General features: G+C 45.7%; 2 protein-coding genes across 3 annotated transcripts; both read right to left on the bottom strand.

Annotated features, from left to right (window-relative positions):
- Positions 1–7,300: 7,300 nt before the first annotated feature.
- LOC101441588 (solute carrier family 22 member 4) lies at positions 7,301–84,362 on the bottom strand. Its single transcript, XM_058278345.2, has 10 exons — positions 83,708–84,362; positions 52,796–52,899; positions 51,256–51,410; positions 43,980–44,151; positions 40,263–40,389; positions 37,267–37,367; positions 35,496–35,710; positions 33,955–34,137; positions 22,946–23,081; positions 7,301–8,820 (listed from the first exon to the last, which is right to left on the bottom strand). The coding sequence occupies exons 1-10, from the start codon at positions 84,098–84,100 to the stop codon at positions 8,745–8,747; spliced, it is 1,662 nt and encodes a 553-aa protein (XP_058134328.1). The 5' UTR covers positions 84,101–84,362; the 3' UTR covers positions 7,301–8,744.
- A 15,649-nt stretch (positions 84,363–100,011) lies between these two features.
- Positions 100,012–113,751, bottom strand: PDLIM4 (PDZ and LIM domain 4). Of its 2 annotated transcripts, none has more exons than XM_012525617.4 (7): positions 113,584–113,751; positions 109,204–109,355; positions 105,502–105,583; positions 101,196–101,377; positions 100,859–101,022; positions 100,441–100,586; positions 100,012–100,326 (listed from the first exon to the last, which is right to left on the bottom strand). In XM_012525617.4, the coding sequence occupies exons 1-7, from the start codon at positions 113,674–113,676 to the stop codon at positions 100,285–100,287; spliced, it is 861 nt and encodes a 286-aa protein (XP_012381071.2). In that variant the 5' UTR covers positions 113,677–113,751; the 3' UTR covers positions 100,012–100,284. The 2 variants fall into 2 exon arrangements, with proteins under 2 accessions (XP_012381071.2, XP_004459790.2); XM_004459733.5 differs by having other exon boundaries at positions 100,441–100,558.
- Positions 113,752–128,914: the final 15,163 nt, after the last annotated feature.

Genomic DNA, 128,914 nt, shown 5'->3' with positions numbered 1-128,914 from the left:
GTAGAGAAATTTACCTTAGTACAACCTACAACTGTATTCACCCCACACTGTGGGTGGCCCCCACTAGAGCAAAAAGGCGGATAGTGGCTTACATCTGGGAGGCTAGCCAGATACCCAGCTATCTTATTAGACAATCCTAATATAAAGATAAAAGCAGTCTTCTCTTTAAACCTGACTACATTACTTCCCAACCATCAGGACAGGAACATACCGTATACATATAATTGAGGAAGTGTGTTCTAGTCACCCTGATCTTATAGATCAACCTCTGGAGAATCCAGACTTGGAGATGTTCACTGATGGAAGCAGCTTCATGGATCAGGGACACAAAAGGGCTGGGTATGCTATAGTAAACTTACAAAAGGTCTTGGAAGTCAAGGCCCTTCCTGCAGTTACGCCTATCAACGAGCAGAACTCATAGACCTCACTAAGACCCTACACTTAGGGAAAGATAGAGTGGTAAATATATACATGGACTTCAGATATGCATTTTCAGTGGTCCTCACTCATGGGGCCAGTTGGAAGGAAAGAGGGTCTGTTAACCTCAGGGAAAAGGAGGTAAAATATGCTGCCATAATTCTGGCTTTTTTTAATGCTATCAGGCTGCTTCAAGACATTGCCCTGGACATCAGTGAAATAATAACCTAATAGCAACAAGAAACAATTGAGCAGATGATGCAGCAAAAGAGGCAGCCAAGTTCCAGACACCTAGAGTAGTTATTGTGGCTCTTCTACCAAGTAGTGATTTAACACAATTTATACCCCCAATATTCCTCAAATGACTTGTCAAGAGCTGAGGAATGGGGTTTTCCTTCCAAACTGTTACATCTACAGTACAATCAGAGGTACCAGAGGAGCCAGTGCAGATGCCTCCAGAGGGTTTGATTTATAATGAAGGAGTAGTCCTGATCCCAGAAAATTTAATGAAAAGAAGTATGGCCTATTTACACCAGTGCAGTCACTAAGGGAGGACACCATGTGCTAATGGCTACAGAAGGATATTGTGGACCCTAGCATGAGGAAAAACTATACAAAGAGTGACCCAAGAGTGTCTTGTTTGTGCTAAAATCAATCCTAAAACAAGGCTCTCCACCAATTACAGGAGGGTGTAGCAGTTTGATAGTTTATGAATTCCAAAAATAGATATTGGATTATGTTTATAAACTGGTCTGTCCCTCTGGGCAGATTAGATTATATTGGATTCAGAGGTTTCATTTTTACTTGATTAAGTGATTAAGGGTTTGATTGGGCCACATCAGTAGGAGGTTGAGTCTCCACCCCCTCACAGATAAACCACACACAGAGAAGGGAGGTTGGAGTTTTCAGCTCGAGCTTGGAAAGTAAACACACAGGAGAGAGGAGAGCAACTAAGCCAGATAGAAATGAGCCCTGGGAAGAGAGAAACCCAGGAAGCCTGAACCCTGGCAGATGTCGGCAGCCACCTTGCTCCAATACGTGGCAACAGACTTTGGTGAGGGAAGTAACTTGTGCTTTGTGGCCTGTTAACTGTAAGCTTCTACCCCAAATAAATACCCTTCATAAAAGCTAACAGATTTCTGGTATTTTCCATCAGCACCCCTTTGGCTCACTAATAGACCAACCTACCCATTATCATTATAGTAAATGGGCACTAGGTATTATCATAGCTGGCTTAGGTTTAGCAATAGGGCTATTAGCTCCTTGGAGTGGCTTCATCTATCATGAAGCAGCTCTGTGTAACCTGAGATATACAGTAGAAGAACCGGCTAACTCTACCGATGCAGCTCTAGAGGCAATCCAAATCTCCATCGACACTTTGGGCAGTGTAGTCATGGGCAACGAAATAGCCCTGGAGTATCTGCTAGCAAAACAAGGAGGAGTGGCACAATAGCTAACACCTCTTGCTGTACTTGGGTAAATACCTTGAACCATTCAGTTGAATATACAAAAGCTTTATAATCAAGCAACTTGCTTCCATAACATTAATAACCCATCTGCACAAACCCTGCTGGCGTCAAAAGTTACTTACTGAATTATCTTGGCTTCTGCCAGATGTGAGTCCAGTAATAACTATAACAATACTCCTCCTATTTGGACCAATAATACTTAAATTAATAGGTTCCTTTGTTTCCAGAGACTACATGTCTCTGGACTGTTTTTCTTGGCAGCATCGATCAAATATTAAATATCAAGAGTGCAGGCCTGTACTAGAACAAGACATTCCCCAACCTAGAAGCAGAGAATAGCTCCAGCTTTAGGCCAAAAGTTTTCATTCCTTAAATCCTGATCAACAACCCCCATCAGCAGGAAGTAGTTAGAGCGGTTGTTGCCCCTTCATCCCTCAAGACTGAGGAATGTCCCAATTAAAAGGGGGGACTGAAACCACCGCTTTCCCACCCCTCAAAACCTCCACTCACTAACTCACTTTTCAGAGTAGCCCTTCCCTTACTGGTTTGTAGCAGTTTCTAGAAATTTTCGTTCAAATGCTCACTATTTCATGTTTATTCATAGGAGACTTGCAGCCTTGTAACAAAAGTTACTTTTTCTCAATCCAGCTATAGCTGGTTCTAGTCACAGAGCATGCTAGGTCTCTATTTAGGACCAAGCAAAAATTGCAACAGAACAAGCTCTGTTTAATCCCGCCTTTCTCAAGATGGATGCAGCTCAACCGCTTCTCCCAAACCAGATTGGCCTGCGGCACCTCACCCTATCTTTAGCCACTCCCTTATGCCCACCTTCCCCAGGCCATATAAAACCCCGGCGCTCATTTTGTTTGGATTTATATGAGCCTTGCCTCTAGTCTCCTTGCTTGCTGACTATGCAATATAAATTATTTTCTTGAAATCCTGGTGACTCAGTATTGGCGTGTGTGGGCATCGGGCAAATGGGCCCTCTTGGCATTACCAGTAGGAAGGGGAGATGCAGGGACACCAAGTGTCTAATTAGAGAGGCTGGCCTATGCTAGGAGCAGAGACATTTATCTAGAGCAACAGGAGAGAAGACAGAATGTGTGGGCACAGATGCAGCTAGGTCGGTGGATTATGGTGGTAAGAGCTGTGAAACTTCTTGCCCACTGTTTCTATTTTCTAGATGAAATAGGAAGCCAAGGCAGAATGAGGGTGGAGAGGAGGACATGTTGGAGTTTTGAGGAGAGAGGTGTCATCAGGGATAGGGAATGGAAAAGGAATATGTAGCATGATGGCCATTCAGCAATGAGTGACCTTTTGAGATTTACTGATAGCTAATTTAAAGTGAAAATCGTCAGCATTTTGCATATTTTTTCCAACTACATTTAGATGTGTAGGTGCAGGAGGGAAGTAGGAGGGTTGGATTTAACCAGGGTTGTAGTTTCACCAAAAAAGTAAGGTGAATTAAGAAAGGGAAAAGGAAGTGGATTATAATAATTAGCCTTAGAATTTAAGCTGGACAAGAAGGTGTATGAGGGCAAGAGTGAAGTGAGAAATGAGAGAAACATCTAATTCTGTGGTGGGCATGGTGCTAAATCTGTGTATTATCTCATGTCATCGTCACAAACACACCACGGAGCCATTACTATACCCTGTGTTAGTCAGGGTTCTCCAGAGAAACAGAGCCAACAGGATATTTATAGACACACACACACACATTTAGGTGTATGTGTATATGCGTGTATGTATATAACAGGAATTAGAATCATGAATTCTAATTCTAGAATCATGGATTGGCAAGTTCAAATTCCATTGGGCAGGCCACAAGCTGGAAACTCCGATGAAGGTGAATTTGCATTCTTTAGTAGGAGCTGGTTGGCTGAAACAGAGGCAGAAGTTCTTCTTTCAGACTTCTGAAATCCTCAGTTCTGGCTTTTAAGGCATCTCCAACTGATTAGATGAGGAGACTCCTCACATTGCTGAGGGCAATTGCTTTTTGTTGATTGTAGATGCAATCAGCTGATTATAGATGCAAATCCATCTATGAAATACCCTCACAGTAACAATCAGGTCAGTGATCACTTGACCAAACAATCGGACACCATAATCTAGTTAAGTTGACACATGAATCTTAACCATTATATTCCTCTTTTACAGATGAAGAAGCTGGGGCATAGAAAGACTATAACTTGGTCAAGGTCACAAATCTAATAAGTGACAAACCCAGCATGGAGCCCAGAAACACTTGTCTCCGAAGGCTGAGCACGTAAGCATCTTACTATGTTGCTTTAACTGAAGAGTTAGTGGGTGCATTTTTAGAATTTTTGTTTTTTTATTGAGGTGAATTCACACAACATAAAACTAACATTTTAAAGTGTGTAATTCATTGGTAGGTAGTACATTCACAATGTTGTGCAGCCAGCACCTCTCTCCAGTTCCAAAACATTTCATCATCACAGAAGAAACCCTGTACTAATTAAGCAGTTCAGTCCTCATTCCCTCCTCCCCACAGCCCCTGCAACCACCAATTTGCTTTCTGTCTCTATGGACTTACCTATTCTCAATGTTCATAAAAGTGGCATCACACATTATGTGTTCTTTTATGCCTGACTTCTTCACTTATTGGTTTGCATTTTAAAAATCAATGCATATTTGTAAGCATGGTAACTTTTTGTTCAAATATTTTGTTAATATTTTTTTTAACTTCAGTTAATTTGAATACCTTTTGATCCTTTTATTTTTAAAATGTTTATAGTAAAATATTTGTATTTTACTTTATATTTAATTCTTTATCCACCCAGAGATTAAATAACCATTTTTATTTTCTTATAGCTTTTTATTCATTTTTCTTTACATTTGACTTTTTAAACCATCAAAGAGAGAGCCAAGGTTTAATCTGAGCAGAATTGATAAAAAGTTGTTTGTAAATGTTTGGAAATGAATAGAAATGGTGAAAGCACATCATAGGATTTGTAATCGCTAGCACTAACCTATGGGCATGATAGTGGTTTGGTTGTGTTTTTCTTTTTCTTGGAGTAACAGAAATGCTCTAATATTGATCGAAGGGATGAATGCACACATCTGTGATTATACCAAATGTCATTGATTGTATACTTTAGATAAATTGTATGGTTTTGAACAAAAAAATAATAGGGTGGGTTGGGAGGAAAATACACCAAATGTAAGATATGGACTCTAGTTAGTAGTAATACTTCGACAATTCTCTTTCATAATTTGTTACAAATGTTTCACAATGCAATATACCAGTGATAGGGTGATATATGGGAGCCCTGTATGATATTATGCATGTTTGTTTTATAAATTTATAACATTGAATATATATTTATTATTTATGTATGTTCATATATGAATGTCATACTTCAATAAATTTTTTAAATGGAAAAAACTATCTATCTGATATGTGATTTATGGTGAGATGCTATTTTTTTCCAGCTTTTCAATTTTCACCAGTTTTTCAGTTTGTCAATTGTTGCAGCACCAGTTTTGAATAATTTACTCTTTTCCTGATAAGTTGTAACTCAGTTTTATCATATATTAAAATTTTACAAGCATTTAGATCTATTCCTGGGCTACTTTTCCTATTTCATTGATTTATCTTTCTAGTTTTACATCTGTGAGTGAATATTTCCCTTTAGCTCTTTTGTTTCAAAAATTTCTTAGGCAATTTTGCATATTTATTCTTTCAGATACCCTTTAGAATTATTTTTTAACTTCCTAAATATCTCACTGAAATTTTAATCTTAACTACGTTTAGGCAGTAAATTAATTCGGCAATAAGACAAGTTCACAACATTCAGTCTTCTCATTCAGGAACAATGATGTGTCTCCATTTAAATCTCAGTAAAACAGAATAACCGTCACATAAGTTTTATACATTGTTTATTTAGATTATTTCTAGGTATTTTATGTTTTTATGACTATTATGAATAAAATCTATTTTATCCAGTATATTTTCTAGCTGGTAATCTCTGATACATACAAATGTTACTGACTTATAGACGCTTACATGCCTCCATTTAAATGAACCTCTTATTAAGTCTAAGATTTTAAATTAATTCTCTTGGATCTTTAATATAGAATATCATTAGATACTGCTCATAATACAGATAATTTTGTCTATTTTCCAACAATTTTACTTCTTATCTATGTTTAATATTAGGACTCTATTTGTTAGAACGTCTCAAATTTTTTTTTTTTAAATTTCTGCTAATAGGAATGGCTCTAGTTTTTCACTCTGATGTACAGTGTGATGTTGGCTGTTAGTCTGGGATTGACTTTCATAAGCAAGTTTTGGAAGTTTCTTTTAGACCTAATGTTAAGAACAATTTTTATATCAGGATTGCATTGAATTTAATCAAATACCTTTTCAACATGTGTAGATCTACTTGGTCTCTGAACTGCCAAAGATACAATCATTTATGTACCTGTTGCCTTTTTACAATCAGATTTTAAAAGGTCATCTCTTGTGTTCTATCATGAACTATAACAAATGCACAATAGTAATATATGGTGTTAATAATAGGGGGTGTATGGAAAAAGATATACCTAGTGTACTCCATGGGCCATAGTTACTAATGGTAATAGTCTGATGATGTTCTTTCATAACCTGTAACAAATATTTCACAACACCATAAGGTGTTAGCAGAGGGGTGATATATGGGAATTCTGCACATTATGCATGATTGTTTTGTATGCTCACAACTTCCCTAACAAAAAATATTTATTAAAATATTTTAAAAAGTCATCTCTTACTACTACAAATTATAGAGCACCACACAAGCAACAATAAAGGTTAAATAACACATTCTTGCTTTTTATATGTAGAAAAGCTTTAAGAGCATTTAATATTTAGGTGTTTAAAAATTCTAATTTCTAAGAATCAAACAACGTTTTCATAAAGCCAGAGTTAGGAGGTATTTTCATTAAGGTATATATTTATCAAATGCCTATTACATGTCAGAAAGCACCTTGCTAAGCAGCACTACAGGGCATAAAAAGATAAGCAAGATAAGGTCCCTGGCTTTATCTTACCTTGCATGACCTATGACCATAGAGCGGCAACCAGACAAGAGCCCAGCTGAAGAAGATGCCTAAGTATGGGAAGAGGACAGAGAGGTGAACAGGTCCTGCTGGCGCGAATGTCAAGGACAATTTCTTGGGAGGCGGCAGGAGCTGCTCACAGCGGCAGGCAGACCAGGCAGCAGGGTTGGGGGCAAGGCAGTCCAGACAGGAGGCAGCGAGGGTAATAAACGTGCTGGGTAGCTGAGGCCCTGCACCTGTGTCTCCAGTGACAGAGCAAAAACTATTCTGAGATATTCCAGTGGATTCAAAAATGCAATCAAAAAGTAAGATCAGCCCCACCACTAGTACAAATGCACACAGAAATTGTAATATTTTAGACTTTACAAAAACTTTACTGTATTCTCTCTATATATACATAAAACAAACAAAACTACTTTAAAAAAGTAGGTTCAGGATGTCAGTACATTAGATATAAAATACATGTTAAAAATATGACAATACAGAGAAAAAATTCCGAGTTAATCAGAAAAGTTCAAGATAAGGATCTTGAAATAACCAGAAGTTTGCAACATGATTCCTTTGAATCAATGGTTCCTTTGAAAAATATTTGGAATAATGAAAATTTCCTTTTGAAGATGATTATTTTTAGGGGCTGATACCACCAAGCAGCTTATCAAAATCTAGTGCCAGCTTATCTTTATGAGCTAGCCCTGTAGCACGTTAAAGGGTCAGTAGCTCCTCAAGGTAATGCTCTCAGCAGGGCCCCATGCAAAGAAAGCATGCTTCCCCATGTGCCCAGGAGTAACCTTTTGTATGTTATTATGTCAGTATGCCTGATTCATGGGGAGATGTGTAGCTGACATTTACTGGCTTTTCATTTCACACTGCTAATTCGTGGAGCTGAGGTTCCACCATTGCTGACCTGATGCACACCTGGTTGGAGAGCATGCAGGTGAATAATTTCAGAAGGTATATATTCACAGAAAGAAAAGTGTTTTAAAAGGCTCTCCAGGTAGTTGGCTTAGACAGCCTTCTTCCTTGGTGCTGACCCCTCCTAGGTGGAAGGCATACAAACCATCTATACCGGTCTAACTGGTTTGTGCGGTTTTCGGATTCTCTGATTACCAACAAGATGTCTCCATAGATGTGATCAAAAAGAGAATTATGATGTGGGCTATTCAGTAGGCTATGAAGAGTTGCTACTGAAACTGTAGCTAGAAACTGCCTGGCTCCCTTCTTGAAGGCAGGGGGGCATGAGCCAGACCCCTTGATCCCTGCTGCATTTCACTTGTAAAACTATTAATATTTGCCATCAGTTTCCCTCTAAGGAGTGTACAAAATTTTCTGGGTAGGAATAGTGCATGTAATTATTTGGTTATAGCAGCATTTAAGAGTTTCCTTCAAAAACTATTACACTTTTGAATGTGCTGCATCACTTTACAACTGCATATACTCTCTCACACGTATACTGTTGTCACCTTTTGATTTGAATAGTATTTGAATGTTTGGAAATAAGTGTTAATCTTTATGAATTTTACTAGTCTTTTTGGCTAATACATTTTCAAAAAAATCTTACAAACCCATTTCATCACATTAACTAATATGGATTCTCTGGAAATGGTTTGTTTTTAAAAGCAAGAAGAATATCTGGAAGAGAAGTCCACGGTTTACTGTATGACAAACATAATTCAACAGGAGGATCCTCTTTAGTGTTAGTTGTTACAGTCAGTTCCTTTTAGCAGGAAAGGCTTTGGTTTCTTCACAGAGTCATATGTATCCGTTCTTCAGTTCATCAGATGTAGTGGGAAATTTTTATCAGAATGCAGTTATCAGAACCTTGGGATTTTCTTTTCTCTCTTTTGAATATCCTGTTTTTTTCCTGGATGTGAACCTGAAAGTAAAATAGCCGCTAAAGTAAATTAAATATTCAAGACTCTCCTCCCCCAGATGCCAAACTGACACTGAATAAACTATCTCCAGGTAATAAACAAGTGCTATTTTAACTCCAATAAGAACTCATGAGTAAATACTATAATTACTATTTTATGATTTTGAATATTTGGGGTTATTTTCTTAAACTCAAACAAAAGCTAGAATTTAAACTCTTTTATGGTTTCCCTGAGGAAAGGATAGAGGGGGTAAGCATGAAGTTGATGACAAATTAAAGTTGATATTGAAACATTACAAGAAAAAACATCAAAAGGGAGTACCATTTGCTGAAAGTGTTCAGTTAGGGATCAGAATTCATTCACATTCAGATTTATCTTCAAGTCTTTGACCAGTGTCTTTATTAGGAAGTCCATTTGATTTTGGATAATAGGGATTTTATTTTGGTTTTTCATCTTTATAATTATTAGTTATTATTTAAGGCAATAGAAAAGATAAAATGGAATAATAAATTATTTGATTAATTTTTTTAAAAAAACAGAAAAGAGAATAAAGGAACACAAAGATCAAACAAGGCAAAGGAAAACAAATAAGAAAATAGTAGACTTAAAATCTGATCTATAATTTCACTTAAAAATAATGGGCTAGGAGCTTCTGGGAAGATGGAGGATTAGAGAGGCAGAGAGATCGCATCTCTCCTACATAAAATAGCTAGAGGAAAGGCAGAGACTGTCTGGAGCGCTGCTCTGGGACTCAAGGATAGCAGGGGAAGGTGAGACAGCACCTAGAAGAGAGAGGAACGAAGGAAAGGAGCCTCAGTGGGCTGAAAAATCCCATGAGTAGAGCTGCAAGAGCAGCAGCAGGCGCCCCTCCGCCCACTTACGGAACAAATAGCAGCCTGCAGACTGCAGCGGCTGTAGACCAAGGGGGTTGCAAGGGTCCTCTTCCCCAAGAAAGGGGAGAGGGAAGGACACAGCCTACAGAAAATTCAGATTTTGGCTAGCGCACTTGCTTGGACCGCAACAAAGCTCTCAATAAATTTAAGAAGATTGACATTATACAAAGCACCTTCTCTGATTATAATGGAATGAAGCTGGAAATCAATAACAGGATGTAAAGGGAGAAATTTGCAAATATATGGAAGGTAAACAACACACTCTTAATCAGTATGTCAAAGAAAAAATAGCAAGATAAATTAGTAGATACCTTGAGATGAATGAAAAGTAAAACAGAACATATCAAAACTTATAGGATACAGCAAAGGCAGTGCTGAGAGGGAAATTTATAGACCTAAATGCCTGTATTTAAAAGAACTAAAATCAAAGAACTGAACAACTAGAAAAACTAGAAAAAAGAAAAGCAATCAATCCCAAAACAAGCAAAAAGAAAGAAATAACAAAGATTAGAGCAGAAATAAATGAAATAGAGAACAAAAAATCAATAAAGAAAAAATTGACAAAATCAAAAGCTGGTTCTTTGAGAAAATCAATAAAATTAACAAACCCTTAGCAAGACTACTGACAAAGAAAAAAAGAGAGATGATACAAATAAAATCAGGAATGTAAGGGGAGACATTACAACTGACCCCATAGAAAGTAGAAGGATCATAAGAGGATATTATGAGAAACTGTATGCTCACAAATTAGACAACCTAAATGAAATGGAAAATTTCCTAGAAATGCACAAACTATCTACATTGACTTTACAAGAAATACAGGAACTGAACAAACCAACCACAAGCAAAGAGATTGAATCATTCATCAAAAATCTTCCATCAAAGAAAAGTCCAGGACTAGACGACTTCTTAGGTGAAATCCACCAAGCATTTCGAGAAGAAGTAATACCAATCCGGTTTAAACTCTTCCAAAAAAATTGAAAAGGAGAGAAAATAACCCAAGACATTTTATGAAGCCAACATAACCCTAATACCAAAGTCAGATAAAGATATTACAAGAAAATAAAATTTACCATCAATCTCTCTAACAAATATAGATGCAAAAATTCTCAACAAAATACTTGCAAATAGAACCCAACAGCATACAAAAACAATTATAATTATGATCAAGTGGGTTTTATTCCTAGTATGCAAGGGTAGTTCAACATAAGAAAATCAATTAACGTAATACATCACATTAAAAAAAATGAAGGGAAAAAACCACACAATCATCTCGATTAATGCAGAAAAGGCATTTGACAAAATCCAGCATCCTGTCTTGATAAAAATGCTTCAAAAGATAGGCATGGAAGGAAACTTCCTCAACATAACAAAGGACATATATAAAAATCCCACAGCCAACCTCATACACAGTGGGGAGAGGGTGAAAGCTTCCCCTCTAAAATCAGTAACAAAACAAGGATGCCCACTGTCACCACTACTATTCAACACTGTGCTAGAAGTTCTTGCTAGAGCATTTAGGCAAGAAAATGAAATAAAAGGCATCCAAATTGGAAAAGAGGAAGTAAAACTCTCACTATTCACAGATGACATAATGCTATATTTAGAAAATCCTCAAATAGCTACAACAAAGCTACTTGAGCTAATCAATGAATTCAGCAAAGTAGCAGGATATAAGATTAACATACAAAAAATCAGTAACATTTTTATACACTAGTAATGAGCAAGCTGATGAGCAAATCAAGAAAAAAATTCCATTTACAATAGCATAAAAAGATTTTAAAAAACTAGGAATTAATTTAACCAGAAATGTAAAGGATCTGTATTCAGAAAATACAAAACACTGCTAAAAGAAATCAAAGAAGACCTAAATAAATGGAAAGACATTCCATATTTGTGGATTAGAAGACTAAACATTGTGAAGATGTCAATTCTACCCAAATTGATTTATAGAGTCAATGTAATACCAATAAAAATTCCTACAATCTACTTTACAGAAAGAGAAAAGGCAATTGTCAAGTTTATTTGGAAGGGAAAGGGGACTCAAATAGCAAAAAACATCCTAAAAAAAGAAGAGTGACATTGGAGGACTCTTGCTCCCTGATCTTGAAGTGTATTATTAAAGCTACAGTGGCCAAAACAGCATGGTATTGGCATAAAGATAGACACATTGATTTCAGTGGAATCTAATCAAGAGTTCAGAAATAGATCCTTATCTCTATGGTCAAATAATATTCAATAAGCCAACCAAATCTACTTTTCTGGGACAGAACATGTTCTTCAATAAATGGTGCTGGGAGAACTGACATCCATAACCAAAAGAATGAAAGAGGACCCCATCTCACTCCCTATACAAGAGTCAACTCAAAATGGATTAAAAATCTAAACATAAAAGCCAGGACCATAAAACTCCTAGAAGATAATGTAGGGAAACATCTACAAGACCTTGTACTAGGTGGGGCTTTCTTAAACCTTACACCCAAAGCATGAACAACAAAAGAAAAAATAGATAAATGGGACATCCTCAAAACTAAATACTTCTGAACCTCAAAGGACTTTGTGAGGAGGGTAAAAAGGTAGTCTACTCAATGGGAGAAAATATTTGGAAATCACACATCTGAAAAGGGTCTAATATCTATGAAAAGGGTCTTACATCTAGAGATCCTACAACTCAACAATAAAAAGAAAAATGACCCAATTAAAAAATAGGCAAAAGACCTAAATAGACATTTTTCTAAAGAAAATACAAATGGTGAAAAAACACATGGAAAAATGCTCAGCATCACTGGATATTAGGGAAATGCAAATCAAAGCTACAATGAGATATCATTTCATACCTACTAGTATGGACACTATTATCAAAACAGAAAACTCCAAGTGTTGGAGAGGACATGGAGAGATAGGAATGCTTATTCATTGCAGGTGGGAATGTAGAATGGTACAATCACTGTGGAAATCTGTTTGGCAGTTCCTAAAGAAGTTAGATATAGATATAGATATAGATATAGATATAGATATAGATATAGATATAGATATAGATATAGATATAGATATAGATATAGATATAGATATAGATATAGATAGGTGACCTAGGAATATTGCTACTACATGTATACCCAGAAGAACAGAGAGCAGTGACATGAACAGATATCTGCCCACTGATGTTCTTAGGACATAATTTGCAATTGCCAATAGATGGAAACAACCCAGGTTCCCATCAACTGACAAATGGATAAACAAACTGTGGTATATACACACAGTGGAATATTATTCAGCTGTAAGAAGAAATGAATTTGTGAAGCATATGGCAACGTGCATGAACCTGGATGTCATTATGTTGAGTGAAGCAAACCAGGCACAAAAGGAAAAATATTATATGACTCATTAATAACTCATTATGAACTAAATATAATAAGCAAACTCATGGCATTAATAGCTAGAATATGAATCACCAGAGAAAAGTATGTGGCTAGAGAATGGGAAGCTGAGGTTTAATCTGTGCAGAATTAGCAAAAAGTTCTTTGTAAATGTTTATAAATGAATAGAAATGGTGAAAGCATAGCATAGGATTTGTAATTAATAGCACTAACATATGAGTATGATTGTGGTTTTTTTTTTTTTGTTGGTTTTTTTTTTTTTGAGTTATGAAAATGCTCTAAAATTGATTGAAGGGATGAATGCACAACTCAGTGATCATACCAAATTCCTATGATTGCACAACTTAGATAAATTGTATGGTTTATGAACAACAACAACAACAACAAAATAGAGTGGGCTGGGGGAAAAATTCACCAAATGTAAGATATGGACTACAGTCAGTAGAAAAAAATGTTTCACAAAAAAGAAAGGTGTTTGTGGCAGGATGATGTATGGGAGTCCTTTATGACATTATGCATGGTTGTTTTGTAAGTTCACAACTTTTACTATAAACTTATTGGTTATCTATGTTCATGTATGAATGATATACTTCATTAAATTGGTCTTAAAATGAAAAAAGAAAGACTGAACTCTTCGATTAAAAGGCGATTATTGAGGAATTTCGGGAAAGTAGCATTGGAGCAGGGTGGCAGAGCTCGACTCTCTCAAGAAAAACAACAGAGGAAAGGCAAAAAGTTGTCTGAGGAGCTGCTATTAGGGTCTGCAGAAAACAAGAGTCATCCAGGAGGAAAAGGGACAGAGAGATGAAAAGGCTGAAGGGAAAACTGTGAGTTACTAGCCCAGCGGCTGGGAATGACATTCATCCCCCATGCTCAAGATGAACAGTCTGGGGAAAACCGGTGGCTCACTGTGGCTGAGAGGGGAACAGACATCTTCCTCCCTGGTAGGAGAGAGGGTATGGAGGAGGGCAGAGAGTGGTTTCTTTATAGTGAGTTTGGCCAGTGGAGTCTGTTTTGAATCTGGGTCTCTGGCCAGACCAGAAGCACCAGTGAGTGGAGGTTGAGACACCTCTGTGGAAAGGGTCACCAAAGAGCACCATCTGCTGGCAGGTTGGGAAACTGCAGTAAGTAAAAAAGGTTTTTGGATTCGCTCATGTCCAGGCATTCTAGAATTTGATTGGTGAACAAATAATGGGTTCCTGGCCCTGTTTTCATAACTTAATGTGAGAAATCTTAAAGATTTTGAATGAGTTAAACACAAAATCAAAGAAGAGCCATGAAGCAAAAACAATAGGCAAGAGAGAAAAATTGACCATGAGAGTAAATTCACCAGAATAAGCAGATGCCTAAATATCAGCAAAAAAATTAAAAGCCATACTAAGAAACAGGAAGATATGGCCCAGTCAAAGCATCAAATAAAAAATCTTGACGAGACACAGGATTTAAGACAACTAATCAATGTTTTGGTTTTTTTTTTTTAAAGATTTACTTATTTATTTATTTCTCTCCCCTTCCCACCCCCACCCAGGTTGTCTGTTCTCTGTGTCTATTTACTGCATCTTCTGCTTCTGTTGTTGTCAGTGGCACAGGAATCTGTGTTTCTTTTTGTTGCATCATCTTGTTATGTCAGCTCTCCATGTGGGCGGCACCATTCTTAGGCAGGCTACACTTTTTTTCACGCTGGGCGGCTCTCCTTACAGGGCACACTCCTTGCGCACGGGTCTCCCCTATGCAGGGGACACCCCTGTGTGGCAGGGCACTCCTTAAGCGCATCAGCACTGCGCATGGGCCAGCTCCACACGGGTCAAGGAGGCCCGGGGTTTGAACCTCAGACCTCCCATCTGGTAGACAGACGCCCTAACCACTGGGCGAAGTCCGCCGCCTCTAATCAATGTTGTTCACACAAATCTCCTACACTAATTCAAGGAGTTGAAGGAAAATATGACTGAAGAGATAAAGGATATTATCATGAAACTTGGTGAGCATAAAGAACAATTTGAAAGCTACAATGAAAAATAACAGTTTATGGAAATGAAAGACACAATGGATGAGATTAAAAATATATTAGAGGCTATATATATAACAGTAGATTTGAATTGGTGGAGGATAGAATTGGTGAATTGAAAGACAGATCATCTGAAAACTTGAAAAGACAGGAAACAGACAAAAAAATGGAATAGGATCTCATGGAATTGAATGACAAAATGAAATGCACAAACATATTCATTGTTGATGTCCCAGAAGGAGAAGAGAATGGAAAGGGGCAGAAAAAATATATAAGGAAAAATTTCCCAACTGCTATGAAAGACATAAATATAATATCCAAGGACAACACACTCCAAAAAGAAAAACCCAGATAGACCTACTCTAAGACACCTACTATTCAGAATGACAAATATCAGCAATAATGAAAAGATTCTGAAAGCTGAAGGAGAAAAGCAATATTTCACATAAAAGGGAAGTTCAATAAGAGTAAGTGCTGATCTCACCAGAAACCATGGAGGTGAGACGGCAGTGTAGGATGTATTTAAGGTACTGAAAGAGAAAAACTGCCAGCCAAGAATTCTTTATCTGGCAAAACTGTCCTTCAAAAATGAGGGTGAGTTTAAAGCAGGGGTTCTTAACCAAGGGTCCATAGGCCCTTTGAAAATATTTCAGGGGTTCTGTGAGCTTGAATTGAGAAAAATCAATTTATTATCTTTATTTTCTCTGACACTGAACTGAAATCTAGCATTTCCTTCACTTATGAATGTATGCAATAAATTACAGTAGTATTCATTTCATAGCATATCACATTACAGTTGTTGTGTATCATGAAAAATCACTTATGCTCATCCATATTTTGAAATTGTGGTAGTTGTTAGATCCACCACTAATTGAATGTCATAAAACTATCTGCTGCTACATTCTAAGAATGGGTCTGCAGCTTTTACCTGACTGGCAAAGGGGTCCATGGAACAAAAAAGATTAAGAACCCCTTGTTTAAAGTCTTCACAGACAAACAAAAACTGAGAGTTTGTTACCAAAAGACCAGAGTTACAATGGATACTAAAGGGAGTGTTGCAGAATGAAGGAAAAAACAAGAGTGAGAGACTAGGAGAAGAATGTAAAAATGAAGATTATTAATAAAGCTAACTTAAAGGGCAAAAAGACAGACAATAGTAAGCTATGACAATGGAAAGTAAAAGGATAAATAGATGAGGTAAACAATGTATTTATAATAATAACATTAAACTTTAATAAATTGAACTCCCCAGTCAAAAGACATAGACTAAGAGAATGGATAAAAAACATGAGCCATCTATATGCTATCTACAAGATGCAAGGACATAATCAGGTTGAAAGTAAAGGGTTGGGAAAAGATATTTCCATGGAAAAGTAATAAAAAAATATCTGGAGTAGTGATACTAATACCAGAAAATATAGATTTTAAATGAAAAATTATAAGAGATGAAAAGGTCATTATATAGTAATAAAAGTGACATTCACTGAGAAGATATGACTATAATAAATATTTATGCATGTAACCTGGGTGCCCCAAGATACATGAGGTACATGGCAAAACTGAAGGGAGAAATAGATGTCTCTACAATAGTAGTTGGAGACCTCATACACCACTCTCAGCACTGGATAGGACATCTGGAGAGAGGATAGATAAGGAAACAGAGAGTTTGAATACCATAATAAATGAGCTAAACCTAACATACATTTATAGAACATCACACCCCAAAACGGATAGGTCTCAATAAATGTAAAAAGATTGAAATTATACACAGCACTTCTTCTGATCATAAAGGAATGAAGCTGGAAATCAATTACAAGTGGAAAAAAGGAAAACTCTCAAATATGGAGATTAAACAGCACACTCTTAAATAATCAGTGGGTTAAAGAAGAAATAGCAAGAGAATTCAGCAAATATCTTGAATAAAAATGAGAACACAACATATCAAAATCTATGGGGTACAGCAAAGGCAGTACTGAAGGGAAAATTTATAGTCCTCAATGTTTACATTAAAAAAGAAGAAAGAGGGAGCAGATGTGGCTCAAGCAGTTGAGTGCCCATGGGAACATGGGAAGTCCTGTATTTGGTTCCCAGTGCCTCCTGAAAAAACAAAACAAACAATAAACAAAACAAATGATAAAAGCAAATCAGGGAAGCTGATGTGGCTCAGTGGTTGAGCACTGGCTTCCCACATATGAGGTTCCTGGTTCAATCCTGAATAGGAGGGGGAGGGGAGGGGGAGGAGGAAAAGAAAGACATAAAATCAAAGATCGAAGTGCACACCTGGAGGAACTAGAAAAAAACATAAAACTAATCTCAAATCAAGCAGAAGGAAAGAAAACACAAAGATTAGAGCAGAAATAAATGAAATTGAGAACAAAAAACAATAGAGAGAATCAACGAAACCAAAAGTTGGTTCTCTGACATCAACAAAATTGACAAACTCTTAGCCAGACTGACAAAGAAAAAAAGAAAGAAGATGCAAATAAATAAAATCAGAAATGGGGGGGGGGGGGGCGGGGACATCACCACTGACCCAGCAGAAATAAAAGAGATCATAAGAAGATACTATGAACAAGCTGGACAACATAGATTAAATGGACAAATTCCCAGAAACACACAAACAACCTACACTGACCCTAGAAGAAATAGAAGACCTCAATAAACCACTCACAAAAAGAGATATTGAAACAGACATCAAACAACTCACAAAACAACCCAGGAGTCCAGGGTTTGGCTTTAAGCCAGGATTTGGCTTAAAGGCTTAAAACGATGAAAGGATAAAAAATTGTGGTGTATATATGTGATGGAATATGCAGCAGTAAGAAGAAATGACGTTGTGAAACACATGACAACATGGATGAACCTGGAGGACTTTATGTTGCGTGAAACAAGCCAAACACAAAAGGACAAATACTGTATGATTGCCCTATTATGAACTAAAGATATTATGTGAAATATGAATATGGGTAGAAATGCATGTATAAGACCGTTTTTCTTTGAGGCTGAGCAAATGTAAGTTAATACTACAAAACACTAATATCAGACAAAAAAACACCAAACATTATTTGTGAAGGAGACCAGACACAGAGTACTATGTGTTGTATGATTCCATTTATATGAAACGTAAATATAACTCAATTTATAAAGATGAAATGAGATTAGTGATTATATAGATCTGGGGAAGGATTGCTAAGGGTGTGAAGTCTTTCTTTTTGGAGTAATGAAATTGTTCTAAAATTTCTGAAATGATGAATATACAACATTGTGATTATACTAATAGCCATTAACTATACACTTTAGATTGAATAGTAAGAAACAGCAGCTATGTACAGTGGGGAAAGCACACAGCGATTGAGAGGTGAGGAATTTTCTTATTTGTTTGTCTGTTTTTTATTTATTATTATTATTGAAATAAGAAAATGCTCTAATAATGATTGAAGTGATAAATGCATAACTATGTGATTATACCAAATACCACTGATTGTACACTTTGGATAAATTGTATGCTTTATTAATATGTATCAATAAAATTGATTTGTTTAAAAAAATCTCCCCAAAATGAAAAGCCCAGGACCAGATGGCTTCACAGGTGAATTCTACCGATCAGTCAAAGAAGATCTAACACCAATCTTGCTCAAACGCTTCCAAAAAATTGAATAGGCTGGAACACTACCAAAATCATTCAATGAAGCCAACATTACCCTAATAGCAAAGCCAGACAAGGATACCATGAAAAAAGAAAATTACAGACCAATTTCTCTAATGAATATAGATGCAAAAATCCTCAACAAAATACTTGCTCTCTGAATGCAAAGGCACATTAAAAGAATTATACACTATGATCAATTGAGTTTTACCTCAGGCATGCAAGAGTGGTCCAACACAAGAAAATTAATTAGTGTAGTAAACCACGTTAATAAATTGAAGAAGAAAAATCACATGGTCATCTCAAGTGAGGCAGAAAAGGTATTTGACAAAATACAGCATAGATTTTTGATAAAAACACTCTGAAAGATATAAATAGAAGGAAACTTTCTCAATTTGGTAAAGTGCGTATACGAAAAACCCACAGCTAACATTGTACTCAATGGTGAAACATTGAAAGTTTTCCTGCTGAGATCAGTAAAAAGACAAGGATGCCCACTATTACCACTGGTTTTTAAAATATTGTGCTAGAAGTTCTAGCTAGAGCAATTAGTCAAGATAAAGAAATAAAAGGTACCCAATTAGTAAAGGAAGAAGTAAAACTGTTGCTATTCACTAATAATATGATCCTATATCTAGATAATCCACAACAAAGCTATTAGAACTAATAGATAAGTTCAGCAAAATGGTGAGATACAAGATTAATATGTAAAAATCAGTAGTATTTCTATAATTTACTAATGAGCAATCTGAAGAGGAAGTCAGAAAAAAAAATCCATTTACAATAGTGACCAAAAGAAAAAAATATTTAGGAATAAACTTAATCAAGGACATAAAGGACCTATAGGGAAGTGGATTTGGCTTAAAGGATAGGGTGTCCACCTACCACATGGGAGGTCCAGGGTTCAAACCCAGGGCCTCCTGACCTGTGTGGTGAGCTGGCCCACGCATAGTGCTTATGCGTGCAAGGACTGCCGTGACATGCAGGGGTGTCCCCCATGTAGGGGAGCCCCACATGCAAAGAATGCACCCTGTAAGGAGAGCCACCCAGCACGAAAAAAGTGCAGCCTGGCCAGGAGTGTCACCACACACATGGAGAACTGACGCAACAAGATGATGCAACAGAAGGAGACACAGATTCCTGGTGCCACTGATAAGGATAGAAGCGGTCACAGAAGAACACACAGCAAGTGGACACAGAGAGCAGACAACTGGGAGGGGATGGGGGGAAGGGGAGAGAAATAAATAAAAATAAGTAAATAAATAAATCTTTTAAAAAATTACAAGGTACCCTTCCATTTCACACATTACAGAATGGCCATTATTAAAAGGGCATTAAACTACAAGTGCTGAGAGGACGTGGAGAAATGGGAACACTCCTTCACTGTTTTTGGGAATCGAAAATGGTGCAGCCTCTCTGAAGGACAGTTTGGTAGTTCCTCGGGAAGCTAAATATAGAACTGCCATATGATCCAGGAATACCACTACTAGGAATATATTCAGAGTGGAAAGCAAGGACGAAACAGACATTTGTACTCCAATGCTCATAGTGGCATTATTCATACTTACTAAAAGATGGAAACAACCCGAGTATCCATCAATTGATGAATGGATAAATAAAATGTGGTATATACACACAATAGAATACTATTCAATTGTAAGAAGAAATGAACTTGGCATGCATATGAAACACAAAATGAACCTTGAGGACATTATGGTGAGTGAAATAAGCCAGACACAAAAGGACAAATATTGTATGGTCCACTAATGAACATATACGAAGAGTAAACTCATGGAGTTTAACTATAGAGTATAGGTTACTAGGAGATAGAACGTAGGTTGAGAAGGGGGAGCTGATGCTGAATGTATGTAGAATGTTTAATAAGGGGGGTTGTAAATGTGGGGAAATGGTTAGAGTTGATGTATCACATTATAGTTAATATCAACACTTCTGGTTTATAAATGTGAATGTGGTTGAAAGGGTAGTCTAGAGAGGTTAATGTCAATTGAAAGAAAGGTAGAGGATAATCTAGGGATTGCATAACAGTGATTTTGGTGGTGGGTGATGATTGTGGTTAATAGTACAAATACAAGCATGTTCCTCTATTACAAGGTAAGAATATGGAGATAGATGGGAAAATATGACTAATGTAACATATAGACTATAGTTAACGTTAGTATTGTAATATTAATGTTTTTACAGCAATGACAAAAGTACTATATTAATGCTAAGGGTCAATAATGGGGGTATAAGGTGGTATGGGACTTTTCTTTTTGGAGTAATGTAAACATTCTGCAATGGACTGAGCTGACAGCACAACTCTGTGGATGAAACTGAGAGCCACGAGTGTATGATTTGGATGGATTGAACAGGGCAGGGAACCAAATAACATAGTGAACCCTGTGGTGCATGGTAGACTGTGGCTAACAGCCCAAACATGAGAATGTTCTCTCATGAACTATAACAAATACACAATACTAGTACATTGTGATGATAATAGGATGGGTTTTGGGAAAAATATACCAAATATAAACTATGGACTATAGAGAGCAGTAATATTATAATGATGTTCTTTCATAATTCGTAACAAATGTGTCACAATAAAGTATTGGTGGTGGGGTGATGTATGGGAATCCTGTATGGTACGGGTAATTGTTTTGTTAACACATAACTTCTCAAATAAAAAGGCAATTATTAGGGAAACGGACTTGGCCCGGTGGTTAGGGCATCAGCCTACCACATGGGAGGTCCATGGTTCAAACCCCGGGCCTCCTTGACCCATGTGGAGCTGGCCCATGCGCAGTGCTGATGTGCGCAAGGAGTGCCCTGCCACGCAGGGGTGTCCCCCGCGTAGGGGAGCCCCATGCTCAAGGAGTGCACCCTGTAAGGAGAGGCACCCAGTGTGAAAGAAAGTGCAGCCTGCCCAGGAATGGCGCCACACACAGGAAACACAGATTCCCATGCCACTGGTAACAACAGAAGTGGACAAAGAAGAACATGCAGCAAATAGGCACAAAGAACAGACAATAGGGCAGGGAGGGGAAGGGAGAGAAATAAAATAAATAAATAAATCTTTTTAAAAAGGCAATTATTAATTATTAATAATGAAAGTGATATATGTTTGTAACAAATTCAATAATACAAAAGCATAGAATTTTTTTGCAGGACTCTCTCCTCTGAGTACTCCAGAAAGTGACAGCATCAATAGTTTGATGTTTTTTCTCCCAGCCTTTCCTATCTGGCCACACACAGAAAACAATTTATCTTAGATAAGCTCACAATAGTCCTATGATATTCCCATACATGTGATGGGAACACAAGGCTTAGAGTAAATTAAATACTTTGTCCAAGTTTACACAATAAATTTGATACTTGAAAGTAGGCAGTTTCACTCTAGAACCTAAACTTCTCTGACATACCACTAACCTTTTAAATGTTTGTCAATTTCATAGGCCAAAAAGTGGCATTGAATTATTTTATTTTGCATTTTTTTATTAATGTGGACAAGTATATTTTTTATACCTGGCCACTTATATTTCTTCTTCTATAAACTGCTTGTTCAGGTTCTTTGCCAGTTTTTCTACTGAGTTGTCTCTCTGCTGATTGCTAAGAGATTTTTGCATATTAGGAATGTTCTCCCCTGACTGGTTGACTTTTGTGTTTATTTATGATTTCTTTTTGCCATAATATAATATATAATCCAGATATATTAATCTTTACCTTTATGGCTCTTTGTTTCTCATATTATGCTCAGAAGGGCCTTCTCTAAGGTTATAAAAATATATATGAATTTATTTATTTTATTTTTTAGGCCTACATTTTTAACCTTTCTAGAATTTATCCTGATGTACTTTGAGGTAGGATCCAACTCCTCCCCAGCCCCCCCAAATGACCAGTTGAATGTTCCAACACCTTTTATTTAATAATCTATCTTTCTCCCCACTGAGTTTGAATTTGCCATTTTTATCATATATTTATTTTCATATTTTCTTGGGTTTAATTCTGAACTCTATTCTGTTCCATTGATTTCTATTTGTATGCCATCACCACACTGTTTTAATTATCTTTGCTTTATAATATGCTTTATTTTCTGATAGCACTAGTTTCTGCTTAATACTTTTTCTTTTCTCAGAACTTTTGTGGCTGTTCTTGCACGTTTGTTCTTTCTGAGGTATTTCGCTGTCATTTTTTTCAAATTCCACTTACCCTTTCACTTTCTGCATCTGCTCCAAGGTCTCTGGTAGAGCCATTCCAAAACTTTCAGGGAAAAGAAGGGTGATGATTCCGATCAGGACAGTGAGGCTGCCCATGACGATGTAGGGCAGAAGTCTGTTATAAGCACCTGGAGAGCCCGGGACATGAGAGCATCAGTTAGAGCCAGCGGTCAGCTGGAGGCTTTCGTTTAAAGTGTCAAACAGAATTTGAGAACAGTTTAAAATCTGAACATTTTCAGAAGAAAAAAGTAAGCAAAAGATCACAGTTTCTTCTTGGCAGATTCCACTAACCCTGCATTTCTAAAATCATTTCCCTACTTGATTTTGTGTTTTCTTAAGAACTTTTTGTGTCAAATGGCTTTCTCTAAGCTGCCACTTAATCATGTGTGATCGATTTTCTTTTGATAGACATTTTTGCCTACCAAATTTCCCTCCTAAGGTGGAGGCAATTGGAAATAGGGGGTGGGATGTCATGAAGGGGAAAGGGGAACTGAGAGGTTGAAGGTTCAGGCTGGTATAATGGGACTGGTGTGACCTCTGCTTTAGCCCAAACTAGTTGTCTGCAGTGGAAACCTAGGTCCACAAATGCATGAGACTCTAAAAGAAAATGTTGATCAAGGTCCTATTTTCAATTCAATTTAATTCAATAAATGTCAGAGACATATTCTGTAAAATATGTGAAAGCACTTTGCTAGATTTGGTTTCTTTGCAGGTAAGAGTTTATCTAATATTATTAATACAGGATAATAAAGTTTATTTGTTTTGGTTTTATATGTAACTGGAAGAGTTGTCTCTACCTCTTTACCTGGGATTATTCAGACAGCAGAACAATAGGTTCTCATCCTCATTCCCTTCTGCATACAGAGATTATAGAGGACCAACATACCAAATAATTTGACCTGATCTCAAACATAAGGGAAAATATTGTTCTTGAAGTTTTCCTGAGGCTCTGTGCAGCTAACAGGAGTGGTATTGTGGAACAGAAAGCTGTATCTTTGACTCCATTTTTTAATGTACCAGGGGTGTACCATTGGATCATCTGAGCAGAGTTTGAAATCATAGGGAAGAAGAAAGAAATGATACTACTCTGTATAAAAATCTCTCTCAGGTGTGGTTCAGGGTGGCTGTGTATGTTTGTTAGGAAATGTTTCTCCTTCTCTGTAAGAATTTAGAGTGTATCTTTTCTAAGAATTAATACATGTTTTTGGAGATACATTATGTGTATGTGTATGTGTGTGTGTGTGTGTGTTTCGACCAGTAGGTAACCAATGAATGACTTGGAAGGACAGGGAGGTATGTCTATATCTCTCACCAGCAGAGTCCTTACTGAGGACTAGGCTCAGAGGGCCAGATACTATCTTGAACAGCCCACCGGAGCCCCTCTGTGGTATTATTCCACATCAGTACATTTGATTTTATAACGCTAAAATTTTCTGAATTGCCAAAAATATCAGAAAGTCAAAATGCAAATGACAAACTAGGAAAAATACTTATATATGCAAAAGGCTAATTTCTTTCAAATACAATTATTATTTCATAATTGTTATGATTAAAATGGGGTAATCTCCATTGTAGGTGAGGGTGTGGGGAAATAGGCACTCTCATATATTGATAGTTTGTGTGTAAATTGGTGCAATATTCAGAGGTCACTTTGGCAATATCTATGAAAAATTTTAAAGGCATCCTTTGCTCTAACAAGTTTACTTCTAGGAATATATATATATATCCATGAACCTGGATTCATGTAAATAAATATACAAAGGCATAGAAGGAGAATTTTCACTGGGGAGTTATTTATAAAGCAAAAACCTGGAAATGGCCTAAATATCCATCCATTGGAACCTGGTTTATATATATACATACATTAGAGCACTATATAGCTATTAAAAAAGTAACGAGAGGGGAGAGAAGATGGCGGCTGAGTGAACTTCCCGGTTACTAGCTCCTGGAGGGAATCGGCTGGGAGGCGTCGGAGACTCTTTGGGACCGGGCTGTTTCGGGATTTTTCCTGGTCCCAAGGTGTCTGGACATCGATTTGGAGGGAAGGTAACAGAGAGGATCCGTCTGTGAAATATACACGGAGATCCCCGCTACGTGTGGAGGACTCCCTCCTTGGGTAGGCAGAGCCGAGGCAGCTAGCACCGCGCGGAGCCCCAGCGGGCGGCGGCCAGGGTAGCCTAGCTGGGCCGCGGTGGGCAGCGGGCGGGGGATCCGAGCCACGCCGCGGTGGGCGGGAGAGCCGAGCCGCGCTGTGCCCCGGCGGGCGGCGGGTAAGGGAGCCGAGCCCAGCTGAGCCGCGGAGGGCGAGGGGGCTGAGCCCAGCCGAGCTCAATCGAGCCCAGCCGCGCCGCGCCGGGCGGGAGAGCCGAGCCGCGCTGCGCCGCGGCGGGCGGCGGGCGGGAAAGCCGAGCCCAGCTGAGCCCAGCCGAGCCGCGGAGGGCGGGGGACCGGAGCGCAGCCGAGCCCAGCCGAGCCCAGCCGAGCCCAGCCGAGCCTGGCGGCGGGGTCTCTGTTCTTTGTTTTTTGTTTTTTTTAAATTTTATTTTATTTTATTTTTGTTGTTGTTGTTGTTTTTTAATCCTCTCTTTCCTGTCCCTATTATTCTTCTTATACTATTTTATCTTAACAGTACAATAGGTCCTACAGGAAATACCTCACATTTGCTGGGTTTCCTCACCCTCCACTGCCTCATTTCTCTGTGAATAGATTTAACCTATCTACACTATCCCCTTTCCCCTACAACTTGATATCCTCCACCATCTGCTATCTCTCCTATATTCCATCTCCCTTTCTTTGATCCACAAAGTGTCTAACTCTTAATTTCTAATACCTTTGTTTAGTTTTCCATCTGGTATTCGTCCCTGAAACTATTACCTTTCTTTTCTCTTTCCCTCTCTCACAAAAACAATAGCCTCTTAGTACATACCACATTCCTCCCATATTCAGTCGTCTACCTCATTATAGGTACTTTCCTACTACTATAACTCTACACAATTTACATGATCTAACCTCCATCCTCCCAGAACTCATATTGTTGCTTTGTTAACATATATCACCAATACTACTTCACACTTTTTCCTCCCTTACACAATTGCCTTTCCCCAGCACTAATACTTTCCTTTAAAGTGAGCTTAACTAGCAATAAGAAATTGGAATAAGAAGAACAAAGTGACAAAGAGAAGATATAACACTTACGCAAAAACAACAGCTAATCAATCTCCAAGACTAGACAAAGAAGCTAAGGAACTGATTAAACCCGTCAAGAAAAAATGTTGACAAGACAGCAACAAAAATCTACAAACCAAACCAGTAATCAGGAAAACATGGCTGAATCCAATCAGGAAGGGGGGCAGGACTTCGCACAAGCAATGAAAGATCTCAGAACATTTATCACCGACAAATTTGATGAAGTAATGAAAGAGGTTAACAGCATGAAGACAACACTTGGAGGGGAAATTGCAGACATGCGCAAAAAAATAACAGATATGATGGAAATGAACACCACAATTCAAGAAATCAAAAATACACTTGCAGCAAATATCAGCAGACTAGAAGAGGCAGAGCAGAGAATGAGTGATGTGGAAGACAGTGCATTGGAAATCAAACAGATAGTAGAAGTGGTCAATAAAAAGGTAGAAAAAATCCAGATAGGACTTAGGGACCTGAATGATAACGCAAAACGCTCAAACATACGTATTATAGGCATTCCAGAAGGAGAAGAGAAGGGAAAGGGGTCAGAAGGAGTGTTGCAGGAAATAATGAATGAAAACTTCCCAAATCTACTGAAAGAGACAGATGTACATATCCAAGAAGCACAGCGCACTCCACTGGTCATAAACCCCAACAGGCCCACCCCAAGACATATACTTGTCAAATTATCCAATGCTCAAGACAAAGAAAAAATTCTAAAAGCAGCAAGAGAAAAGAAAACCATCACATACAAGGGAAACTCCATAAGATTAAGTGCTGATTTCTCATCTGAAACGATGGAGGTAAGAAGGCAGTGGTATGATATAGTCAAGGTACTAAAGGAAAAAAATTTCCAACCAAGAATACTCTATCCAGCTAAACTAGCATTCAAAAATGATGGAGAGTTCAAAATATTCACAGATAAACAGAAACTGAAAGAGTATATCAACAAGAAACCTCCCCTTCAAGAAATTCTTAAGGGAATTCTGCAGGAAGAAAGGAAAAAACAGGACAGTCAGAGATGGAGGAGAGTGTAAAAGCAACAAGAAAGACAAAAATAGAAGGGGAAAATAAAATAATACAAACAAAATATAACAAACACAAATCCAACCAAAATATGGCTACCATAAATAACTCTCTAAACATAATAACACTGAATGTCAACGGACTAAACTCACCTATCAAAAGATTCAGACTGGGACACTGGATAAGGAAATACGACCCATCTATATGCTGCCTACAAGAGACACATCGTAGACCCAGAGACTCATGGAGGTTGAAAGTGAATGGCTGGAAAACAATCATACAAGCAAACAACCACCAAAAAAAGGCAGGAGTAGCTATATTAATATCAGACAAAATAGACTTTAAATGCGAAACAATTGTGAGAGACAAAGAAGGATACTATATTTTAGTGAAAGGGACAATCTGTCAAGAAGATCGAACAATCATAAATATTTATGCTCCTAACAAGGGCGCCTCTAAATATGTGAGGCAAACGCTGGAAAAACTAAGTGAAAGAATAGATGCATCTACAATTATAGTGGGGGATTTTAATACACCACTATCAACTCTGGACAGAACATCTCAAAAGAGAATCACTAAAGAAACAAAACATTTGAACAGTATATTAGAAGAGCTGGATCTAATAGACATATATAGATCATTACACCCAAACACAGCAGGATATACATTTTTCTCAAGCGCACATGGAACATTCTCCAAGATTGACCATATGCTAGGCCACAAAGAAAGGCTTAATGAATTCAGAAAGATCGAAATCATACAAAACAATATCTCTGACCACAGTGGAGTCAAGCTGGAAATTTGCAAGGGACAGAGACCCAGACTCCACACGACAATTTGGAAATTAAACAGCACACCCTTAGAAAAACAGTGGGTCAAAGAGGAAATCTCAAAAGAAATCAATGACTACCTTGAAACAAATGATAATGATAACACAACATACCAAAATTTATGGGATGCAGCAAAAGTGGTACTGAGAGGGAAATTTATAGCCATAAATTCATATATCAAAAAAGAAGAAAGAGCAAAAATTGGAGAACTAACTGCACTTTTGACGGAATTAGAAAAACAACAACAAAGTAACCCAACAGGAAGAAGAAGGAAGGAAATAACAAAGATAAGAGCAGAACTAAATGAAATAGAAAATAAGAAAGCACTTGAAAAGATAAACAAGACCAAGAGCTGGTTTTTTGAGAAGATCAACAAAATTGACAAACCTTTAGCGAGACTAACAAAGAAAAAAAGAGAAAAGATGCAAATACACAAAATAAGAAATGAGAAAGGTGATATCACCACTGACCCCACAGAAATAAAGACTATCATAAGAGGATACTTTGGAAAACTATATTCCAACAAAAATGACAATTTAGAGGAAATGGACAAATTCCTAGAAACTCATAAGCAGCCCATACTGACGAAAGAAGAAATTGATGATCTTAACAAACCAATCACAAGCAAAGAGATAGAATCAGTCATTAAAAATCTCCCAAATAAGAAGAGCCCAGGGCCAGACGGCTTCACAGGTGAATTCTACAAAACATTCCGGAAAGAACTAACACCAATCCTGTTGAAACTATTCCAAAAAATTGAAACAGAAGGAACACTGCCTAATTCCTTCTATGATGCCAACATTACCCTAGTACCAAAGCCAAACAAAGACACCATAAGAAAGGAAAATTACAGACCAATTTCTCTAATGAACCTAGACGCAAAAATACTTAACAAAATACTTGCTAATCGTATTCAACAACACATTAAACAAATTATACACCATGACCAAGTGGGATTTATTCCAGGTATGCAAGGATGGTTCAACATAAGAAAATCAATCAATGTAATACACCATATAAACAGATTGAGAGAAAAAAACCACATGATTATATCTATAGATGCAGAAAAAGGCATTTGACAAAATACAGCACCCCTTCCTGATAAAAACACTCCAAAAGATCGGAATACAAGGAAACTTTGTGAACATGATAAAGAGTATATATGAAAAACCGAAAGCCAACATTGTTTACAATGGCGAAATCCTGAAATCCTTCCCTCTAAACTCAGGAACAAGACAAGGATGCCCATTGTCTCCGCTCCTATTTAACATTGTCTTGGAAGTACTTGCTCGAGCACTGAGACAAGAACCAGATATAAAAGGCATTCAAATTGGAAGGGAAGAAGTCAAAATTTCATTATTTGCAGATGACATGATCCTATATATAGAAAACCCTGAGAGATCTACAACAAAGCTCCTAGAACTCATAAATGAGTTTAGCAAAGTCGCAGGTTATAAGATCAATGCGCAAAAATCAGTAGCATTTCTGTACACCAATAATGAGCAAGATCAGGAGGAAATCAAGAAACAAATACCATTCACAATAGTAAATAAAAAAATCAAATACTTAGGAATAAATTTAACTAAAGAGGTAAAAAACTTATACATCGAGAACTATACAAGATTGTTCAAGGAAATCAAAGAAGACCTAAATAAATGGAAGAATATTCCCTGTTCATGGATAGGAAGACTGAATATTATTAAGATGTCTATCCTACCAAAACTGATCTACACATTCAATGCAATCCCAATAAAAATCAACACAGCCTTCTTTAAGGAACTAGAAAAACTAACTATGAAATTTATTTGGAATAGAAAAAGGCCCCGAATAGCCAAAGACATATTGAAAAAGAAAAACGAAATAGGAGGAATCACACTTCCTGACTTCAAAACATACTACAAAGCTACAGTAGTGAAAACAGCATGGTACTGGCATAAGGAGAGACACACAGACCAATGGAATCGAATTGAAAGTTCAGATATAGAACCTCAGGTATATAGCCATATAATATTCGATAAAGCCACCAAACCCTCTCAACTGGGAGAGAATGGCCTATTCAACAAATGGTGCCTGGAGAACTGGATAGCCATATGTAGAAGAATGAAAGAGGATTACCATCTCACACCTTATACAAAGATCAACTCAAGATGGATCAAAGACCTAAATATAAGAGCCAAGACCATAAAGACCTTAGAAAGCAGTGTAGGGAAACATCTACAGGACCTTGTAATAGGAAATGGCTTCATGAATATCACACCAAAAGCATGAGCAGCAAAAGAACAAATAGATAAATGGGACTACCTCAGAATTAAAGCCTTCTGCACCTCAAAGGAGTTTGTCAAGAAAGTAAAAAGGGAACCCACACAATGGGAGAAAATATTTGGCAACCATATATCTGATAAGAGACTTATAACTTGCATATATAAAGAACTCATATATCTTGAAAACAAAAAGATAAACAACCCATTTAAAAAATGGGAAAAAGACTTAAACAGACACTTCTCCAAAGAAGAAATACAAATGGCTAAAAAGCACATGAAAAAATGCTCCAAATCTCTAGCTATCAGGGAAATGCAAATCAAAACTACAATGAGATACCATCTTACTCCCATAAGATTGGCAGCCATGAAAAAAACAGTAGAATACAAATGCTGGAGAGGATGTGAAGAAAGGGGAACACTCATCCATTGCTGGTGGGAATGCAGAAGGATCCAACCATTCTGGAGGGCAGTTTGGCAGTTTCTCAAAAAATTATCCATAGATTTGCCATATGACCCAGCAATACCACTGCTGGGTATATACCCATCAGATCTGAAAACAAGGACACAAACCGATATATGTCCACCAATGTTCATAGCAGCATTGTTCACTATCGCCAAAAGTTGGAATCAATCCAAATGTCCATCAACAGATGAGTGGATCAATAAAATGTGGTATATACACACAATGGAATACTACTCAGCTGTAAGAACCAATACACTACAATCGCACATGATAACATGGATGAACCTTGAGAATCTTATGTTGAGTGAAGCAACCCAGGCATTGAAGGACAAATACTATATGACCTCAATGATATGAAATAAGTTAACTGCCTCAGAGAGCTAGAGTCTGGAAAAGTGGCTTACAGGAAATCGGGGGGTGGAGGAAGGATGTGAGTTAATGTCTGCAGGGGTGGAATCTGTGATGAGCTGGCGGTAAGTATGAGCACAAAGAAGGGACAAAATGGGGGCAAGGGGTTACCTTCGGGTGGGGTTTTCTGGGTTTGAGGGGGGCTGGGGATGGGAAGAGGGGTAATATTGTCCAAGAAATAGGTGGGAGGGAGGGGCAACATACGAATATGGGAGAGTGTCAGAAGTTCGTTGAGAACTAAATGTTGAGTAAAACGTATCAAAGTATAAGTAGGAGGGTTACCTGGTTAGGACGCTCAGGGGGTATGGTCTGATGCATGACGGACTCCGGAGGGAATAGCTGAAGGCTCATTTTGCCAAGGTGGGTTCTACCATTGGGTGGGGTGGACCCATATCCTGGGGAAGACTAATGCCATCGAATAGAGAGAACTGTATCTCTCGTGAGAAAGGACGGCTCCCAGGGTATTAGATTGGCAGGCGTTGTGGGCCCTAAGGGGAGGGGATAATGGATGTGGAATGGATGGAACAAAGGTAAATAAGGGGGCAAAAGAGGAGTTATGTGAGAGTACACGAGGATGAATATAAAACAGCTAATATTACACCAAAAACATATAGGGGATGACAGACTAATAATGAAAACCATAAGACAAAACATAGGATAACTAAAAAATTTAGAAAACTGTACAGCCTAAAATATGGACCACATAGTAAGCACAAATGTCACCTTGTTTGAAAACTATAGTGTTGGAATCTGTACATCAGTTTCAGGAAGTATGATATGAATAAGTTAAAAGATTATTGCTGTGCAAGGCAAAAGGTTTTATGGTGGATCTGGGGAAATACTGTATATTGTATATATGAATTTCAGTGATCTAAGACTCTTCTGAAGCTGACATTATGTTGGGATTCACTTTACGGGAAGTTTTGGATCACAGAGTGGTTCAACAATGGCAGCGGAGGAATACTGATATGGGATGTTATTGACAGGATATATATGGTTGACAGGGAGTTATACAGGGCATATGCCCAGGGTATATGGTAATGTCTATATATACTCATAGTGGAAACAAAAACAACAGCTGGGGGGGTACTGGGCTCCTGGCCGGGGGGTCACTGTTGTGGGCCCTGGGAGAGCAGTGGCAATCCTCCAGGTGCAACGGCAAGAACCAGGAAGGAAGGAGGGCCCAACAGGGGGCTCATGATACTAATGGTTACACTTTTGAGCCTATACACCTGCAATAAGAACAAGGCCTAGAGTAGCATTGTGCCTGGGGGTTTCCTCCTGACAGCCTGCATGTTACTCAAATGTGGCCACTCTCACAGCCAAACTCAGCGTGTAGATGCTATGCATTCCCCCCAGCGTGGGACATGACACCCGGGGATGAGCCTCCCTGGCACCGAGGGATCACTACCACATACCAGCTGAAGAAGCAACTATAAAATGACCTTGAATTAAAGATTCAGTGCGGAACAGCAGAATATACCTGTCTACATATAATAACATGACTTCGGGAAGCTGTTTGACCTAATGTAAGGGGGAAATGGAAAGGAGAAATGAGATTATAAGGCTGTGAGTCTCTAAAAAAGAGTCTGGAGGTTGTCAGAGGGAATACCCCTATGTACAACTGAACAGAGTCTAAGAGACAGATAAGGTAGATACAACCCCAGGTATTGGTTCTTTTGAGGGATAAAGAGACCCACGGGTTCTATGGTCATGGCAGAAGGGGTTCACTGCCATGACAGATAGCCCTTCTTTGGACCTGGTGTTTCTGCGTGATGGAATTGGACTCAGAGGGGATCTCTTTTCACAAGACTTGCATGCTACTTTATTGGAATTGTAGTCGGTGCTGGGTTTAAGATATATGTAGGGGATCTGAATCTCTGGACTGATAATATGACACCCAGGCCCAGAGCCTCAACAGACTTCAGCTCCTACACTTTGATTGGACTTACTCCACTCAGCTAACATGGAGTTGAAGAAGGTCAACCACCACAACATGGAGCCTAGAGTGTCTACAACTGGAAGCGGGAGGAGTGCATCCAGTACCCATATGGAATCTAAGCCCTCACTTGACATAGATGTGCAATGGACACAACCAATCCAATGTCCACAGAGAAAATGTGGAATGGGTGTGGGAACGGTAGCCATGGTGGCTGCTGGGTGTGGGGAACGGGAGGAAGAGATGAGATGTGGAGGCGTTTTCGGGACGTGGAGTTGTCCTGGATAGTGCTTCACGGACAATTACGGGACATTATAGATCCCCCCAGGGCCCACTGGATGGAACGTGAGAGAGTCTGGGCTATGATGTGGACCATTGACTATGGGGTGCAGTGATGCTCAGAGATGAACTTACCAGGTGCAATGGATGTGTCATGATGATGGGTGAGAGTGTTGCTGTGGGGGGAGTGGGGGGCGGGGGCGGTGGGGTTGAATGGGACCTCATATTTTTCATAATGTAATTTAAAAAAATAAATAAATAATTAAAAAAAAATAAAAAATAAAAAAGTAACGAGAGCTATATATACCAATATGGAAACATATTCTGTTACAATGTTAAGTTTATAAAGTCGCAAAGCACTATGTACAGTACCTTGTTTGTGTTTAAATATTTATATACCTGTGCAAAATAAATGGTCTGAAAGGCTACTGACCAAACTGTTAATGTTGGTTACCTCTAGGGACTGTGATGTGGGGACTTAGGAGAGGTGAACTTGGATTTTTTTTTTTCAAGAACTTTCTGTTTGAATTTTTCACAATGAGCATCTATTACTTTTATAGTGAAACCCAAATGAAAGAAGGAGCAAACTGGAAAGACGCATCTCACCGAGGTAGACGAAGTAGGGGGCGATGATGCTGCCCACCCTGGAGGCCATGGACGTGACCCCCACGGCCATGTTCCTGACCAGCGTGGGGTAGAGCTCTGCAGTGAAGACGTACAGCATGGAGAAGGCAGAGGTGATTCCAAATTTTCCTATCATCACTAGGCCAATGGACAAGATGTAGTAATCTGGAAAAGAGACCCCGTGTAAACAGAGGTACATTTTAGAAGTGATACTTTCTTAACCTAGTTGATTTTACTGTCTTTTTAACTTGTTTGGGATTTTTTTTTTATAACATAAGAATATTTCCCCCAAAACACTCTCCTTTCAAGTGTCCTATTGACCAGATGTGGACCTAAAGATAGAGTGAGCCCACGCCAGGGAACTGAGAGAGTCCACAACTGCAAGCAGGAGAATCGCATACATTGGCCATGTGGGATCTAAGCCCCCTCTTGATACAGAGGTGGAGTGGACATCACCATCCCAGGGTTCACAGGATGGAGGAATAAAATGTGGATTAAAGTGGACTTACTGGTATTCTATAGAATTATTGTGACTCTAGCAATGGAAGAAATTGTATCACTGATGTGGAGACAGTGGTCACCGGAGTTGCTGAGGGTAGGGAGAGGGAAGAAGAGGGGTGATGTGGGGGCATTTTCGGGACTTGGAGTTGTCCTGAATGATATTGCAGGGACAGATGCTAGACATTATATATCCTGCCATAACCCACTGAATGGACTGGGGGAGAGTGTAAACTGCAATGTAAATCCATATGGTGCAGCAGTGCTTCAAAATGTATTGACCAAATGCAATGAATGTGCCACAATGATGAAAGAGGTTGTTGATGTGGGAGGAGTGGAGTGGGTGTGGAGTATATGGGAACCTCTTATATATTTTTTAATGTAACATTTTTTGTGATCTATGTATCTTTAAAAAAAGACAATTAAATAGAAATTTTAAAATTAAAAAAATATAGAGTGAGGGGTGCCTTTACACTTGGTTCTACTGTTGTTATAGATCATTTATGGATTCCTTTGTCCACTTGTTTTTCTATTGGTTACTACAGTTTCATGGTGAGTTGTTAGCATGTTAATGTACTTAAATTTAATCTTTAAAGAGAAGGACAAATTCTTTCTATCCTTTTCTTATTGTTAAGAAATATATATTTCTATATATATTGCTATGTATCAATAATTTATTTATTTACATTTCAGTAATATGAGAAAGTTAGAGAGAGAGAAGACAATAAAATCACTGAAATTATGCCCTGAACTACCAACTTTAACATGTGAATGTATACCTCATAGAAAAGGTTTGAAAGTACCAAGAAATTGTGAATCACAAGTGTGACTTTTAGAAAGAAGTTCAAAGGTTTAGGCAAGTCCTACCAAGGACATGACTGGGAGAGTTACTACTCCTCTTTAGTTGGTCATTTCTGTCATGGCTGTGGGAATGTTTTATGGCATAAAGACTGCACAGACTGGAAGCAGTGACTCATAAGTGGCCTGGTCAACGTGTGTTAGCTGTCAACATTGGTTAGCTTTACCTGCAGGTACTGCTTGAATTAAGAGAAGCACACCTCCTCCTGTGAACAGTACTCCAGCTATAATGTAACGCCTGGGCAGATTTCGCAGTAGTAGCCAGGCTGTAATGTAAGCTGGAACTTCAATCAAGGCAGAGAGGAAACAGTTTAGGTAGGGATCTCCATGTAAATTAGGAGCATTGAGAGATAGTGCAAAGTAACCCACTGAAGTTAGCATCCTGAAAGACAAAAGAAAAAAAAAATTAAAATGACAAAAGGATGGCCCTTTGAACCACCCTAAATTTCTTGATGGTGAAGAAATTGTCTAGATCTTGCTCTCTTTTATGTAGCCAGTAGCCACTTGTGATTATTTAAATGCAAATAAATTAAAATGAAATCAAAGAAAACATTCACTTTTTCAGTCATACTAGACACACTTCCACATTTGGCTAGAGCTACTGTGTTGGACAATGTAAAAATAAGCATTTCCATCAAATTTCAGTGTTTCCTCAACAGTCTGTACAATCTCATTCCCCCAGAGCTGTTATTTGAACAAAGCAATCCAGACACATCAGTGAACATAAAACCCAGATTTCATTCTTATCAAAAAGAAAGAAAACCACACATAGTTAAGGCTGTGATATCCACTTTCATCAAAATTTTGATTTAGTGAAACATACTTTAAGGACAAGAATGAAAGTCCCAGAAGACCTCAGACATCACAGAGTGTGGGCTGCCCATGCCGGCCCCACAGTTAACTTTCACCTAGAAGCTTCTCTGCAGAAGAAATAATTAAACTGTGAAGACTCCCCTGGGTAGAAGTTTGCCTATTATTAACATGACTGAAAAACCAACAACAACACAGAGAATGCCTGAAACATATCTCCAGGAATGCTGCTGGATCTTTTTATACATCTTAGACCAGGTTGGGTAGCACAAGGGTTAATACAAAACAAAACAGAGCAAAACAAAAAAATGAAACTCTACTGCCCTGGGGATCTCAGTGCTTTTCATATAGGGTCCTAAGAGCAGGTTGGATCAAACAGTGACTAGTTTATCACTGGCTCAAGATACATTTGTATCAGCCACAAACACTGGCAGGTAGGAATTGAGGAGGGCCAGGGCGAGGAAAATCGCATGTGGAGGACACTTTTACTTAATTCAGAGGCACAGCCTGGACTTTGCCACTGATTTCTTCTAATTGCAAAGCAGGGTGGCCCTGAAAATGGCCCAAATTGCAGTGTGGACCTACTAATCTGATTATCCTCTTTTTTGGTGCCACTGTCATGGGGTCTTTTTTTCTTCTGCCTCATTCCTTGGCAGATATATTATTAAATCTGGTCTACAAAGTCAATTCTTTCTTTCTGTGCTTAAAATCACTTGTTAGTTTAATATTAGTGTAGTGACAAGTGTAAAAGCTTGTCAAACTCAAAACGGGGTGGTAGGGATCCAGATTATTCTACCCGCAGCCTTCAGTTGCCAAGATCACTGCAGGAGGCAGGACTGGAGTTAGCATCTCTGCCTCAGGCACCAGGGGCCTTAGTCCTCTGGTGCGATGACCTTAGAAGAGGGGGACCCCGGGCCACAGTTCTGTAGACTTAAATATAGTTGCCTCGATTTTTTTCAGTATCTGATTCCTTGACTTGAATTGAGGCATTTCCAAATAATTTAGAAATCTCTCGTTCTAATCTCGCCTCAGGGTAACCAGGCCTTGCCCTGACGTTTCCCCTGAATTAAAGCACGATCAGCGGCACACTCGTGCGCTGCATGCATTGCCGGGTCCCTTATTACTCACCATAGCAGCAAAGACATAATGGTGATGGTGGCGATATTCTGGGTCCTGAACAGGTCCAAAATGAAAGCTTTCTGCTGCTTCAGTTGTGTTAACTCTTGTAGCTAAAATAATGCAAATATTTTAAGATTAAGAAGATAGTAAGAAAGTATCCTTGACCATGATGGAGAAAATTTATGTATATATCTCTCACTTCACCTTGGCTATGCTTGGAAGCCTGGAACTGGGGTGGAATAAAGTCATCTATACGTTATGCTTATTCTGATACTTCGAAATGTTTCTGGTCTGTTTTAGATAGAAGTCTTTTAAATCTGTAGCATCGATTCCACCAACTCCTTACACAAAGCTTGACTGTGACCTGGCCTTTCCTTGACCCACAGTGCTCACAGCAGATGGCCTTTGTCACTCTGAGCCGAGGTCCTTAGGATAGGGCTATACGCTTTTGACACTCTTCTTGTTGCTGTGGCCTCTCAGCATCGGAACAGACTCGGATTAACTAGGGGACCTTGGGCAAGTTACTACTTATCCTCTCCGAGCCTCAGTTTACTTCTCTGTAAAATGGGTATAATAATTGACAGTTGAGAAGATTGAATGAGATCCTAAGTATAAAGCCTAGCACAGGCTGGACTTTGTCACTGATGTCATTGAACCACGGTAAAGGCCCAATAACCTCTAGTTATTGTTATCATTACCTCACCATGGAAGAACAGATGCTAGCCTTCAGGGGCTAGTGGTCATTTCTTACTGCTGTCAATGGACTTCCCTCCTTTACTTTTAAGCTGTTGATGTTAATTGGCCATGAGTTAGGCATCCAGATAACCAAGCTTATTAGAATGGAAACGAAAATAAGTTATAAGTCTTTGAGGTGGGGCGAGGTGGGGGTGGGGGGGGCGACTGTCTGGGGCTAAAATCCAAGGACTTTGTGGTCCTATGCTATGTATGCAGTCAGAACTGAGGAAGGAGCTTCTGTTATAGAGGAAGTGAGGGTGCCAGGCAGTAGTCCCTAAATATTAGCACGCTTCTTTCCAGGGATAACCACGCGCCTCTTCCCACAGCCCTTGGGTGAGTGTGATGAGCAGCCAGGATTGGAAACCACAGGACCAAAAAACTTATGTATCCAGAAGTTGTCCTGGCCTGTGTGGAGTCACAAAAATGCCTTTGGACCAGAGAGCACCAGCAAGTCATTTGTGCTTCAGAAAGGAAACCAGAGAGACTCAGGATTACTTTCCAAAAAGATACTACTCTGTATTTTTTCCTGTCCAAGGTAATGCCACTGTCCCTCACACGAGGTTAAAAAAACAAAAAACAAAACCAAACCAAAAAAACCCACTGTTGATAAAAGCATGCACTTTGGAGCCAGAGACTTATCTTCCAAAGCCCAGCTTCGTGCCTGTGTGAATTCACTTGTCTGGGTCTCATTTCCTCTCCTGAATGACGGAGCCAGCAGGAGTGCATACCAGCGGTGGCTGGCACGAGCATTAAATGAGCTGGGCATTGTGTCTGGCATCTGTCAGGCCCTTTGTTATCATTAGCTGTCACGGACTCTACAGGTCCTCCTAAAGAGGACCCTACCTGCAGGGTGGGCAGGAGATGAATGGGCCGCAGAGAAGCTCTCACTCCCGCGCCTCAGTGGGCTTGTCCAGTTCAGGCTGGATGTACATCATGGCAGGAAGAAACAAGGTGCTGTCCGAAGTCATGTGCTTTAATGCTAGATTTTCCACAGAGAAAATGTGGCATGGGTGTGGGAAGGGTGGCCATGGTGGCTGCTGGGTGCGGGAAATGGGAGGAAGAGATGAGATGGGGAGGCGTTTTCGGGACGTGGAGTTGTCCTGGATGGTGCTTCACGGTCAATTACGGGACATTGTAGATCCCCCCAGGGCCCACTGGATGGAACGTGGGAGAGTGTGGGCTATGATATGGACCATTGACTATGGGGTGCAGCGATGCCCAGAGATGTACTTACCAGGTACAATGGATGTGTCATGATGATGGGAGGAGAGTGTTGCTGTGGGGGGAATGGGGGTGGGGGCAGTGGGGTTGAATGGGACCTCATATTTTTTGAATGTAATATTTTAAAAAATAATAATAAAAAAAAAAGAAAAAAAATGCTAGACTTTATTCTTATCTGTTCAAAGTACTTGTCTCTTAAAGGTGTTATGATTGCTTTCATCCAGGTAGCTCTGGTCTCTATAGGCAGACTATAGGTTTCTCAAAGACAAGAACCAGTGCACAAATCCAATGACCTCCAATAGACACCCAGCATGGCACTGGGAGGCATATGTGTTAGACCCCCCCAATATTTTTTTCAGCACCCATTTAAATTGACTAAGGCCGCAAATGGAATTCTTGATTTGAAGGGCAAAAGATTAAGAGATGTTTGGGCCTGGCCCTGGCAACTGTCTGAGAGCTTGTGTTTATGGTCACTTGTAAGTTAAGCCTCTAGCCATAGCCAGGGTATCTGCTTCTGGAAAAGGCCCTGCTGGTCAGGGATGGAGGATGCCCTCAGGGCTGGAGCACTGGCATGTCTACCATTCTCCACAGAGTTCTGCTCTTTGTAGAAGCCAATAATGCAGATTTTGGTACAGGACAAGCATGCCCTCTCTGTAGCTTCTTCAGCTGGCTGTGGGAAGATTCAGGGTTCAGTGAGGCATCCATGGTTGGAAGAGCCCACAAACACATTTTCTCCCCACTTAATCGGGACATTTTAAAATCATGTAGGTATCTGCATCAATGGTACAGAGCAATACCAATAAAAAGTTAGAGGTAACTAAAATTTAATGAACACTTGCTATATGGTAAGCAGTTTACATGCATTATTCCACTTAATTCATACGAGCCCTTTAAGGTGGACTTTATCTCAGAACTTAATCATCATTGTGTCCCTAAGGCATAGCACAGTGCCTGGAACATAGAGGGCAGGCAAATATTGATTTAAGTTAAATTCCAGAAAATCAAGAATGCAGAACTGATCTCAAGAGGAAACATCTGCAAATGCTTACCTCTCCAGGATCAAATATCACTGCTGGGGCAGCAATGCCATTCATTTTTGCAGCTTTCTGGATGATATCTTCAGCTTCTCTAAATCTTTTCTGGGATATCAGCCACCGAGGAGATTCAGGAATAAACCTAGAAATCATTATTTATTGTTTATAAGTTTTCAAAATAGCAGATACTATAGATATTGTTAACGAGAAGTTGGCTCCAAAATAATATATATATTTTAAAGAAGGTTGGGAAGGAGTCCTCATTAATTTTCCACTAACTATAGGAATTCATAAATGCACCTTTGAATTCCAAAGTCCAGATTAAAGCACAAGATCTGTCATCAGTTGTACTTGAGATCAGGACAAGGTCTCAGATGGGTGACATTAACCACGGACATGTTTATGCTAGAGCAGCTGGAGAAGGCCGCCAACATTTACTAGCCAGTGTGGCTTAGAAAAGCAGTGCACTAGACTGCCAGTCCTCCTGGAGAAGAAACCATATTTTTGGCATGTCCAGCCCTAGGAGCATTCCTGGAGCCCTGCTGGTGATGTTTGAAGGTTTATCAGGCAAAGGATAGGAAGGGCGTTTGTGCTCCTCAAGCTTTCCCTGCATTTGGAGAAGGTGTGTGCCCTGGTGCTTGCCTACGGGCTGTCCATGGCGCTTTCAGCGGATTCCCAGGTTAGTATACAAACCAGTTTTGGGGAAGCAAGCCAATGTTTTGCTTGGCTTTGATTTTTTAATGTCTAGAAACGTAATTTTTTTGTTAACAATCAATTCATATTTATTACTGATGCTCAAATACAGTTGGAATATATGATTTCTGTTCTTTCCTAATTTGTATTTCTCAGATTCTGCTGCAGTTCTCCTGCCAGCTGTTACTTCCCTTACCTATATGTCAGTACTTAATTATCGTAGAAAATAAATCACATTAACAGACACAGGGGCCTCCTGTATCTCAAAGCCCTCACTAGGAATTACCTGAGAGCAAAACGTAGTATAACAGCTCCCTTCCCCAGCCTACTAGTACATGGCTTGAAAAATGAGCCCCAGTTTGCATTTGTCTGGTATGCGTGCTTAGCTGGTCCTTGTAGGAATGGTGATAATGTTAAATCATTGACCTTCAGTAATTAGAGCTGTGCTAATAGAACTTTCTGTGGTGTCCAGTACAGTAGCCACTAACCACATGTGGCCGTGGAGCACTTGAAATGTGGCTCATGTGACTGAGGAAATGAATTTTTAATTTAATTTAATTTTAACATTAAAATTTAAATAGTTGCAGGTGGCTGGTGGCTACCAATTCTATTATCACAGAATTCAAGGTCTTTCCAAACAGCCACTGTGTACCTCATGGACAACTCTACTTCTGAAATAGCAACCTTTCTTTCTACAGACTCTGCAAGCCATCACTGACCTCAGATACCTAACGAAACAGCTAGAAATGCAAAGCTTCCCCCATATTGCATCAGTGGCCCCCATTCCCACCTTCCACACACACACTCGATTCATGCACATGTGTGGTCACTTACTGCCAAGTTGTGTAAAGAGAATTGGGAACACAAAAATTCCCGAAGCATCTGGAGCAGCTCTTTGTAGGGTCCCCTCCCATTTCTCCTCCATTGTACTCAGAACTGCTAGGATCTCTATTTTTTATTTTGTATTTTTTTTGGTGCAAAAAGTCTCAAGTGTAGCTGATCATTTTAAAAGTTAGCAGAGTGCCAAATAAGGTTGCACACTCTGTCCTCTCTGTAGATTTGAGGGGATGGTGTGTTACCACACACATTCCCCACATCCGCCTGGCCTGAAGAACATCCTGTAGGAAGCCTCACCCTCAAGGCATGTTTAAGAAGAAAGCTCTGTTGTGTAAGAAGGAAACGACAAGATAAAACCAGTTTTGTTAAGCTCCCAGGACAATCCCTGAGCTTCATAGTGCTGCTGCAGGCTGCCTCTGTTGAGTGTGCCTACAGCCAGGGTCTCTCACCGACCAGCCTACCGGGGAGGGAAGAAAGAACTCTCCTCAGGGCAGAGGCCAGGCAGCGCCTCAGGAGATGGACCCTGCTGGAAATTCAGGGGAGCTGACCTAGCAGGGTTGTTCCTTACTGTGATATTTGGTTCTGAGGTAATGATCCAAGCCCTACAAATCAAAATTCCTACCCATCTCTGTATGGTCAATCAGGGCCCTTCTATTTTTGCTTCTCTCTCTCTCTCTCTCTCTCTCTGTTTATCTTTCTCTCTCTCTCTCTCTCCCATTTTCTATATGGTTTATGTGACAGAATCATTTGGTAATAAGGCTGATTATAAAACATTTTTAAAGTACTGGTCCCTTAGACTAAAATGATAGCAGAAGGCTAGAATCAGGGAATATATATGATTAAAATCATTCACCTAAAGAGACAGAAAATGACCTTAGAATGATTTCAGCTTGTGTCCAATAAATTCAAGTAGCAAGAGGGTTCTGGAGAGAAGGGCAGAGCATGTGATCATGATGATGATGACTCTAGTCCAGCAATTGCTCTGCTCTGGTAAATCTAGGGTGGTGCTTTCCTTGGAGGCAGAGCCATATAGATAATGGTCTCCTGAATGTTTACAAAAGCTTTCCTAACACTCAGACTCAGTCCCAGAGGAGACTTCCCAATCAGAATAATGTCTAACCTTTAACATGCTGTCTCTCAAAGTCCTGGGAAGAAAAATAATGTGCTCTTCCCACCCCAATGCACACCCCATGCCAGGAACTGACACCAGTAAATCACACTTGTCACAGAAGTCATAAAAAGACAGTAGCTTGGAGTGGTCCAGCCTCCAAGAAATTGGGCTACCGTCAGCTTTTACGCTGCCTAATCACGCAGCAGGCTAATGGACCTGCTAGGCAACTTCCCAGGCAGGGTGTGTCCAGAGAACAGGGCACCATGAAGTCTAGTCTAAACTGTGAGATCTGAAAAAATGATCAAAGAACCTTTCATTATGTGTAAGCAGGTAGGGATCAAGCAGTTCATTAAGCCAGATTTCAGTCACCGCTGGAAGATTTGACTTTGACATAATGAAACCAAACCAAGAAGAATTAAAAAAAAAAACAAAAACCAGAAACACACAGAAAACCACTACCCACCAATGGAAGAACTCTCCTTTCCTATTGCTTAAATATGAAAAACCAAAGAAATGGGAAATTCCAACAATGGGGATTTGGCTAGGACCTTATTCCATTCTTCTTTTGTTCTCTAACCTGGGATCATATTTGAAAAGCCTGGGACTGTATCTTCAAACTTTGTTGTCCCCATAACTGAGGTGTCAAGAGCATTTGGGGGTAGGGGTGGGGGGAAGAGGAGAGAATACATCTCTAACAACTCATTAAACACAAGTGTTTCTGTCCCTCTTCAAGACATAGCAGATACACAGGCACGTCTTAGCTGCTAATCACCTTAAGGAAGCGTAAGGAAATTACATTAGTGCAAGCCAAAAGGAGGAACAGATTTTCAGAGAGAACAGTATCAAAAACAGCAAAGGCCAACAACGCCATCTCCACAAACAACAACCAAAACCACCAACAGAAAAAGGGCAGGGGAGAGTCCTGGAGAGGCTGGAGTGGCGCTGGGAGGGGCCGTGGAAACAAACCGCAGCGCACAGGCCCACCCATGTGGAGGCAACGGCTCTCCCAGCTTCAAGGCCCTGGCCTCGGCGACTTCGCGAGGAGAGGGTGCGAGCCCCTGCCGGGGTCTGGCCGCAGAGGTCACACTCACCACCACAGCGGGACGCACAGCACCCCGGGCACCGTCAGCGCCAGCAGCAGCATCCGCCAGTCTCTGATGAAGTAAGCAAACAGCGGCAGCAGCATGTAGCCAACTGCAAAAAATGTGCACACGCCTAACGTGGAGAATATAATACGAACTGACTTGCCAAGAATTTCTGTTCCTGTTCAAAACAAGGGAGGAGTATTAGCATCTTAGCTCACTTTCATATTTGATCTTTACATTATTATCTGGCACTTAGAGTTCAAACCATAACCTCTTAGAAAAGGAAGAGGCATTTGCTTCATGACCCAGGGCAGGAGTGGTCAGGATGGAGGAAGGTAGGAAGTGATCCCGGACTTATCTTATAGAAGGAAGGATTTCCATGGGATTTTAGAGGAGCTATAGGTTTATTTTTAAAAAGGCCATCTGTATCATAGAAATCTCGTGCCCGGCACCAGGAAGTAATCTCTTCTCAGAATGCCACGTTTCCAAAATAAGAGCCCAGCCTGAGGAGCAGAGAGGGTGATACAGGAGACAAGTGGGAGCTGCTCTGAGGGGCTGTGTGGGGTCACGGCACGCTTAACCTTTTCCACAATCCTCAACTATAAGAAAATGTAAACTGGCCCTTCGGGAAACACTGAAGAGTTAGTGGTTTCTGGGACGAGGTGATGACACCCCCACCCTGAGAAATGACAATTAGGATCTGGCTGGCTCTGGAGGAGCACAGAGCAGGTCCCACACCCAGGGCTGAATCCCTCTGCAGCCATTTGTGCCCAGAGATCAGCCCCCAGCCGACACAGTCATTCAGAGCAAGGAAAGAAGAGAAGGAGCTTCTCCCGCTGCCCTGGTGGTGGGCCAGGCAGCACCCTGGGGATGGCCGCACGCTGGGGGACTCCCCAGAGCTTTCCCAGGACACCACCAAGACCCAAGACTGCTCGGTGTTGGGCACCTTTTTGGGAAAGGACTTGAGACAGCTGTCAGCTCCTGCTTTGCTCAGCACCGCAGCAGACTACTGGGCACCAACAATCCAGAGACGTTGCCTGCCCCATGGAATTCTTGGCTTGAGATGGGGGAGTCGGAGAACAAGCTCCTTCCCTTGTCATAGAACTTCAGGCCTTTTCAAAGGCCCCGTTTTTGGTCCTCTGACCTAGGGGTGAAGATCTGGCCAACGGCATCTCTGCCTTTTGTTTAGGATCTGCCCACCCCTACAGAGAAGCAGTAGCCCAGAACATACAGAACAGATCATTCAGAGGCTGTTCAAGCTTCGCTTTCAGAAAACATTTTCTTGATTGTATTAATATGCTCTGAGCAGGGCAGTGCCTTGAACACAGTGTGAAGGATTAAGGATTAATTCCAGAAAAGCATCAAAATCACAACTTCAGCTGCCCACTCTCCACCTGTTCCCATTCCCATCCCACTTCCTCCTCACTCATCATAACTGAGAGACTCTTGCCAATGGTTCCCCCTTGAGCAGCCATTCTAAAAGCCTCCCACATGCTGCATTATCTACGACAGCCTTAATCACCCAGGCATCTCTCGCCTAAGGACTCATTTCCAAGGATGGGGCCTGACTCCTTGGAGGATCATAAAAGTGTGACTTGCAGATCTCTTCTTACCTTATTAATGCTCTTCTTACTACTTCATAGGCAGAACCACCACGCCCTGGTTTCTAAACACTTTGGCTGTGATTATGATGAGATGGGAATGAATAGGGGGTGCTGTATTCCCAAGCAGAGACTCAAAAGTAGTGCAGAGGGTTTGAGTGTGGAATAGAGAGCACACCAAGAGGATCTCTGCGGACCTTGAGAAGCTTGTAGAATTGTGAGGCCAAGGGAGCCACTCAGACCTCTATGACCTCCATAGGAGAAGAGAGAGGAGTTGCACCACTAGGTTCCTAGGTAAATCTTCCCCTTTAAACCTGGTCTCAGCCCAGAACAGTTATTATAACTTTGCAGGGAACTTCTGGGGGACAGAAACTTCGTAACTCTACCTCTTTGCCTTCCTGGGGAACAGCATGGATGGTACAAACCTTAATAGTTTCTTATGTGTGCTACTTCCTGCTCCCTGACTTTTAGACAATAATCCTTCCTAAACATCATCATCATTATCATCATCATCATCATCATCATCATCTTCTTCTTCTTCACAGCTAGTTTTTATTTTTTATTTTTGAGTAGGCACTTAGAGCCAGATTCTGGGCTAAGTGTTTACATATATTACCTCTTTGAATCTTCTCAATAATTGTATAGGAGCTATTATTACTCCTATTTTATACATAATCAGCTGAGACTTAAAGTAAATTGCCTAAGATCACACCCGTACTAAGTGGTGCATCCAGGATTGGCACCTGATCTAAAAACCTCCTCAGGGCAAAGCTGTGGCCACATAAAGCAGGCCTTCACCTGAGAGTCTACTGGAGACGTACGTGGGAGACAGGCGAGGCCGTTCTCCCCTTCAGAAGTGAGGATTTGGGCTTTCCCTTCCCAGGCTGGTCTTTGGACCAACTGGAGGCCCATCAGCCCCCACTGACAAACACTTGAAGAAGCATCTTGATCTTGCAGATCAAGGCAAACCTTCCCTGCACTCAGCTGCAGGGAGCCTGATGGCTTGTGGTTACTCCCATCTCTGCTGACTGGGGACCCCTGTTCTAGCCTCTTCTGACCACTGGGTTTTTGCTCTCAGGGCAAGTCCCAGTTGGTCTTGGTCTGACTGGGCCTCTGAGTGCCTCCTGGGAATGAAACCCTGACATCTAAGCCAAAGGAACATGTCCTGGCCAGGGCGAGGCTCAAAGAGGTGCTCTACCTGTCACCTCCACCTGAATCTGGGCATTCTCCCAGAGGGAGCAACTCCCAGGTGGTCAGACTTACTTCCCTGGGAAATCAGGGCCCTGTGCAGCAGTCAGCCACAGAAGCCACTGGGCCTGTGTCACATGGAGGTAGCACCTGCTCCTCCACACATGCTCAAGAAACAAGACTGTGGTGCAGTAGCCAGGATGTGGGGGTGGTACCCAGAGATGCCTGGGCTGCACATGCCCTCCATCAGGTGTGCAGAGAGAGCCTGGGCTCCTTGACAATAACTTGCTTCTAGAATGGCTGAGGAAATTTAGTTTCTTTTGAGTCAATTCCTTTATTGGCAGAATGAGTCTTGCTTCACGGAGTTACTATTACAGAGACCAAGATAATGGATGTAAACCACCTAGCAAGAGTGTCTGGCACGTGGTAGGTGTTCAGTCATAGTTAATTCCTTTACCCTGCTCAAACAGTTAAAATGTGCCGGATGTCAGGGGAATGACAGAGGAACAGCACCTTGGACCAAGAGACCTGATGGAAGACAGCAGAACTTCTCTTTACTCCCTGCAAAATACTCAGAATTCTCTTCAAATTACCAGATATTCTCTGCTCAGCGTTTCCTGTCTCTCTTCTATAAACCTTCACAGATCACTCCAGTCAAAAGTAAGCATTCCTATCTCTGCATTATACCCAACAAATCACCTGTTCCCCATCTGACCGTGTCATCACCACCAGCTGCCTTTGCTGCCTCTGCCCAACCAGACAGTGAGCTCCTTGCAAACAGACAGGACTGAGTCTTCACGCTTCCCTGCCTCTCCCTGGTACTTCCCTCAAACTGTGCAATGCCAACAAATTTCTATATATTTATACCCCCATCTCATTCCTTGAAGATTTCGAGGAGCTTATAATGTGAATACATAGAATAATGTTTATATTAAAGTGAAATATAAAGAAGCGAAAAGTAATAGATTGGGGAAAATAATAAAAATATATAGTTAATCACTTTGGAAAACAGTCTGTTCCTCAAAAGGTTAAATTTAAGAGTTATCATAGGACCCAGCAATTCCACTCCTAACTATACACCCAAGAGAACTGAAAACACATTCACATAAAAACTTGTACATGAATATTCATAGCAGCATTATTCATAATAGACAAAGAGTGGCAACAACCTAAATATCCATTGACTGATGAATGAATGAACAAAATGTGGTATATACCACACAGTGGAATATTACTCAGCCATCCAAAGGAATGAAATATTGATTCATGCTACAACATGGAAGAACCTTGGAGACATTATGCTAAGTGAAGGAGTCAGTCACAAAAGGCCACATATTACATGATTCCATTTGTATGAAATGTTAAGAATAGAAAGAAAAAAAGGCCATGAAAACATTCTGGAATTAGGTAGAGGTGATGGCTGCACAACCTGTGAATATACTAAAAGCCACTGAACTGTATACTTTGAAGGAGTGAATATTATGGTATGTGACTCATATCTCAATTTGAATTAAAAAGAAATGTGGCTTCTTAAGGCTTCATAATTGGTCAGTTAAATTTCAAATTGCCTGAGTTTCCTAGCAGCAAAAGTTATAAAAGTAAAAGGAGGAAAACACCTAGACATCAGGGGAAGCAAATTTTTAAACAATTCAACAATCTGAAAGAAATATCTCATGGTGTGTTGATGTTAGGAGTAACGAATTGGTCAAGATAGGAGGCAATTAAGTGTTCATGCAAAATAAATTCAAGCAGCTTGTTGTGGGGGATAAAGGAGAACGTTGCTGGCATTTGACCCAGAAGACTGTGGCCAGGTTTAGGAAGTTATTTCTGGGAAACAGTAGGAGTTCGTGAGGGGTTGCTGAGTGCGGCCGGCGTCCGCTGCCCTTTCCTCCGAAAGCAGCCTCATTCTGGTGTAAGGAAATGATTGAGATGATGCCAGCCCCAGCGCTTCGAGGTGTATCCACTTCACGTTTCTTTGGGTAGCACTGCTACTTCCTTCCCTTTTCTAGTCTGATTTGAATCTGGCAGCCTTTACAATTTTTAAAAAGCAGAGCAAGGAGAGAATCCATTGCTGCACTGCTTTGAGAATGGAAGTTAATCAGCTTCCTGAATTAATATGAAGACTCTTAAAACTGGAGATTATCACTGCAGTCTTACCAGTACCCTTCCACAGAGCCAAAGGGCAAACTTGAAGCTTGACGGTCTGGACAGAAACTCTCAGTTCAGACCCCCGGCTTCCATTTCCTTTAGTCAAATAAAACCCGGAACATGGCTATTTCAGTTCTCAAACACTAGGGAGCGTAGCTGCACCACCGGAGGCCAGCAGCCGCCTTGCTCTTGGGTCACTGACCACCCCCCACCCATCCCCACCTCCCTCCATCCCCACACGGCTGCTGAGAGCCAGCTCGTTTTCAGTGACACTCTTAAGTCTGAACTTATAGACCTGAGAACTCAACACAAAGAATCTGGTGCCAGGACACAAAAGTTATCAGTTTTGGGCGGAACCCGGTGGAGTAAAACTTTATACATCTGCGGTGGCTCCCAGAGGCACCACAGCCCCAGGCCTGGATCCGGGCTGATAGGGAGCCAGCTGCACCCACCCACTGATCGCTAGGTGGGCCATGACTGATCTTACATGCTCTCCTTCCACTCGGCCCCTGCCCCCTTTGCAGCCACGTGTGGGGAACACCAAGCTGCATGGGGAGCAGAGCGTCGGGGTGGGGGGTGGATGGGCAGGGTCTGCGTCAGCTGGGCAGACCTTTCCTGCAGAAGGCCTGCTCCACAGCCCCCGAAGCACCTGTGCCACCGGAAAGGCAGGTCTCAGTGCGGGTCACTCAACAGATCCCAGGAGACGGGGTGGGGGTGGGATGGGGTGCAGCCACCTGGTGCAGACCTCACCTTGCTCCCAGCCACAATGATGGGGCTTCTCCAGCTCATCACGCCTGCCTGCCCTTCCATTATGGATGACCCTTCAGGTCCTCTGTGAGATGGGCCTGCTGGCCTTGGACAGCGTCCTCTGTTTGGGGGAGACCTGTTTCTAGTATGTGTCTGGCCCAAGCAGGCTACACATTGGGCTTTTCAGGAATAGGGAAGGTCACCACAGAGAAGATGGGAGGACAATACTTGGGCCACTGGATATTAGGAGGCTGCGGTTTCTGTCCAAAGTTCCTCTAACCTCCAATTCCCAACACCACTGGCCTGAAGCTCCCTCTGTCCTCTATACAAATGATCTTTTTTCAAGAAACTCTTCTTGCTCCCCTTCTGCCTTCAGGGAAGCAAGAGGCCCCATCCTGCTGGGGCCTGCTGAGGGCTGCGTGCTATCTGCTGGGACCAGGTGGCTCCCCCATGCTCCTTCCACCTCCTCCAGGCCCACCCCAGATGCCAGAGCCAGGCCCATGGAGGGGGCTCCTCAGCTGATTAGAGTGGACCCACAACGTTGACAGCCTGACAGAGGGTGGACACATCTTCAATTCAGGAAACAAGATCTCCAAAACCAACGAATCATCCAGACTCTTGTAAGTGACCAGCGTCATCTAATCAGATTCAGACTTTTAAGGAAAGAATCATTAGATGTCCATTAAAGAGAAACTATTAATGATGACATGGTGACAACAGGGATCAACTGGGACAGTGTTGAGGGGTCTAGATGTATCATCCTAGAGATCTGGAGAATTGGTGTCTATTGTCACAGTCTGGGTGGCCCTTTCAGCTGCCCACACTCAGGGCTTGGAGAGTGTGCAGGAGGCTCTCTAACCCCCGTGGATGCTCTGATCAACCTGCCGGGAGCTCACCTCATTTCGCCCCAGGTAAAGCTGGTGAGGGCCCTGGGGGCCTCCTTGGGGTCAAGAAACTTAGGAGCCACCTAGTGCAGCCTGATAGCGAGAAGCAAGGCTACTGCTGGGAGACATAACTAGTATCAGTGCACTGGGGCCCGTCCTGCGCCCAGCTGCTATGCGCTGGGAGAGGGCTCCGACTCAGGGTGAGACCAAATTCACTCAGCAAAGGCGGGCTGACAATGACTTCGTCCTGTCTGGAACATGCCTCCTTTGCCCGTGTACCAGCCACACCACCACCCTAAGTCCCGTGTGGGCCATGTGCCCTTGCTGGGAATACCCTGCTACCGGCCAGGCAGAAGCCTTGAGCCTTCTCAGCTTGGCTTGAAGGCATCCCTAGTCCATCCCTCCCCAGAGAGTCCTGATTGTGCCTCTCCCAAGCTCTGTGCTCCTGAGAATGTGCCTTGGTTCCTGCCTGGCTGGTTCCCACCAGTTCCAGCTCTTATTCTCCACCACGTATCAGGGCCCAGCACAGGGCCTGTCCTGCCTGTGGCAGGAGAGAACCTCTTACCACACCCCCCTCCCCAACACACACATATCCGAGGCTGGTCAAGGTTTGGAAGCACAGCCCACTGCCATGGGCTCTCTTTAGCAGCTGTTTTTTTCCTGGCCTCTCAGAGGGCTCCCAGGAGGAACCCTGTAGCCAGAAGCCATTCCTACCTAGTATGAAGGCCACCACGTAGTTGGAGATCTGGCCCATGCCCACGATGACGAACAATATAGTGAACATCTCCCAGTTGATGGAGAAAATCTGCAGGAAGCTGAAGCCAGTCTGCACAGCCATGGTTGCAAAGAGGATGCGCTTCCTGCCAAACCTACAGAATACAGCATAACACAAAACATGACATGCAGGTTGCAGCCTCCTGGTGTGTTGCAAGCCCAGCCAGGCATCAGTGCAGACTTTGTTTTTCAGGCTTTGACAGATTTTTCTCCCCGTCACATCCTCCGAGTTTCCCCTTTGGTGAGGCACCAGGCATCAGTCCACCCAGAAGGTACCTTTCAAGATTCTTAGTCTCCTGTGGAGGCACCCTATCTTGAAAGCACTTAGCACCTTGTGGAAGGACCATGTGGACAACTACTCTCCAGAACAAGCCATAGGCAGAAGTTGCCACAATGTTTCTGGAAAGTGGGTATTGTACAGACCACAGATACTTCTTCTATCAACCACATGGGAATTTTGTAAGTCCAGAACCAGGGTTTTCTCTGCAGCCTGGTTCTCAATGGTTGTCAACCTTGGCTGCATTTGGAATCAGAGAACTTCAAAAACTGTTGGTGCTAGCATTCTGTCTCCAGAGATAATTTGCCTGGGATGCAGTTTGCGCATTGAGAATTTTTGAAAGTCTCCCAATGATTCTCATATGCAACCATAATTGTGGACTGCAGCTCTGTGGGGAGATGCCCATTAGTTACACTGTAGTTGGTTTGAGGGTTAACAAAGTTCTGGAAGTGACCGGTGGGCAGAATGGAGCACAGGTGTGAGCAGAGCAGTGTCCAGCCCCATTTTCCAAGCTCAGTTCTCAGGCTGCTAGGGGTGGGTCCCCTTGGGCCTTGGGGCTTGGGGGAGTGACAGTCCCTCCCCTGGGCAGCCTTCCCCACACTGCCATTCAGCACCCCTTTCCTGCTCTGGTCCCCACAGAACATTCGAGAACCTGGTGGAACACGTCTCCCAGGACCAAGCTGCCATCGGCTCCTGACTGTGCGCTCCGGGAGGCCCAGAACCAGCCTGGGCCAGTTCTGTGGGCCAGAGGCCAGCCAGGACCCACCCCACACGACGGCCAGTGCCCAGGCATGCTCGCTCGTGGGCCCTGCCTCGAGCTGATGAGCTGTCTGTGGACACATCACTTGTATGCGCACCCCCTCCTGCGACTCTCAGGAAGCTAGGGGTGGAGCGGGGAGGGCAGTCATGGCAGCAGCAGTGTGCTTTTTGAAGGGGTTTAGTGACGAGGACTCCACCTTCCCACAGGGTCACCGCCACCTCCCTGCCCCTGCCAAAACCTGAGAGAGCAAGGCTGGGAGATCAGAACGGAAGGAGGCCCAGGCAAGGTGGGCGGAGGGCACAGGGAAGAAGACACGGGGCTCCCCCTCTCACTGACTCTGGCCCTCTCTCTGGGTAGACGTGGCCTGAGTTTGGTCAATTCCAAGTGAGGCAAGGAATTGACAAGGGGTGCCAGCCCACTCTTCCTCCCTCGGGCCGCCTTACCTGTCTGAGAGCTGCCCGGACACGAAGGAGCCAAGGAGCACGCCTACGAAGAACAGGGAGGTGGTGAGGGGCGTCTTCCAGTCATCGTCGCACACCAGGTTCCACTACCGAGGAAGACAACACGAGGCGGTGAGCTCCCTGCCGGCGCGCCAGCCCCAGCCCAGCTCCACGGGCATATCTGCACGGCTGCCAGGCAGCCTGTCTTCCCCCACGCCGGGCCGTGCCCTGGGTGCAAAGGGCACAGGCTGGCAGCACTGGGTTGTCTCCTGGCTCTCAGTCACCTGGGGAAAGTCACTGCCCTCCCTGAGATTCAGCTTCCCCTTCAGAAAAGGGTTGGAGGTGCCTCCTGCTCCACTTACTTCACCTCTCAAGATGCGAGCGGAGGCCAGAGGGCTGTGACAGGTGACCCCTCAGCTGTGAGGCAGCAGCCGGGGTCTGGCTCAGGGCACCAAGGCCTGGGACTTGTCCTCTGCTCTCCAGGATGCTTCTTCCCCCTCCTGCACCCTCCTTCCCACCCAGTCTTCCCAGAAGAAGGTACTTCTCCTTCCCCAGGGCCTATGGACTGTGGCAGGCCTGACAAGTCCTTGATGATAAAGCCATAAAATGAGGATTTCAGCCAGTATTTCAGTTCCCAGGTCTCGATTTAAGTTAATCTGGCGAAATCCCAAAGGAGGCTGCAAAGACTTTAAAGTGTGTTTGACAAGCTTTCATTTGTTAAGAAGAATAAACAGGTGCCAATGAGGGTGTTTTGGGGTAGGGGACAGGTGATTCAGTCTAGAGGAAAGACCCCTTGCCTCCCACCCATCCCAGCTGCACATGCTGGTGGTGAATCTTCCATGGCATTGACAAAGCAGGTCAGTTCTTAATCCTCACCACTACCCTGAAAGTGTGGCAGGTTTAAAAACAAATTCACACATTTATGTCATTCTTCATTCTGCAGCAGAGAGAGGGTTGATGACACATACAAGTGGAAAATGGAAAACAAAAAGCTGAGTGGACAAAAAGCAAAGGGGTGAAATAGCCAAGCCAGAGATAAAACTGGCCCCAGAATGTCCTGCCTGAGGGCCTGCCTGGTGACAGGCTCCAGCCCTGGCTCCGAGCATCCCATAGCTCGGCAATCAGAGAGGGTCACAGTGCCTAAGCGTGATCGACTCATTTTTCTGCAGAGGCTCGGTTTTTCGGAATATTGAGTCCTGAGAAGTCTTTCCCACATACTTCCAGCAAGAGGTCACTCTGAGATGTTGAGAACACTCCTGCCCCAGAGACAATAGCAAGATTCATGAGGCTGCGTCTCCCAGCGCCTAATGCTGGCCGCAGGCGGACGCCCAAGCACAGCTCTGCAGAAGAAAAACAACGTGGGCAGGAGCTCAGCTAGCTACCCAGCAGGCACAATCTGAGGATAGGTCTGAGACCATTCCCCAGGCCTCACCTGGAGTCCCTGAATGAGCTTTAGAGGAAAGGGACGTGAGCCTCCACCCCCACCCCCCAAGCTGCACGGCCAGGTTCATGTGCTCTACCTGCCCATGGATCAGAAGGGGCAGGCGGGACATGTGCCTGAATTGATGGCGCCCTCCTCCAAAAGTAACTGGCCAAACCTTCAGAAAAGAGCTTTGGACCTACTCCTGAAACTCAGAGAGATGGATGATTGGCGACCCAAAGCTTTGTGACATGGAGAGTGATTGATTTTGCAAAAGAGTAAACTGAGGCTCTGAGGTGGATTGCTCTGAAGTCCCAGCACGTGGATGGTCATGCTTGATACCAACTCAGGCCTCAGAACCCAACCTTGTATCCATGTCTTACTTTGGCATGAACTCCAAAAGCAGGACAAAAATGAGCTGGTTAAATACTGTTCCCCATACTTCTTCAAGGAATGTGACACCAGGAGATCCGTTACCCCAGGATGAGGGGGAGGAATGTCTCCATCACAGCCTTTAGCCTTGGACAGAGCTGAGAAAATCTCAAGCTTGATGGAGGTATCACCATGAAAAATAATCTCCATGCCATCTGTCAGGAGGACTTGGCCTGAAGGGGAGGATAGATAGGATTTGGAGAGGCAGAAAGGAAAGAGGAAGGCTGCCAGATGTGGAGCCAGGCAAGGCATGAGCAAAAGTAGAGGGAGAGCTGGGCTACCTAATTTATAAGAAGGCAGGGTTCCCTGTTCAAAAACGATTTAAGAATTCCAAGACATCGGCAGCAGAGCATTAAACTATGTGTGGGGGCCCTGGGCTCTGGCAGAGGTTGCGTGCCCATGAGGCAGGCCCTACCTGGGTGCCAAGCCCAGGCTCTTTGAGGTTGGAGCAGAGGCAGGAGTGCTAAACCAGGAGTGCTGAGACAGGTGAGGCGAGGGCCAGCTCCCTGTGCTGACAGCTGCCTTCTCCCTCTGCAGGCTGTGCAGCCATGGCTTGGGGCCCACTTTGCTCCATGAGGAAGAAGACCAAGAAGCCCTGTCAGTACCATGCTTCTCACCACGGAGCTGGCCACGTGTACTCTGCGGTCACTGCCCTGGGCCCGTGCAGGGTGTCATGTCTGTGGCAAACCTGCTCACATCCAGCAGGGGAGGGCAGCTGGACCTTATGGCTGTCCATGGTTGGCTCCAGGGTTGGATTCTTCCTTGGGGAGTTACTATGCCCAGGGAATCTCTTTGGAAAGCTGGGAAGGGCCTGGTCAGAGGATACAGGATGGATTGGTAGACAAGCTCCAACTGGGGCTCATGGGGTTGGCGTCCAGTAAGTCAGTACCAGCTTGCAGAGAGGCCCTTCCCTCCAAAGGACTGTTCTCAGGGAGGTCAGGGGCTGCCTACTCCTAGTCCCGTGGGGATTGAGGGGTATGTCTTGGGACCCCACTAGCTAGGGCCCAAGGTACTCCCTGTGGCGAGCAGCAACATAGCAGGCCAGGGGGGATGGTCTTTTCCTTAATGGGTCAGAGCTGTCCCTGTGGGTCCCTATACACGTGTGTAGACACATACACACACCTACATACACACGACCAGCTCAGAGGCTAATGGTGGGCAGCCTGGTGAAGAGCTGCCCACACACTGGGGCTGTGCTTTTAGGCCAAGAACACGAACATCCTCAAAACAGAAACACCCTCCTTGGAGAGAGAGTGGAATGCAGGAATCTGCTGGCCCAAGCTGTGCAGGGGTGGGGGAACCAGATGTGCCCTCCCACGGAGATTGTGTCTGTCTCATCCTCAGGGTCTCAGACCAAGGTTTCCCCAACAGAACAGGCCATGCAGCCAGGCCCAAGAGGTCCTTTTGCTCTGCTTTAAGAAACAAAAATCCAGGTCACAGGTATTTCAGTTTGCCACAGGCTGCCAATGCAAAAATACCAGAAATGGGTTGACTTTTTAAATGGGTATTTATTAGAGTAAATGTTTAAAGTTCTAAGGCTTTGAAAATGTCCAAATCAAGGCTGGATCCTGGAGTCCTCTCTCACATGGCAGGGTAAAATGGCAGCTCTCTTTCTCTGTGTGTTTTCCTTGCTTTCAGTTCTCCACTGATAAAGGACTCCATTGAGAGGATTAGGACCCTCCCTAGGCCCCCTCAATCTAATCAAAGGCCCTTAACTAAAGCAATCAAATTAAAAGTGATCTAATTAAAAGCTCCCTTAACTGAATCTAATCAAAAGATCCCAAATAAAATAGGTTTTCGTACAAAGGAATGGGTTATCTTAAGAACAAGATTTTCTGGGGTCCATGAAAGACTCAAACCAGGACATTCTACCCTCTGGACCCCAAAAATACATGTTCTTTCCATATGCAAAATACATTCTTTCTATCACAATATTTCAAAAAGCCTTAAATCATTTCAGAAACAATGTTAAGTAAAAAATCTCATAAAAATCACTTATAGGCATGCATTCCCCTCTTACTGTAGACCTGTGAAACTGAGAAAATAAGTTACCTGTTTCCAATATAAAAAGGAGGGACAGTCATAGAATAAACATTTCTACTGCTATAGGGAGAAATTGGAAGGAAAACAGGAGTCATGGATCCTAAATAGGTGCACACTCCATTAGATTGCAAAGTCTGAGAGTCATCTATAGAATGATGGATTCTTCTCCTTGGGGCTTGGAGTGGGAGTCCCACACCTTTCGAGGGCTTTCCCAGCAGCCATCTTCTTGACTCCAGCCTCAGCAAGCATCTGGGGGTGGCTGAACGATAGGATTCATGCTCCAAGAGTGTGGGGTGATGGCCATATTCTCCCCAATCTCGGGGCACAGGCTCAACTCCCTTAGCACAGTGGGGTGGTGACCTCACTCTCCCCAACCTTGGGAAATGTGCCCCAGTCTCTCCGAAGCCTGGGGTGGCCGAATTCTCCCTGAATGGGGCTGAAGGCCCACTCTCTCCAAATACCAGGGTAATTTCACCCTTTCAGCACACATGGATGGGGTCCCTCTCTTGACCCAAGAAGATGTCTTAAGTCCAGACCTCAGCTTCCACAGTTTTGTTCTTGAAGTAGTTTTTCCTTTAATATCTCCTTTTTCTGTTTCTTTTAGTACAGGCTAACAGTGGTTTGTTCATACAAATCTTGCAAAAATTTGTTGGTTTTGCAGGCAGTTCACAGGGGTCCCAACAATTAGACAATAGGACTTTCCACAAATCCTTCCTGGATAATTACACTTCCAATCCTGGCTTACAAGGAAATCACGCCTGGTTCCATGTTCAGTTAATTTCTCACGTGGAGCATTATTCTCTAGGGACTCATTTCCCAGAAAATTAGAATTTCCCAAATCATCAATTTCTAGTTTCTTTGTGCCCAGGAGTTCAGTTCTCACTTTGTCCCTTTCCTCTTAGATTTTGCAATAAGCTGCAAGGAGAAGGTAGGCTACATTTTCCACGTTTAGTTTGGAAAACTCCTCAGCTAAATATCCAAGTTTGTCACTTTCAAACCCTGCCTTCCATCTAACATCAGAAGTCAGTTTTGCCAAGTTCTCCGCAACTTTAAAGCAAGGATTGCCTTCCTTTCAGTTTGCGTTATTTCTGTCTAAGGTCTCCTCAGAAGTATCTTTAGCGTCCATGTTTTTGCCAACAGTCTCTTCAAAGCAATCTAGGCCTTTTCTAGCAAGCCTCTCACAATTCCTCCAGAATCTTTACCCATTTATAAAACTGTTCCAATATTTTTGGTATTTGCATAGCAGCACACAGAAGTAGCATCGTACTTTCTCATTACCATTCTCTGTTTTAGTTTGCCATAGGCTGCCAATGGAAAAACATCAGAAATGCTTTGGCTTTTATAATGGGAATTTATTAGGGTAAAATCATAAGTTCTGAGGCCATGAAAATGTCCAAATCAAGGCTTCTCAGAGATGCTGTTTCACCAAAGGTTGAATTCTGGTAATCCCAGACTTCTGCCACTTAGCAAGGCAAGATGGTGGCCAATCTCTGCTTTCTCCTCTAGGCTCAGTTTCTCCCTGAGCTCAACTGTGGGCAATCAGGCATATGGCTCATCTCCCTGGGCTTAGTATTCCTACTTGCTGCCTCTCCCTCTCTCTCAGCCTCTTGGGTGTCTGTGGCTGCCAACAATCCTGGAGTCCTCTTCCACATGGTAGTGTAAAATGGCAGCTCCTTTCCTTGTGTGTCTCTTTGGTTTATAAAATGACTCCAGTGAAGAATTAAGACCACTCTAGGTCCCACAATCTATTCACAGGCCCTTAACCAAAATGTCCCTATTAAATAAGTTTACATGCACAGGAATGGGTAAGCTTAAGAACATAGACTCCGCAAAAGACTCAAACAAGGACACAAAGTACTAGGGGGTGGAGGTTACGCTCAACATAGAAGGATCTGCCTCCGAACAATAATTGGAATAACAACTATAGCATAGTGAGTGCTATATTGTCTCATGGGATCTCAAAGTTGCCATGGTATCTTAGTTTACCAGGCTGCTATGACAAATACCACTCAGTGGATTAGCACAAACAAGAATTTATTGGCTCATGGTTTTAAGAGGCCAGAATTCCCAAACCAAGGCACTGGCAAGGCCATGCTTTTTCCTGGAGTCCTCCATCACATGGTGATATCCTTGGTTTCCTCCTGTGTGGTTTTCTCTAACTTCTGGCTTCTGATTTCTTTTCTTTAAAAGGTCTCCCAAAATATGGATTAAGACCCTCCCTGACTCAGTTGGCCACAATTACATAGATCTTTAAAGATCTGTCACAAATGAGTCAATGCCCTAATTCACCTTAACATATTAAAAGATACTATTTACAAATGTTTTCACTCACATCCACAGGAATGTGGGTTAAGGTTAAGAATGTGTCTTTTGTTGAGGTACAGAATTCAATCTACCACATGTGGGTATCCTTTTCCTTCTCATTTTACAAATGAGGAAAGGAAGGCACAGAACATGGCAGTGGCAAGCCTAAATTCTCCTAGTGGATTGGTAACAGGATTGGCTTATTCATTTATTCGACCGTCACTGAGCATCTGCTCTGGACCAGATTCTGTGTGGGGCACAAGACAGACCTGGAATCTGCCTTCACAGAGCTCAAGAGTAAATATACTTTACGGAAATGTTCAAGTGTGTACAAGTGCATGCAGAAGCCCAGCAGATCTGGGTGAGGCAGACTGTTCTGGGGCACTGCACTCTTCACCCTGGCTAGAGACAAAAAGAGGCACCCCTTCTCATATTCATCCACCAAAAGAATCGAGTTCTAAGACCAGAAGCCATCAAAATGATCATATTTTAGATGACTAATATTTGCACAGGGTCAGGCACACGGTGGATACATAACAAGTTGATTAGTGAAATGTTGAGCAATTAAGAATAATGGAAAATGCATTTTAAAAAATGTGTGGCTCTGGGATTGGGGAGTATCACACACTGTCCTTTGAAAATCACCTTCAGTCTTCAACTCTCCAAGTCCAACGTCTGGCAGCTCTAGCGTTTACCAAGTCCATTAAGGACTGTAAAGATCCCCTTAGACACATAACTGAGAACTCTGGAAGGCCGCCTGCTATTGAGTAAGGACCGCAGGCTTTCTTGGGTTCTGCCTCTTCTGCCTGGGTGACCTTGGTTCACTTATTCATCTCTCTCAGCCTACTTCTTCAGCTTCAAAGATGTGCCTCCTGAGGTGGTTGTGCTTATAGGACAACAAATATTCAGTGGAGGGCCTGACCCCTTAGAGGACTCATTAAATGGTAATTCCCTTTCTACTAACATCATACCTTTACCCCGTGCAAACCACAATGTAGACCAGCATGGATGAATAGACAAAGCAGGTTACTCTTAAAACTGACTGGGCAAAAAGAACTTTTAGAAATAGGAAATAATAAGAAGTAATCTTCTGTGTGATTACTAAAAACTAGAAAAGCTCTTCCTACAAGTTGTAGGAATCCCATTATCAATGGACTTTAATCCCAGAGATGACTGTGAATGAAAAATGGATTTCTCTAGTATCCTCTTACAGCTATCTTTCATTCCAAGGGAAAAGGTAGGAAGTAGTAGTTCACTAATAATAGAATATGCATCTACCCCAATTCCTTCTCCATAACTTGGTTGTGACTTAATGCTGGAAAATTTTTGAGCACCTGTGAAAAAATGCTGGCTATGTAATTCTTTATGTTTATACCAACTATATTAAGATATAATTTCATTTTTTTAAAAAAGATGTATTTATTTATTTAATTCCCCCTCCTCCCCCCCGGGTTGTCAGTTCTCTGTGTCTATTTGCTGCGTCTTGTTTTTTTGTCCGCTTCTGTTGTCATCAGCCGCACGGGAAGTGTGGGCGGCGCCATTCCTGGGCAGGCTGTGCTTTCTTTCACGCTGGGCGGCTCTCCTTATGGGCGCACTCCTTGCGCGTGGGGCTCCCCTACGCGGGGGACACCCCTGCGTGGCAGGGCACTCCTTGCGCGCATCAGCACTGCGCATGGGCCAGTTCCACGCGGGTCAAGGAGGCGCAGGGTTTGAACCACGGACCTCCCATGTGGTAGAAAGATGCCCTAACCACTGGGCCAAGTCTGTTTCCCAAGATATAATTTCTATAGCATAAAATTCACCTTTTTAGAGTGTACAATTCAGGATTTTAAAAATATTTCTAAGAGTGGTGCAACTATCACCACAATTTTAGGGTATTTTCATCACCCCCAAAATTAATCTCTTACCCATTAGTAGTTCTACATCCTGTTTCACACCCCCACCTGTATCCCCTTGCAACCACAAATCTGTTTTCTGTCTCGATGTATTTGCATATTCTGGACATTTCATAAACACATAATCATATAATAGATTGCCTTTGGTGGCTGGCTTTTCACTTAGCATAGTTTTCAAGATTCATCTGTGTTGTAACATGATCAGTGCTTCATTTCTTTTGCAAATAATACTCCATTGTATGGATATACTACATTTATTTACCCATTCATCAGTTGATGGACATTTTTATTTTGCCAAATTATGAATAATGTGCTGTAAACATTAATGAACACATTTTTTGTGTGAACATACGTTTTCATTTCTCTTGTATATATAGCTAGGAATAGAATTGCTAGGTCATATGGTAACTCTATGTTTAACCTTTTGAGGAACTGCTAAATTATTTTCCAAGGTGTTTGCACCATTTTACAATCTCACCAGCAATGAATGAGGATTTTAATTTTTACACATTCTTGCCAACACTTGTTATTATGAGTCTTTTTAATTTTGGTTATCCTAGTTGGTATGAAGTGATATTCATTATGGTTTTGATTTGTATTTCCATAATGACTAATTACATTGAGCATCTTTTATGTTGAATCTGTGGATCAATTTGGTGTATTGTTATCTTAACAATATTGTCTTCTGATTCATGATCATGAATATCTTTCCACTTATTTAGGTCATTTTAATTTCTTTCAATGATATTTCGTAGTTTGCGGAGTATAAATTTTGTACTTTGTTAAATTTATTCCAGAAGTTCCTTTAGTATGTCTTATAAGGCGGGACTTTGAGCAGTAACTTCTTTCAGTTTTTGTGAGTATGGAAATGCCTTTATTTTCCCCTCATTCTTAAAAGATAGTTTTGGCTGTATTTCAAGATTCTTGTTTGATATTTTTTTCTTTCATCACTTTGAATGTATCATCCCAGTACCACCTAGCCTTTTGATAAGAAGTCAGCTGTTAATCTTACTGGGGTTCTTTATACTTGATGAGTCTTTTTCTGCCTTTCAAAATTTTCTCCTTGCCTTTGTTTTTCATCATTCTTACTATACTGTGTCTGGATGTGGACCTCTTTGTATTTATTCTACTTGGAGTTCACTGAGTTTTTAAGATGTGTACATTATTATTTTTCACTAAATTATGGGAAGTAGTTCAGTGATAATTTCCTCGAATATATTTTCTATTCCTTTCTCTCTCTCCACTACATCTAATATTTCCATTATGTGCATGTTGGTGTGCTTAATGGTGCCCCACATTTCTCAGAAGCTCTGTTCATTTCTCTTCATTCTTTTTCTCTGTGTTCCTTGGATTATATAATTGCTATTAATCAATCTTCAAGTTCTCTCGTTCTTCTGATTGTCACAGTCTACTGTTGAGCCTCTCTAGTTAGTTTTTTATTTAAGTTACTGTAAATTTTAGGTCCAGAATTCCCATTACTGTTTAAAAATAATTTCTATATCTTTATTGATCTTCTCTTATTTGATGAGACATTGTCATCACACCATCCTTTATTTTTAAGTATAATTTCCTTTAGTTCTTTGAACATATTTATAATGGCTGGTTTGAAGTATTTGTCTGTTAATCCAATACCTGGGTCCTCTCAGTTTATACGGTCTGCTTTTTTCTCTATGTATGGTCATATTTTCCTGTTTCTTTGCATGTCTCATATTTTTTTGGTTGCTGAAAACTGGATATTTTAGGTAATACATTGTAGCAACTCTGGATACTGACCCTGCCCCCATCCCAGGGCTTGTTTAGGTTTTGTTTGCTTGTTTATTTGTCGGGTGACTTGATATTATCTTTTAGTGACCTCTATTTCCCCTGTTTTGTGAGGACTCTGATGTCACTCCTCAGAAGGCAAAGGCTTGGGCATATGCACAGTCACCCTGGGATCGTGGTGATTTTAGCAGAGCTGTCTTCGACTTCTCTTTCCCTGATCTCTCTCTCTCTTTTTTTTTTTAAACAAATGACCTTTTTTTTAAATTTCTATTTTTTTTATTGTATTTCTCTACCTTTCCCCTCCCCATTGTCTGCTTTCTTGTGGCCATCCTCTGTGTGTTCTTCTGTGTCCGCTTGTGTTCTTGTCAGCAGCACGGGGAATCTGTGTCTCTTTTGTTGCGTCATCTTGCTGTGTCTGTGCTTCATGTGTGGGACACCACTCCTGGGTGGGCTGCACTTTTTGTGCAGGGTGGCTCTCATTGCAAGGCGCACTCCTTCTGCGTGGGGCTCCCCTATGCGGGGGACGCCCCTGCATGGCACGGCACTCCTTGCACACAGCAGCACTGCGCATGGGCCAGTTCACCACATGGGCCAGAGGTCTTGGATTTGAACAATGGACCTCCTAAATGGTAGGTAGAAACTCTTACCAGTTGAGCCACATCCTCTTTTAAGCTGTCTGCCTCTGCTAATATCTTGCTTAGCTGTTAGACTACACCAATTGCTGGTTGTTTGCTCTATTGTTTTTGCCAACGCCCTGGGGTATAAATGACTCCAAGTCAAACCCAATTAAATTTGAGCTCCTCTTCAGGAGTAGTTTTTAAAGCAAGTCTTTGAGGTGTGTTCTCATTTCGGGTGATTTTCTTAGATATCTCTTTCCCTGGTTCACTCTGATAAACTAGCCAGCCTATGGGTTAGCTTTTTGCTCTAATGGAGCTACCAGTCTCCTCTTAATTGCTTACCATCAAAATCTCCACTGTTTTCTAGAGCACCTTAGGCTTGCACTACCCCACACTCTGTTTCAAATCAAGTCATTTCCTTTGGGGAGAGTTTTGGAATTCTGTTCATTTGGACTGCCTCTCCTCCTGGGCAAAAATCTCCGAGCCTTGACTCAGAACCTGCTTCTCTCCGTGTGGCACCCCTGCTTTACAAGCAGGGTGCCAAATGGGGATGGTAACCTCTGGTCTTTTCAACTTTTTCTCTCCTGATGTGGAACTGGAGCACTAGAAAACCCCAGTATAGCTTAAACACTAAGGCATTAAGTCATACCTCATAGTGTTAGAAAAATTCAGTATAACTCTTGTACACAGGTCAGGAGGCACACAGAGCTACAGATTTAACATTAACCTGAAAAGTCTCTCCACCAAAAAAATGTAGAACTATGCACTCATTATCGATCCCTATCCTCACATCCATCATTATGCCCACATCTATCATTATCTATACCCTCCCATTCTTACCAGCCCAAGACTGCCCTGTCCCAGGTGCCATGCCCGTTTTAAGATTAACTGAAGAAGCAAAAAACTAATGAAAAAATTCAGACCCTTCTTAGAAATGTCACCCTGATGATTAACTTCCTTTGTTCCAACTTGTATAAAATCTGTGAGAAAAACCCTTAATGAGGAGGCTGATGTGAGATTGGTTATATCTCCGGCCTCCTGCCAGCGAATAAAGCCACTTTTCCTTCCTAGTCTAGGTGTGCCTTTATATTCAGCCGCAATGAGCTAAAGACCCCAGCTGAGGACCTCCCCAGCCCCCTTCAGTTTGGTGCCCAACACGGGGCAGGCGACCTTGTGAGAATGACACTGCTCGGTGGACTCCTGGACCCCTGAGATAAGACATTCCAGAATCCTGGCTCTAAGGTTGCCAGAGTGCTTTACTCTGAGAGGCTGATGGTAATCCCTTGCCAGAGGCATCTAGGATTCCTAAAGGCAGTGGGTTACAAAAGAAAATAGGTTTTGTTGTGTGTGTGTTGTCTGTGTGTGTGTGTGTGTGGTGGTGGGGGTGTGCTATTCTCACTATTCTCAGCAGCACCTAGTTCCTGCCAAAGCTGTAAGTGATCTTTTGCTGTGCTCGTTTTTAGGCTTGATAGGGAAAGGAGCATCTCCTGGTATAAGGAAGTGCTGCTGGGATTGGTTGCCTAGGTATTGGTTTCTGTACTTGTTTAACTAGAATGGGAAATAACCAGAGTTCAGAAGTGAAGGGAAAAAGCAACTCACTGGGTCGTGTCGTTAAACATCCAGAAAAATTGGGGTATGAATCTATGACTAGAAAGTGAATGAGCTACCTTTGTAAGGATGTCTGGCTTCAATATGCATTAGCAGGTGGGCAGAGGGCGGCGGACTTGGCCCAGTGGTTAGGGCGTCCGTCTACCACATGGGAGGTCGGTGGTTCAAACCCAGGGCCTCCTTGCCCCATGTGGAGCAGGCCCACGGGCAGTCCTGATGCACGTAAGGAGTACCATGCCACGCAGGGTTGCTCCCCACGTAGGGGAGCCCCACTCCTTGGTTGCTCCCCGCGTAGGGGAGCCCCACGCGCAAGGAGTGCTGCCCGTAAGGAGAGCCACCCAGCGCAGAAGAAAGTGCAGCCTGCCCAGGAATGGTGCCACACACACGGAGAGCTGACACAATAAGATGACGCAACAAAAAGAAACACAGATTCCCGTGCTGCTGACAGTAACAGAAGTGGACAAAGAAGACAGCAAATAGACACAGAGAACAGACAACCGGGGTGGGGGGAGGGGAGGGGAGAGAAATAAATAAAATGGCTAGTGCAAGGATCTTTAGAGTATAACACTATGCTACAATTAGACCTAGTCTGTAGAAATTTAAGTAAATGGGATGAAATTCCTTACATGCAGTGCTTTATGGCATTAGCCCAGAATGAGAAACCTTGGAGAGAATATTGTGATCCTAGTGTACAGCCTGTTAGTCAGGCTTTGGGTCCCCAGCATACTAAAACTAGAGACAATGACTCACTATCCCAGCTGGCTAAGGAATGAATCAACTGTCTGTACAAAAGCTGGAGTTAAATAATTGCATAGGCAAAAGAAATAGAAACCAGAAGAAAAAGAAAACAAAAACCTTTCTAGACTCTAATTTGACTGACGATATCTTAGAAACTATTATTGCCTCAAGTACCCCAAGAATTGAGAATGCCACTGCCCTTAAATCTCCCCTACCTCCATATCAGGGGGGATAAAGACAGACTTAAATTGCCATTAGGTCCCCCAGTAATGTTCTCCCCACCCCACACCTGGAGTGGTGTAGCTTTTAGGCAGGGTGCCTCTACCTCAGGAGGGCAAAGCCAAGCTCAATTCCCTCTCAAGCAAGCACCTGCAGGAATAGATGACCAAGGACAACCTTGGGGCTATTTTTATGTATATACTCCATTCTCAGCATCGCATCTATATAATTGGAAAGATTGGGTCCCTAGTTCCAGAGAGGACCCCAGAAGAATGGAAAATCTTTATAAAAGTCTGTATTTGGAACACAACCTAAATTGGGCAGATATCCGATCTTTTTTAAATGTTCTTTTAACCTCAGAGGAAAAGCAAATTGTACTAGAGAATGCTCAAGATCATGCTGATTTACTGGCCAGTAGTAACCCTAAAATCCCATTCATATCCCTGGAAGTCTGGCAGTTCCAATAACTGATTCTGATTGGAACCTGAACAAACAGGGGGACCGAACAAAACTAGATCATTACATGCTTACAGTATGAAGAATTTTTAATTAGCTTGACTCTAAAAGTGTGGAAATGGATAGAGAAAATGGTAACCTATTGTAGTGAGTATAACTAACATGGCTGGTATATAAATGAGACTGTGTGTGATGTGGGGACATTTTCAGGACTTGGAGTTGTCCTGGGTGGTGCTGCAGGGACAGTTTCTGGACATTGTATGTCCTCCCGTGGCCCACTGGGTGGACTGGGGGAGAGTGTAAACTGTAATGTGGACCACTGACCATGAGGTGCAGTGGTACTCAGAGATGTGTTCACCAAGTGCAATGACTGTCCCATGATGAGGAGGTTGTGGTCATGGGAGGAGTGGGGTGAGGGGGTGGGGGGATATATGGGGACCTCATATTTTTTTTATGTAACATTAAAATAATAATAATGAAAATAAATAAATAAATAAATGAGGCTGGCTGAAAGGGGTTGTTTAGGGACATAAATGTCAATAGAAAGAAAGCTGGACAATAATCTTGGGACTGAATAACAGTGAATTCAGTGGGGGATGAGAAGTGTGGTTAATAGTACAAATACAAGAATGTTGTATGAGCTAGAACAAATGTACATCACTATTACGAGGTGGTAAGAATGTGGTGACACATGGGAAAAATACAGTAAATGTAACTTAGGGACTATAGTTGACAGCAATATTGTAATACTCATTATCAATGTCAAAGAAGGTTCTATATCAATGCTAAGGGTCAATAATAAAGGGTATGGAATTTTTTCTTCTGGACTAAGGAAAACGTTCAAAAATTTACTGAGGTAATGACTGCACAGCTCTGTAGTGAAAGTGAGAGCCACCGAGTATACATTTTGGATAGCTCGTGCAAGGCGTGGGACTGTATAACAGGGTGAACCCTGCGGTGGATGATGGATTGTAGTTAACATACAAATATGAGAGTGTTCTCTCATGAACTATAACAAATGTACAATACTAATACATGTTGTTAATAATAGGGGGGTATATGGAAAAACTATGCCAAATGTAATCTATGGACAATAGTGATAATAGTCTGATGATGTTCTTTCATAATCTGTAACAAATGTTCCACAACAATGTAAGGTGTTGGTGGAGGAGTGATGTATGGGAATTCTGCACATTATGCATGATTGCTTTGTAAGCCTCTCTAATAAAAATATATCTTAAAATTAACATACACACACAAACTGGATCATTACAAAGCATGTATAATTGTTGGGCTTAGAAATGGAGTCTCCAAGCAAAATAATATGAACAAAATTCAGGAAATTGTCCAAAAGCCAGGTGAAAATACATCCATGTTCCTCGAGAGACTCCCCAAGGGATATGTTAGTTCACTGATTTACCCCCGGAAGAGCTCGCTAATAGGCACAGTGTAAACTGCCTTTTACTTGTCAGAGTGCTCCTCATATTTGACACAAATTGCAAAAAGCAGGACTGCCAATTTCAGCCCTGGTAGAGACTGCTTTCAAGGTGTTCTATAACTGAGAAGGGGCCCAAGAAAAACATCAGAAGAAAACAATCACATATAAAGCTAACTTAAACGCTAATCTTTTAGGAGCAGTCCTGAGCAAACCCCTCCATCAACAGAGGGGACCAACGAAAGGTAAGACCTCCAGGTCCCCAGAAAGCCTCTGGGCCCCATCAGTGTGCTTCCTGCAAGGAAGATGGGCATTGGAAGTGAGAATGTCCTAGTCTCACAAGGAAAGGAGAGCACCAGTGACTCCCTACCCCGCAGCCCAATGCCCACGACTTACAGGGAATGAAGACAGTGATCTAGAGTGACGGGGTGGGAAACAATCCCAATCACCCACGAGAAACCTCAGGTCCCTCCAAGTGGGTAAGAAATTAGTAAATTTTCTGGTGGACACAGAAGCAACTTTCTCAGTTTTGAATCCAAAGCTTACTTGTAAATCAAATGAGCCTGTCCCCGTTACTGAAGTGTCAGGAATTACAAGTGATCAATTCTTCCTACAGCCACTGCAATGCCAGGTTGGTGACATCCAACTAATGCATAAATTTCTCTACATGCCTGAATGCCCAATCGCTCTCCTCCTCCAAGATCTACTTTCAAAACTACAAGTTTCACTCTTTTTCCACTCATACAGGTTCTGGCAGTGCACGCCTGTACTCTCCTAACAGCCTTGCTGGGCCTGACAGAAAGCACCAGTAAGTTTGGAGTGTCTGAGGAAATAAACCAACAGGTGCCAGCTGAGGTGTGGGCTACGGGGATGGGCAAGAGATGTACAGGAAGTAACGGTAGCACAGTGGCCGAACCTCATTCGTCCACACTGAAAACAGTACCTATTTAGAAGGGAAGCTAAAGCAGGTATCTCATCTCTGTTTATGAAATTTCTTAAATGGGGCCTAATTAGGCCCTGCCAGTTGGATTTCAACACACAACACACCTATCTTAACAGTCTTAAAACCTGACATACAAGAAGACATCAAAGACAAAATGAAAATTCTAAGCAAACCATCACATACAAAGGATGCCCAGTAAGAGTTACATAGATTTCTTATCAGAAACCATGTAGGCGAGAAGACAGTGGTATGATATAATTCATACACTGAAAGAGAAAAACTAACAGCCAAGAATTTTTTTAAGATTTATTTTTTATTTATTTCTCTCCCCTTCCCTGCTGCCCCCTCCTCAGTTGTCTGCTCTCTGTGTCTTTTCGCTGTGTGTTCTTCTTTGTCCACTTGTATTCTTGATTTTCTAGAGAAAATCAACAAAACCAAAAGCTGGTACTTTGAGAAGATCAATAAAATCGACAAACTCCTAGCTAGACCAACAAATTAAAAAAAGAGAAGATTCAAATAAATACAATCAGAAATGAAAGGGGGAAGTTACAACTAACACCACAGAAATTAAAAGGATCATAAGAGGATATTACAAGACACTGTATGCCAACAACTAGACAACCTAGATGAAATGGACAAATTCTTAGCAATGCACAAGCAACCTACACTGATGCTACAAGAAATACAAGAACTTAACAAACCAATCAGATTTAAAGAGATTGAATCTGTCATCAAAAATCTCCCAACAAAGAAAAGTCCAGGACCAGATGGCTTCATAGGTGAATTCTACCAAGCATTTCAAAAAGAATGAACACCAATCCTGTTTAAGCTCTTGCAAAAAATTGAAGAAGAGGGAGAGTTATCCAACACATTTTATGAAGCTAACATTACACTAATACCAAAGCCAGATAAAGATACTACAAGAAAAGAAAATTAGAGACCAATCTCTCTGATGAACATAGATGCAAAAATTCTCAACAACATCCTTGCAAATAGACCCCAACAGCATATCAAAAGACATATATCACAACCAAGTGGGAATTATTTTTGGAATGCAAGGCTGTTTCAAAATAAGAAAATTAATTAATATAATACCACATTAACAAATTGAAGGAAAAAAAAATCACATGATCATCTCAACTGATGCAGAAAAGGCATTCGACAAAATCCAGCATCCTTCCTTGATAAAAATGCTTTGAAAGATAGGAATAGAAGGAAAATTCCTCAATCTGATAAAAGGTATATATGAAAACCCCCAGCCAACATTGTACTCAATGGATGGCCACTGTCACCATTGTTATTCAACACAGCACTAGAAATTCTAGTGTAATTAGACAAGGAATTAGACAAGGAAATTAGACAAGGAAAATTAGACAAGGAAATTAGACAAGGAAAAAAAAAAAGTGTAATTAGACAAGGAAAAAGAAAAAAAGGCATCCAAATAGGAAAAGAGGTGGTAAAACTCTATTTGTGGATGACATGATCTTATATTTTAAAATTCTGAAATGCCTATAACAAAGCTATCTGAGCTAATACATGATTTCAGCAAAGTGGCAGGATACAAGATCAACATGCAAAAATCAGTAATGTTTTTGCCCACTAATACTGAACAATCTGAGGAGGAAATTAGGAAAAAATTCCATTTACAATAGTAACAAAAAGGATCAAATACCTAGGAATCAATTTAACAAAAGCAGTACAAGACCTATATGCAGAAAACTATAAAACAATACTAAAAGAAATCAGTGAAGATGTAAACAAATGGAAAGACTTCCATGTTCATGGATTGGAAAACTAGATATTGTGAAGATATCAAACCTACTCAAACTGATTTATAGATTCAGTGCAATACCAATCAAAATTCCAACAGCCAGGAAGTGGATTTGGCTCAACAGATAGAGTGTCCACCTACCACATGGGAGGTCTAGGGTTCAAACCCAGGGCCTCCTGACCCGTGTGATGAGCTGGCCCACGTGCAGTGCTGATGCGCACAGGAGTGCTGTGCCACGAAGGGGTGTTCCCTGCATAGGGTAGCCCCATGTGCAAGGAGTGCGCCCCATAAGGAGAGCTGCCCAGCATGAAAAAAATGCAGCCTGCCCAAGAATGGCGTCCCACACATGGAGAGTTGATGCAGCAAGATGACACAACAAAAAGAGACACAGATTCCCAGTGCCGCTGACAAGAATATAAGTGGACACAGAAGAACACACAGCAAATGGACAGAGAGCAGACAACTGGGGGGGATGGCAGGGAAGAGGAGTGAAATAAATAAAAAATGAATCTTAAAAAAAAAAAATTCCAACAGCCTATTTCACAGAAATAAAAGGAAAGTACTCCTGAATAGCCAAAAGCTTTTTAAAAAAGAAGAGTGACATGGTAGGATTTCACTGCCTGACCTTGAAGCATATTACAAAACTACAGTGGTCAAAATGGCATGGTGGGAAACAGATGTGGCTCAAGCAGTCGAGCACCTGCTTCCCTCATGGGAGGTCCCGGGGTTGATTCCAGAGCCTATTAAAAACAAACAACAAACAACAATCAAACAAACAAAAAATCAACTCAGGGTAGTCGATGTTGCTCAGTGGTTGAACGCTGGCTTCCCACATATCAAGTCCTGGGTTTAGCCCTGGTCCTAGTACCTCAACAAACAAACAAGGAAAAACAAACAAACAAACAAACAAAACCCCCAGCATGGTATTGGCATAAAGCTAGACATATCTACCAGTGGAATTGAATTGAGAGTCCAGAAATAAGCCCTCACCTCTACAGTGAACTGGTTTTTGACAAACCTGCAAAGATGATGATAATGGGACAAAACAGTCTCTTCAACAAACGGTGCTGGGAGAACTGGATATCTATAACCAAAAGAATGAAAGAGGACCCCTATCTCACTTCCTATACCAGAATCCACTCAAAATGGATCAAAGACCTAAATATAAAAGACAGGACCATAAAAATAATAGAGGAAAATGTAGGGAAACATCTTAAAGACTCTGTGGTAGGTGGTGGCTTCTTGGACGTTACATCCAAAGCATGTGCAACAAAAGAAAAAATAAATAGGACTTTCTCAAAATTAAACATTTTTGCACCTCACTGGACTTTGTCAAAAGGGTGAAAAGGCAGCAACTCAATGGGAGAAAATATTTGGAAATCACATGTCTGGTAAAATTTGAATATCCATGATCTATAAAGAGATGTTAGAACTCAACAATAAAAAGACAAAAGATACAATTTTAAAATGGGCAAAAGACTTGAACAGACATTTGTTCAAAGAAGAAATACAAATGGCAAAAAAAAAAACACAAAAAAAATGTTAAACATCACTAATAATTAGGGAAATACAAACCAAAGCTACAATGAGATATCATTTCATACCTATTAGAATGGCCACTATTAGAAAGACAGAAAACTATGAGTGTTGGAGAGGATGTGGAGGGATAGGAACACTTATTCACGGTTGGTGTGAATGCAGAATCATACAGCCACTGTGAAGGCTGTTTGGAAGTTCCTAAAGAAGATGAATATAGATTTTCCACATGACCCTGCAATACCACTACTGGGTGTACAGCAAGAAGAACTGAAAGCAGTGACACAGACGTCTGCACGCCTTTGTTCATAGTGGTGTTATTTATAATTGCCAAAAGTTGGAAACAACCCAAGTGTCCATCAACCGATGAATGGATAAACAAATTGTAGTCTATTCACACAATGGAATCTTATGCAGCTGTAAGGAAAAATGAAGTCATAAAGCATATGACAACATGGATGAACCTGGAGGACACTATGTTGAGCAAAGCAAGCCTGACACAAAAGGACAAACACTATATGCTTGAGGTACTGTGAACTAAATATATTGTGTAACATATTATATGATTCCATTTATATAAAATGTAAAATATAAATCAATTTATAAAGGTGAAATTAGATTACTGGTTCTGTAGGGCTGTGAAAGGCATGCCAAGGGGTGTGGAGTTTTTCTTTTTTGGAGTAATGAAATGGTTCTAAATATTTTGTGATGATGAATGTGCAGCATTGTGATTATACTAAAAGCCATTGATTATACACTTCGGATAGATCATATGGTAGGTGAATATTTTTCAGTAAAATGAAATTTAAAAAATTTTTGAATATTTTTCAGTAAAATGAAATTTTAAAAATTTAAGTAAAAAATTTAAGTAAAAAATAAAAAAAATTTATTTCTGCTAAATAAATAAATAAATAAACGAATAAATAATTGTGCAAAATAGCTAGAAATAGCAGCTATGTACAGCAGGGGAAACAGAGAAAGATTGAGAGGTGAAGAATTTTCTTGTTTATTTGTCTGTTTTTCATTTATTATTATTATTGAAATAATGAAAATGCTCTAATAACGATTGAAGTGATGAGTGCACAACTATGTGATTATATGAAATGCCACTGATTGTACATTTTGGATGAATTGTTGCTTTATTAATATGTACCAATAAAATTGATTTGTTTAAAAAAAAGTAACTGATCAATGTGTAACATGTGCTCAGGTTACACCTCGACCCCACCCAAAGATTCCGGCACTAACAAAGGGAGTACAGTTCCCAGGTTTGGACAGCGAAGATGGCCAATAGATTTCACTGTAATGCCAAAAGTCCCTGGAAATTTTAAATACTTGTTATCTAGTGTTCGTTGACATTTTCACTAGGTGGAGGAAGTTATCCCTGTCAAACTGAAAAAGCCCATGAGGATGTTAAATACCTACTAAAAGAAATTATTCCTAGGTTTGGACTCCCACTCTCCATTCAAAATGGCACTGCTTTTGTCTCTAAAGGGGTTAAAGATATTTCTGGTTTGTTGGGTATTGATTAGTGACTACACTCTTCTTATAGACCTCAATCCATGGGAAAAATAGAATGTGTGAACCAAACGTTAAAGGAATATCTAGCAAAAATCTGCGCTAGAGGCACAACTAAAATAGGATAAAGCCCTACCCGTTGTAATTCTGGGGATAAGAGCAGCACCCTGAAACAGGCTAGGTTTAAGTTCTTATGAATGACACATGGAAAGCCATCTCTAAAGGTTGAATACACTGGCAGTATGCATCCTAGCTCTGAATTTGCTACCATGCAATAAGTAAAATCTCTGGGAGCTACCCTGACTGAGATAAATAATCATGCTTCTAACTATCTTAAATTCCCCATAGATAATCATTTACACAATTATCAGCCTGGACTGGGCTATGGCTGCATACTTGGAAAGACCAACATCCCCAGGCACAACTAAATCCAAAGTCAGTTGTAACATACCTAATATTACTTGTTACTCACTCTTAAGCTGCAGAGCATCAAACCTTGGATGCATCATACCAGAGTCAAGCAATAAACTTTCCTGCATGGAAAAATCCCCTCAATCAGCGGAAAAGCCGCTGTCGCCATCGTGCACCGTGCCGCCCCGCCCACCACCTTGAGGACCTGGAGCATAAGTGTACTTGTGTACCATTAAAAGGACTCAAATACTTGTTTAAATGAACACCTTCATTACTCAGGCACTAAATGACAGATACCATAGCAGAGCCCTTATAAATTCAAACATAACTTTAATGTGCAAGGCTGTTCTCCAAAACCGAATGGCCTCCAACATCTTAACTGACTCTCAAGGAGGAACTTGTGCTATAACTAAAACAGAATGTTGTCCCTACATCCTGGATGGATCAAGTAATATCGCCTCTCTTTTAGCCCATATCAATAATCAGATTCAAGCCTTATCTGCTCCCACCACTAGTTTTAGTGTCTATGATTTGTTCAATTGGTTACCTGCGGGAATTGGTTCCTAGTTAACCACTTTCCTCCAAATGGGGCTTGTAGTTTTTCTAATAATAATTCTAACTCTTGTGCTTCTTAAAAGTATCATATTCTTATGCAATTGAATATTAATGCAAATACTTACCAAACCTTTCTCCTTATTCAGAATAACTTCCTCGCCTGAAGCAAGTCTCCATTCCTCTGTGTCAAATCAGCATTATCTGCACCTCATGAGTCAATTTCCATCAAACTACTCCATAACTACTATGCAGGAAGTAGCCAGATTGAATGATGCCCAAACTCCCAAGATTGGAAATGTATATTTAATCAGGGGGAATTTGTAGCACTGGAAAAACCGAATATGGCTTAAACATTAAGACATTAAATCACACCTCATAGTGTTAGAAAAATTCAATATAACTCTTGTGCACAGGTCAGGAGGCACACAGAGCTACAGATTTAATGTTAACCTGAAAAGTCTCTCCACCAAAACATGTGTAACTATGTGCTATTACCTATACTCTCACATCCGTCATTATCCTTCCATCCATCATCTTCACATCTGTCTTTAACTGTACCTTCACTCCCTTACCACCAGCCCCATCCTTATCACCCCAAGACTGCCTGGCCCCAGGTGCCATGCACATTTTAAGATTAACTGAGGAAGGAAAAAACTAAAGGAAAACGTCAAACCCTTCATAGATGACTAACTTTCTTTGTTTCAAACCATATAAAATCTGTGAGAAAAATCCTTAAAGGAGAGGTTGATTTGAAATTGGTTTTATCTCCAGCCTCCCACCAGTGAATAAAGTCACTTTTCCTTCCTAACCCTGTTCAATGAGTCTTTCTATTAACTGTGCTGAGCAAAAGAACCCAGCCAAGGACTTCCCCAGTCCCCTTCAGCACTTCCACCATGCGAATGAACTAGGGCAAGGGCAATCAGGGCCCCAGGATGCTCAGTCTGCAGGTCCACTGGTAGAGCCTCCTTCCTATCAGTGGGGTCTGAGTGGAGGAAGGGATCCCCCAGTATCTTGGCTGTACTCATCGGGAATTTAGTTTCTACCATTTGGGGGGAGGGGCGCGGTGTAAAAAATACTGGTGGTCTTCCCCTTCCAGTGAGATACTTTCTCTTTTAACTGGGAGCTGAGGGGAGGGGGAGCTCCCTTTTCTTGGCCACACCCTCCTGAAGTGGAGCTTTTATTATGCTGAGCTGCGGGAGGAGGAGAAAGGAGGGAGCAGGTTCTCCCTCAAGCGCCATAGATTCTCTCTGTTTCTTACTGAGATTTAGTAGACCTTCTGGAATAAATGTTTCTTCATTTGCTGTATGTTCTTAGGACAATTCCCAGAGATTCTAAATGGATAGTTGCTTTTATATATATTAAAAATTTCACCAATTTTGGTCATTTCAGTGTAGAGCAGATCCACAGAGCTGCTTACACTGCCATTCTGGAAGTCTGAGCATCTTTTCATGCGCTTGTTTGTATATCTTCTTTAGAGAAGTGTCTAGTCTCAAAAATGGGCAAGTGGCCAGGGATTGAATCAGGGACCATGTATGTGGGTAGCTGGCACTCAACCACTGAACTATATTGTCTTCCCTGAATTGGTTTTATCATTTGTTTTTGCTGGTTGGTTGTTTTTGTTTTTTTCAGGAGGCACTGAGAACCGAACCTCATGTGGTAGGTGGGTGCTCAACTGCTTGAGCCACATCCATTCTTTTTTATTTTTTTATTTTTTTATTTTTTAAAGATTTATTTATTTATTTAATTTCCCCCCCTCCCCTGGTTGTCTGTTTTCTGTGTCTTTTTGCTGCGTCTTGTTTCTTTGTCCGCTTCTGTTGTCGTCAGCGGCACGGGAAGTGTGGGCGGCGCCATTCCTGGGCAGGCTGCTCTTTCTTTTCACGCTGGGCAGTTTTCCTCACGGGCGCACTCCTTGCGCGTGGGGCTCCCCCACGCGGGGGACTCCCTTGCGTGGCACGGCACTCCTTGCAGGCATCAGTGCTGCGCATGGCCAGCTCCACACGGGTCAAGGAGGCCCGGGGTTTGAACCGCGGACCTCCCATATGGTAGATGGACACCCTAACCACTGGGCCAAAGTCCGTTTCCCCACATCCATTCTTAAATCCATTTTTAAATATTTTTTGCCTTTGTCTTTTTATGGTTGAGTTGTAAGAGTTCTTTATGTATTTTGGATACAAGTTCCTTATCAGATATATGATTTGTAAATGTCTTCTTCCATTTTGTGTGTTATCTATTTGGCTATTTCATTCTTCTACTCAGATTTCTGAAGTTGCTGCTTCACTAACCCCTGACAGAATTAACCTTTTCTACTGATTTATTAACGTTTCCATTTCCTTAGTTTCAAAACTCCATCCCCTTTATGTACATTAATAGGAAACTTATCCCACCTTATGCATAGTAATGAGATTGTTAGATGATCTAACCCCAAGATCCAGGTTAGATCCTGTTTTTGTTTTTCACTTTAGAAAGAGAATAAACTGGTTCCTGCCACTGGGACATGAGAATTTAAGAGAAGAGTGACCTAAAAGTACCTTTGCTTCATCATAATGGTAAAAATCTCTCCCACAATCACCACTGCACCACCGTTGTTTGTTTTTTAAAGATTTATTTATTTATTTCTCTCCCCTTCTTCACCCCCCCCCCATTGTCTGCTCTGTGTCCATGTACTGTGTGTTCTTCTGTGACCACTTCTGTCCTTATCAGCCTCACAGGGAATCTGTGTTTCTTTTTGTTGTGTCATCTTGTTGTGTCAGCTCTTCGGGTGGGCGGCACCATTCCTGGGCAGGCTGCACTTTCTTTCACACTGGGCGGCTCTCCTTACAGGGCGCACTCCTTGTGCGTGGGTCTCCCCTACGCAGGGGGCACCCCTGTGTGGCAGGGCACTCCTTGCGCGCATCAGCACTGCACGTGGGCCAGCTCCACACGGGTCAAGGAGGCCCGGGGTTTGAACCATGCACCTCCCATGTAGTAGACGGATGCCCTAACCACTGGGCTAAGTCCACTTCCCTGCAGCACCATTTTCTTTTATAGCGCATCCTCAGCTAAGACTTACCTCCTAGCCCAAGGTAATCTCACTCCGTCTACCTCATTATACTAAACCAACCCCACAAAACCTTCAGCTCAGGGAGACTGATTTGAGGAAATTACTGTCCTCCAGTCTCCACTGGGCTGGGCCTTACTAATAAATTCCCTCTTTTCTTGAAATCTCGATGTCACTATATTGGCATTGTCTGCATTACATAAAAGATTCACTTGAGTGACTTCATTTCCACAATAACTAACTGAACCAAAAAGCTGCTAAGCCTTAAAATGTTCTCAGCATCTTTCTTTCTTCAGATTAAAGGTAAAGAAAAAGCAACCATAGGTGGAGAGGTCCCGTTGAAGAGTTCTGTGACCATTGGAGGCCAAACCAAAAGAAAAGACCCACAGAGTCTGAGCCAGGTGGTGGGACCTGTGGCAAGAAGGGGCACTCAGAGACCCAACTCCCCCTCTTGCACTCTGGCATTGGGTCCACCACAAATCTACCTGGCTCCACTCTGAGGACATGAGCAAATGGGATGAGGCCTATGCCGGGCCCCCCAAAGTCTCCAGCATGTAGCCACCTGCATGACGTAGACATGAGTTAAAGGTTAACAACTCTCCCCAGAGGGGAGAAAATGTATAGGTGATATCATAAATCAAATCTACTCTGAGTGGCAAAACTTAATTCCTGTGATGACATCACCAGACTCCGTATGTGCTGTCACAGGACTCAAGAAGTAACGCTGTTCTCATACCCTATGGACTGTCCTTGTGACCCCTTATAACATCCCTCATTTTCCTGTCTCTCCCCACAGTGTCTGCTACAAATGGGGATCCTGACTTCCTTTTGGTCTCCAGACATGTGCTTAAAACTGCATAAAGTCTTTAGCTAATAAGTCAGACCCGCATTATTATGAACATAGCTTGAATCTGACCCATCACAAGGAAGCAATTACAGTCCTTGCAGAGGCCCCAGACACCTGTATCTCCTCTGCCCAGCCCTGCCAAAGCTTTTCTTTTGTCAACAACCAATCTACCTCCTGGACTCTGAAGGTTCTGCTGCCCACCAGGAGGGACGGACAAAGTCTGTTTATCCAGAGACTTGGCAGGAAGTGTGGGTAAAACAGCCTCTGGACAAAGGCACATTCTGAGATCCTGGTGGCTGTTGTCAGAGAAACACAACTGAGAGGCCACAAGCAAACAGTTTTGGGCGAGGCTGCTAATAAACAAACAGGGAAGCACATTCAGGTCTGAGATAGGGGAAACCCCTGAGACCCCTCACTTGGTCTCTGGCAAGATCTTCTTTCTGAAGAAATTTACTGGAAATTAGTCTGGTTAGTGTTGATAAGAGGGGGAGGCCCCCACACCCATCTACTTTGGAATCTGCCAGAGGGCAGATCTGAGGGTGTACTTGGCTGAGTATCTTGGTTAATATTCAGGCTGTCCTGACAGCCAAGCTGCCAGTCCCCACTCAGCCGGCAGAGTGCTGGGGCAGACTTTAGGCCTGGCAGAAAGAAAACAGCCCAAACCTACCTACCACTGGGGACCTTCTCCTTTGCCAGAGCCCACCCAAGTCCCAGGGGAAGCACAGCCCTATAGCTGTCATTCAAGTTAGGCTCAGCCTGTCTCATCATCCCCTCACTGACCACTCCCATTGCCTTCTAGAAGTGCCCTGTTAGCAGGGAATGGGTCCCACTGTCCTCCACATACCAGGCCCACCTCTGGGCTGTGAGTGGGGAATCAGTGTGTGCTGCTGCGGTCCACACCCTGACCCCAGGCCCCATGAAAACTGACGAAAGACTGGTGCCTCCAAAGGCACAGGTCCTTGTATTGGAGGTGCTATCAGGCTTAGGGGTCCAGTCACCAGCAGCTCCAGCCATGGGCCCACAGACAAGGCAGCCTGCTGCGGAAAAGAATAGAAATGTGTATGGCAGAGCAGCAGTCCTGTCTTGGAATACTGGTGGCCTGCCACAGAAGGTGGGTGCTTAGCAATGAGGTGGCCTTGGGGCTTCTGCGGCATGAGATCTAAGAGAAGCAGTACCTGGGCCTATGAAGGTCAAGGCCTCCTTATGGTCTTCCATGGGAAAAGAGGACGTGTTTGAGGCAAAAGCCAGCCCCTGCTTAGACCCTGGTCAAGAGCTAGGCTCACTTCTGCAGCTTGCCCTGGCCCTGCTGATGAGCCTAAGCTCCCCAGAGAGCACAGCATTGGCTGCGCTCCCTATTTGCTCAGCCTTAAGGCAAGAGGCATCTGAATTTCCTTGCACTGATAGATGGTCTTTGCTCTCTGAAGTCCATATGCCATAAAAAAGGCAGGCTTAGCCATGCCACGGGGACTGAGGTCTCACCACTTGGCTACGACTATCTGGGATGCTTGGGGTCCCTTCCTCCCCAAACAGAAGCTTCAGTTCCACCCAGGTGGGTCAGATCCCACGAGTCCCTGCTTCTGGTCTTGACCAGCTGCTACCCCATAAATAACTTAGCCACTAGATGTGACTTGTGCTCCTCCATCAAGGGGCAAACATACACTCCTCTAGCACCCTGACTCCAGAGGCAAATGAAGGACCCTTTCCCTAAATTTTTATGTTCTTTATATTTAAAATGAAAAATAACTTGGTTTCAGTTGGAACAACTGAAGCAACAAAATAAACAAGGATAGTATTCAATTATAGCTCATGGAATAAAATAAATATTCATGAGTCTATACTGACAAAAATTAAAAGTTGCATACATAAGTAAATAAATACATAAGAAAGGGAAGCACTTCCTGACAAGAGAATTCTAATGAATAAATATAGAAGGAACATGAGAAATACAAAATCACCATTAGACAAATACCACAATAATTATTTTGGACAAGGTCTAGGGATGGATGCTAAATCAGTGGGTAAAATTTTGAAGAGAAGCAGGACATTTGCATGGTTTCAGAGTATCTCCTCCAAGATATTTGTTGATTATAAACAGGAAAACGGTAAGTTTACAGGGGAGAAACGCAGGAGACATCCCCTTAACAAAGTAATCACGGTCAAATCACCAGTAAAAAAGACATATCAACATCACACACCGCTGATGTGATGCACAGAGGACACATCATGTCTGTGACATTCTTTCCAAAAAGTACACAAACTCAATCTAAACATGAGAAAAATCACACAAACCCAAATGAAGGAACATTCTCCAAAATAACTGAAGTATTTGTAGAAAATGTCAAGGTCATGAAAGCTAAGGAAAGACTGAGGAACTGTCACAGGTTGGAGGAGACTAAGGAGACAGGACAGCTAAGTATAATATGGGATTATGGATTGGATTTTGAAGCAGAAAAAGGACATTAGTGGAAAAGCTGTTAAAATTTGAACTAGGTCTGTAGTTTGGTTAATAGATTTGTGAACAATGTTAATTTCTTGTTTTTGATCATTGAATTCTGGTTATATAAATTGTTAACATTAGAGGAAGTTGGGTGAAAGGTATATGTGAACTCTGTTCTATTCCTATGTTTTCCTAATAAAAAAATCACTTCAGAGTAAAAAGTTAAAAAATAACCTGATGCTTAGTAATTGCACAGGATGAATAAATTGGACCTCACAAATAGCCCCCCGGAAAGAAACCACCTTATGCACACACACACATAGACAGATGCACTCACGCAAATCCCAACTCAGACACCAGATTTCTGCCTCCTGGCAGTCTATGAAAGACATTTCTACAACAGAACGTGGCATCCTTGGTTTCCTGGATGACCTTGTCCTTGCTGTGGAGAGGGCAGGGGGTAGTTTAGGCAGGCTTCTCTGTACCAGAAGGTATGCACATTTGGAGACCCAAACACAGGGTTATGAGGCAGACAATCTGAGGACAGTCCCTCTACCTGTACCGTGCCTGCTGCAAAGTGGAGTACCTGCTCAGAGGCCCTGGGCCCTGTGGGGGGAGCTGGGGCCATTTTGCCCACTGACGGCCAAGTCACCGTGGATTTGGACCTATGTTCTGGACCCTGGAGCTGCCACCATGGGGAGAGGAGGCCCAGTCTCCAGCAGGGCACATCACAGGTAATGCCAGCTACAACCTGGACCTTACGGTAGCTCCTACAGTGCCCATGGCACCCAGACAGAGGGGAGGTACTGATCTTCCACTCCTCACCCACCTATGGTGCCCATTTGCTGGTGCCAGACGCTGGGCTGGTCACCATACGGTGATCTCACTGAGTCCACCTAGCAACTCAGGTAAGGTGGGCACACTTATTAACCCTATGTTCTCAGGTAACTGAGGCTTTGAACTGTGATGTAGCCTGTCTGATATCAGCCAGAAGGCCAGTGGTGGAGTCAGAAGTGGCCCTCCAGTCGATCTGACCCCAGAACTCCTCCTGTGCCACCTTGCCCTGGAGAGGGCCACACCATCCCACTCACTCTGGTGCTTGATTTTCACCTTCATCCCAATCACCAGTGCTCATTTGCATTTAATTTACTCCCACCCTCCACAAAATGAAGCAAGGAGGGAAAAGGCTGCTGGAAAAAGGCAAATCTTGGTGCAGGCGTGTGAATTGTAACATTGTGAATCCTAGAGGGGGCCACTGAGCTCACAGCTGGAGTAACTGCGGACTTGGGAGGCCAGTGGCTACCCAACCCTCATACCCTAAGGGGAACAAAACCAGTAAGAAAGGGAAAAACAGACAGACCAGGTCAGCTGTCAGGAAAGTTGCAGTTAGTGGGTTCAGCCTTCGTCTCAGGTGCTGAGAATACTTCTACGAAGTAGAGTGGGACGAGCTGGTCTACAGTCTGAGATGCGTCTGGGCCAGGCTGTGGACACAGGGTGGGCAAGAACTAGGGGCCTCTGCTAGGGGCTAAGCACCAGAGAAGCATGGCTACCTCAGGACCCAAGACAGGCATGGTGCCAATGCTGGGGGGATCCAAAGGTGGTCCAAGGACCGAGACCACTTCCCACAGGTCTTGCAGATTCCACAGCCCCAGCTGTGGCCATTACTGTCTCTTGCTGAGGTAACTTCCACAGCCTCCTCACTAGTCTTCTGTCTTCTAAGAGCCAGAATGAGCTCTTTCTAAAGACACAAATCTGGCCATGTTACCTCTTGCTTAGAAATGCAACTATTTCTTCACAGTCCTCAGAAAAAAGTCAACTCCTCAACATACCTGAAAGGCCCACCATTAACTGGCCCATTTAGGGATCTCCAGCCTCATAAATTATCCCCTAAGCTCCAGGAACCCTGATCAATGGGAAGTCCAAGTTCCCAGATCTGCCATATTCTCTGCCTGTACAAGTTCTACTCATATTATCAACCTCGGAGTACTTCCTTATCCTGTTAATCGACAGAGACAGTCTGATGACTGCTAGAGAGACCAGTAGAGGTCACCTACAGATTCTTCTTGGGAGGAACACAGAGCAGAGGATGGGCTAGAAGAGGGAAATCCTATCTGCCTGATTAACAGCAGGAAACCAGTCCATGAAGTGCCCTCCTCTGAAGAAGACAGTGCCCTGGCCCAGCATCACATTGCCAGATATGAAGCAGGAAATGCAGGGGAGAAGTGTGTGCATCCTGATTCCTGAAATTTAGAAAACTTGCCACCAACCCAGTTAGGATGCTGAGGGGCCATTGGCACAAGTGGGAGCCCCTGCCCACCACTGGGCCCTATGCTCAGAGTCATCTCTTGGCTTCCTGAAGCTAGCCAGCATCAGGAGGCCCTTTGCTCTTTCTGGAAGAAATTGGGGCCCAGGATGGGACCCCAGGCCTCACCACAGGTATATGGCAGAGCAGAAAGCACTAGAACCCTGATGCCTTTAGAAGTCTGGGCCCAGGGAACAGGCCAGACCTGCCACTGCCCAACCCAGCAGCAAGGGCCCTCTCTGTGTCTGCACCTGAGCTCAGCAGAACCATCCCTCTTCCCCTGATTCTTCCCCAAACCGGTGGCAGGAATCTGACTCAGGCCTTATATTTGGGGCAGCATCTGGGCTCTTGGGAAACAACTTCAGTTGTTGTGAAACTCGGAAAGGAAAAGACAGTTGGTGGCAACACCCTCCTCCCTTACCCTTCTATGTCCATTTCTGTGGACAGAAAGGAAGGAGCGTCCAGCGAGTCCTGCTCTCTTGGGCTACACACCTGTCGCGTCCTGGCCAGGTTGGGGGAGGGGGACAGGGCGCTGACCCAGGCATTGCCAAAGAGAGTCTCACGGACTGACATAGCTGGAGGGTTGCTTGCACCCTGAGACCCCAGATCCAGCGGGGGTCTGGCACCCACCTCGGTCACGATGGTGGACTGGTAAACGTCCTGGCTGAACTCCCAGCCGTCCAGGCAGCTCTCCTGCTCCAGCTGCGCCAGATCCACGTCGCGCCCGGGCTCCAACCCGAGCGCCGAGAAGTTGGCGAGCTCTGCGAGCCGGTAGCGGCGGCAGCTGTGGGGCACCTCGCGGCCGTCCTGCAGCCGCAGCGGGATACTGTGGTTGCGCCAGGCGCTGCTCAGGTTCGCCGCGTCGGGCACCCGGCAGCGGTGCTCGGGGGTCCCCGCCAGGAACACGGCTGACATACCGTTGAAGCCATTGGGGATGATGCTGGCGCTGAGCAGGAAGAAGATGAGGCGCTGGAAGGGCCCCCACTCGCCCAGGAAGGCGATCGCCTCGTCGTAGTCACGCATGATTCCCGCCGCTGCTCCGGAGCTTGCAACAAGGGGTGATAAGAGGGTTCCAGGGACAGTGTCGCGCGGCGGGGGGCGTTCCCCGAGGCTGTCAGAATGTGCCCGGGTAATCGGCAAACTGGGGCGCGCGGCCCGGGAACGTTTCTGGGAAATAGTCCGCGGGCGTTGGAACGCTCCCGGGAGCTGGGTGCGAAGCTAGAAGCCAGCGAGGAGCCTCGGTACCGCAACCCCATCCCAGGCTGGGGGCGGGGACCGGGACGGCGGCGGGCCGGGAGGGTGGACTCCGGGGCCGGCTGCGGCTCCGCCTCGTACCCCGCCCCCTGCCCCGCCCTCCCGCCGGCCCCGCCGGGGACCAAGCAGGGACTTCGCGGCGGGCGCTCAGCCCTGCCGCCGGCGTCCCGGAGTCCCGGCGCAGCCCCTCGCTGCTCGGCGGCCCCAGCGCGCTGAGCGCCCAGGCGGGGGGCCACCGTGTTGGGCCCCACGGGGGAGGGCGGGCGAAAGAGAGGAGCTGAGGCCGGAGAGCAAGGTCTCTGAGGGGTCGCCCTAGGCCTCGCCCGGGACATGGGCCTCTCCTCTGTCCCTGCCATTCCGGAGTCAGTTCAGACGACCTCGGGCGAGGCGCAGGCGGGCAAGTCTGGGGAGGTCATGGTCCGGAGACACCTCTGCGGGCGGCGAGCGTGCCAGGAGCGCAACCTTTCTCCTGGCACGGCGCAGCTGGCCGGGGGTGGCTCACGCCCCACCCGCCCTTGGAGGGCGCGATTCACTCTCCAGTCGTCAGCTGCCGGAGAAGCCTCACCTTGATAAAAGGGAAAGAGGCCCTGGGAGGATCCGGGAAGGGATGAGCAAGGCCACACAGAGACAGCGATGGGCCCGGGACGGAAGGGAGGCGAGGGGCAGAGTCTACCCGGTCGTCGCAGGGTCATTCTGGAGAAAATTTCCCCACGGAGCCTGGCATTGTGAAAAACACAATAATGGAGGCGCTGCTGTCACCACTCCTGGCTTCTGATTTCTGTCCCATTGCTCTCCCCACGCCCCAGGGTCCTTTGGCAGGGCAATCTGCCAGAGCATTCTTGGATTTATAGGCCTCTTTTGCAGAAGGGCACGCCCCTAGTCCAGGAAGAGAGAGGAAAGGTTGGCATTGGCAGATTTTTTTAATTTTTATTTTTTTATTTATTCCCCCCCCCCCCAGTTGTCTGCTCTCTGTGTCCATTCGCTGTGTGTTCTTCCGTGACCGCTTCTATCCTTATCAGTGGCACCGGGAATCTGTGTTTGTTTTTGTTGTTTCATCTTGTTGTGTCAGCTCTCCATGTGTGCAGTGCCATTCTTGGACAGGCTGCACTTTCTTTTGCCCTGGGGGGGCTCTCCTTACAGGGCGCACTCCTTGAGAGTGGAGCTCTCCTACGGTGGGGAGGCAGCACCCCTGTGTGGCAGGGCACTCGTTGTGCGCATCAGCACTGCACATGGGCCAGCTCCACGCGGGTCAAGGAGGCCGGGAGTTTGAACTGCGGATGCCCTATCCATTGGGCCAAGTCCGCTTCCCCCATTGACAGATTTGATGGGAGTAACTAGAGGAGGGACCACAACCTCTTTTTATTTTATTTTATATTTTCCTCAAAGGCCAGCATTGCCTGAACTAGCTAGGGGCTGGGGCCTGAGTCCCAGGATCCCGAGGCAGGCGAAATTGACATTCACAGCCAGCAGGCTCAAGGCCCTAGCTCTTTAGAGATTTTGTACAAGAGTGTTGCTTCTCCAGGCCCTGGTTAAGAAGCTAAAGAACTAATCAAAATAATTTTCACACTTCACTATGTGAATACTGTGTTTTAACATTGTTTGTAAGTCTATATGAGTATTTGGCAGTGAATGAAGCATGTTTATAGGTAGATTTCCAAACAAATGATGATGGTGTTTTTATGTTTAGCTATGTGAATACTGTGCTTTAACATTGTTTGTAAGTCCATATCAGCATATAACAGTGAATAAACGATTTATTTTAGTTTGTTTTCAAAAAAAAAAAAGCTGAGGAACATTCCTGCCTCTTTTTTTTTTTTTTTTTTTTTTGTAGCCCCCAGTCTGACCCCATCTCTTAGGTTGAATTCCTGCTCCTTGGAGCCACTGTTTCCTCATCTGTAATAAAATTATATGCCCTGATGTGCTGGGACAGCTCTGGTATAAACCTGTTAATTCAGTGAAAATTTTAAAAGTGCCTTTTACTTTGAAAAGCATCTCTTTGAATGACATATTATATGGTCATTGTCTTGCTTAGTTTGGGCTTCCTCCCACCCCACCCCCGACCTCAAATAAGAAAACAGACAAGAACTTAAGTGGAGGGAGTTTGTTTTGAGTAGTGATCCCAGGAACAGGAGTGAAAGACTGTGGAGTGTGAACTGGAGAGGAGGTAAAGCCAACACAAGAATGTGAAATTGTGGATCAGTAATGGAGCTGGGCTAAGTCATAAGGAAGCCTGAAGCCAAGGGAAAAAAAGCAATACTGGTCCTGTCTTTATTTAAAAGGTTGATATTTTGTTAATTGTGGATTTTTGCATTAATTTTGATTCTAAAAAGTGTTGCATTAAAAATATTGTTTACCTTGATTGCTGAATTTCTTGGCACCCCTTACATTTTACTTTGGAGGCAAGTAGCTCTCATGTTTCACTTGCCTCATCCTAGTCCCAGCTCACTGCTAGGAGTGACCACATTTTGTTTACTCTGGGCTCTTCAAGAGCATTATGTAGATTGGGGACGCATTTATTTCCTAGTTCGGTCTCCACTGGTGAACTCCCTTGAACTTCTAGGTTGCACATATATGAAATCCAAATAGTTACCACCCAGTTAAGCTATTTGCTATAGCCCAGGAGTGTTTATAAATCCATACCTTGAACCATCTCTCCCTGTGTAAAAAGGAATGACCAAGTATACTGCTTATAGGTTGGCCCATTGGAATTTCTCCACTCTCCTTTATGGCTAACCCCTAAATGGGGCTGTGTTGCAGTAATAATCCATACTTTGCCTAGTATCAACATAACATCCTTGAGTCAGACCTGAGTATTTTTCCTCTTCTGTCAGTTCGTCATAGAGAACCACTCCATGAGACCATAGGTTTGATTTGAGTGGGTTGAGTTGAGTAGAAGTGTTGGTATAGCAGAAGTAGATGATACTGGAGCTTAAGCCACCTGTTCATTAACTTACATGAGCCATGTAGATCTGTTCAGTCATGATCTCGAATATACCATTTCTATTATATGAAGGATTACAGATGTGCCTGCTTGAACTTATGACTTGATAGAATCTGGTAATACTCAGCTCATGGCCATCTCTGGTTACATAGATCCTTGATGTCCCATTTCTAGGTACTTAATTTCTACTGAGGCCAGGTGTCTACTTTTCAAAAAGTATATAGCTCTCAGAAGCTGAAAGCATGACCTTGTTCCAGAGCTTAGAGGTTGCATGGAAATTTTCCTATTAAGGCCATTCAGAGACTACCCTGTATTGTTACTCACCATGAACACCTCTAGCACCATTGAATGTGCTAGATCATATAGCCCATGTGACAGGGAAACTTGTGCTGTATTTGGTCATGCTATAGAGCTTTCCCTTGCTCTGGGCCTTACTCAAAACCAAGAGCCTTCCAAGGCACCCAATAAATGGATCAGAGCAGCATTCTTACCAAGCACTTTTTCTCAGTGGCAGAGAGTACAAGGTACAACAATTTGCCTTTACCTTACAAGGAATGCCTGACATGCTCTAGATTACTGGATCCCTAATAACTTCACAATATATTTAAAAATAATATTGGATGGAAGAAATGAGTAGGGATATAGGTGACATAAAATGGGCCATAGTAATGGTTCTACGGCAGGGGTTCTTAACAAGGGGTCTGTGAACTTGCATTGAAATTCAAAAACACATTTTTGTGGGGACATTTTGGTGCGGATGTGATATATTTATTGAATAATGCACAGTATAGTGTAGACTTAGTGAGGGGTCCGTGGTTTTCACCTGACTGGCAAAAGGGTCCGAGGAACAGAAAAGTTTAAGAAACCCTGTTCTAGGGGTTCATTTTACTAGTAGATCTGCCTTTGTTTATAAGTTTGTTTTGTAATGCAATTTGTTCCATAAGAAAAAGCTAAGAAAAAACTTCACCAACATGGAAGGCTCTTAATCTTCATAGTTTTAGTCTCCCAAACTCTGGTATGCATGTGTCTCAGGAGGACATCTTGCTTATGCCTGCTAACTTGGTCAAATTAGCAACATGTCATCAGTACGGTGGATCATTGTGATGGTTTCTGGAATAACAAGATAATCAAAGTCACGAAAGACTATATTGTAAGACAGTAGGAGAATTAACATAGCGCAGGGGCAAATGAGTGGACATGTACTGCTATTCTTCCCACATAGAAGCAAAAAGCTTTTTAAATTTATTTATTTATTTTTATTTATTTTTTATTTATTCTCCCCCCCTCCCCCTCCCATTGTCTGCTCTCTGTGTCCCTTCACTGTGTGTTCTTCTGTAACCGCTTCTATCCTTATCAGCAGCCCCGGGAATCTGTGTTTCTTTTTGTTGCGTCATCTTGCTGTGTCAACTCTCCGTGTGTGCGGCACCATTCCTGGGCAGGCTGCACTTTCTTTCACGCTGAGCGGCTCTCCTTAGGGGTGCACTCCTTGCGCGTGGGGCTCCCCTATGCGGGGGACACCCCTGCGTGGCACAGCACTCCTTGCGCACATCAGCACTGTGTGTGGGCCAGCTCCACACAGGTCAAGGAGGCCTGGGGTTTGAACCACGGACCTCCCATGTGGTAGATGGACGCCCTATCCATTGGGCCAAGTCCGCTTCCCCTTTTGATGCTTCTTACTGAAGAGTACTGAGAAGAAAATCTTTGATGTTTGTGTTAATCTCTGCAATTCCTCTCAGCATATGGTTTTGCTTTTGATTTAATAACCTGGCCAGAAGACTGGGGGGAGGGTGAGTTTCAGGGGCTTTCATTTGACTCTTCTACCATGATAGCTCTTCTTTAATAGGTCAGGGAGTAGATGTTAGGGTCTTGTCAGCTGCTAAGTATATCTATCCCACTTATCCACTTAAGGACCAAGGATAGACTACGGTGTGGATCTGAAGACCCACTGGACCTTCTTGTCTGAGAGCTCTATTTATCACCTGGCTTTCCTAAGCCCCCAACCTAACTGCAGGATTCTGATGGTATTTCCCATTCCTGGTATTGATGCCAACTCATACTCTGCATCCTAAACCTTTGAAAGTTCTGAGCCTTTCCCTTTTCCCAGGCCAGATTTACCTTGGCAAGGATTGGAGAAATAATGATCATATATACTTTTGGCAACACTGGAGCATTCTTCCTTAGGAAGACTTGGCCTTTCCTTCAATCAATAGACTCTGAGTCTGTGAACTCGCCTATATCTGGGAAATTTATGAGTAAATATTCTTTTCCATGATGACAGTTGTTATCAGCCTTCTGCTCACTAGCTCTTCATTTGGGGGGAGGGAGGTTGTTATACAACTCAAGTAGTACCCAGTCATCTGCCCATTTATTTTACTCCTAGGAAGACCATGGTCTATTAGCGATCACCACAGACCTATGGGTTGAAGCATTCTGGTTGACTTTTCGGTCTTGTGGTAATTACATCCACCCTGCCTCTTTTACTTGTGTTACTACCTGGCCTCTGCTATTCCAGAATCCTCTCATCCCCACTGACACGAAGGATCCCTCACCTTGGCCTTTTGCATTGCCTCACTGAGAGGAGTGTCTGGGTTTTCCAGTTAGTCTGGTAATAGATTCTCTGGTATTGCATGGTAAATACAATCTAATATTCTCACCTCCCTGAGGCGTCCGACTGCTTCAATATTCTGCCAAGGCAGTTTTGACATCACCACCTGATTTCTCTAGGCCATACTTCGGGCTAAGTTTCAAAGAGCCATCTCAGTAGCATATGAAGATAGCTTTATGTGTCCTTGTCAGGATGTTAAATCCTGAATAATGAGAGTGCTCCCAGGTTAATCAATTCCCACATCTGTTATCCCTCTTCCTGCCAGAACATGTGTCCTATAATTCTTTCAATGTGTATGCTATTTCCTCATGAATCAGGGTCTGTATTTCCCTACTCAGATTGTACAGAGACCTAATCCTAGTTATTGGAATATATGTAATGAATGGAGGAGGTTAAGATCATTTTTGGAGATACTTACCCCAGGAGGGGTCTTCCTAGTGATTCCAGGCTAAGAGAGGCTCCTCTCCTACAGCAAAGGAAAGAGAGCTGCACCTGCTGGCCTCGAAGGTTTAGGGAACTCCAAGAATTCAAAATTTTCATATTTCTCTACCCAAATGCCCCTATTCCATGTTTCAGGCTGCCACACATTTCCTTTCAGCCCCAAGATTTTGTCATAGCAGACCAGCAAGGCTGTGCATGCAGCTTTTTTTGTGGCTCTGATACTCTTACAATTAAATCCTGGGTTTGATTTCCAGCATACACTGCCCTGTGGCTTCAGGAAATGAGGGTCTCTTTAAAAGCTGCCAGGCATGGGAAACGGACTTTGGCCCAGTGGTTAGGGCGTCCGTCTACCATATGGGAGGTCCGCGGTTCAAACCCCGGGCCTCCTTGACCCGTGTGGAGCTGGCCATGTGCAGTGCTGATGCACGCAAGGAGTGCAGTGCCACGCAAGGGTGTCCCCCGCGTGGGGGAGCCCCACGCGCAAGGAGTGCGCCCGTGAGGAGAGCCGCCCAGCGTGAAATGAAAGAGCAGCCTGCTGAGGAATGGCGCCGCCCACACTTCCCGTGCCGCTGATGACAACAGAAGCGGACAAAGAAACAAGACGCAACAAATAGACACCAAGAACAGACAACCAGGGGAGGGGGGGAAATTAAATAAATAAATAAATCTAAAAAAAATAAAAAATAAAATAAAAGCTGCCAGGCAGGCCTCCCGAATTTCACAGTATGCCTTGAGTTTATAGTTGGCTAAGGTAAGCCTGCCACTTTCTTTTTTCAAGACTTCTAAAGCAATTAACAAAGCCAGAAAATATCACATGATAAGTGACCCTTATCGTCACCATTGCCCTCTTATGTTCCAAGTGCCGGTTTCTCAATCTTGGGGGTTATTGACCTTTGGGACAGGAGCTTTCCTGTGCATTTTAGGATGTTTAGCAGCATCTCTAGCCTCTACCCACTAGAGGTCAGTAGCATCCTTCCTCATTTGTGAAGATTAAAAATGTCTCCAGACATTGCTAAATGTCCCCTTGGGGGTAAAATCACCACCCTGCTTGAGAACCACTGGCATAAACCAATGCTTTGCTTTTCACCTGCATCTCATTCTAACATGCCACGTATAAGAGCTTTGTAAGTGATGCTACTGCATATCAGGGTCATTACTATCCCACTTAACAACAGCAGTGGGGTCTATCTCTACTCAAAGGTAAGTAATCCAATTCCAGAATCCCATCCTTCTAGGGCCACTCCTGATATCAATTCTCTTAGCCTGGGTTCCCTCCTGAAAGCATAGTCTGAGTCAGGGTTTGTGAGTATGTAGTTTTCTTGGGAATGGATCTAAGGGAACATTAGTAAGGACTGGAGAGAGTGAAAGAGGGGCGAAGGAAAGTCAATAATAAGATGCAGCATCAGGTGTTTATACCTGTGGGAAATTAGGGAAACATGTCTCAGAAATGTCTGTCTAAGCTTCACTAGCAGGGAACATCTATGAATAGCTTTCTGTCTCCCATTGGTTAAGGTTTGCCCCATGGGGCAATCCCCCACAAGTTCCAGATTGCACTTGTGTGAGTGCAGAGTGGTTTCTGCAGGTGTTCCATGCCTCAGCATCAGAGAAGTCTGGGAGCAGAAAATTAGAAGTGAGTTGTGAAGCTTCCGAGAAGCTGGTTGCCACATCAGCGGCTGGAGTAAACAGTAGGCCCAGAGGGTCAGGAGCCAGCAGCACAAGGTGTCCTACACAGTCATCTACTCATATCTGGCCAGAGAGGATACACCCTGTGCTGCTCCTCAGGATCATGAGGAAGGCAGGGCCCTGGCAGCCTCATCTATAGTTACAGCCTCTGCCTCTATGAGTTCTAGCTGAGAGGGACTGAAGTGGATAATGTGCGACAAGCAGGCCCATGGGCTACCTCCTGACACCCAATCAGATCCAGCCCAGACACCTGCCCATGTGAGCATTTAACCAGTGGGGCAGAGACTGGGGAGAGGCAGAGATATGTAGTTGCGAAGGTTGGCAGAGCTGGACCGTGCCTCTTAATTCTAATTGTTTAATGAGTTTAGATTTAATCCTGGGGCCAAAGGGAGCCAGAACATAGCCTGGTGAGATCCCTCTGGTGGCCAAGTTGAGGATGCACAAGCTGCAGGTGGGACCGAAGCTGACACCAGGGCAGACTGTTGGAAGCAGCTTAGGAGGGGATGATATAGGCCAAGAAGTCAATGGATTCTAGAGCTGTTAAGGAGATGGCAAGGACGGGTCTTGTTGACCGACGGGTATGCGGGGCTTAGGGAGGGTGAGGAGGCAGAGAAAAGGCTAATTTGGGAACTGGATGGGTGGGTGGAGGTTGTTGTCTTTGTCTGAAATGGGGCACAAGAGTAGGAGTGGGTTGGAGAGAAGATGAGGTAGGTTTTGAATGTTTTGTATTTGAGGTGTCTTTGGGACATCCAGGTAGAGTTGTCCAATGGGCAGTCAGTCAGTGACCTGGGAGGGAAGTACACATTTAGGAGTCATCATGACTGGAGTCTTCGAAAGGCTCTGGGAAATGGATGAGGTCACCAGGGAACAAGGCCAGTTATGGTTCCTGGTTACAAGTAGGTTCATAGAATTGATGGAAAGCTGGACATCTATCAAAGATAAGCAAAATTCTGTGGAGATGGGTTCTGGATGTTGGGAAGTAGACAAACCACAGTGGAGTCCTAGCAGGGCGGTTGTTCAAGAATGATCTTATAGAGAAGAAGTTGCTCCTTTGCTGGAGCAGGGTGGTCTCTGATCACTGTCCTACCAGACCAAATCTAGTTGGTTTGAGAAGAGACCACTAAAGGAGGGCAGGTGTCATTTGGAAGGGATCTGACCATTGGGTATTCCCCAAAACCTAAGCTGCTCCAGAGAATCCAGAGAGGAATAGAGGAGCAGGGCCAAAGCCTCAGAGAGCTGGTACCTCAGTGACAGGCAAGAAAGTGGAAGAGGGCACTGGCTGAAAAAGCACAACCTGATGTAGGGGGGCTGCTGTTGAGGGGTAAAACACTGTTCCCCTCAGAAAACTCTCTCTGGGACAGAAGGCAGATTCCAGTAGTCAGGGAGAGAGGTCAAGGGGTAGGAAGAGAGGACCCCAGGCCTTCTCTTGGCAGCTCTAGGAACCATTGAGAAGCTCATGAGAAGCTGAGACTGTCGTTTAGCAGGGACCATAATTGATCCTAGGAACAAGTCAAGCAGGCATGGGCATGGGTTCATGCATGCAAAAGCTTGTTATTAGGGGCTGTGGAACCCCAGCCTGTTCCATGCTCAGATCAAAAACTTCAGGGGCACCTTGACTTAGCCAAGCTTCCACCATCCCTTGCCCCATGGAGGGTTGGGATTCCAGCCCTGTGTGAGGAGTCGGTGAGTCTGAGCCTGTACTCTGGGAACCTTGCCATGCAGAGACAGGTCAGCACCCTTCAGAAGTGCCTGGTCATAGTCAACAGACCACTGGGCCACTAGGCAGCGCTCTCCAGGGGAGATGGACACTTACAGTTGCTGCTGGGTGCCCTTGCCATCTAGATTAGCTAGCCAGCATGTGATCTTGGCAAGTTTCTCAACCTTTCTGAGTCCTGCACTCATCCATGAAATGAGCATAATAACCATGTTTCCTTTCAGATTGGTGTGAGGATCCAAGAAGGGTACTGTCAATTCACTGAAGCCTTGGAGATGTAGGCCTGGGACACGTTGGCTCTTGTCATAGTTATTATCTAGCTGATTTCCAGTCATCGAGTCTGTGGCTGGGCTCCAGCTTCCCATGAAAATGTGTCTACAGGCCAAGAGTACCCTGGAGAGAAGACAAGTATCCTTCTACTGCTATCATTGTCAGTAAAGATGCTGGTGTGTGGTGGGGTGCTATGGCCTCTGAGTTTGACTGAGCTGGGTCTGACTTGGGGAGAGAGAGCCACTCCCTGGGCTGGCCAGTCAGATTTCTGAGTCTGCATAGCTGAGGCTGCCCCAGACCCTGCTGGAATGGGTGAGGCCTCTGAGCCTCTCCCATGACTTCTAGGCTTTGCTTTACAGCCACAGATGGGTCCACATCAGAAACAGGCAGAGATGAGGTTTGGTTTCTGCAGGCACCCAAATAGAGGTTCTCACTGTGGCAGAGGGGACACAGGGGGATACTCCTTGCTTGTTACCCCCCTCCATCCTTTTTAGAGGTTCTACCTCCATTCAGAAGTGCTGAGGGAACAGCATTTGAAGAGCAGATTATTGTGTGGGAAAATGATAAACCGGGAAGTTATCCAGAGTTGTGAGGAGTAAGTCAGGGGTTTTTCTGGAGCCCAAGAACAAGAAGCTGTCCCCCAGGGTGTGAACGAGCTGTCTAGGACAGAGCTGGGGTGCAGATAAAGTGATGGAGGAGGAGGGGGTGGCCTTTCCCAGGTGGGGCAGAGGGACCCTCAGCGCCCAGAGCCCAGGCTTCAGGGCATGACTTTGAAGGGCACAACAACACACAACTCAGCTGCTCACAGGTTCTGAGTCCAGGGCTGGGCCAGTGTACTCCCATAGAGGGGCTGGGTCCTTGGCCAAGAATGGAGGGCTGGCATCAAGCAGAATCTGTGCTCCTCCTGCCCTCACACCTTTCCTTGGTTCTCAGGGAGGAAGGTGGAGAACAATAAAACTTGCCACACAGAGAACCAGAAGGAAAGATTCATTTTCCATTCAGCCTTTCTGGAGGGTCAAGGAAGGCTGCAAGAGTTGGGGACAGTTGGATGAAACTGAACTTACAGGGTCAGCATGACTACAGTGATTGGACATGAGGCAGGGGGTGTCAACAGAAGTCAGCAGAGACTGTATCCCATTGAGCCTTATAGGCTGGGGTTAGGAGTTTAGACTTTGTCCTGAGAGCAATGCGGAGCCATGGAAGCTTTAGTAGAAAGGAGTGACATAGTTGGAATTACATTTTTAAAAGCTCCTTTGCTCTTGTGTGAAGAAAAGATTTGAGTGGCCAGACAGGAGGTTGGGAGGCCAGTGAGGAGGCTGTTATACCTCCCAGGCAGGAGATGTTAGGGGCTTGGACAGGGGTTGAAGCTGTGGAGGCAAAGGGATGTGGGTTAGTTAGGGATTAGTTAGGGTTGAATGCAGTTGTGCTTACTAATTAGTCTCCCTGCTTCCACCTTTGCCCCTTATAATCTATTCTCCATACAGCAGCCAGAGCAATTCTGGTTAAAACATAAGTCAGGTCATGCCACTCCTCCGGCTTCTCACCTCAGAGCAAAAGCCAAAGTCCTTACTGGGGGTTACCAGGGTCAATGTGACCAGCCTTTCCGCCCCCACATCTCCTCTCTGACTTTGTCCACTACTACTAGGCACCTCGGGTCCAGCACTCCAGACTCTGCTGTTCTTGAAATACACAAGCACATGCTCCCTGCTACCCATCCCCACTCCTGGGGGCCTTTGCATTTGCTGTTTCTCTGCCTGGAATGCAATTCCTCCAGGTCTTTCCAGATTCCTTAAAGAAATCCCTTATTCTCTACTCTAATACCGTGTGTATTTCCTTTATGGCACTGAATATAATCTATACTTATTTTATATGTCTGTGTAGAAGGTTGGCACATAGTAGCTTCTTGGTACAAATGCAGTTGAATTGATGAGTTGGGGTTGAGGATGCAGGAGGGAGGCAGTTGCTCTTGAGCAACTCCCCTCTGCCTCCTGCAGATAACTGGGGTGAAGGGTGAGGAGAAAGGTGGGTATGTGAAGGTGGGTGCTCGTCCCTGGACCCGGCCTGGGCTCTGGGCAGGACAAATGCAGGTCTGGGTTAGGCCCTGCCCAAGGAGACAACAGGTACAACAGTGCCAGAGGCACTGAGGAAGGATGGAGAGAGTGAGGTGAAGGTCATGTGGGTGGGAGCCAACTCTGCCTAAGGACTGGAGGGTCAAAGGAAGGGGACAAGGGACTTAGGTCTTGAAGAGTGAGTAGGAGTTTGCTAGATGGAGAAGAAAGAAGAAAAGCATTTCAAGTTTGCGAGAAGGTCTGAAGTGTATGAAAAGGCAAAATGGCTCAGAGCTGTCTGGTGGAGCAGAGGAGGTGAGCCTGAGCAGTCAGAAGCCTAAAGTCAGAGAGGCTTTGAATGCTAGGCTGAGGATCAGGGACTCCAGATGTCCTGAAATGGACCCCAGAAATGTTTAGAATTCTGGCCAGACCCTCAACCCCAGAGATGGATGGGGTGGGGTGGTTGGCATGAGGGCATAAAGGATGATGTTCATGTCTCTGGTGTGAAGGCCCCTGAGGGAGAACCTGGGGAGTGGGACAGGGTCTGGAGATAATGAGAGTTTGGTCTGGCGAGGTGGGCACTGTGAGTTGGGGATCCTGGATTTGGCTCTCACTCCTACAGACTCCACTGCCCCCTGAGTCAGGGCTGGGGCCTCGGACCACAGGGACTCTGTCGCACGTTTTTTCCTGGCACACCACATTTGGGCCTATTCAGGGCCCTTAGGCTGGAGGGCCCGGTAGAAGCAGAAGAGAACAAATCGGGCTAGCAGCTCTGGACACCTACCCACTCAGCTCCCCTCCCACCAGGCTGTGCTGCTCTGGTTGCTGCGGTCCTGCGGGGTGGAGTGTTGGTCCTGGTGGGAGCCGGCGGTGCCTGGGCGGCTCAAGGGCCGCTCAATTTGGGCCGGTAGCCCTACTCTTTGCGGGGACAGAGGATAATTGCGAGTGCTGGGATTAAGGCGATCGGGGCAGCTGGTGGAGCTGCAGCGGTGGGTGGGAGTGGGCAGCCGAATCTCTGCGGGTGTGTCTGGGACAGGGGTGGGGGCCTGCGCCCGTGGCTCCCCGGTACTTTTCCACGCGCTCCTGAGCCCAGTGGCCTCGCGGGCTGCCAGGCATCCGCTCCCCTCCCGCCCACGACCGGGGTGGGGCGGGGTCCTGTCCGCCAGGGATGGTGGAGGGGGTGTTGGGAAGGGAAGGGAAGGGAGGGCTTTCCCACCGCCCCACCCTGCTCGGGTGCGGCTGCGGGGGGTGGGGGCGTGAGTGTGTGTGTGTGAGAGAGAGAGAGAAAGAAAGCGAGAAAGAGAGAGAGAGAGAAAGCGAGCGCGCCTGCGCGTGGAGCGCCAGGACGGGACACCCTCAACTCGAAGGGAGGACTTTCCTACGGCCGCACCCTGCTGGGGTGCGGCTGCGGGGGGTGGGGGCGGGTGTGTGTGCGGCTCCGGGGGATGGGGGCGGGTGTGCGTGCGGCTGCGGGGGGTGGGGGCGGGTGTGTGTGCGGCTCCGGGGGATGGGGGCGGGTGTGCGTGCGGCTGCGGGGGGTGGGGGCGGGTGTGCGTGCGGCTGCGGGGGGTGGGGGCGGGTGTGTGTGCGGCTCCGGGGGATGGGGGCGGGTGTGCGTGCGGCTGCGGGGGGTGAGGGCGGGTGTGCGTGCGGCTGCGGGGGGTGGGGGCCCGTGCGTGTGTATGTCTGAGCGATCGCGCCTGCGCAGGCGGCGCCAGGACGGGGCGCCCTCGACTCGAGCCGGGCGGGGCTTCGTTGCTCAGCGGTGACCCTTGCAGGATCAGAAGGGAATAAGGGCGGGGTGGGGCTCGGGGGCACCCGCAGGACCAGAGCCCACGGCTCCAGCCCTCCTCGCCTCGCCTCCCTTCTTTGGGGCACCTGCCCACTGCCCTTGTCTGTGAGCGTGAGGGGGTGGGGGGTTGGGGTGGGGAGCGGCGGGGACGACGAGGCCAGGGGCGAGGGTGCTTTGGACGAACAAATCTAGCCAGGAACACAAGAGCTATGAGAAGAAAACAGTAAAAATTTACTAGGAGGCATACACAACACGCCAATAAATGAAATCAATGCCATTGATTTACTGTGTATAGTTGGGATGTTCCTGCACAGTTTTACCTAAACTTTTATTGTGTGGATATAGAAAAAGTCTGGGATAAAAATTCTTTAGTCCTCGTTGCATTTCCAATATTTAAGAGCAAGTTAACTTCCCTGTCATAATTATAACAAAGCTTCAAGAATGTAGTGCTGCGAATAACAAACTTTGGAGCTTTATTTTAGTCTCATTTTCCTGAAGTTGATATGTATTTATGCAATTGTTTTTGTTTCGCAGGAATCTTCAATTTAACATTTCCTCGTTCATAACGGATATGCAATAAATGAGGAATAAATGCAGGTCACAGGAGTCTCCCAGAGGAAAGGACTCTACACCAACTCTCCCAGAGCCATCTTCTAGATTCAGGGCAACTCTAGTCACAGTTCTAAGAGGATTTTATTTTTCAGAGCCTGACATACAGAGTCTAAACTTCTGATAATGGGAAATGTGTGAGAATAGCCTTGACATGTTTGTAAAGGAAGAACAAAGGAGAGATTAGCGAATTAAAATTTAAAACAATAGTAATTACAGAGGAATGTTGGCATCATCAGTGGAATAGAGTTCAGCAAAAATTCTTATGAAAATAGGAAGGAGTCCCTAGGAATCGTTAAGAAGAAGGTTAAAAAATCTCAGGGAAGTGGGTGAAGGGTCAGGACAATTCACTCGAACTCTTGTAGGGCAAGGACCACTTTGTTCCTGCTGTTCTTTCAGCACAGGGCATCCAGAAAGCACACCACAAACGTTTGTTGCATGACTGAATGCCTGTCACTGACAATCTGTGAAAGGCAAATTAAAAAAACTACATCTTCTTTTACTTATCAGATTGGCAAAAATGAAAAAAGTTGATAATACCCCGTGTTGGCAAGAGCCCAGGGAAATGGGTACTGTCGTGTGCTGATGGTGAGAGTGTGAATTGATAAATCTTTTGTGGTTTGTGACAGTGCAAAATTGAAAAGATCACGAACGTACCAGGCTCGCTAAATGTAAACCCGAACTAAATAAATGAGGCTACTTCCCTGTCCATGTGACCGGGAGTCCGGGACGGCAGTTGGTAAGAACAGCAGGTCACAGCCACAATCCACCAACTCTGATCCGATTTATATTTCTAAGAAGTGCGAGTCTGTACCAGTGTGTGAGAAGCACCCACTGCCAGAGCCCCAGGAAAGGCATTTGAGCAGCCCTGGGCGCCTGTTCTTTTTTCTCTAAAAGTTACCTTCCCTTTCCTCTCATTCTCTTTAGGAAAATTAAGTGTGCCCCCTCGTGGAAGGAGAGGGGAAAGGGAAAGAAAGAGGAGTCCAGAGAATTAAGAGGCGGCTTGGGAGAGAGGAAGAAACCCGCAGGAGATAAAATCGGGTGGTGGAGACCGCCTGCTGAGGCCCTAGTGATTTCCTCCTGGAATCACATTCCCTCCAATGACCCCTCCTGCGGCTTCTAGCCTGTCCCGACTCTTGCTGAGGCTGATGACCAGATGGGGCCGTTAGTGGGGCCAGACAGGCACACGCGCCTTCGCTACGCCTTTGCACACACAGGTCCTGGCCCTGCAGAGCTCTTCTCCTCCCTCATATGCTGGTTCTCAGCTGATGCCTTCCCTGGCCCTGCTCAGGTCAGCATCTTAGACCACGCTTCCATATTACTAGAGCTGCCTCTTTGCATTTATTTGTGATTATGTGAGTCATGTCTGCCATCCCCCCAGGCTGTAGACCCCTTGAGAGCAGCACAGTGCCTGTTTTGCTCACCACTGCACCCAGTGCCTAGGACATACCTGGCACCTAGTAGACAATGACTAGGTACTACAGCACTGGGGAGCCATGGTGTCTCCCAGAGGGAAGCAGGCCAGGGCACTCACAGGTTTGAGGCCTAGTGGCCTCTAGCCACAGCCAGAACGGACAGCAGAGCAGAAAGCGTTTATTAGAGAGGCAGGGGGCAAACACGTATTTACAAGGGCTGGGCAGGGATATTAAAAGAAGCAGGAGTGAGGACAGGAGGTCCCAGGAACAGCTCAGACGAGTTCCACCTTGGCGTTGGGGTACACAGCCACCACATCGTAGCCCTCGGGTGGCTTGACGCGTGCCTTGGCATGGCCCTCACAGTAGAGTCGTTCGTCCAGAAAGAAGTATCCACGCTGCTTGAGGTTCAGGCCGCAGTCACTGCACATGAAGCACTCAGGGTGGTACAGCTTGTCCCGTGCCTTCACGATGGTGCCTCTGGTGGGGGGACCAGGAGAAGACAGTATGGGGCGGCTGATGGATTTGAGAGCCGCCTCTCTCCAGGGCTGCGGGAGGTGGGTTGGGGTGGAGTGGGCAGGGGTGCATACTCACACGATGCCGTGGCTGCAGCGCGTGCACTCGGGCAGACCCTGCAGGCCACTCAGCGGTGTGCCCAGCTTGCCGGCAGTAGGCTTCATGTTCCGGGGTCCACCAAGCCCTGGCCGCTCCCCTAGAAACCAGAGTGCTGGTGGCATGAGCTGGGTGTGGAGGTCAGAAGAGGGGAGATCACTTTTGCTGGGTGTGGGGTTGGGCACTGTTTCCAGGGCCCCTGGCGGGGGTCCTGGGAGGAGGCTGGGAGGGTGTGGGGCGCAGGAGCCACGACAGGGATGGGTGGGACTTGGGTCATGTGGGCACAGCGAGTGTGGAAATGGGTTGCAGAGGTGGGGTGGATGGCTGGTGGTGAGACCCGGGATGGTAAGGGGGGCCTGAAACGGGGGCTTGGGCCCCGCAGGGTATGCGGGAGTCTTACCGCCTTCCCCAGCCTCTAGCATGCCCTGCAGGTAGCGGAAGGAGCCTGACTGCTTGGGCTCCACGGCTGTGGGCTCAGCGGGTTTCTGCAGCATCCTGTACACACTGGATCCCAGGTCGACTCCGCCGTCGCGGATCCGTGGGAGGCTTCTGGCCGAGTCATTACTGGGTGGGAGAGAAAGGTAGAGAAAGGGCAGGTTTGCAGTTCCAGCCTTCACTCTGCCAGCTTAGGGGGTCTGGTGAGGGGTCAGGGGTCAGGATGGGACCTAGGAAATATGAGGGATTGGGGTTAAGATGGGGTCTGGATAGGGATTTAAAGGCCATGACTCTCCTCCTACCTGTGGGGTGGAGACATGTGCAGGACACTCATCTGGGCCGGCAAGGTGACCTCACTGCTGCTGCCGTTGTGAGGGACAGGGAGGCGAGGTGGCTGCCCGTACGGAGACCCCAGGCCTGGCCTGCCATCTCCTGGCCCCGACCCTGTGGCTGAGGACCGCCTGCTGGCTGCTGGACTGCCATCCTAGGAGAGGCCGGAGACGCTGGGAGACCCTCAGGGACTGGGCCTTCGTCCGCTCCACCCCACCCTGCTGTGCCAGGGCTTCCTGGCTGTTGGCTGGCTAACCTGGTATCTGTAGGCTATGGCACCCAGCCAGGGAGGGGATCTAAGGGCAAGGGCTAAGCCTTGGGCCTGTTTCAGCCCCTGAAGAAGTGAGAAGTGCCCATAAGTGCCTGAGACTCAGCAAGCCCCACGATGGTTCTGACCACCAGTGCCCTTGAAGCCGATATTGGGGCAGGACCATCCCAAGGAGCCTTTTGAGGACAGCACGGCTGGAGCAGTGTGTGGCCTCCTGGGGCTGAGCACCAAGTGGGACCATGGCCAGGAAGGTCACCCATCTTTACATGTCAGGGTCCTTTGGGGGCCAGGCTGAGGCTCAAGGGTACACTCATGAGGTCCCAGCACCCTCCAGGCCTGCAGCTGTGCCCCCACTTCCCGCTTTCCAGGCCATAATGGGTGGTCTTCTGTCGGCATAGCAGACAGGCAGAGGCTGGGCCAGAACTCAAGGTCCCGACCCCCCCACCCCATGGCCAATGCCTGGTGGCCCTGGCTAACGCCTGGGGAAGGCGTACCCTGGTCATGCTCCCTCAGCCCATGGGAGAGGGCAGTCTTTCTGGGGGTGTAGGGCAGAGCTGAGTCTGGTGATTTTTGTCCCTTCAGAGTCCAAGGACACACTGCATTCAGTTTACAGACACACAAACACACCCACAGCAGGATGTACAGAGGCATGCACACTCTCACAAGTCTACTTACAGACATATACTTGCCTCAGGACAACACACGTGCATCAGCCAGGCCACCGCACAGCTGATCACACTTACACTCATATACACAGGGCCAGCCCTCAGGGTGGAGCCCGAGAGTCCAGGCCTTGGAAGTGACATGTAAATCTCTACACTACAGTGTGGACGGGAGGCTCGGTGGAAAGGAGAGGGCACCTTCCCTAGCACGAAGGGGTCCTGCTCCGGAGCAGCCAGCCTCCAGCACAGGGGCCTGCAGGGCTCTCTCTTCTGACTGCACCCTGCTTTCTGCAGACTCCAAGCTGGGTGGGGGCTTGGGGAATCGCAAGACCAGCAGCTAAGCGGGTCACCCTCACCCACTTCCCACCCCAACAGACTAAAGAGAGGCTCTCGTGCTGCCCGGGGGGGGGCCCCATCAATGCAGCAGCAGCAGGACTGCCACACGCCCATCGGGCCCAGCAGGCCCCCGAGGAACCTGAGCACCCTCACACGTGTGTCCGGGCCTCTGTCGGGCAGGCAGCGGGCAGGACTGGCCCAGCCTCTAATGGGGACCAGATGGGCTGCAGTCAGTGGGGCGGGGCCCAGTGGGGAGGAGGAGTCAGAGGGCCTGGGAGGAAGAAGGCCCCACCTACCCCCACCCAAAAGGGTGGGAGGGTCCACTGCAGGGTCATGGGAGCCACTGCCCCTCCCACGGCCACCCATGCAGCAGCCAACCTAGGTTTGAACTCAGTGGTTAGAACACACGTGGGGCCTCACTAACTGGGCCAGGCACTTCCCTTCTCGGAGCCTCGGTATCTTTATCCGTGAAATGGGGAATGTGATCATTTCTCTGTCACAGGTTCCTTATGGGGATAAAATAAGACAGCTGCATAGAAAACACTTGGCATAGTGCCTGACACCCACAAATGCCTGTTGGAAGAATGGCCGTCGTCGGCATTCCTGAGCCCCCACGCCTGGATTTCCCCTCTGTGTGGTGGCGTACCTGATAGCACGTGCTCCCTCCTCTGAACGCCAGCCCTGAGCCTGATTTAGCTGTTGAAGCCTCGGTAGGCTTGTCGGCAGAATGGGGGTAACTGCTGCATGGTTTTCAGCCCCCACATGGCTAGGATCACTACCTGGGACACTCAGCTTGCATGGAGGCAGGCCCTGAGTCCAGACGAGCAGGTGGCACCTCCCAGAGGTCAAGCTCCAGCTCTCTGCTGGTCCAGCTGGTCTGGAGAGCTCAGGCCAAGTGTGCTTTGCCTTGCTTCTACCCACCCCCACCCCACCCCCGCCCCCGCCCCCGCCCTCGGCTCTTAGCTTAAACGCCACCCCCCAGGAATCCTTTCCTTATCACCACCCTTCCCCTGCCCTGGGCTGTGCAGTGTCTCCTAGGGGTTCCTATATTAGGCCTGAGGGCAGGAAGGTCTCCTGTGAGCCCAGGGTGAAGGGGGCCTGAAGTCCCAGGTGGTCCTGTCCCATCCTTCTTGGACGGGGCACCCTGCGCTGGTTCTAGGGCCAACTGTGGCCTCTCTCCTCTGGTGGCTCCGGCTGGGCCCGCTCCCGCCTCCCCAGCCTGCAGGCAGAGGGTGGGAACAGTGTGGGGACAATGGGCCATGTGTCTATTACTGAGGACAGAGACCTGCAGGGGCTGGGTGGGGGTGTTTCTGTCACCACCCATGGAGCCTGTGACCTTTTAGTACAAAAGGAGGGCAGCAGCTGAGGGGGGCTGCACTGGTGCTTGTGGAAAATCCCTCCAGCCTGAGTCACTGGCAGCCTGGTCTGGGAGGGAGTCACCGAGGACAAATGTGGGGGCAGGGGGAGCTGTCCTCCATTCCCCCCCTCCCACCCCCAGGTCCGCTGGCTCTGAGCCTTTCCTGAGCCACTGGCCAGAGCTGAGCTTTACACTGTCCTGTTCATCCTGGCACAGCCGCCCCCGGGGGAAGCTGGCCACAAGCCCGAGCTGGGGGCCTGCCCCATGCATTAGGCTGCTCCCTTCTGCCCGGCCCGTGTCAAGCCTGCCCTATTTGCTATGCCAAAAGCTGCCCCCACCACCACCTTGGGTCCATCAGCAAGTTTCTGAGACATGGGTGTGGCCACAAATCTCTGCAAGAATAGCTGTGGCTCAGATAGAGGCTGAGAGGCTGTCCCCAGCCCCGCCCTACCTCCTCACCCCTCACCTTTGCCCTCCCACCCCCTGGGACCTTTCTGTTCTCTGAACCTGTGGTGCACTCTTGCATCTCTGGGACTTTGTATGTACTTCCTGAGCACACTTCCTCTCCTCACATCCCTTTGCCTGCCTTATTCTTCCTAGGCCTTCATGTCTGGGCTTGGATATCCCCTCCTCCAGGAAGCCCTCTCTGATCCCTTGGCAAAGTTATGTGCTTACTCTAGGCTCCTTCAGCCCCTGCCCCGCCCCCCATTCCCAAACTGCTAAGTGCCTCTCTCATGCCAGAATGGGCGCTCACTGGCATGTGGTAAGCATCTGGCCTCAAGGATTGGGGCAAAGGCAAGGTAGGAAACAAATGTCAGTGCAAGATGGGGCCTGAGGTAGATGGAGAGGGAGAGACAAGGGCAGGCCCTTCCCTCTGGTTCAGCAAAGCCTCCTTTCCCGGCCTTGGTCTCCTCTGCCCCATAATGAGAGAGCAGTCGCAAGCAGGCTCAGGGGCCATTGGCCCCACAGGCTGGGTCCCTTGGCTCTGGCCCCAAGCCAGACCAGCCTGATTTCCACCTTGCTCAGACTCTGAGCTGGCTCTGAGCACCCCAGGCCTGCCTGCTTGGCTACCCTCGTCCCTATGGCAAGATGAGGCCCCTGAGGACAGGACTGTATAGAGAAAGGAGGCTGAGTGGACAGGCCTGTAGTCTGGAGTCTGCTGGGTGCAACCACAGGGTAGTCAGGAGAGAACTTCAGCTGCAGGTCAGGCGAGGGCATGCCTTATGCGCTCCTGCTCAGATCAAATGGGTGCTCAAGGCTAGGACAAGACAGAAGAGTGACCCAAAACCTGAGATTGCCCCCTATCCCCCATCAACTTGGTGACTTCTTCCAGGTCTGGCCTCACTGGGCACCAGAGTAGACCCCAGGTATGTGGTAAACCCTGAGCCAAGGCTGACCCAGCCCCTGCCTACCGTACTTTCGTCCCAGAATCCCAGATGGCCTGGGGAACAGGCAATGCTCCCAGCAGGTGCACACCACCTGTGGGCACAGGATGGGGCATGGACATGGTTCAGAGAGGCCTTCTACTGCAGCCTCTCCATGGGCTCTGCTGCGGCCGGGGCATGTCAGTACCATGGTGAGGGCACCCAAGGCAGATGAACCTGTAACCTGGACTCATTCTGAGCCAGGCCAAGCCAGGTGGTGTCTGTACATACCTGGGACTCGGGATCAATGTGGATCCTCTGTGCCTGGGCCTTGCTGTCTTCGGGAGTACCAGGCCAGCTCCTACCCTCAGGCCTGTGGTGGGAATTGGGATGGTCAGAGAGATATGCCTGCTACCATGCTCGCCACGTCTGTGAACCAGAACCAAGAGCCAGCACCACCCAGGACCAAAACCAGCGACCGCAGAAAGGACACCACCGTGGCTCCTTCCCCAGCACCACACGTCTCAGGTCTGCCACCTTCTGGGACAGAGCTGTGTGCTCCCTTTCCTACCAGCTGCCACATCCCTCTCTGGTCTGGTTTCTAGAGAGCTTGACAGCAGGAGCCCTGTAACTTCCCCACTCTCCACCATCTCTGTGGCCTATAGCAGCTCAGCTCAAAGAGGCCCGGGGCATGGCAGGGGGAGGCAGGCCTCACACCCGGATGAGCGGGGCCCAGGTGGCCCTTGCCTCCCTGGCCCATCCCTCTGCCTCCACAGCCTTTGCTGGAGCCTAGGGGTCAGGCGTCCACTGGCTTTGGGGGGTGGAGGGATGGAGGCGCTGAGGGGTGCGCCGCCTCCTGCTGCGGCCGGCAGAGTCATCACTGATGTCTGCCCAGCCCAGATGGGAAACAGGCCATTAGGAAATTCCTGCTTCGCCATAGAAACCGAAAGCCAAACACCACTCAGGAGGGGAAAAAACATCGTAAACCTGCCATAAGTGGGGCAGGCCGGCAGAGAAGCTCCAGGCCTGGGGCCCACCCCTACTGCTCGGTAGCCCTGTGAGGAGGCAGGTCAGGAGGGTGCAGGGACCCTGGGCTGTTTGCAGGGACCCAGCAATGGTGGGTGGATACAAAATGAGGCTGATTAGACCAAAGAGGAACAATGTCCCCTTGCTTCCTGGGCTCTCGCAGTATCTCCCACTGCCCCAGCAGCTCAAGCCTGCCTCTCCCCCCACTCAGCTGAGGTTCTTAAGCTGTCTCCACCTGCGGGCCACACTCACTCTGCACTTCCTCACCTCTGCCCATTCCTTAGCCCTCTGCAGGCCACCTCTTTACTCCACAGTCTGTGGCAGACCCTTGGAATCAAGTCTCTGCTGCCCCTGGGCAATGCCACCCCTCACTGGTCTCCAACCCTGGCCCTCTCAACCAGACTCCCACATGACTGCCCTAACTCTGTGTCCCTCAGCCACTCAGAACTCGACGATAAACCTATCTTGTATGGCTATGTGGCCTTATACTTCCCCAAAGTTATGCCCAGAAGAGCAGGGCAAGCCTGAGGACTGAGGGTAAGAGAGCACAAAGCACCCAGAGCCATGAGGGTGCCCCAAGGCATCAGATTGGAATGGATGGCTTATTCATGTGTCACCCCTCCATTCCCGGGCTTCCACTTTGGGTCGAACAGGTGGCTCCATCTGCCATCACTAAACAAAATGACAGCCGAAGGGTGAGAATCTCAGACAACACATCATGGGCAACAAGGATGTCACCAGAGGCCCATAGATTAGAGCTGAATATGCCAGGAAGTGTGATTTAGCTCAGACTGTTGGATGCCTGGCTTTGGACCTCAATCAAAAGAAGCACAGTGGGAAACCAGGCCTATACTTCACTTTTTATTCTGTAGGAAAGTTGGGGGTGGGGCGGTGAGAACCCTCTGTACTCAAGAGGGCAGGGAGGGAAGCTGGCCTGGGTCGAGCCCTGGGAATGGGGGCACAGAGTAGTTCCCTCCCTAAAGCTCACCAGCCTGAGCCTCCACAGAGCTGGTCCTTTGGGACCCAGGGCATAGGTCCTGGCAGGGCAGGCAGAACAGGGGAGAGGATCAGAACCCTTGCAGGAGGGAAGGGGCCCAATTCTGTACCCAGGAGAAGAAATGCTGGCCCGAGAGTCAAGACAGACCCAATAGCTTGATCCCCCAGAGTCTGTGCTCTGAGGGGTCAAGATATGGAGCTGGAGGGGAGACCTCCCAGGCCTGGTACCATCATTATCACTCGATCCCAGGGCCAGAAAATAGTTCCCATTTTTGAGTTGGAAAGGTTAAGGGCTTAGAAATTAAATCACTTGCTGGAGGACAACACACTTCTCCAGGGCTGAGCTGGCATGAGAACAGAGGTCTGCAGCAGTAGAGAAGGTGCTCTCATGTGCTCCATGGCCAGACTGCATTTTAGGGCCCACAGCAGAACAGGACAGTGGACCCCAGGTTCCAACCATGCCCAGCTTGGAAAAAATGACCAGGGAAGGAAGGAAGGAACAAACGAACGAAGGTGGACTTCCACCTCTGCCCCCATCCCAGGCACCCTTCCCTGATAACATTCTCTGGAAACCTCTGCTCTAAGCTCCTGACTCAGGCCCTTTGTGGACCCCTACACACCCCAACCCCCACCAGGGCTGCCCTTATTCAGCCACACAGAGTCAGAGCCGGAGGTGAGTCAGGGCCCAGGAACACAGCCAAGTGGGGCGGCCTGAGCGGCCATTTGCGGGCAGAGCAGTGCTGACACTTCTCCCATCTAGTCCATACCTCGGTCCGGGAGAGGGTGAGAAACGTGATCCCGTTTTACGGAGGAGGAAACCTAGGCTCAAAGACATCACCTGACATACCTAAGACCCTGAGTCGGGATAAGGACTCATTGTGCCGAGCTCCCAGGCTGGAGTCTCCTTGGTACAGGCCAGGCAGGGTACACAAGGCCCTGACCTTGTACATGGGTCCACCCAGCTCTGAGGGCACAGCCAGGGCCCTGACCCTGTCCAGGATGTGGGCCAGGTACAACTAGAGGCTACCTCAGAAGTCTTCCCCCATGTTTAATGGCTCTGTGACAATGGATTACTGCAACGCTAAGGCATGGCTGGCTGCATTGTGGTTTGGGAAGGCTTTTCCCACACACTTCCATAGGGGGCCATGGAAAGTCCCTGCTTGCAGTGAACGTGGCAGAGCTGAGCAGTCACATCTGACTTTTCTGGATCCAGGCGGGGCAGCAGTGCCAGGACCAGGCCAACTGCCTGTCAGAACTGACCAAAGGCCCAGGGCCTGAGTAAGGCTGGACACCCCAGGTGCACCTTCCATCCTAGACAATATGCAGGGGTCCCCTCTCTTTCTCTTCACGATGGGCTGCACCGCACCACACAGTCCATGGCAAGGAGCTCACCCTATGTCCAGATGCAACCAGGGCAGAGGCTGGCTCAGGAGAGAGCAGCTGAGGCAGGGCAGCTGTGGGGCTGGTAGGACTGGGCAACAGCCAAGCAGAGGGTGAGGACTGCTTTGCAGAGAGAGACCTGAGGGAAAGTTTTGCTTCCCCACTTCCTCCCTGTGCAACTTTAAGCACCGTCTAATCTTCCTGAACTTCAGCTGTCTCATCTGTAAAGTGGGGACTGTAATGAGGTCTTACCTTACTAAGTTGGTGTAAGGTTAAATGAAGTGTCGGACAAGAAATTGCCTTGAAACGCCATCAAGCTGAGCACCCAAGGGGAGGAGAAAAGCCTCCGAAAGGCTACCCAAGGCCTTATTGCAGCCCTGATTTATGGCCAACACTGCTGTAAGTGTCCCAACATATTTCCAGCTCTGAGTTGAGGGTGGCTTCTTTGCTTAAGCCACTCCCAGCTCTGAGCATTGCCTGCCAGGCCCTGAGGAAAGCAGTACTCCTTGGGGTTTTCTAGGGATGGGCCCAGCTCACCCAGGATGCTGCTCCCCCGCCCCGTCCCCCCAGCCCAGTCTGCCACATGCATACCTGCACACTGACAGTGTGAGGTGGTCATGGCAGCCCTTGATGCGGTTCTGTGCCTCCAGGTGTGTCATGAGCTCTGTGCTCTCACCATTGATGGCCTGGATCAGGTCTCCAGGACACAGGGCAGCCAGGGCGGCTTTGCTGCCAGCATGAACCTGTGGGCAGACAAGCCGGAAAGCTGGGCACAGTCATTATGTGGCCTTGCTGCAGGCTCTGCTCAGAGCCACCCCCAGGGCCTGGTGAGTGGGGCCTGGCTGCCAGCATGGATCTGTGGGTGGACAAGCCAAGAGGCTGGGTGAGGGCCCCATATGGTCCAACAGCAGCCTCTGCTCCAACCAGCCCAAGTCCCACACCTGCGAAGGAGAGGCACTTCTGCTGGGCTGGGACAAGCAAGGTGCATGCCCAAGGACATGCAAGGGAAACATGGACACACATGCTTACAGACACATACAGAGCATGGACATGCACGGAAACGACCAGCCAGACTGCCCAGCAGCCCCAGTCCAAGCCTTAATGACCTTGTGTCCCTTCCTGTTAAGCCTCACCTATTGTCCCCAGCCCCCACATTCCCCTCTACCCACCCACACTCCATGCAGACCACCTGAAAGTCCATGTGGTCCTCACCGGCAACAGGTATTTCTCACATCCAGGCCTCTGCAGATGCTGTTCCCTCTGCCTGGGCCATCCTTTCCTCTGACTCCCAACCCCGACCTCCCGGTTTACTCCTCCTCAGCCTCCAGATCTCAGCACAGGGGCCGCTTCCTGTGGGAGCCTCTCCTCTGAGTCCCCCTGTGTGCCCCCCATGCTCTACATTGTTACTGCCTTGTTCTGGGTCTGCCTCATCACTTCCCCAGGCTGCTGGCCTCCAGGGTCACAATCCTCCCTCCACTTCCTCTGCAGGACAGCCACCTACTCAGGTGCAAGGTCCACCCATCCCTACCAGGCCTCTCTCTAGCTGGTGCTCAAGAGCCACAAGTGACCCCATTCCCACTGGTGGGGTGGGAGCTCTTGGAAGTCTGGCCAGGCTCGGCTTGTCCAGCTCCCAGTACTTAGTGGGCAAAGCCGAGGTGGTGACAGCCCCTTGGATGGAGGCCTGGTGTGGGCACTGCCCTGAAACAGGCTGCCCCAAGGAACATTCCTGTACTGGAGCACGACACCCTCAGCCAACCAGCCCCCCATTAATGTTCCCTCCTAGGAAAGCCTGTACAGGCCCATCTTCCTGGGGGAGCACCCACATGGCACCATCCCCTCCACCCTTGAGGCCCTGCTTCTGGCCCCCTCCCCTGATGGCTCAGTACTTTCCCACAATTAGCTCATGGCAAACTTTCAACCCCTGGTGAAGTTGAGGCTGTTCTCATCCCCATTTTACAGATGAAGAAAGAGACTTGGGGGAAGGGAGGCCTTGCCCTGGTCCTCACACTATAGAGGAGTCTTCCTCATTGGGGTGGCTACTGCAGGATGACTCAGACAGCACAAGGGGTGCATTCAGGCCCCTGTGGGTGGAGGAAGTTCTCCAGAGCAGGGGCGGCTGGGACTCTGCCAGTTCCGTTTGGGGAGATCTGGTCAGAGAAGGCCTGAGGCCAGGAAACCGTGACTCTCCCAGATGCCTTTAAATGCATTGTCTCATTAATCCTCAAGGCAAGCCCATTTCCTAGATGAGGAAACCAAGGTCAGGGAAATGCAGTATGCTCAGCTGATAAATGGCAGAGTCAAGATTTCAATCCAAGCCAAGTGATTCCAAATCCTACACTCTCAAGCACTTCGCTTTTCTGCGGAAAAAAGGGAGAGGAGTGTCCCTGGTAGAGGGACCAGCATGTATAATGGCTCATCTGGGAAAAAAAAGTAGGAGGTTCCTGTGACTGGAGCATAGAGAGGGGCTGGGGACCGGATGAAGCCAGAGAAGAGGCAGGGACCAGACCTTGTAGGGACATACAGACCCAGGTGAGGGTTCTCAGCAGGGAAGTCACAGGACAGAGTTGAATTCAGGCAGATTCCTCTGGCTGCTGAGCACAGGATAAGCAGTCAGAAGGAAGAGGAGCCGGGAGCGGTGAGGTCAGCTGGGAGGGTGGGGCATGGGACAGGCCCCTCACCTGTAAATGGCTGCCTTCCCAGCTCTTGCTCCCTGCCCAGCCTGGATGCCATGATGGGCTGCAAGCCTCGCTCAGAGTTAGGCACCATTTTGTTCCAGAGTCAGGGCAAGCTCCAGACAGGTCTGGATTCTGTTCCTCCTCTGCCACTCTGTATACATTACTTAGCCTCTCTGAGCCTTGGTCTCCCTTTATACAATGTGAGGCCAGAAGCAGTCCTTCTCAGGGCTTCTGTGAGAACGACCTGAGATAATCAGGGCATGCGAAGCCCCCCCAAGGGCCACGTACACGGTGGTACTCATCCCAGGACTGGTTGCTGGGGAGCTGGTACCAACACCCATTAGGGTGGGGCCCGGTATGCTGTGAATGCTCTTCCAAGGTCAGCAATCATTATAGTCCACCCATAGAGAAGGAGCCCTAGACAACCCTCCTGGGGTTCCCTGAGCCTTCATGGGTGGAAGCTTCAAAGAAGCCCCGGGGCCAGGTAGCCAGCCTCCTCCCCGTCTAAGTGTACAGAGGCCCTGGAAGAAAGGGAGGGCCTATTTCTTGAGCTCCTTTACTAAGGATACCCCCACATATGCGCAGTCCCTGAAGACCTGTCTCTGAGGTACCTGCTGGGCAAGCTGGGGCCTGTGCCTTCCCAGGTGCTTCAATCTCCCCAGATCCCACTCAAACCCAAGCTCAGCCATCCTGGCTCCGCCAGTCTGAACCGCTGCCGCGTGACTTTGGGGGACAAGGGGGGCTCTTCCTGGCAACTCCTTTTCCAGTCTGCCTGCCTGCCAGGGGCCTGCATACCAATTAGCTCCAAACAAGGCCGCTGCTGCCGCCACTGTGACGTGTGGAGGCCTTTCCTCAGCAGGCGGACGGCCGCGTGGGCAACAGATGTCTCCTCTCCCTGCCGCCTGCGGCCGTCAGCCGCCGCCACCAAGCCTGTCAGCGGCCTCACGCCCAGGGTGCCTGACCTGCCTAGCGCCCCCACCAGCCTGCCTTGGCACACACTCTTGCATGACACACACAGGCAGACAGACGCTCACACATGCACGCCCCCAGCAGGGGCTCCCTCAGGGAAGCGGGAGATGAAAGGCTCCAGTTTGTGTGAAAGGCCCACCTCAGCCAGCCATGGGGTGAGGGCAGATGTGGGAAGCCTCCCAGGACAGCTGGATCTGCCTGTCACCCTGGCCCCCAGATATGGGATTCCACGATTCCATGCTCCACTGGGTGCCCACCCCCCTCCCAAGAACTGGAAAGCGGTTTCTGAAAGCCAGGCCAGCTCAATCCAGCTCCCACCGCAGGAGGAAGGGTAAAGGTGGAGAGTGGTGGGGGAGGTGGTTCTCCGTTTCACCAGCACAGGGCCCTGGAGACCTGAGTAACAGTGTTGGGGGCAATGAATGGCTGTCAGATAGATCCAGGACCCCTCCTTTGTCCCCTAGATGAGGATCCCCCAAGGGCAGGGCCTGAATAGCCTCCTCTTCTCCCCCAGACTAGCGTTTCACAAGGAGGGGCCAGGGTCCTGTCTCCCTCAGAGTGGGTATCCCTTTGGGCAGGGCCTGAGCCCCTCCTCTACCCCTGTCCTTTTTAGACTAGACTCTTCCTACCCCCACTCCCCCGTTGTGCCCCCTCCTCTTACTGCTCTTGTGGCAAGCCTGGGGCAGGCATGGCCCTAGGAAGCTTGAGCAACTGGGTTGAAGCTTTCCTGGCCCCTGGTCTTACGTTGTTCTGGGAAGGGGAGACTCACAACCTCATGGTCAAGAATTCCCTTCCCCTGGAAGCCAAAAATTCCTCCTGGCCACTTCCCCTTAAGGTGACTGAGGTCTTGGATGGGAAACTGACCAAAATCTAGAGTGAATAAGTAGATGGGTCTTTCTCTTTTCACATTCAGAGAGGATCCCCAACCCCCCTCCCTGGCAGGGGTGGGCAAGGGGACTCACAGTCATTTTGCCCCAAATCCTTATGCTAGGTTTGGTTGGACTGGCACTTCCGGGCCTTTCTACATCTATCTAGAGCCCAGTCCACGTCTGTGGCCCACAGTGACTCCCCAAAATGCAGCCAGCTAGCAGGCTGGTGTGTGAACCCGCGCGGGGATTCTCCCCGGGACACGGGGGGCAGGCCCAGCAGGAGGGGCGGCAGAGGGGGCCTGGGGAGACGCTGCCCCCCTTGGAAGCCGCCTCGACAGCCTGCGGTGGCCCTGGCCAACCCCCCGGCTTTGGAGTCTCCGGAACGTCGGGGATGTGGGTCCCGACGGACCGCGAGGACCGGGGTCTCCGACCTGGGACCGCCGGGCCACCGCGGGACTTACCCGCGAGATGGTGAGGGGCGCGCTGAAGTCTCGGCCGCCCACCAGGCGGAAGCCCCAGGGCGAAGGCCCGCGCAGGGTCACGGAGTGGGGCATCGCGGGCCGGAGCCGCAGCCGGAGCCGGAGCCGGACACTGGGGAACCGTCGCCGCCGCCGCCTGGACGCGGCGCCCCGCCCCCGGCCCGCCCGCCCCCGAGTCCCATCCCCCGCCGGCCCCCGCCCCGCTCCCCGCGCGCCGGGATTGGCCCCGCGGCCCGGCCCGACCCTCCCACTTCGGGGGTCTCTGAGGACCCGCCCCTCAGCCCCGGCCGCCTGCAGTCCAGCACCCCCAGCCGGTTCTCTGAGACCCCAGGACTGGGACGGCCCGACGACCGGGATCCGGCCGCGGCCTCTGCTCCGCGGGCCGTGGACCTGAGCCCGGCGGCGGAAGCTCAAAGCACAAGGCCCTTTGAAGTCGCTCTGTGGGGCGGCGCCCCTGCCCGGGAGGGGTGGGAGCTGTCCCGATGGGGGAGGGGGCCTCTCCTGGCTTAGAAACCCTTTCAAGGCTCTGGCCGGCAAACCTGTGGTCCCACCGTTCGGTGTGCTGAGCCCTCGGAAAGGCGGAAACCCGGGGGTACAGCCCGGGCTCTAGCAGGCCTGGGTCTCGGACACTGACCCAAGAGAACAGCAGGTGGGACCAAATATGGGGGTGAGGACAGAGAGGCATCCTCTTTGGAGAGGTCAGGAAGGCTGCCTGGAGGAGGTGATGACCCCTGACTTAAGTCTAGAAGCAAGGTGTCCCCATATCCCAGGACGCTCCAGCCTGGTCTGGCTGCTCCCTCTTGGGTGACCCTCCCAGTCATGCACAGCCCCCTCCCCTCTTCCTGTGCAAGGAACCTAGTTCCATCCCCCCACCCCCCAGCTTCCTGGGGTAGGGATGGTGGCTGAGCCACAGTGGAAGGGAGTGGAAGCACATTCAGCTCTTCTCCTGGGGCCCTTCCTGGTCTCACCACTCTCAACCATGCTGTCTTCAGCAGAGGTCATTGGACAGCACAGGCAGGTGCTGCCATTCGGCCAGGGCCCTGCCTACTACCCTCCATCTCCCCTGGGCACCTTGCCTCTGGCCACATCAGGGCAACCCTGTTTGCTTCTCCAGACCCTGAGAAGGTCCCTAATTTAACCAATGTTCTTGGCAATCCTGTACATCCTCTTGGATAAGCACTGAAGAGAGCCCTGTCCTGAGGAGGCTCACAGGCTGTGGGGCGAGGTGCCCCCGTGGGGTCTCTAACACCCTCTAGGGCTGCTTGAGGAATACAGCCCCTTCAGGGTTGAATGTGGGTGCCTCTCTGGAAGGCAGGCTTCAGCTGTCTGCTCAACCGGGAGTGACTGGAGTATTATGCATGGCAGTTGTGTGTGTGTGTTTAGGGGCTTCAGGGCCCACGAGTGCTGGCCCTGGGCTTTCAGCACTGTGTCATGGCGGTTTCCACTCAGCTCCATTTAGACTTGGGCCCACATGGACAGAGTGGGAAGGGCCAGCAGGAGAGTTGGTTTCTAGATGGTCTTTCTGAGGCCCTCAGGCCGAAACACTCAGGCACTTGGACTCAAATGAATTGGGTGGGGAGAGGGAACCACCGACACATGTCACTGGCTGTCCCAAAAATTGGGTGCACAGCATGGCGGGTGATCAGAAATGCAGAGCTTTATTTGAGGGTAGGGGGTGAGTCCTCATGTATCTGTGAAAGCTTCTACCCGGGGCATCCTACAGTGAATTATTGAAATTTCCCGTCAGATTGCTTCCTTCTCCCAACTTTCACAACCCCAGGAACTGCCTTACCCACCCTCCCACCCTACCCCATCCTGCAATATCTTCATTGCCTTCCTGTTTACTTCTCTCTGGGGGGATTCCAAAAATGGCCCTCCTGAACATAACTTTTCTGGCCCCTCACCCACCTCCAAAGGTTTCTCTCACAGGGTAGAGATAAGGGTGGGGTAGGGAGTAGCTGCTCTAGAATCTGGTACATAAACTCTGCCTTTCCATTGTGCAGTTGCTGGGCAGCTTGGGATGATGCGGGATGTCCGAGGTCTATGCCAGCCGTCCCTCACTGTGGACTCTTGACAATATCTCTGACTTGACAGAACATTAGAGGCTCATTTCCAGCAGTGTCCTCCCACAGGGCAGAGGCCCTGCCCAGGCTGTGCTCTTGGGGGCTGGGGGCAGCCCTTCTTACTGTTGGCCCACTGCTCAGGTACCACAGGTCAGACAAACTGTAGGTCCAAAGGCTTCTCCAACTCCTTTGCTGTGTTGCTGGATCCCTGTTATGCTGGAGGTCCAAGCCACAGGAGAGCCGCAGGGTCCAGAAACCCTCTCCAACGTGGTCTGGTGAAGGGAGGGTGATGGGGGTCATGTCTCACCTCTACCCTAGTGGCCTTCATGCGTTCACTGCACACCTCACCAGGCAATGTGCTGCCGGGTTTAACCAGACTGCTCATTTCATACATTCTTCATTCATTCCACAAGTATGTGTTGAGTGCTGTCCATACATCAAGGGCAGGGGTTGAGGCATCCATGAGGGGAGCGCCTGTGTCTGTCTTATTTACTTATATATCCCCAGCAGCCAGAAGGTGTTCAGAAACATTTGCTCTTGTCAAATTACCACTCTTGTGGGAATGATTATTTCACCTCACTCCTTGACCAAGGCCATGAAAGGGAAAGGAGGGGGAATAACTGGATGAAGACAACTGCTCCTGCTGCCTTGGAGGCCACACCCCGTGTCCCATCCTTCCGGGAGCCCCATGTGACTTAGGCTGCAATGCCCAGGTCCCCTGTATGAGGTCAGGCCTGTTCAAGGTCGGGAGAAAGCACAGAATCTCTTTCCTCAAAGGCCAGGCAGGATTGGCAAGCTCCAGCAGGAGCAGATGTCCTTGGGAGATGCCTTTGGGGCTGAGCTGGGGCGAGAGTGCAGCGCTATCACATTAGCCGGAGGGTAGGTCAATACAGGGGACAATCCAGGGAATGGCCCAGAAATGGAAACAGTCCTGCGTGGGGGATGGAGGGAGGCTGAAGGGGCAGCCCACACTTCAGGATACCTTCCTATGAGGGAATGGAGGCTGGCGGGAGAACTGCCCTGCTCTGAACCCAGTGGCCATAGATTTCTGGGTGGATTCTTCAAGCTCAGCTCCTTGGAGACAACACATCCCTCCTTCAAGGTCCAGACCTCTCCCCTCCCAGCCAAAAGCCTGGAATCCCCAGGGCCTCAGAGGGACTGCCTCAGGGCAGCCAACGTAGAGAACTTGAGAAACCTCTGTCTCTGTGTGGACCATCTGGTTAACCACTGGGCCCCTGGCCTCTGGCCACATAGGGGACTATTCTCCAAGAGGCCTCCTGATCCAGGTCATGAGCCTGTGAGTCTCAAGGCAGAGCTGGAGAGCATGGCCGGCCCTAAGCAGGCTCAGAAAGGGGAGGAGGCAGCCGAGGCGGGTGGGGTGGACCCCAGGCAAAGTCGAAAACGAAGGAGGTGCGACCGACCTGTTGGGGCGGGATGGGGACTGACTCCCAGCTTGTTCTGGGAGGAGGGACTCAGTCAAGGAGGGAACAAAGCTTGCATTTTTATCTGTATTTGGTGTGAGAACACACAGAGGAGGGTGTGCCTGTGACAAAGGGAGTTTCCCAGCTCTAGTCTTGTGCGATTCCATCCCTCAGCAAACACTTACTGAGCCTCTTGTGTGCCCAGCCTAAAGCTGGCCAACTAGATTTAGAGGGTACAGTGGGGGCTCCCCTATTTTCCATGCCTCCTCTGGGAGATGAGAAGCTGGGAGCTATGGAGGGAGCAGCCTTTGAGGGTCCAAACAGGAACAAAGCTGATTCTGCCAACAGAATCTTATTGCTGGTCCTGAGCCAAATTCCAGAGCAGACACAACCAGCTTCCCTGAAAGGGAAAGTAGAACCAATTATCTTCAGGAAACTGACCCTCAGGGAGGGTGAGTGATTCCCCCACCCACCCCCAATCTCACACGCCTTTTAAGTGGAAGAGCTGGGGCTCAGATGCCATGTTGGCGACTTAAAGCCATGGCCCTTGTGCCAGGGAATAGGCATATTTCTGTCATACCTGCCATCCCAGCAGCACCTTCATCAGACCTGCTTTGTCTGCTTTCACAGAGAAAACCAGTCTGCTCTGGGACCCAACAAAGGGGCTATGGGCGGCAGGGCAGGGACAGGTTTACCCAGCTGGGCCTTTGGAGGTTCTCACTCCGAGGCCTGGGAGTGGAGGGTGTTGGGAGGAGTGGCATTTCACACAAGCGGGGAGGAAGCAGGCAGCTTGGAGAGCTAGAGGCGTCTGAGCCCAGTCCAGGCAGGAAAGTGACAGAACAGGCTATAAGCTTTGGCAGTGGGGCTCAGGTGACAGAGTGTTGTCTGAGGCTTTGGGAAGGCAGATTACAGAGGCCCCAGAGCCTTGCCCCTGCCCCTCATTCATATAAGGAAGCCCAGGCCAGAGGGTGTGGGCAGCCTGCCCAACATTATCTAGGCTCCCCCAGCATTAAATGCCTCAGTGCTACCCAAAGTCCCCCAAATAGAGGCCCATCCCAGGGGTTTTCAGGGGTTTTCAGCTTGCCATGACAGCTGGGGGCATCTGCCAGCCAGCCACCTGGTCCCTATTAGGAGATGGTGTCTCGGTTTACAAATCAGCTCCTCCAAGGAGAGCAGCAGAGGGATCAGGGTGCAAAGGGACTGTATACTCATCCTAGGTCCTGGGCACACTAGGTCCTGGCCAGACCATTACCATGATGAGACACAAGCAGGGCACAGGATGCTTCTATTCTCAGCCCAGGAGAGAGAATTGAGACTATTGGGTGCAGGTAAGACACTACCAAAAGCGTAGGGATTGCAAAGAGAAAACAAACATGGTTTCAACACAGGAATTTGGCTACTGGATGCAGCCACTCACCTGTGAGCTTGCTATAGGGCCCACCCTGCCCACCCACCTCCAACCATGCCTGCCCACAGCACAGCTTTAGCGCTGCCCCTGGTCCCACATCCTCAGGCCTCTACACTTTGCAATGGCCTGGCCAGGGTAGTCAGGTCTCCCGGCTGAAGACCCTCTTCCTCTTCCCAGCTGCTGGAGCTGACATCCAGGGTCACTCAGAGGCCTAGAGAAGTCCAGGCCACTTCCCTATTTCTAGGCTCCTGGTAAAATGAAAATGGAAGAAATAAGAATATAATGTTTCAAGAAATATGGCATGTGTTATTTATGCTTTGCTCATTTATTCAGCAGATATTTTTGAGTGTTTCCTATGTGTCAGGTACTTTTTAGGGCCATATTGAATAGAAAACATTTGTAACACACACACAAAATGTGTGCTTTCATTTGGAGATCATGTCAAAGATTTAAATTAAAGATTTCCTGGCCCTTGTCCTCAGGGTGGATCTTCAGAGTCCACACCTGCCATGATCATTGGTATAGACTGTGCTCTGTCACCTGCTCCCATGGGGTGGTGAGGGCAACAGTGTAGACTGGTGGAGGCGGTGAAGGCTCCCTCAGGAGCCCTGCTGGCATAGGCCTATCTCAACCTGCCCACAGCCCCACCCTTTCTAGCTTTTATGGCTGGCCCTGTCCGCTACAGCACTTGCTCCTGTAGTCACTGACTGGTTTTGGTAAAGGGCCATTCCTGTGGTGCCCAGCACTGCCCAGTGGTGCCTGCAGTTGCCTCTCCTGTCTGAGTCACAGGTTGATGGGGACAGTTCAAGCTGACGTCACCTATGGGCCTGGCTTGTGGGACGCTCCAGCTGTGGCCACCTGGTGTGAGCCTGGCCGCCCATGTTGCTGGGATTGTGGGGCAGAGCCGTGCCACTGGAGTGCAACAGCTGCCAGCTGGCCCAGGGGTCTGGGAATCCAGGTGCAGGGGACCATGGGGATTAGAGCAGGAAGAGCCAGGCCTTCGAGGGTGAAGCTTTGCTGAGGCTGTTCAAGGACCAGTGGAAGAATGGCCTGGAGCAGGGCCCATGAGTCACACTTATGTCCTGAGTGACCATTTTTCTGGATCCAGAGAATCTTCAAAATCCTTTCTCACTGCCCCTCCCAGTGCTAGGTCAATAACTGTTCAGACTCAGGCTCAGTGGTGTGGGTGAGAGCCCTCAGTGTCTGGTGAGGGCTGGAATCTCCATACCCTACAACTCTCGTACCCACCCAAAATGGCAGGAGAATACCTGATCCCCCACAAAGAGGGTGCCTGGTGAAATTGTTTTCTGCCTGTGAGGTCACCATGTTAGTGGGAGGGTAGACTTGCTGGGAGAAAAGTAGAGGCCACCCTTCCCTCTCCCTCCAAGAGAATGTGAAATGGAACTTCTGTGTGCTGAAAGTTAAACAAGAAGCTGTCTTATCTCAGGGAAGAAGACAGGAGAATGGTGGGTCTGGGTTAGATTTGCACTGAGTTTTGGCATGGGTCCAGCCAGCACTCTGGAGTCAACAGGTCCTGAGAAGTAGCTGTGTCTAAGATCAAGACAAGCTGACCGCAAAGAGCTGTGACATTGGGCATCCAAGCATGAAGTGTTGTTGGCCCAGAGAAGGAACACAAGCATTCTGTCAGAGAACTACCATGTTCCAGAGCCAGAGAGAGATGGAGAGCTTCCACAATCCTCTTACAAAGATCTATTATTTTTATAGCCCTTATAAAGAGAATGGTGGACCAACCTAATTTATGAATATAGCACCTGGGTCCCATGTTACATTAAAGGACTGCTACTAACTTGGAATTTTTCTAGGACTATGAGATTGACTTAAAGACACTTGATGAAATTTGCCAGCCATTCTAGTAAAAAGTTGGAAAACCATGAAGAGAAGGAAATGTTCTTACAATGTAAGAACATGTATCAGAAATCAAAAGTCAATATCGTACTACAGAAATTCCATAATGTAAAAAGCTAAACAATGTCCCTCTTACTACTATTGTGCAGTGTTGCTCTGGAGATCTTACTAGAATAATAAAGTGAAAAGAAGAAAAAAGAGATAAATAATAGCCAGAACCAAATGATCATTATCTGCAGATGCTGGATTTTCTCTAGAAAGTCCAAGTGCATCAACTGAAAAATAATTGTGACTAGTAGGGAGATCCAGGAAGATGGAACAGATATAAGAAAAATTCATATATGTATGTATAGATTTCAATAGCTTTCATATATGTATATATAGATTTCAATAGCTTTCAACTGTAGGTCATATCTCACTAGAAAACATAATGAAAACAATTTACCAGTCACTGTAAAACATGAAAAATTTCTAGACATGCATTTAGAACATGTCAAAGGCCTATAAACTTTGCTCTAGGATACATATACTAGAAGACAAATAAATAGGGGATATGTCATGTAGTTGGAAAACATAGTGTTCTGGTTTGAGTCTTTTGTGGATTCCAGAAAATTATGTTCTTAAGCGATCCCATTCCTATTCCTATAAACCTATTTTATATGGGAACTTTTGGTTAGATTCAGTTAAGGGGTCTTTAGATTAGGTTGCTTTAGTTAGGGGTCTTTGATTAGATTGCAGGACCCAAAGTGGGTCCTTTATAAGTGGGAAACAGAGAAAGAGAGCTGCCATCCTACCCTGCTGTGTGAGAAAGGATTCTAGGATCATCTGCAGTCACAGAAAGAAAAACCCAAAGAGGCTGAGAGAGAGAGGCTGGAGGCTGGAATCAGCAAGGCAGCCTGAACTGGAAAGACAAGGTCCAAGGAGAGATGAGGCACAGGGAGAGACAAACCTTGAATTGCTGTGATTTAATAATCCTTAGAAGAAAAAGACCCTTTAAGAAAGAAGCACCATTTATTTATATTTATTTTCAGAGTGATTAGGGTTAGTTTCTATCAATGTTCCACCCCCACCCCATTGGGTGAAATAATGGATATGATTAGAAATTGTTTTAAGGATCTCAAGGGGGTGGGGGTAGGGGAATCATTTCTCATTCTACTGAAACCAATGTGATACCAGCTGTCCACTACCAGAGTCCTGGTGCCAGAAGACACTGGATGGGCAAAGCATGGCCTAGAGTGAGTCCCAGAGCCTTGCCCCAAGTTGTTGGGGTCCTCAAAACACTGTATTTTTCTGTGAGCCTTTACTTGGGGAAAGATCAGTTGCACTTGGGGAAGTAAAAGAAAATTAATACTAATCATTTATCTTCCAGGCTTCCTTTCTCCCCAAGCTCAGCTGTGAGCAATCAAGCATATGGCTTGTCTCTCTCCTCTCCACCAGGCAGGCTCTCTTTGAGCCTCTCGGGGGTCTCTTTCTGAGCCTCTGTACTCAGCTGATTCCAGCCTCTCAGGTTTCTCTCTCAGCCATTCAGAGTTTCTCTGTCTCTGCCATCTTTTTCTGTGTGTCTGATGGTTTCCGTCCTCTGTTTATAAAGAACTCCAGCAAGAGGACCAAGACCCACCCTGGGTCAGCCCTCACTGAAGTAATCCAGTCAAAGGCTCCCAACTCTATGCAATCCAGTATTGCCACTGTAGACGTCTTTGAAGGAAACCCCTAATTTGATCAGTCCTTCTCCCAAAAGCAGTCTTTCTATGTCTGAACATTTCAACCATTGGGTTAAAATAATTTGGGGCTCAGGAGCACCTACTGATTCTCTGAAGATCTACTGATGCCCCGTATTTCAGGGGTGATCAAGGAGGAGCTGGATTCTTATCCTCTTACCCTTTTGTTAATAAATAACTCTTTGTCCAGGAATACCATGCTATTTCCTGAAATGCCAGGGTCCCTTTTAGAGAATTCTAAAGCCAAGTCACTAATAAGAGAAGGCTAGGTTGGGGGTTTGGGTGTGTGAAGCCCATGATCTGTTTTTTGTTTTGCTCTGTTTTGTTTTTTAGGAGGCACCAGGAACTGAACCTGGGATATCCCATGTGGGAAGCAAACACTCAGCTGCTTGAGCCACATCTGCTCTGTGATCTGTCTGGACAATACAAATATTACTACACTTTTGGACTTGAATTTAAAATTCTGGAAACAACTTTAAGGTCAATTCTAGAGAAACAGTTCATGTGACTGGTCCAAATGAAACCTAACACATTTAATGAAGTTATGATCTTCTAATTAAGAAAGGCAAAAATAATAGAAAGCCATCAATAATTACACAAATACCATTATGACTCTACCATTGTCTCAGGACCAGTTAAAATATGAACAATTTCATTCTTCATTTCCACATTATTCTTTTGGTCCAGTAATATATTCAAGCATCATATTGATAATACGTAAGCAAATGACAAAGTCCTCCCCTGGTGATCTGATCCATGCTCACATATATGAGTGATTTCTTAGTTAAGACTTTCACAACTCTCAGAGACATGTCTACTCTCTGAGCACTGCTAAGTGGCCACAGGAGAGCAGGTAAATCAAACTGCTGGTGGAATATTTTACTTTGAATGGAGCAATGTTTGGATGATAATCTGAGATCTGCTAATCCTAAATGGGATGCACAATTTAAAATGACCTCTGTGGAGTGCTGAGTTCCCAGCCAGGGGAGCTCTATCACAGTCCCTAAAGGAACAGCAACAATCCCCCAAATACAACAGCAAAAACCAAAAAAGAATGAAGCTTCAGCAATGAGCCCTTGATACTAATGACTATGCTTGTGAGCCTGTGCACCTGAAATAAGAACAAGGCCTAGAGCTACAGGGTGCCTAAGAGTTACCTCCTGAGAGCCTCCGTGTTGCTTAAATGTGGCCAGTCTCGAAGCCAAACTCAGCATGTAAATGGACTGCCTTCCCCCCAATGTGGGACATGACTCCCAGGGATGAGCCTCCCTGGTGCCGAGGGATTACTACCAAGTACCAGCTGATGATGTAACTAGAAAATGACCTTGAATAAAGGGTCAACTCAGACCAGCAGAATATCTCAGTCTACATATAATACCAGGAGTTAAAAATGCTTTTTGACCTGAAGAAAAGGGAGAAATGGAAAGGACAAATGAGTTTATATGGCTATGAGTCTCCAAAAAGAGCTGGGAGGTTATCAGAGGGGTTGCCCTTATGCACACCTGAGCAGAGTCCCAGAGACAGCTAAAGTAGATACAACCCCAGATATTGGTTCTTCTGAGGGCTACAAAGACCCACAGGTTCTATGGTCATGGCAGATGGAGTTCAGTGCCATGTCAGTTGGCCCTACTTTGGAGTTTGTGTTTCTGTGTGATGGAGCTGGTCTCAGATGTGATCTTTGTTCACAAGCCTCTCCTGTTACTTTTACCGGAACTGTAGTTGGTGCTGGGGTTTAATGTATACTCAGGGGACCTGAATCTCTGGACTGACCATGTGATAGCCAGGCCCTGAGCCTCAACAGACTTCAGCTCCTACACTCTGGTTTATTGGACTTACCCCACTCAGCTAACATGGAGGTGAAGAAGGTCAACCACCACACCAGGGAGCCAAGAGTGCCTACAACTGAAAGCAGGAGAATTGCATCCAGCATCCATGTGGAATCTAAGCCCCCTCTTGATATAGATGTGGAGTGGACACAACCATTCCAAGGTCCACAGGATGGAGGAATAGAGTATGGATTAGAGTGGACTTACTGATATTCTATTCACGAACTATTGTGATTAGTAATCGAAGAAAATGTGGCATTGGTGTGGAGAAAGTGGCCATGGTGGCTGCTGGGGGTAGGGAGTCGGAGGAAGAGATGTGATGTGGGGGGGGGGGGGGGGTTTGGGACTTGGAGTTGTCCTGGGTGGTGCTGCAGGGACAGTTACTGGACACTGTATGTCCTCCCATGGCCCACTGCGTGGACTGTGAGAGAATGTGGGCTATGATGTGGACCATTGACCATGAGGTGCAGCGGTGCTCAGAGATATATTCACCAAACACAGTGAATGTCTCATGATGATGGAGGAGATTGTTGTTATAGGGGGAGGAGTGGAGTGAGGGGGGATTGGGGGGTATAAGGGGATCTCATATTTTTTTAACGTAATATTAAAAAAATAAAGACAAAAAAAATTTTTTAAGTCAACCCAAAATAAATAAATAAATAAAATGATCTCTGTGTAAATTCGCAGTTCATTAAATGGAGTCTGATTTGTACAGGTCATTATATAGTTAGTGAATAAACAATGGATTGTGCCAGGACCACTGGGGAACAGTCATGGGGACACACTGGCTGAGTCTGGTGACTTTCATGACACTGTCACACTTCCTTTTAGTGTGAACTTAGTTTAAGTCACCAGTTTAAAAAATCAGGTGGTTTTCTTAGAAACCATTTTTGGTTTACAGCAGAAAACACAGTATAAAAAATTTAAAAGAGAAATACACCATTTACAATGACTTTAAACTTATAAAGCTGTTTTAACTGGCCCATCTAAATGTGTTAAGATCAATTTTGCTTATTTTTCATGCTTTGTTACTCTGATCATTAACAGTGATGGAAAAGCTAAATTAAGTTAATGGGTAATGGATTATAAATTCTTAAAAGACTTCTCAGTTTGTTTTCAACTGGGAAATAACATAGAGAAAAATAAAGAGGCCTTCCTGTCTCATAAATCTTTGGTAATATGTTCTCTTTTGTTTTAAGATATTTAACTCTGATGTGCCTGGATGTGATTTCCTCTGCATTTATTCTATGTGTCATTTGTGAAACTTCTTGGGATGGTGAGTTAAAACTTTAAAAATTTCAAATTTAGAATTTCAGTCCTTATTTCTTTAATTTTTTTTGTCCCAATCACTTTTTCTCCTTTTCTTCTTCTTCTTCTTTTTTTCTCTTCTTTCCTTCTTGGACTCCAATATTTTGTGTATTAGACTGTCTCAAGGTCACTGAGACACTGTTAATTTTTATTAAATTAACACTGTTAATTTTTTTCAGTCCTCTTTCTGTTTCCATTTGGGTAGTTTCTACTGACTTGACTTCAAGTTTGCAGATTTTTTTTTGCTGCTGCCAATTTTACATTTTATATATAGTATTTTTAAGCTCTAGGATTTCCATTTAGTTATTTTTAAGTATAATTTCTTTTTAAAAAGTTTCCTTTTCTGGGAAGCGGACGTGGCTCAACTGATAGAGTGTCCATCTACTATATGGAGGGTCCAGGGTTTGATCCCAGGGCTTCCTGACCCATGTGGTAAGATGGCCCATGCACAGTGGTGCTGTGCAAGGAGTGCCATGGCATGCAGGGGTACCCCTGTGTAGGGGTGCCTCACACACACAGGGGTACCCCTGTGTAGGTGTGCCCTGCAAGGAGAGCTGCCCCACATGAAAAAAGCACAGCACGCCCAGGAGTGGTGCCGTACACACAGAGAGCTGATACAGCAAGATGATGAAACAAAAAAGAGACTCAGTTCCCCAGTGCCACCAGATAATGCCAGCAGACACAGGAATGGACACAGAGAGCAGACAACAGGGGGAAGAGGAGAGAAATATATTTTTTAAAAAGTTTCATTTCTCTGCTGAGATGCTTCATCTGTTCATTTATTATGCCCATCTTGTCATCTAAAATCCTTGCCTATACAATAGCTCCCTTAAAGTTTTTGTCTGCTAATTCTAATGGGTATGTTAGTTCTGAGTCAGTTTTTATTTTTTTAAGATTTATTTTACTTATTTATTTCTCCCCACCCCCTTGTTTTTCACTTGTTGAGTCTGTTTGTCTTCCTTGTTTCTTTAGGAAACACCAGAAGTCAAACCTGGGATCTCCAATGTATGAGGGAGGTGTCTAATAGCTTGAGCCACCTCCGATCCCTGCTTTGTTGTGTCTCTCATTCTATTTTTCCTCCCCATGTCTCCTGTTGAGTCATCTCGTTGTGTCAGCTTGCCACATCAGCTCATCGTCTTCTTTAGGAGGCACGAGGAATCTCTGCTCCCTGCTTTGTTGTGTCTCCCATTATATTCTTTTCTTCTTGTGTCTCTTGTTGTATCAGCTTGCCATGCCTGCCCATTGTGCCGGTTTGCTGTCTTCTCCAGGAGACACCGGGATCTGAACCAGTGACCTCCCATGTGGTAGGCGGGAGCCCAGTTACCTGAGTCATATCCACTTCACCTGAGTCTGTTTCTATTGCTTGCTTTTTCCTCCGTGTTATGGATTATATTTCTTGGATCTTCAAACATCTGGTAATATTTGATTATATGTTGGACATGTGGATTATATTTTCGACATTGTTGAGAGTCTGGATTTTGTTGCCTTCTTTTAAAAAGTGTAAAGTTTTGTTTGGTAGGCAGTAAATTTACTAGTGGCTCAGACTGATCTTGTAAAGGCTTGGTTTTAGGCTTTGTTAGGACAGATTTAAAGGAGCCTGTACCTAACTGGCTAAAGCAGCCCTGTTCCTAGGGTGTGGACTTTTGAAGGTTTTAATTGAATACTCAGAGTGTTTAGCAAGGTGTCTCCACTCTGGTTCATCAAAATATGTCTCAGCACCATAAAACCTCTAAAATTTCCATTTACTTCATAAACACAGAGACATTTTTGTTTTCTAGGAATACTGTCCAGCCCATGTGAAAATTAGCCAAAGCCTCAAGAGAACTCTTTTGCACGTTTCTTGGACTCCTTCTCTGTGCAACTCTCTCCTTTCTGTGCACCAATTTTAAACCACCTCAGCATCCTCTCTCTGATGATTGTTTTTCTCCACATAGTGAGATCATTGCCCTCTGTTTGGACTCCATTTTCCTCTGCCACAGTTTGGAAAGTGCCCTAGGCAAAGAACTTTGGTGAATATGGAACTTGTATTGTGTGTTTCTCTTCTCTCAGGGATGAAGGTTATTTGATGTCTAATGCTTGCAAAGAGGCTATATAGATATTTTGTCTAGTTTTATAGTTGTTTAAATGGGAAGGTAAGCTTATTATCAATTACTTAGCTATGGTTGGAGCACAAGAAAAGGATTAAAAAGTTTAAAAAGGAATGGAAAGAAAAATAGAGAACCCTGGTTCAAGATGTGCACCTGGGGAAGCGGATTTGGCCCAATGGACAGGGCGTCTGCCTACCACATGGGAGGGCCAAGGTTCAAATCCAGGGAACCTAATCCATGTTACGAGCTGGCCCACCTGCAGTGCTGATGTGTGCAAGGAGTGCCTTGCCATGCAGGGGTGTGTCCTGCATAGGGGAGCCCCACACACAAGGAGTGCCCCCATAAGGAGAGCTGCCCAGTGCAAAAAAAAAAGCACAGCCTGCCCAGGAGGGGCACCATACACTCAGAGAGCTGAACAGCAAAAAGAGACACAGATGCCGGTGCCACTGACAAGAATACAAGTGCACACAGAAAAACACACAGCGAATGGACACAGAGAGCAGACAACTGGGGGTGGGGGGGGAGCAGGGAAGGGGAGAGAAATAAATAAAAAATAAGTAAATCGAAAAAAAAAAATGTGTACCTGATGCCAAAGTGCCTAAGACTCTAGGCTTTAGCAGAAATTAGAAGAGTCAGTGGCACCTACACCTCTACAGTTTTTTCTAACCAGGCATTATAATTGGATTGGAGGACTTTCAGGAAGATGGTGAGAAGATAGACATGGGACTCTCTTCTTTCCCAGAAAAATAGCTAGAAAACCATCTGAAACAGCTTGGAAAATAATCTTCTAGGGTTGAAACACCAGGTGAAGGCTGAACACCACCAAGAAGAAAGAGGAACAAAGGAAGAGAATCACGATGGTTAAAACCAGCAGCTGTTACTGTAGGCACCTTCCCCATGCTAAAGACACTTTAGAATTCTCAGGCCTCTGGACTGGCTACATACATAGGGGTATCCAGGGATCCACCTACTCATGAAAGGAGAGAGGGAGGGACACAACCTAAGGCTGACCCAGCCTCTGACCCACAGATTTGGTCTGTGGTGTCTCACCAGCCCTTCCAGGCTGGCAGGGACTGTGCCATGGTTTGCCCTGGGAGCCAGCATGGGGCTAAAGAGAGCCAACCCTCTCAATCTCCCTCTCTTCTAATCGGTCTGGTTATTGAGGATGCACCTCCCCAGGAAAGAGGAGAAAGAGGGACACAGCAGACATTTTGACCAACAAATTTGGTCTGCTGTTTCCCTTGAGCCCTTCCAGGACAGGTGGAGCTGTGCCATCATTTGCCTTGGGAGCAAGCTCAGGGCTAAAGAGATCCAGGACTAAACAGATCTGATCCTTCCAATCTCCCTCCCTACTTGTCGGAGTCATGGACCTGAAGGGTATCAGGAATGAAAGACAAAGAGAGATTGGGATCAGGGGATCTGAGAGCATTGAAGCCTCAATCTCATCAGACAAGTTTATTTTTTATTTTATTTTTTTGGACCCAAAGGGTATCGAGAATGAAAGAAAGAGAAAAGAGAGAGTGAAAGAAAGAGAAAGAAAGAAAGAAAAAGAATGAGAGAGCTGGGATCAGGGGGTCTGTGAGTAGAGACTCATCAGACCCAGACAAGTTTATTAA

This window comes from Dasypus novemcinctus, chromosome 2 (assembly GCF_030445035.2).
Source record: "Dasypus novemcinctus isolate mDasNov1 chromosome 2, mDasNov1.1.hap2, whole genome shotgun sequence".
NCBI classification, from domain to species: Eukaryota; Metazoa; Chordata; class Mammalia; order Cingulata; family Dasypodidae; genus Dasypus; species Dasypus novemcinctus.
The sequence above is the reverse complement of the archived record's forward strand: the minus strand, read 5'-3'. Positions and strand labels throughout refer to the sequence as shown.

What these genes read in the sequence shown, in the direction of transcription:
- PDLIM4 (XM_004459733.5), bottom strand. Translation starts at nt 113,676, where the DNA reads ATGCCCCACTCCGTGACCCTGCGCGGGCCTTCGCCCTGGGGCTTCCGC. An exon ending in CTCACACTGTCAGTGTGCAG is followed by an intron (nt 105,584 to 109,203) that starts GTATGCATGTGG and finishes TTCCCACCACAG; the next exon opens with GCCTGAGGGTAGGAGCTGGC. An exon ending in GCTAGAGGCTGGGGAAGGCG is followed by an intron (nt 100,559 to 100,858) that starts GTAAGACTCCCG and finishes TCTGGTTTCTAG; the next exon opens with GGGAGCGGCCAGGGCTTGGT.
- LOC101441588 (XM_058278345.2), bottom strand. Translation starts at nt 84,100, where the DNA reads ATGCGTGACTACGACGAGGCGATCGCCTTCCTGGGCGAGTGGGGGCCC. An exon ending in TCCGGGCAGCTCTCAGACAG is followed by an intron (nt 51,411 to 52,795) that starts GTAAGGCGGCCC and finishes TGTATTCTGTAG; the next exon opens with GTTTGGCAGGAAGCGCATCC. An exon ending in AATTCAAGCAGTACCTGCAG is followed by an intron (nt 34,138 to 35,495) that starts GTAAAGCTAACC and finishes TCTCTTTTCCAG; the next exon opens with ATTACTACATCTTGTCCATT.